Source organism: Panthera pardus, unplaced genomic scaffold (assembly GCF_024362965.1).
Source record: "Panthera pardus isolate Hobbes unplaced genomic scaffold, ASM2436296v1 HiC_scaffold_8, whole genome shotgun sequence".
NCBI lineage: Eukaryota > Metazoa > Chordata > Mammalia > Carnivora > Felidae > Panthera > Panthera pardus.
Window position 1 is genome coordinate 105,256,681 of NW_026527013.1, and position 144,179 is coordinate 105,400,859.

A 144,179-nucleotide genomic window follows, 5' to 3' on the forward strand; every position below is an offset into this window, starting at 1 on the left:
AATTGTTTTTAATGTTTATTTATTTTTGAGAGAGAGAGAGAGTCAGAGTGTGAACAGAGGAAGGGCAGAGAGAGAGGGAGACACAGAATCTGAAGCAGGCTTTAGGCTCTGAGCTGTCAGCACAGAGCCCAATCAATGTAGGGCTCAAACCCACGAACCCTGAGATCATGACCTGAGCTGAAGTCGGATGTTCAACCGACTAAACCACTCCAGTGCCCCTAAACAAATGTATTTTTAAATGCATTATTTCATTATTACAGACAAAAGAAAGCAGATAAATGTCCTGGCCTAAGCAAGAGGAAATTCCACTTGTCCATATCAAAGTTCTTTCTTACTTCTTCAACTAGAAGGAAATTATTTCCTTTTATTTTTATTTCTTCACTAATATTTCTTCACTAACAGGAAAGAAATTATTGCTAAAACTGAAACTAAGCTTAAGTGATCACTCTGATTTTTAAGTTATCTTGTGTCCAGATCACTGGTTCTTATAATTTTTCACTAGAAGATGGAAGAGAACAAATGACTTCTACTTTACAGATTAAGGAAACTAAGACATATAATGCCTCGGTGACAATGTTAAAACTAAACTTCCTGGTGTTGCATGGGACATGCTAGAGTGGAAGCTTCTCTGGGGATAAGTTAGAAGAAATAAAAATATAAAGTATATTTATGTGAGCAAATCTTAGCCAAATAATTGGACTGAAAGAACGAGTTTTGGTAAACATCATGTGTTTCTGAATGAGACTCAGTGGGCTTGAATTTCCCCTTGGCCATGCACACTTGCAAAGTCTCAGTTTTCTCATCTGTAAAATGAGCCTCATTATATCCACTTTTTATTGTTTTGGTTAGGAGGAGGAAAGAAAGAGAATATAGATAATAATATTTATCAATCAGTATCTCAACCTATAAATACATGACATTCACAAAATAGGAAAATCTCAAGAGTTTTTTTTTTAATAGGCTATATACAGAAGTTGAAAGACAGAAAAGCCAAGAAGGAAAATGCATCCAAGGGGGTAGTTGCTAGAAACTGAAAAAAGAAAAAAGAAAAAAAACAAACACACACATACGCACCCCCCCCAAAAAAAAACAGAAAAAGCAACATAGAGTTATTTGTTGTCTTTAAAAGTACAGTGACTTTTGGTAGAAGGGACCAAGTATATAAATATTCTGACCTCACTCTCCTCTCTCTGATTTCCAACCAACCCTAAGCTAGAGGTCATCGAAGACCAGTTGCTTTAGTCCATGCAAGTCAGCCCTAAGGGAAGACCACAGGATGCAGAAGGATGGAGAAGGTAATTAGAGGAGCAAAATCAAGTCTGTCACAAAATAATAGCTCATTAGTGAACATTTTCTATGTAACAGACACAAATGATTTACTTGTGTCATCTCATTTGTACTTTTGAATTTTTCCCACAGTCATGTAATACCTGTTTAAAAACATAAATTAATTAAGGAAAAATCGAATTGCATATTATTAGTGATCGTCTGGGGACTCTTGTAATTTGGGAAACGGTGAAAGAAAATGCACCTGCATAAACATCAGTTTTGTAAATCTTTAGATCCCTAGTGACTGGCTTTTTCAGAACAAAAGCTTTTGCCATACCCGCTTCTGTTAAAAGAATGCACAATAAAACGTAAACTTCCACACACTCGTGTTACAGTGCTGCAAAAGCAAAAACTATAGGGTAAACAATGAGAAATCAATCCCTTGAAGCCAGGTAACAGGTAACTCACAAGGCAAGCTGCGCATTAACACCACAGACAAACAACCCAGTCTTGAGAACACCCCAGGAGGAGGGCTGCTCTCTTTTCAACAACTTTCCTGGACAAAAAAAGCAAAGAGCTTAACCACTGCTTCTGAACCCCGGGGGATTTACAGAGAGCTCTGTCTTCTGTGTAGGACCACCAGCCTACTAGGTTTTCGTCCTTTCCAAAGAAACCTGACATTTTTGTTTTTCACGGCACTTTCGAACCGGAAAGATCAAGACGGAAATTTCGGCTACCAGAGATGGAGCGACTGGCAAGTGAAATGATGGAGTTGGTGATTATGATTGTTACCTGGATAGTCATTTTTCTTTTTAAAAGAACGTTGCGCCCGTCCGAGTTTCAGTTGTTAATCTCCTCCATCTGATATCGAAAAAAATGTCCTTCCTTAGACTAGGAGGCATTTCCAGGAGTGTCTGTAAATTCCTTTCGGATCTCACGATTTCTGAGATTGTGAATCTGCTTCTAACTCAGAGTAGGGCGGAGGCGGTGGGTGCTAGGTGCATCGCTCAGATTGAGACGGGATCCCCTGCTACCCGAGCAACCCCGCCTAGGGTATTTAGCCCCTCCCGCTTCCGAGCCCCGCCTCCCCGCAAGGCGAGCCCTATAAAGTCGCGGAGCACAGTGTCTTCTGCCCATCTCGGATTAGTCCGACTCCAAGACCGACGAGGTGCCCCGCCCCTTGCCCAGAGCGCTGCCTGCAGGAGCAATGGCCCACGGGCTGTACCACGAGGAGTTCGCCCGAGCGGGCCAGCAGGCGGGGCTGCAGGTCTGGAGGGTCGAGAAGCTGGAGCTCGTGCCGGTGCCCGAGAGCGCTTACGGCGACTTCTACGTCGGGGATGCGTACCTGGTGCTGCACACGGCCAGGGCGAGCCGGGGCTTCTCCTACCGCCTGCACTTCTGGCTAGGTAAGGGGGTGCAGGCTGCGAGACCACGACGCGCCTAGGTCGGGGTGGGGCGAGGCGGCTAAGCTGAGATTTGCAGGCTGGAGGTTGGGGTGGGGGGCGGGTGAGGTGCAGGTGAAGTTGGGGGAGAGGGGAGCCGCAAACCGGGCGGGCCCGGAGACCCGTCGCGCCTGTCGCGCCCCCTCCCGACCGCCCCCTTTGGACTGGCAGCCTTCTCCCCGCCAGAGCCCGCTAGTGCGAACGCGGCAGGAAACGCGGGGCGCGGCGAGGTCGGGAGCAATCTTATCCCATGGACTTTGACCTTTGTCAGGCGCATCACCCGGGCTTGGAGACAGGTTCCCCCAGATTCTCCCCCTTTCACCTTCCATTCTGCAAACCCGCGCCCGCCCAGGGCCGCTGCTTAGCGCACCCCGGCTCTGGCCAAGTCCCGCTCTCCTTGCGACAAGTTCAGTCCTGGTTTCCCTGTCCGGGAGGAGATGCAGTCAAACAAGTTTGCAGGCATCCGCCGCAGCTGGCGAGAACTAACCGCCCCCCCCTCCCTTTTCTCTAATTTATTTTTAGTTTTTGCCTTTAGGCCCCAGCTTCTTTTTGTCCACAAATTTCGGCGGTTAATGCTCTGGGTGGCTTTAAATCAAGACCAACTTGCTCACGCGTTCTGCTAACAGAAATTCTTGTTGATCAGGTGTTGGCGACCCTGGATGGAAGAGAGGAAAAAAAAATAGAGATATCGTCAATATAAATAAATTGCTTTATACGGCATATAGATGAGTTGCTCTATTATGATAATTATTTTTAAAAATATTATTTATCTACTTGAACAAGGGCACCGTGTGAAACAAAACAGCTCCTTCAGCAGTAGTAATTATTTTGGGCTGCATTCGTGCCAGGATGTCAGAATACTGGGCCTTGTGTGTTCTACTTTTTCCACCTTCTACTTTTACTCGTAAACATCCTGAATGTCCAACCTCTCCCCGTAAGATCCTGTGCCAGTGGGCACACCCCTTCTAACAACATGTCGATTATCTGAGACTTAATGCCTTCTTTTTTGACTAGATTGCCTCCCCTAGACTTCTGTTTCTATATTTTTAGCTTTATTCCTGAGCCTGTGGGAGAACACGAAACCACACACACACTTTGAAGTCCCTGAAAAACCATCATTTTTATTTCTAACGTTTGAAGCTTTTAAGAAATAGAATGGCAGAAAACATTGAGAAAGGATCCTCTCAGTGGTAGTGAACACCTCAGCAGACGCTCCAAATGAGACTTATAATGAGGGAAAAGGGCTGTTTTTATTATAGCATTCGATATTACAATTTTGTGCTTACTTGGTGGAGTGCAAGCTGAGTTCCAAGCACATTGTGGTTTCCTAGTGTAGTGTCACTATTCCTATCATATTAGACATTGATTGATTTAAATTTTACACCAGAAGTCACTGAAACCTTAATATAAAACCATGTTCACGAATGAATGATGCCAGAGAGAATAGTAATGTTCTCATCTTGGTTTATGTATTCATAACTTGGATCTGGAATGAATAAGAGTGTCTGAAATGCCACATTTGAAATTTTGGTCAATTAAGGTGTGAAAAGACTTTGTATCCTGCTGTAGACAACAGTTAAATTTGACGTTGTTGGGAGACTATAAGAGGGCTGTGAATACAGGTGTTTTTTTTTTTTTTCATTTTTTTTGGTTTTTGTTTTTCTTGTTTTATAGATTCTTTCTTATCCAAAGAAGCTCATTAAGCAAATTGTTTTTTAGGGTTTACAGATTCACATTAACTCATTATTCACATTATTCATTTAGGTGTCACCAATTCAAAAATTGTAATAGAAAATGCCTTGGGCAGAAACACTTCATGATTTTAAAGACTTGCTAAAGCTGAAGTTAATAGTATGTTAAGTAATAAGTGAATTCAGTAATTACTTAGTATGCCCAACATTGTGTAAGGCATTTTTGCATGTGAATAATTTATGAGCCTTCCCTTAAAGTTTATAATCTCAAAGATACAATAAGATGAACAGTGATACAACACAGATAAAAATGTGCTAAACACCATGAAAAAGAGAGTGTCTTTATTTCTGGGACACAGGGAAGTAGAGAAGCTTTGACGGAAAAAAGGAAAATGAGGATAATTGGGAAGGATCGACTCCAAGAGAAAATCATGAGGAGCATGGAAAAGTTTAGAGTAAAATAGTAACCAGGGCCTTTAGATGGAATTGTTTAGCAGTTCTTCCTACTTTAGTTCCCTGAAGCTAGCTGTATTTCATCCAAAATATTCTACCCAGGACCTGAATTTGTATGAGTTCATGAGGGTTAATCAGAGAGACAGATTGAGAAAAAGTTCCAAGAGGGAGAGCTGAAAGTTCGGGGGGGTGGGGCAGGAGGTTTGACTATAAATCATTTGGAAGGAGGATGAAAGACACTGAAATTAGAACCAGGTTGGGATGGAAAAGGTGCATTGGAGAGAAAAGAAGAAACAGGCCAAGTGAGAGGAGGAAAGGGGAAACAAGGAGAAGCAGGACCCAGAATGGAAGAATAGAGGAAGAGCCCTCTTCCCTGCTCTCTCCCTCATTGGCTTTCTGCGATGCCCTTGCGTATCTTAGATTATTCCCTTTTATTATTGTTTCTTTATTTACTTTACAAAGTAATAATTTGTTGCCTATAACTTAAAAGTTGTTGCATTGGTCCTTCCTAAAAAATATTTTTAGCTTTGCACCTAGCAGTTTAAATGCATCCACCTTCTGCTTCTAGTTCCTTAGAGCATCATGACTATGGGCATGACTGGGTAATAAAGCTACTCTGTCACATCCTGGGCCTACACTACAAACATCCTCTCACCCCGATCCTTTCTCTTTCCAGTTTTAAACTTTACGTAAATGTATTTGAGAGTAGCAAACATTTATGGTATATCTAGTCTGTGCTTGGCTGTCTGTGAGGCAAAGAAAATCCAAAGAATTGGATTGCAGTATGCAGTGTACAATACAAGGAACTTAGACTATACAAGGGCTGGTGAGGATGTTGAGAAACTGGATTTTTATACATTGCTTAGGGGGGAGTATAAAATGGTACAACCATTATGAAGAAGAGTTTGACACTTTCTTATGAAACTAAACTTGGAGCTGCCATATGACCCAGCAATTGCATTCATGGGTATTTCTTCCAGAGGAATGAAAATTTAGATTCATGTAAAACTTACACACAGATGTCCATAGCAGCTTTATTTGGATAGACAAAAACTTGAATTAGCCCAGATATCCTTCCACAGGTGACTGGTTAAACAAACTGTGGTATATCTATACCAGAGAACACTACGGAGCAATAAAAAGGAACAAAACTATCAATACGCACAACAACTCAAGATGAATCCTTGGGAAATTTTGCTGAGTGAAAGAAAAAGCAATGCCAAAAGGTTCCCTGGTGTATGATTCCGTGTACATAAAACATTCTTGAAATTATAGAATTTTACATTCGTTGTTATCAGGGGGTAGGGATGGGGTGGGAAGGGGGTGGTGCAGGTGGGAGGTGGTGGTAGTTATGAAAGGGCAACATTTAAGGGATTTTTTGGTGATCTAACCGCACAGTTTTTTTTTTACTGGGATGACCAATACATGAATTTGCACATGTGATCAAATTTTAGAGAACTAAATGTACAAACACACAGAGCAGCACAAGTGAAATTGGGGAAATATGACAAAGATAAGTGGGTTGTATCAATGTCTGTATCCTGGTGTCTGCATTCTATGCTGTGCTGTACTTATGTATTTGTGCTTTTTTTTTTTTAAATTTTTTAACATTTATTATTGAAAGAGAGAGCCAGCATGAGTGGGGGAGGGGCAGAGAGAGAGAGACACACAGAATCCGAAGCAGGCTCCAGGCTCTGAGCTGCCAGCACAGAGCCTGACGCGGGGCTCGAACTCACAGGCCGTGAGATCATGACCTGAGCCGAAGTTGGACGCTTAACCAGCGGAGCCTCCCAGGCGCCCCTGTATTTGTGCTTTAATATACTGTACTATACCAACCTGTACTATAGTTTGAAAAATGTTACCACTGGGGCAAATTTCGTCTGTTGATCTATGGGTCTCTCCTTCCACCAGTACCACACTGTCTTAATTACTGTAGCTGTATAGTAAATCCTAATATCAGATGGAGTTATTCTTCCAATCTTCTTTTTCGTTGTCAAAAGTGTTTTAGCTCTTCTACGGCCTGGGCCTTTTCATATAAATTTCACAATAAAATTGTGTAATCTATGATAAACCTTTCTGTAATTTTGATAGGAATAGCGTTAAGCTTGTAGATCAACTTGGGGAAAATTAAAATCTTAATTATATTGGGTCATATAATCTTAACTATGTCTCTATATTTGTTAAGGTCTTTGATTTTTTTTTTTAAATTTAATGTTTATTCACTTTTGAGAGACAGAGAGTGAGCACGGGAGGGGCAGAGAGAGAGGGAAATACAGGATCTGAAGCAGGCTCCAGGCTCTGAGCTGTGAGCACAGAGCCCAGTGAGGGGCTCGAACTCATGAGCTTTGAGATCACGGCCTGACCCAAAGTCAGACGCTTAACCAACTGAGCCACCCAGGCACCCCAGTCTTTGATATTTTTATCAACATTTTATCATTTTTAGCATATAGATCATGTACCTGTTTTATTAAATATATACCTGTTTCTTTGGAGTGATTGTAAATGGTAGTGTTTTTAATTTCAATTTCTGCATGTTCATTGTTTCTATACAAAAAAAAATGTGACTGGTTTTTGTTATTGATTAATCTTTATCCTCCTATCTTGCTGAATGCATTTATTCTGGGAGTTTTTGGGGTTGTTTTTGTGGATTCCTTCATATTTTCTATATGGACAATCCTGTCATCTCTAAATAGGGACATTTTATTTCCTCTTTTCCAATGTATGTTTTTATTTCCCTTTCTTACCTGATTGCAGTGGTTAGAACTTCCCATGTTATGTTAAGTAAGAGTAGCAAGAGTGGACCTCCCATGTTCCAACTTAGGGAGAAAACATTCAGTCTTTCACTATTAAGAATTGTATTAGCTGTGTGTTTTTTGTAGATTCTGTTTATTAAGTTGTGGATATTCCCTTGTATTCCTAACTTTGCAAGAGTTTTTATCACGAATGGCTATTTGATTAACCTAGTTATTAAACCTCCCTTTTAGTCTGTTTTATATATAAAATCATCACAACCCCAAAAGAGTTTTAGCAAGTTTGCAGCCTATGTACAAGTACAATGTAACATAATATAAAAGGACATAACACAAAAGACTATAACATAACTTGAAAGACACTGGTTAAATCAGAAAAGGGAAAATAAATGAAGTTATAAGCAAAATTCATAGAGCAAGTACATATGTTTCTGAACACTTGCTAGAATTACATCATGGTATCATTGAATTGGATTCTAGTTTTCACATTCAAAGGCTGGTATTGGTTTCTTTAGGACCTTTCAACTTCTTTATAGCAAACCCTCTAGTTTATTAATACTGATATCCCTTGACCTAGTACAGTACACAAGCATCGACAAATGATAGCATAATTTAATTAACTTACTTCCAGTTCATTCATTAATTGCATGCCTGTCTATTTACATCTGTCTAAAGAAATTTGTGTTTCAACTTGTACTCATTAAGAATGTTTTATGTCAAACACATTATCCTTAACACTTCTGATATTAACCTTGATTTAAGCTTCCCTCTTAAAACATCTCAGTGCAAATCTACATCTTTGCCTTTATTAGTATTCTCATTTATGGATGGGAAAGTGGGCAGAAGAATGATACTAGCATTCTTTTGGACTGTAAAATTTCATGTGTTTTTTTCCTTTCACCACAAGAAGTTCACAAAATTGATACCATGGCAAATATCCTTCTAGCTAGTGGATTTTTTTTTTTTCCTGAGAAGATAACTAGCTATACAGGTCCCCTTTGAGAGTAAGGGAGGAATGTAAATAAATACACTTCTTAAATTAATATAGCTGACTGTTTTCCTTTCTTCAATTTTAGTGAATACTCACAATATGGGGGTTTCAGGTGAACTATAGTATTGTTATAACTTCTACACTTTTCTACATCAGTTACACCTGGAGGAAAATAACTACCCCAGATATCACAGAATGTTTCTGCTGTGAGAATCTGAGTATAAAAACTCTCTATTGGTGTTGTGGTTTCTAAAATCCTGTGCTTCAGAATCACGGAAACCCGCTTCTGGGTTGTGTTCTACCAAAGGTCAACTTTATGACCTCAGGGAAGTTACTTGGCCTTTCTAAGCCTCCATTTCTTTTGTTGTGACATGGTGGGAAATATTTCTGCTGCATGCAGTTGCTTGAAGATTAAATGAGATCATCCATGTAAAGCACTAGCACAGTATCTGGCCCAGTGCAAGGATACTATAAATGTATACATGTTAGCTATTGTTATTTCTAAAATCATTTATGACTTGCACACAGCTCCAATATAGCAAGGGTTTTGGAATGTCTTTTATAAAATTTGAGTTCCTCTCAGGACTGTCCCAGCTCTGGTCCTTGTGCACACTGAAGGATGTGAATTAGTGTTTTGACCTCAGTGAGGTTGGCTAGATGGGATCTGTACTAGAATTGTGGAAACTAAGTGTGTGTTGTGTGTTAAATTCCTGGGATAATAGTACATACATTCGCATTCAACAGATATTAGCGTCTATTTCCTTTACTCTCCCTTTCCCCTCAGAGAATAGGATCTTACACCAATAAGATAATGAAGTGCGGACTGTGGTACTTGAAAAGAGGGGTAAGGTCAAGTTATACTCATTTTCCCATTCTATAAACCACTTGCTTTTTTAAAGCTATTTATCTATGGCCTATGATGTTCATATTCCTTACAAATATTAACATAGTGACTTATTGGAAGCCTGAAGATCGACGGTAATAAAGGCTGAAACAATTGGAAAACATTCTCATAGTCTGATCTGGTTACCAAATGAATCTGAATCCTACTAGAATATAGTGTTATATCTTCTTAAGCGTATACAGACATCAGTATTTCTTTTAGAAAAATGTTTAAAGAGAATTGGAAAGCAAGAGCAAAACAATTCTTTTAGATATTAACAAAATAGTATTTTTATATTACACCATTTCTGCTAAAAGACTGTTCCGCCTAAGACCATTTATTATATTGCTGTGTAACTCAAAGAAAATATCTGAGCTCTTTCTTCTCAGAAGTTCTGCCTTAGTCCTTTTCCTTGCTTGAGTAGTGACGTGCTGTCCTGTGCAATTTCAGGAAAGGAGTGTACTCAGGATGAAGGCACAGCTGCTGCCATCTTCACTGTTCAGATGGATGACTATTTGGGTGGCAAGCCGGTACAGAGTAGAGAACTTCAAGGCCATGAATCTACGGACTTTGTTGGCTACTTCAAAGGAGGTCTGAAATACAAGGTAAGCAGTTCTCTTGAATTGTTTCCATTATGATCCCCTTTCTCTTCCCATGCATTCACACCTCATGTCTTCACAGGATGAATGTTCATGAAGGACAGGGTTTTTGCTTTGCTTTTGCTTCAGTCTGTTTTGTTTACTGATTTATACCAGTGCCTGCTGGACACACAGTAGGTGCTCATTAAACGCTTGTGGAGTGTGGGTATAATATGGGAAAAATTCTGACTTAATTTCATTTAACAGGTCAATTTTTAATGAAGTTAAGAGCTCTCAGGCATGTTGTCACAGGAAAGCCCTTAAAAATTTTGTGGAGTTACTTCAAAAATTAAGTGTTGGCAACTTAGGTATTAACATTTTTTTTCTTTAAATGCTGTTCTAGAGAACATCTGAATTTACTGCAAATAACCCAGGACTTGGGAATCTCAGTTTTTCTGGAACAGGTTAATACAATATTTATAACAGTTAATATTCCAGTTAATAGCAAGAGCTATACACACATTTCCCAAATAGTGTGGTTTGATCTTGGAAATGATACAAATGAAACAACACTGAGTTGAATATATGTGTGGTTCAGCCTCACAAAGTCAAGTATACATATACTACCACACACACACATGTGCCCCATTTATGTGTTTTGGCCTGAAACACTAATCATCAACTGGCTTTGTTTTGGGGGAAAACAAAATCAAAAACAAGTTAAATCGTTTTCTCCTTTTAACGCAACCTTTAACGAAGGACCGCCTTTTTTCTGGAATTCTCTCCATGACTCTTGCAGACCGGCCACCTTTCACAATCCCCCCTTCCCCCAAGAGTGTTGAGTGAAAGTGTGAGAAATACCTCCCTAGACAAACAGTTTGGAAGCAATCTTATTCAAAATCAAACCTGCTCTAACAGATGTTCTGCTGACCCTCACCCTTTGAGCATATTAGCCTACTGAAGACCTAAAACCTCAGAGCTAAACCAGAATTCTGAATATATATTAAATTTGTCTACTACAGTGACGGGGTTTGTTTCTACTTTTACCTGGTCAGAGCCTTAATGAATATTTTGTGATGCCATGGAGATGAGAATAAATACTTAATACGTTCTCTTCTCTCTTAAAATCATTCTTTTCACTCTAGGATGTGAACAACCCTAAATATGAAACCATTACCTCCAATTTTATTTAATTCACATAAGTTCCGACAGTTTTTCTCAAATGATCCTGAAACTTCCTTTGTCAGTGAGCTCAACATTTTGAATAAGCTGAGTCTTATAGTTACTGAAAACATTTACTGTGACATCATCTTGGTGATAAACCCATTTCTGCTACATATAACTTGTTTGCCTCCGAGCAACTGTGCTCGGTTTCCCCAAATATATAATGGGTATAAAAAAAAGCTTCCTCAAATAAGTGTTCTAAGGATTAAAGATTAAATTAAATAATAAAATATATATATAGTGCATATGCAATCAGTAAGAACTTGTGGTATTATTAATCCTTCTGGCTATTAGCGGGACTACTGAAATCAAACTTCTGGATACATATTTAAAAGTGGACATGAAAAAGCAGTTTTACAGTTATAAGATAATTATCTTCTAATTATCAATGTCAAAACCGCCACAAATCAGCATATTTTAGAAATAAGATATTTGCCAATGGAGGTCAAATTTATCAGGAAAAAAATCAATTCACTGTCTTATCATCAGTGACATTGAGCAGATGACAATGCGTACAGTTGCAAAGTACTTGATAGGAAACGTGGAAGCAAAGATACTTGCTACCCAGAATAGCAAAGACTATTATGTTATACTTAATTTTATGCTTCGAAGAATGTGCTAAGCCCTTCGTGGGTATTGTCTCATGTAATCCAAGTAGTGCCCCATGCTGCAGTTTCCAGAATTGCCACCCTATTAAGGTAACTGAGCAAACTCGTTGAGGAACTATGTAACTTGCCAAGATCTAATAGCTGTTAAGTGACTAGGGCCCCATCTGACTTCAGTGCCTAAGCTGGTAATCATACTTTGATGCTCTAAACATAAATAAATGGTTCAAATATCGGCATGAATTTCTTACTTAAGATTACCCTATGAAACAGGGGATTGTGTCTGTTTGGAACGGACACAATTTGGCAAAGCCTACCATTACCAAGCCAACAACAGCCATGTTTAGTTACCATGTATAATGTAAAGATTCAGCTAGGCAACATTAAGACCATCTCCTCATGTCATTTAAATGATGTGAGGGTTTTTTTTTTTTTTTTAATGAGGTTTTTAAGGGGGCTAGGGGGTTATAGATGACTGTTATTTGCCACTACTCCCTTATATTAAATCTCTGGTTAATCACACCTTTCCTAAGCTCAAGACCCAGCTCTCAGCCGTGATTGTAATAGCGACCTTGAAACATCCATCAGTCAGCAAAACTTTATGGTGCCACTGATTTAGAGGATCATGTACCTTGCTTTCATTCTGCCTTGTGAAAGCAGAAAGAGACTGGGAGTTTCTAGGGTTAATTCAAACATTATTACAGAACTACTTACTATCAAATACAAACATATAGAAGCTTACAGTTTTTCTTTTGTGCCTTTCTCACATCAAATATTAAAGACAAAATTAATTTTTAAAATACTGTTAAATGTTCAGACTGGTTATCACTCTGATGGTTCACTATATGACATTAGGTTAAATGTTATGTAAGTATCCTTGGTCTAAGTCTGTTTTGTATTTTATAACTTTTTTCAAATAACAGTGTTCTTACACTGTTTATCAGGTGATAATGTACTTATTTTTTAAAAAGTGAAATGGCCAAGAACAGTAGTATATAGATGAAAACATATTTATTTTTATTGTATAATACCTAGTTTGTTCATTTATGGCATTCTTTGTAAAATTATGGGCTGAGGAATTATTAGGTATTTCTTAAAATTTGTGGTTACAATTGTCTCAAAGTCAACATTTAGCCTATACTAATAAAACCTTTCTATTTATGAGGGTCTTTTCTTGGAGAATGGTGGAAATTTAAAGTCAGTGGAAATTTCAAGAATGTGCTGACGGTTATATAGGCAACTTAACTTCTTTCTTTGGATTTACTGTGTATGTTTATGTAATAAAGTTGAAAATTAGATTATTTTACAGGTTTCCTATACCGCTGATTTTCTTACCATATTATTGTAGGAGGCTTGAGCAATAAAAGTGATTTGCTTACACTACATATTTATTATGCATATTGCCTCATAATTAATTATGGAAATAAATAAATATTATTGTTTCTAACATTTAATTGTAGAAAACAATGAAAAGGTAAAGCCCGATTTCAAATAGGGTAAGAAGATGTACTTGATCTGATTATTTTCTTTAACATTTTTTATTTAAACAAATTTTTTTAATGTTTATTTATTTTTGAGAGAGCGAGACCGAATGCAAGGAGGGGAGGGGCAGAGAGAGAGGGAGACACAGAATCTGAAGCAGGCTCCAGGCTCTGAGCGGTCAGCACACAGCCTGATGCAGGGCTCGAACTCACAAACTGTGAGATCATGACCTGAGCTGAGGTTGGACGCTTAACTGACTGAGCCACCCAGGTGACCCTGTCTTTTAACATTTTTTTGATTGAACATAGTTTCATTTTGTTTTGTTTTGGGATGTGCAACCAAATTTAGGGTATAAATACTCAGGCCTGCATATTAAGAAAAAAAAGGAAGAAAGATTTTTTAATAATGTTATAACAGAGACCATAAATAGGATCCACTTATATACCTAGCCAGTATTCAACCCCCCTTCTCTGTCCTAACACTGTGTGTGACATGGGAATTTGGGGTTGTCTAGTTCTCTCCTCTCTTGTTCTTGTTACCTGTGAGTCTTCCCCATCTGCCTGTCTCCTTCTTCCCTGAAATTTATTTGCCTTCTCACTCAGTGACTTGAGAATCATTAGTTCCCAAAGGATAAGAGCTACTGCTTCCTCTCATTTATGTACCAGGTTTTATGCACTGAAGTAAAAACTTGCAATGTTAAATTGAATGGTTACAACAGGAAAGACAAAAGGCCTTAAACAAAAAAAAGTAAAAAAAAAAAAAAAAGTGTTGATTTGCCAAGTCATTCTCCCCTGCATACTTAATTTTTCACATGTTCTTAGGTGCAGTTTTATTTTGGTCTGACAGGCAGTTTTGGCTTGTACACCTTGGTTTTATATGTTTTTGTATTTAGTTAGAAGCCTCATCTGTTTTTGTTTTGTTTTCTCTCTTCCTCCCACTGATCAGGCTGGAGGTGTGGCATCTGGGCTAAATCATGTTCTCACGAATGACTTGACCGCTAAGAGGCTCCTGCATGTGAAGGGTCGAAGAGTGGTCAGGGCCACAGAAGTTCCTCTTAGCTGGGACAGTTTCAACAAGGGTGACTGCTTCATCATTGACCTTGGCACGGTAAGTCTTATATATACATGCAGACATCCAAAGGAAAGTGAATTGTCATCAGATCAAATCCAATGTACCTGCCATGGAGGATAATCCCCTTTTCTACACACTAGAAAGAGGTCATGTTTATGTGAGAGGCAATCATATCATATGACAAATTGGCAAGTATTTAAATAACACAAAGTGGGACTTCAAAGTTTTTATTTTCTCTGATAGGTTTAGAATGGAGTAGTGATTTAGTTCTTCCTACCATAGAACACACATTGAATAATTTTTAATATATTTACCCTTCTGTCTGAACAGAGCTTCCGCTAATTATTTTTGTCCTTAACTGGGTGTGGGAAAACATTATTTGAGGGGAAAATTGATTTCCCCAGAAAGCAAAGTTTCTAGAATTTCAAATGGATACAGGATGAGTTTAAACAGCCTGCCTGAGGGGTTTTAGGGGGTATTTTAGTATATATATCACTCGTACCCTACACTATATTATTTCATACTTTTTGATTATTTTAAATTAAAACGCACAAGTAAAATATGAAGTATCATCTTAATGGGATGGGCAACATCTGACTTATTTTTTCTTCCAGGAAGAGAGGCCCCTCTAAGTTCAGGTATACTTATTAATCATTGTTACCTTGAAAAGAAGTAGTATTGCAGGGTCTTGTGTGGCCTCTAGAAGGTGGGACTGAAGTTGGGGCTTTTAAACTTTGTAAGGCGGAAATACAATAAAGTAGAAATAAAAGGTATTCCCTACCATTGAAAACCCATGGGCAAAGTTGAGAAGGTGGGAAGACACGAGCACATTTATGATGCCCTTCGCGTCCTCCTCATGATCATAATTCTCACTACACCATGGACATCAGCATCCTACTCACTGTTCCTAACATTTCTGGGCCGAACATTGTACAGAGACTGGCTCTGACCTGTACTGCTTCGGTTAGCCTGAGGCTGGCACTGGCTGTGGAATTTGCTCAAGGTTGTACAGCCAGGGAATGGTGAAGCCAAGATTGGACCCTCAGGATGTCAGATTCCCACCTGCATGTTTTATTTTACTACCTCTCCTTGGGCAGTATTTGGGGGTGGGGGGTGTTGAAAGCATCAGACAAAAGCCCAAAGTGTTTATTCCACATGCACAGAGAAGGGACACTAAGGATTTTGAAAATAGAGCTACAAAGTCAAGGTTCTGTTTAAGCAGTATTAATTTGGTGACAGCACAGAGATTAAGTGTGCTAAGGTTATAAATTGTTTGGAAAATGGCCCCAAGCTATAAACTTCATGGGTTTTTCTAAGTTAGGAGACACCTATAGTTGTTTTTTTGTTTTGTTTTGTTTTGTTTTGTTTTACTGCTAGTGTGTAATTCAACTGCCTTCAATCACACCAGCTTGTGTACACAGTTGAGATCATAATATTAATGCCCAAAGTACAATTCTCAGTGTCACACTTAGACATATGCACCCAAAATGGCAGTACTGCTTCCCTGAATCGCACCATGAATTTCTTGGAAAAGTCCTTTTCAACTTTAAATGCTAACCCATTCTAACCACCTCAAGTCCTGACCCTTGGGTCGATGCAGAAAACAGACACTGTTGCATCCCTCTGTTTCTCTGAGGCCAACACTGTAACTTACACAAATGTATGCCCACATGTATCATCAAGCCACACAGTTCCAAAGCCAGTTAGGGCATTCAGAGTCTCTCAAGCCTCTACATAATAAATTGTCTACCTCAACATTCATCTCACCACTTACATTTTCTAGCCCTTTATCTTCTGATAATTCATGAAATGTTTTAACATATAAGATAGTATTTTTCGGGGCATCTGGGTAATTCAGTCAGTTAAGCGTCCGACTCTTGATTTCGGCTCATGTCATGATTTCACCATTCATTGGATCGAGCCCCGCATCGGACTCCACAATGACAGCAAGGAGCCTGCATGGTATTCGCGCTCTCCCTTTCTCTCTGCCCCTCCCCTGCTTGCGTGTGTTCTCTCTTTCTCAAAATAAATAAATGTTTAAAAAAAAGATACTATTTTTCATAGAAAAAAAAGACTTCAGTCTTCGTCCAAATTGACTTTAACCTCAGATTCATCGATAAAAGCTGGGTATTTGATTAGATAATCTTTGGGGCCCCTAAACGGAAGAGCATTTCCCGTTGATAATGTAATTCATTACTGCCATTACTTGAAAATATTTTTCTTAAAATAACTTTGTATGTGGAATGTAATTGCTCCATACATGCAGTAATCTGTTTAATTACCATGAATGGCTTCCAGTTCAGCTTTCCAACTACCTACTCTTTCATCTAGAGCAAGTCGTTAACCTCTTCAAGCCCTAACTTCTTCATTTATTGTTTCCGTCTCGACTCTGGTTTCTGATGGTACGTCTAACCTTTGCTGACTATGATTCAGTCTCCGCTGACACAGAGTCACATCTGGAAACGACAGTTGTCCTTGTGGTTTCACTAGAGAAAAAAAGTCATACAGGGTGTGAGCAACTTGCATTGATACAGGTTGGATGGTGACCTGGGGTTTTCTAGTCTTAATTTATATTCTTTTCACTATACTAAGCTAACTTGGTAGGATATAAGATGGTGTGGCTCTATAACAGAATCTGCTGAATTCAGAATTATGTCTAATCTACCTGAAAATCTACTGAAAGTAGTGTTGTTAATGAAATCATCTATTCTTTTCTTGAGCAAGTATTGAGCTTCCACAGTGGGTAGATAGGTGGGTGCTGCGGTAGGAAGATTGTAGTTCCAATGACATATTTTCTCTTCCCATGGGTAATATCTGCCATGGAAGAGTATGACCCATAAATATAGGCTCATAAAATAGGGGCAGAGCCTGTATTATGAGATTCAAGGACATTCGTGTGTTTATTAGTAAATTATATTTCATTTATATAGTTAATTACCTGTAATGACTTCCAAGTTGTCTCCTGCTTTCGTGCCTGGTTAGAGACATTTGGAGTAATTTTGTTGTGGAGGTCATTGGGTTGGATTATCTCTTATTTGTAGAAATATTCTACATCCCAAAGGGATACCCTCGTAAGAATCAAGCATTGGAGTACTACATATATTCTCTTTTACTCACATGATCTCTTTTTATGTTACTAACCTTTAACCAGTTGGTATGTTGCCAATAATTTCTAAACGGTGATAAGATCTTGCAATTACCTTGGGGACTTTAGTTTTGAGGTGTGTCACAGTCAGCAAAGAAGGACATCAGAACAAAATTTTCTCTATTATAATATTTTAATAGGAGTAACTGAGTTCACAATTTCATAGCCACTTTCTGCATTAGAGAGTACAAAAAGAAGCCAGTGCAATTTCTTCAAGTTTGTTTTATTATACAGGTATGAAAAAAGCAGGTTAGACATCTAAAGCTCTCATCTAACTAGAGCCAGCTGGCCAAGACTAAGGTTATGGATATTATCTAAATCCTATATTTTGATTGTGTTTGAGGGAAACCAACCTGTTTGATAAACAATCACTATCATTAATGTGATATGCCATATATTTGCTGTTATAAGATATGAGACTACAGTAAATATTTCCTAGATATGACAGTGTAACCACCTCAATCAATTTAATCACTTTGAAAGTTAAGAAAATCATCAGCATTTTAGAAGATGATTTAGAATAGCTATCTTATATTTAATGTATTTTCAGAAAATAATATGGAACATGGCTAGATCTTAGGAACCTGGAATGTACTGAATCTTTGGAGAAGGGCTTTTGAACTGTATTTTAATGTTGGTGAATTTATTAATCATCATTTCCCCACTATTTTTAAAGCTATGAGGTAGTTGAGGTACTTGTAGATGACTAACAAAATCACACGTAAATATATTGCAACAAAGCCATCAGCAACTACAGAAGGTGAATGATAATGAAAAAAGTCCATATTCCCAAAGTTTGGGATCTGGATCTAATTCTTTCAGAAATATGTGTCAGCGTCAGCCACTAGGGGAGAGTTGGATTTCATAGGAGGAGGAATTTCTGTGGTGAGTTACTAATTGTGCTGTTGGGCATGTTCTGTTTCCTTGTTAACTTGTTTGGTCAGTTTTGTCCCACTCGCCTTGCTATTTATAACCTATCACCCCCTCTCTCATTGTTCCCTCCTGCTACTGTGAAACGTCAGTCTTCACTTCCTCATTTACCAGTCAGTCTGCAACCCACGCTTCCTGACTTTCACTCCCACCATTTCTTTGAATCTGTTCATCTTATGATCAGCAATGCCTTCTGCTAAATCCAGTGGACACTTTGCACAGTACCCACTCCATTCCCGGGCTGCAGTTGACACTGTTGATCACCTCCTTTTCTTCAGCATCACGCCTCCCCTGGCTCCCTGCTGCTGTTCCCTTTCAAGCCATTCTTTCTCATTCTTCTTTGCCTGGTCTGTCCACCCCCACGAGTCTTTGGTTTTTTTTAATTTAATTTTTAATTTTTTTAAATTTATATCCAAATTAGTTAGCATATAGTGAAATAATGATTTCAGGAGTAGATTCCTTAATTCCCCTTACCCATTTAGCCCATCCCCCCCTCCCGCAATCCCTCCAGCAACCCTGTTTGTTCTCCATATTTATGAGTCTCTTCTGTTTTGTCCCCACCCTGTTTTTATATTATTTTTGTTTATCTTCCCTTATGTTCATCTGTTTTGTCTCTTAAAGTCCTCATATGAGTGAAGTCATACGATTTTTGTCTTTCTCTGAGTGATTGCACTTAGCATAATACCCTCCAGTTCCATCCACGTAGTTGCAAATGGCAAGATTTCATTATTTTTGATTGCCGAGTAATACTCCATTATATATATATATATATATACACATATATATATATGTGTATATATATATACCACATCTTTTTTTTTTAAATTTTTTTTTTATGTTTATTTATTTTTGAGACAGAGAGAGACAGAGCATGAACGGGGGAGGGTCAGAGAGAGGGAGACACAGAATCTGAAACAGGCTCCAGGCTCCGAGCTGTCAGCACAGAGCCCGGCGCGGGGCTAGAACTCACGGACCGCGAGATCGTGACCTGAGCCGAAGTCGGCCGCTTAACCGACTGAGCCACCCAGGCGCCCCATACCACATCTTCTTTATCCATTCATCCCTCCATGGACATTTGGGCTCTTTCCATACTTTGGCTATTGTTGATATTGCTGCTATAAACATGGCGGTGCATGTACCCCTTCGAAACAGCACACCTGTATCCTGTGGATAAATGCCTAGTAGTGCAATTGCTGGGTCTTTGGGTAGTTCTATTTTTAGTTTTTTGAGGAACCTCCATACTGTTTTCCAGAGTGGCTGCACCAGCTTGCATTGCCACCAACAACGCAAAAGAGATCCTCTCTCTCCTCATGCTTGCCAACATCTGTTGTTGCCTGAGTTGTTCATGTTAGCCATTCTGACAGGTGTAAGGTGGTATCTCATTGTGGTTTTGATTTGTATTTCTCTGATGATGAGTGATGTGGAGCATTTTTTCATGTGTCTGTTGGCCATCTGGATGTCTTCCTTGGAGAAGTGTCTATTCATGTCTTTTGCCCATTTCTTCACTGGATTATTTGTTTTTTGGGTGTGGAGTTTGATAAGTTCTGTATAGATTTTGGATACTAACCCTTTATCTGATAATGTCGTTTGCAAATATCTTCTCCCATTCTGTCAGTTGCCTTTTAGTTTTGTTGATTGTTTCCTTCGCTGTGCAGAAGCTTTTTGTTTTGATGAGGTCCCAGTAGTTCATTTTTGCTTTTGTTTCCCTTGCCTCCAGAGACATGTTGAGTAAGAAGTTGCTGCGGGCAAGATCAAAGAGGTTTTTGCCTGCTTTCTCTTCGAGGATTTTGATGGCTTCCTGTCTTACATTGAGGTCTTTCATCCATTTTGAGTTTATTTTTGTGTATGGTCTAAGAAAGTGGTCCAGGTTCATTCTTCTGCATGTCTCTGTCCAGTTTTCCCAGCACCACTTGCTGAAGAGACTGTGTTTATTCTATTGGATATTCTTTCCTGCTTTGTCAAAGATTAGTTGGCCATACATTTGTGGGTCCATTTCTGGGTTCTCTATTCTGTTTCATTGATCTGAGTGTCTGTTCTTATGCCAGTACCATACTGTCTTGATGATTACAGCTTTGTAGTATAGCTTAAAGTCTGGGATTGTGATGCCTCCTGCTTTGGATTTCTTTTTCAAGATTGCTTTGGCTATTCGGGTCATTTCTGGTTCCATACAAATTTTAGGATTATTTATTCTAGCTCTGTGAAGAATGCTGGTGTTACTTTGATGGGGATTGCATTGAATATGTAGATTGCTTTGGGTAGTATTGGCATTTTAACAGTATTTGTTCTTCCTATCCAGGAGCATGGAATCTTTTTCTATTTTTTTTTTTTTTTTGTCTTCTTCAATTTCTTTCATAAGCTTTCTATAATTTTCAGTGTATAGATTTTTCACCTCTTTGGTTAGATTTATTCCTAGGTATTTTATGGTTTTTTGTGCAACTGTATATGGGATCAATTCCTTGATTTCTCTGTCACTTCATTGTTGGTGTATAGGAATGCAACCAATTTCCGTGCATTGATTTTATATCCTGCAACTTTACTGAATTCATGAATCAATTCTAGCAGTTTTTTGGTGGAATCTTTTGGGTTTTCCATATAGAGAATCATGTCATCTGCGAAGAGTGAAAGTTTGACCTCCTCCTGGCCGATTTGGGTGCCTTTTATTTCTTTGTGTTGTCTGATTGCAGAGGCTAAAACTTCTAATACTATGTTGAATAACAGTGGCGTGAGTGGACATCCCTGTCTTGTTCCTGACCTTAAAGAATTCCACTTTTATCATTGTCTCTTTACTCATTCTTACTGAGCAAATATATCCTCACCCAAAGCTTCAACTACTCACCCACTGGTAAATCTGCCTGAGCTCTGTGTCAGTATTTCACACTACCTCCCAGATATTTTCTTGTGTATATCACAAGAACCTCACTGGACAAGTAAAAATGGAACCTACAACCTCACCCTCTGATTCCAAAATGATTTTGTATCTTCTTGTTCTTATGAGTTGAATGAAGCTACCAGTCATTTAGACCTCCAACCCCAAATCCAGAAGTCATCCAGATGACTTCTCCCAGGGGCTGCACATTCAATCAGTCACTATGTCTACTCTCTTCTACTTCCTGAGTGTCTCCTTCCCATGTTCTTCATCACCATGGCACTATCTCATTGTGCTGGGCATGAGACTTCCCCTCAAGTCACCATGTTTTTGCTTTTACACACATTATTTCCTTTGCCTAGAATCCACTTTTCCTCTGCAACACTTTTCTTTGGTAAGCATCCCATTATCATCTCATCCTTAATATTCAACTGTGGTATTTCTTCTTTATAATGTACTCCTTGACCTCTTCCTCCCTTCTTCCCCTGTCCCACATCACACTCCTGTAAAATTAGGCAATCCTTTATCTCATATTTCCTGTTACCATGCACACTTACTTTGAGCGTTTTCCATATTGCCTCTCCACTCACTTATTAGCCTCACTCATTCACTTTGTCTATAATATAAGGCCCAGAAAGTACAGTCACTCAAGAAATGTTTCAACAAATGTACATCTGTCCAACATAAAGCATATAGTCTCATGCAGTCGTGTATATAGAGGTGTAATTCTCTTTTTTCATCTATAGTTCAGCTTGACTTTATAGTTAAGCTTCTATTGCTACAGAAGGGTTAAAAATAAAATAATCTTGCCCTATTAAGGTGAGCTTTGTTTATCATTAAAGCAAATCATACTTATCTCACCAATTCTCTTTTCCATCCATCAGGTACAGGGGATGTTTGTGTAATATTATGGACTGGGGATGGGGAACGAGATTGACATCGGAAGTGAATCTGGTTTGCAGGCTTTAGCCCTCACTCCTCTCTATCATTCATTGAGTCTTGGCCCTTTCATTCATTCTTGAGCTTTGGGTTTTAGGCTTTGGGCTTTGGTCTCTGTCCGAAGATTTTTGCTGGAAAAATATCTATGGCCTTATTTGATCTGATATGTCCACATATCCACTGCAAGACCCTTTCTGGTTTTGTCAGTCATTCCAGTAGCCCCTCAGGAATTCTGCTTTATTTTCCCCATACATATTCTTCCCTTATTTTTGCCACATGCAGTTGTGGGGACACTGTACCCACATTGTACCAGTAGACATTGGTCTGATTGCCTGGACACTGCCCACAGGTGTTTCTACTCTAATGCTCAGGGTCATGGATGAATATATGACAAATATGTTGGAGGGCAATGTACTGAGCTCTTCTCAAAGATTCATTGCATCTGATTCTAGTTCTCCTGTAATCTACTTTTCTCTCCTTGGACCTGACAAGTCAGCCTTACAACATTTCACAGCGCTGCCTGCTCCCTGGTTCCTGCAGTACACTCTAGCCCCTAAGGCCAAGACTCTGGTTCTTGCTGTGCAAAACCAAATTTCTATTGGTTGCTTCCTCACTCCTTCCCTCAGAGAACTTTAACAAAACCAAAGCTCTTTTAAATGAAACCTATGTTGGCTTTCAGACTTTGTGTCTGTTATCACTTAAAAATGTTTACCTTAGAACAAAAAAATGGACAAAATCTTTGTTCTGAAGAAATTTGTCATTACCCAAAAATAATGCATTCCATTAGACTGATAAGGGGAAAGCCTTGAGGCAGCAAGAGAAGATAATGGGAAAGATAAACCTATTGTTAAATTTCTAAAATTTACCCTGCAACAAGAGTAGGGATGAACGATAGTTATTGTGCACTTAGTGTGCACTGGGTACCCGAGTATAACGATGGAAACCAGCTAACCTTTGGCCTCCAGGTGCTCTCAAATGGTGAGAGGCACAGACACATACAAGGCTTGGGGTATGACAAGGTAGAAGGTGAGAAGTGCTAGAATGCAGACACAGACACATTACAAGGGCCCTAGGAAAGACAACTCCCAAGGTAAAATGATTTCTGTTTTAATTCTCAGTTTCACATTAGAATCACTAGGAAGAGATTTGAATACTTTTTTTTAATGTTTATTTATTTTTGAAAGAGAGAGAGACTGTGAGCAGGTGAGGGGCAGAGAGAGGGGGAGACACAGAATCCTTAGCAGGCTCCAGGCTCTGAGCTCTGAGTCCAGAGCCAGATGGCCAGACTTGAACTCAGTAGCCATGACGTCATGACCTGAGCCAAAGTCAGACCCTTAACCTACTGAGCCACCCAGTTGCCCCATCACTAGGAAAAGTTTTTTAAAATACTGATGCCTATATGATTTGACCCCTAAAGATTCTGATTTTAACGGTTTGGGATGGGACTTCGATGTAAGTAGTTTTTGGGCCTCAACCTGGGTCATTTTATTGTACAGTTAACATTGAAAACCATTTCAATATGGCAAACATCTAAAGGTGCTGGAAAATTCAGGGTTATGTGTCTGAAAAACCAGTAAACAGAATTAAAAATAGTTAAGTCACCAACTTACATGGCTGGCAGAAGTTATTTTGATGAAAAGTGATGATAAAACTTGTTTGATTTTCCAAGTAGTCTGAAGAGTATTAAGAACATAATTTCACCACCTCCCACTATCGTTGTGAAAGGAATGATCCCAAAGCTGTCACCTCATGACATCACTACCAGCAGCCAGTCTAGAAGGGTGCAAGTCATATCCCCCTCTCCCGGTCTTACAGGATACATCCAAAGGGCATTGTAGACCAATCCTGTAGGCTTTAACCTTTTAGCTATTGCTCGATTCTTCTCTTCTCCATCACCATTGCTGTGCCCTAGTTCATATTGCAATCCCTTCCTTTCTTGTCACCAAGCCTTTAGTGGCCACACACACACAATCCATTCATCTTCCATTCTTCAATCAGAGGTGTTTTTAAAAATACACATATGGGTCAGTGAATGATATTGGCCTTGTTTGGGTTTGAACAACAAAATAGGATGTAAATAAATACTTGTTCATCTAAAAGCTAAAAAAAAAATAATAAAAGTCATGGTTTAAAGTTTTGAAATAGAAACAGGAGGTATCTCACAAGTCATTACCATGTTTAAGTTACGCTTAGAGAGCCTCCAGCAGAAAGGGATATCTGAATAAACTTTTATATTTAGTTAACTAGATCTAAGGGAAAACTACACACAGTAAAAATAAAGCCAGTAGAGGCAAGGGAAAGGAAGAGGTCTGGCCCCTCTTTTCCTTTTATAAAATTATAGATATATTTAGAATAAAAAACTTAGTAAAAGACAAAAGAATAATGAGTCTGTGATGAATTCCTTGCATGTTATGAGTCAACATCACATGGGCAGTTGTGGGTGCTCCTTAAACTCAGCTTCTGAAATCTTGTTTCCCTTCAAGGACATCACTGAGCATTGTTTTATTTCTACTCTTATTTCCTGTTCTCAAGTGAGGTTTGACTGCACTTTTATGTTTTGTTAACTCTGACCACGTAGTTTAAAGGAAATTTTGGAAACGTCTACTTTGTCCATAAATCTGTGGTTGTTTCCATAAATTTCACTCAGTTGCTTTTATTTCTTATTATTGGTGGTCCAAATGAATTGCCTTTAACAGATTTATATTTACTGTCTTATGTACTTTTCCAGTTATCCAGAGTAATTTTGTTTTCCTTTAATAGTTTGTATATTAAGAGTTAATTGTAATTTCACAAACTTCAACTGTAGGGTGTCCAGAAGCAATGTGTACATCAGCAAATATTTGCCAGAATTTAAGCGTATTTCATTCTGAAGCAAATGGATGCTTCCATATTGACAAAGGGTTTTATGTCCCTTCCCCCAAAGAAGTACAACATTTAGTGTTGAGTTGTTAAATTCCTTAGGATCCTAGAGGGTAAATAGTTACCCCTGAAACCATGTTTGCTTTGTAATTTTCAATGTTGAGTCTACTTAAATCAGATTTACAACAGGCTTTTTAAATAAATCCCATTAAAGTATTATAAATAAAACAATTTAAATTACAATGAAAACTTTTTGTTGTAGTAATACATATCAACCTATTACATCAGTTCAGGGATTTTTTTAGCTCTGTGTAGCATTTTTGGGTTTGTTTTTTTTTTTTTTTTTTTTTTTTTTAAGCTCACTCTTTCCAAAAAATAGGGTGAGTTAAATTACAAGTGCAAGGCCAATTGAGTACAGAGTTTCCTTGTGCACAGAGTGGTGAAGTGGTCTTAACCAGCTACCTCTGAATAAAGTAAGTGTTGTCAGTACAACTTATTAATAGTACTGCACACATTTATTTCAGTACAGTAGAGCTTTGTTAAAATGTGATGTCCTAAACACATCATCCACCCGTGATAGAATTTAAATTGCTCAAATTTAATGGATTGCTAAGATTCCATTTAGCAAATTTAAATAGATTTTCCTGTTTAAAATGTAAAGCATGTTTTAATGCATTGCTGCCATGATCAAATGAAATATATTTTGCAGAAAAACTTAAGCAACTTTGAAAGAAAAGGGTTTTTTAATTAATATAACTCTTTAAACAATTCTGGCTTTTGGCAGTTTATAAGCGCAGTGTATATTTCATTGTATTTCATGTCTGAATTAACCATGGAAAATTAAGTCTAGTAAATAAGGTAATCTGTTGCTTTTATAGAAATAGCAGCACAAAATAGATGACAAAAGAGTAAGCATAACACAAAGCATTCATTTTCATGTCCAATTAGAAATTTTCTGTCACGCTTTCTTTAGTGATTTGGTCATCTTGAGTTAAAAGGAAAATTCTACTTTTAAAAGTTTTGTTATTTTTATGAGCATTTCCTACATAAGATTTCACTATTTAAAATTTTTTTTTATTTAAGTATAGTTGCCAAACAATGTTGTATTAGTTTCAGGTGTACAACATAGGGATTTGACAGTTCCATACATTACACAGCATTCACCACGATAAGTGTGGTCACCATCTGTCACCATATAATGTTATTACAATGTTGTTGATTCTATTTCTTATGCTGTACTTTTCATCCCTGTGACTCATTTATCTTATAACTAGAAGTTTGTATCTCTTAATCCCAGTAACCTATTTCATCCACCCTTCTCCCCTCTGGCAACCACTAGTTTGTTCTCTGTATTTATGATTCTGTTTCTGGTTTTTGTCTGTTTTATTTTTTAGATTCCACATTTAAGTGAAATCTTGATATTTGTCTTTCTCTGTATGACTTATTTTACTTCCCATGTTACCCTTTAGGTCTATCCATGTTGTCACAAATGTTATAATCCTACTCTTTCTTATGCCTGAGTAATATCAGGTGTGTGTATGTGTGTGTCTTCTTTATCCATTCACGTATCAGGTGGATGTATAGGTTGCTTACACAGCTTGGCTATTATAAATAATGCTGCAGTGAACATGGAGTGTGTATACTTTTTCAAGTTAGTGTTTTCATTTTCTTTATTCCAAGAGTGGAATTAGTGGATCATAGGGTAGTTCTATTTTTAATTTTTGAGAACATCCATACTGTTTTCCACGGTGGTTGCACCAATTTACGTCCCCATCCACAGTGCATAAGGGTTCCCTTTTTGCCACATCCTCACCAACACTTGTGATCTCTTGTCTTTTTGATTCTAGCCATTCTGACAGGGGTAAGATGATATCTCACTGTGGTTTTGGTCTGGATTTCTCTGATGATGAGTGATGTTGAGCATGTTTTCCTGTGTCTGTTGGCCATCTGTCTGTATGTGTTCTTTGAAAACATGTCTATTCGGGTGCTCTGCCCATTTTTTTAATCAGATTTTTTTTTTTTTTTTTGGTGTTGAGTTGTATGAGTTCTTTATATATTTTGGATATTAACTCCTTATTGGATATATCATTTGCAAATATTTTCTCCTATTCAGTAGTTTGCCTTTTCATTATGTTGATAGTTTCCTTCACTGCACAGAAGCTTTTTACTTTGACGTAGTCTCAATTGTTCATTTTCATTTTTATTTCTCTTGCCTGAGGAGACACATCCAGAAAAATGTTGCTAGGGCTAATGTCCAGGAGATTACTGCCTATAATTTCCTTTAGGAATTTATGGTTTCAGGTCTTACATTTAGGTATTTAATGTATTTTGGGTTTATTTTTGTGTGTGGTGAAAGAAAGTGTTCTAGTTTAACTCATTTTCATGTAGCCATCCAGTTTTCCCAACACCATATATTGAAGAAACTGTTTTTTCCTCATTACAAATACTTGCATCCTTTGTCATAGATTAAGTGACTATATAGGAATGGGTGTATTTCTGGGTTCTCTATTCTAAGTGTCTGCTTTTGCACTTGTACCATATTGTTTTGATCACTGTAGCTTTGTAGTATATCTTGAAATCATGGATTGTGATATCTCCAGCTTTGTTCTTTTTGCTATTTTCAAAGTGGAAACTGAGGCCTATCAGTAATGGTGAGGAATATTTTCTATAACTAAATTTATCTGTGAACTGATACTACACATAGAAACTCCCAGCCCAAGGTAATATCATAAAAAATATATTGGGTTTCATGGAACGTGGTAAAATTCTACATTAAATAATAATTATATTAAATTATTATCTACAATTCTTTTCTAAACACATTTTGCCAAGCTTCCATAATGCTTTACAGAAGCTAATGAAATTTAGCATGATTTATATCATCTCTTTGAAGTAAGGTAGGGAGAAAATAAACACCTGTTGGACAATTATATAAATACAAGTCAGTAGTGAAAGTTGCTAATAAGTCTGAGAAATCTAGAGATCTGATCTTCTGATCTATGCCCTATATTTCCCCGTAATGTAAATATTAGAAGTTTGTTTTCTCAAACATACTGAGAAAAGAATCATTTACAAAGTCTCATGGAATAGCATAGGAAAGAAATCTGAGCCAAGAGGCTAGATGTACTTCTCAGAGAAGCCTGCTTGGCTGCATTGAGTAATTAGGTGTTACAGATTCTTTGTAAAAGCCTGCCAGGTGCAATGTGCTAGGGCACCAGCAGGGCTGAGGGGTTCTCAGCACTTGTTGAATGCTAGAACCATCTAAGGTGCGTCCAAAAAACAGGGCTGCCCAGAACACACCTGAGAGTCCCTAAGGTATCGCTCAAGTGTGTGTATTTTTCAAAATCACCTTTCCTACCCCATCACCTGATTTTAATGCTCAGTGATAGGCACTGACTAATTGTTGGCAACCATTTGTTTATACTCTGTTAACTGCTGACCTGGGCATAGTATTCAAATTGACTCCAAATGTGATTCTCTATATTCAGATACCTAGATGTAGAAAAGAAAATAGACAGGAAACAATAGCAGTGTACCAATCTTTTAAAAACAGAAAAGAAATGCCCCTTGACCACGTATACTAGTTCAGATTCTAGAGTGAAAGGAGTTGCAAGACATAGTCTTTTTTATTTTACTTCTTATAAAGGCTTGAATTCCTAAAACATGTATTTTATTCTTGAAGAGGAATATGGAGTAGGTGCATCAGGAACATGGTTGGGTGAGGGATCAGAGAGACTGTCCCAGGCCTTTGCGATTCAAAGTTGGGCCCCTAGGGCCCAGAAGACAGCTTGCCTATTTTAGCCAATCAGTAAACTAATTTTAAATAAAGAAAAGACTCTGAGCTGGAAATGTCTTATCATCAGAGAAAAGAGCCAATCTCTCTGACTGCTTGGGCGTTCTTTGATGTTGTTGTTAATTGATGTGCTCTTTTGAAAATTGTAAACCCAAGATCATATAGATGGTAAGCTGCCACCGGGATCTGTCTCCTTCACACTAACCACTGTGGTAACCAGCTCTCTAAGACTAACTAGAAGAACCCTGTGTGGAACCCTTTTGAAAACCGAGTGTAGTGCAAATATATTAGTATTCGTTGTTTACATATCAATCCCTCCTTGCTAGCTTTCTCATTCTTCTCTCTATCCCCAGCCTCTAGCTCATAATAGGCACCTAATAAATGTGAGTGACTTTAAAAAAGAAAACAAAACAAAACAAAAACCTTTTAACTTAGATACAGTGAAAGTTGAAGGCTTTCTTTCTGTGTATACATGCCTCTATCCATCTGGTAAAACTGTGTATCTTTAAAAGTATTTTTCTGGGGCGCCTGGGTGGCTCAGTCGGTTGGGTGTCCGACTTCGGCTCAGGTCATGATCTCGCGGTTCATGAGTTCGAGCCGCGCGTCAGGCTCTGTGCTGACAACTCAGATCCTGGAGCCTGCTTCCGATTCTGTGTCTCCCTCTCTCTCTGCCCCTTCCCTACTCGCACCCTGTCTCTCTCTGTCTCAAAAATAAATAAACGTTAAAAAAAATAAAAAAAAATAAAAAAAAATAGAAGTATTTTTCTGCAAACCCAGAAACAGAGCTTATGATTTTGTTTCCACTTAAATAGAACTATATTATTCTGTGTCTTTATTTAATTTTGGATGGTATAACTTGAATAATTGTCTATGTCAGTATTTAAACATTTTCCTCAGTTTTAAGCCAGTGAGGAATAGTCTGCAATATCCATAGAACAACATTTATACAGCCATCTCCCTATTGATGGACATTTGTGGCTTTTTTGTTTTGTTTTGCTGTAAACCATGTCCGAATATTTCTGTAATATAACTAGAAATGGAATTTCCTGATTCTAAAAACACGTATAATTTTTTGATACAATGTCAAACTTCCCTCATAAAATGATTGTGTCAGTTTATACAACCCAAATAGAGAGTGATAATGCCCATTCCCACACCCCCACCAAACCTAGGTACCATTATATTTTTCTTTCTTTCATTAAACCACATTTAATGGAGAAAATTTTATTTGGCTATTTTACATTTGTATCTATACCTTCTAAACACTGTACCTGAGTCAAAATCATACAATGTTTTAATCTAAATGGCAGCTAATATAATCTACTTACTGTATAATACATCAAAACTGTCATTCTATTTTTATTTTTATAAATTTCTGTGTTAAAATACAACTTTGATATTGAGTATCTGTTTTTTCTATGGATCATAATTATATGTAACTGTTATTACTGAGCATTTAATGTCTTCCCAATGCCTTACTAGTTATATAGCAATGAAAACCCTTGTACACATGGTTTTTCCTAATCTTTATGAATAATTTATTAAAATGAATTCCAGGTAGTGTTATGACTGGGTCAAAGGTTTTAATTATTTTTATGGCTCTTGGTAAGATTCATTAGGTTGCTTTAGAAAAGTGTTAGATCAATTTTTATAAATCAAGAACACATTACTACAACAGACTCTTGACTACCTTTCTGAAATATGGTAAATTTTTATTTTAAATTTGAGTAGTATATACAACTCTTCTTTCATAAATTGTAATTAGTGGATATATAAAAAGAATGGTGAGTAAATATTTATGTGTCCCATGTTTAAAAAGTGGTTATGTTATGATGCTAACTCAAAGCAACAGGATACAGAATGAAGTATAAAATCATGTATATACCTCAACAATAGATAATTTTAATTTCATTTTTTATATCTTTTTATTTTTTTCCTAATTAATCACAGTGAGTATTACAACAGGGCTGAATGTCCTCCATGTATTTCTGTGGTCAAAGGATCTGTCTCTTTCTTTTAGGAAATTTACCAGTGGTGTGGTTCCTCATGTAACAAATACGAGCGTCTGAAGGCAAGCCAAGTTGCCATTGGCATTCGGGACAATGAAAGGAAAGGAAGATCACAACTAATTGTGGTGGAAGACGGAAGTGAACCATCAGTACTCACAAAGGTGTTGTGATTTGTTTTTTAAAGGTTTACCACTCTAAGTCGTGTGTGTGTGTGTGTGTGTGTGTGTGTGTGTGTGTGTGTGTTAATTTAAGCTAATTCTCAAAAACTAAGTCTAGACCAAGATTAGGTAAGAGGAAACATCAAGGTTGTCTAAGTGATGGTATAGAGAAAACAGAAAGTCATGACTGTTTTCTTTCACCCTTGGTATGACCACCAGAGGAGGCTCTGACTTCATTGTCTGTCACACAGGACAGACAGGGAACAGTTCTGAGATTGGCTATAGTAATATATTTTGGAAGTAAAATATATATATTTTTAATGCAGAGATATTTTTCAATTTTAAAGTTAATTATTATACTAAAAGAATGAAATAAAATCTTATTCCAAAAGATTAAATATACCAATATTTTAAATACTTCAGTCATTTTAAACCACGAATTATAGGCAAGACACTTATGATTATAGTATAGTGGTTAAATTAATTTGAAAATTATCTCCATAGCTCTTTATACCTACATTATTTACTTAACGATTTTAGCAGTCTTAGACGTTTAGTTGTGAACAATGTTACTCCTTAAAGAAAACGGCAGTGAGTGCCAAAGTGTATATATTTTATATTTTCCCTTACAATTATGGGTAAAGGGTATAATCATATTCATGTTTCTTGATATATATTGCTACATTGATTCCCATTTGTTCAATAAACAATATTTATTGAACCCCTGTGGTATGTCAAGCACTAAAATGTTTGTACCAATGTTTGTTCCCTCTTGACTTTACAGAACCCCATCAAAATTTACTGTTATAATAATATTGTCTTGAATCCTCCTGCATATAGAGGTGATATCTCTTTGAGTTCTCATTTTTCTCATTTCCTGGGATATTACACATTTTCCTCAATGATTTTAGCTATTTGCACTTAAATTTTTCTAATGACTATCTTGTACACGTTTTTAACAATTTTGATTTACAGCATTTTTATACATGAGAGTCACTTGATGTAGCAATAGCCTCCATAATCCACCGATCAAAAATTAAATGTGACATAATTTTATTATTGTAATGTCTTTTTTTAAAATATTTATTTATCTTAGAGAGAGAGAGAGAGAGACAGACAGACAGACAGACAGAATGTGAGCAGGGAAGGGGCAGAGAGAGAGGGAGTGAAAGAATCTGAAGCAGGCTCCAGGCTCCAAGGTGTCGGCACAGAGGCTGATGTGGGGTTCGAACTCACCAACCGCTAGATCGTGACCTGAGCCGAAGTTGGATGCTCAACCGACTGAGCCACCCAAGCACCCCTTTTATTGTAATATCTTTAAACTTTACTATTTTAATAACCACCAAACACAGATATTCATGTTAGTGATTTTTGAGAAGTGACTTTTATTCACTGGGAAGATGTTCATGGTTAAATGCTAAGAGAAAAGGCAGGATATAAAATTTTACATATAATAATAATATATAAGTTTATATGTAGGTATATAGCTATATATTCATATGTACATATATATCTGGAAAGAAATATGCTGAAATATTGGCAATATTACTAATTTTGCCTTTGGCTCTCGGCTGCTTGTTATTTTTTTTCTGTTTTTGTCTTTGTATTTTCAAAGTTTATTGTAATAGTGTAATAGATGTGTGTTTTCATTTTATAATCAGGGAAAAAAGGATATCCAACAAAACAAAGTAAAATTAGAGGTTAACTGGCTTTTCAATATTCATAATAACATGGCTAATAAATTAGACTTTGGAAGCTATTCAAAACAACTTCTTGAACTTTTAATATTCTTTAAAGGCCTCTGTTGTAAAATGTAATCACCACTTAAGGCTTCCAAGTTTCATATTTGGAAGCAAAAATTTAGAAGTAGGATATACTTCTACTTGATTGTAACCTCTTGTTTCAGTAACTATGCTTTGGTAGGTGTGGACCCAGGTCCAAGATTTGCCCTGGTGGAGTAGTGGAGGAGGGGCTGTGTTAACTATCTGATGAGCTTTTCTACTGTCATCTTGGGTCCCAAGCCAAGTCCCTTAGCTTCTGTTGTCTCTGGTTCCTCATTTGTGAAGTAAAGGGTTGGACAGGGTGGCTTCTGGTCCCTTTAGGGTCCAGTGTCTGTCATTCCACCTTGTCTCTTAGGCAGTTTCTGTGTTTAATTACCAAATCATTTCTACTCTCTTCCAGGAAGAGAAACCACTGAGGTTGAGGGCCTGAACTATGCATATATACATTTGATACACTTGCTTATTGGATTTCTTTCAGAGTTTTGAGAGAAAAAAAGCGTAAGCATTACACTGTTAAATTTGTAAAGGAAGTGCAAACCTGAAGAAAAAAAATTGTAAAAATATAACTTTGATTTTAAAATATTAATGATAGAGATAAAGGACATAATACTTAATATAAAATGTGATGTCTTTTTTAAAGGGGATTTTCATTTTTCGGTTTTTAAAATATTCTAGAAAACATCTACTTTGCTTTCTATTCAGTTAATTCAGTATATACTGCATTATATTTCATAGGTCTCAGTTACACAATGAATTTTCTTTTTAAAAGAATTTGTTGGGCTTTTTGTTTTCACAAATGTTGTTTTGTAGCCTGGTTACAAGGGTAAATAGTTGTTTGATGAATAAATCATGCACCTATAATAAACTAGTTTGACTTTCTAGGTTTTCTTAACATTGTACCCACAATGATAAAATTCAAAGAGGTCATTAATTAGGTTAGGAGAAAATTACCTTATTTCTACTAACCTTTTCATGAAAACCTTCTACAAGTGTGAATATAGTTGACGAAACAGCAGTATAAGCAGCATCTGTGACTTGTCAGGTCATGTTATTGCAGATAACTTTAAAATATCATTGCTGTTTGTCACTTCTTGGTAATTACGATAGTTATTAGACCTGCTGTTCAATATTGTTATTTAATGAGTAAATTAAAACTCTTATATTTTACTTTATCACATTTAGAAAATACATTTTGATAGTTGTATCCCAATATAATAGGTTTCCATTGTAGTACTTTGTATTCTATTTTATGTGATTAAAAAGTTTTTTTCTTAGAAGAGGGTTATAGGATTCAGAAGTTATCCAAAGTGGTTTGTAGCACACGCATGCACACACACACACACACACACACACACACGCACACAAAAGGTTTCCTTGTAGAAGACAATGGAATGTCATTTCTTTTTCTGAGAGTCTAATGCAACTATTGATATTGCTAGAAAAGGATTCTAAAAATCTAAAAATCTTTCAAAATGTCTTTTAAAATGGTCCTTTTAAGTGATTCATTTTTAATGATATTCTTTTAAAGTTATTTGTCTTCAGAAACTTTGAAACTATATGATTAGTAATGACTTAAAATCAAAGACTTCTAAGCTATTTAAATGATTCTGTTATCATTACTCTATATTGGATGCTGAGTATTTGGAATATCAAAGTGCTAAACACAATAAATAGTGAAAACACATCAAAGTGCTAAACATAATAAAAAGTGAAAAAAACTTTGAGAGTTTTTTAAAGAATTCATCTTTATTTTTAGAGATTTCTGCTATCTGTTAATACCATACCATTCATATAATTTTGATATGATTTAATTCTATGATGATCATAAATTTACCCTTCAAACCAAAATACTTGGGGGAGTAATTAAGGGGGGCCCACATTAGACAGCACTAAGAGACAACATGTATTAACAAGACTGTCTGGGGAAAGAGGGTATATGTTCAGCTTCTTTCTTGTATCTTTAGCACTTTTAAAAACTCATCTGCCTAAATATGAAAATTATTCTGTCCATGGAACTAAACTAAAGCCTGTAGGTAAAGTCACATCTCACCCATATTTTTTCATCACTGTAAATGTATTTACCAGGAAAAACTGCCCATAAATTATGGAAAGCTTTTTTCTTGCTCTTTCTTCTTTTCCTATTTAAAAGAAACAATCAATGAATGTGAATGAAAATTAAATATGCCACTAACCCTAAGGTTCAAAACTTTCTTCATTGGTCCTATTCATCCTCTAAACATTAGGAGGGAAGCTAAAAGAGTGCCCTGAGGAAAAATTGCAAGGTTGATAATTTATCAGTTTTACAGACTCATGTTTTAAAAAGCACCATCTGGTAGATATCAAAAATAGAATGTAGAAGGGGCAAAATTTTTTGAAATAACAACAGAAATCAACTAATTTGCCTTAACCTCAAAAGACTTCTTTTCAATATAATTTAATGAGCTTATTAAGTCTATCATCATTGTAAATGCTAGCTGAAGAATACTGGCAGTAACCATGCTATAAGGAAATTGTAAGCAAGTGCTATATTGCCGAACCGTTAGATTTCTTGCTTTTATAAAAATACTAAGGCTCCCTGGGAAGTCAGTGCAATCATTTTTCAGGTTCTGGACAAGAAAGAAAATTGGCATATCATGTTATGTGTCAGTTAATAAGTATTTATTGAGCCCTCTGTTCATTCCCAATGAAGCTCAGAAATTACTTATTTTATTGTCTGAGAAGAAGAGCACACACTAGATCTAAGACAGAGTCAGAAAATGGGAGCAGATTGTGAGGGTCCACAAATACCAGAAAGCATACCACCATGATTGGAAGCCTTCTCATGATGAAATTCTTGTATTTTAGGCTATATGATAATAGCATATAGGCTAAATTAACCTCCGAAGAATCTCCCAATATAGGACTTGTGTTCATCTTATTCTAAGTCATAGTTGTCAACTTGAAAATAAAATAGCGTTTTCAGTCATTCTCTTGGCAAGTTGGTTGGATATGTATGATGTGCTCATCTGGGTATCTTGTGAGTAAAATCTAGAGTTAAATAGTGTAAGTATTTCTTAAATTACTCTTTAGAGATGTCTGTTTAAGCTAAGAATACAAATTTAGTTCTATTTTTCCCAAGTATTTTGCCAAATAAAACTTATGTGTTACCATTTGCCAGGCTAAGTTCCTTGAGGGAAGGCACTAAACTGCCTTTAGATCTGTGTTGCCTTTATAGCTCTAACTCCTTGATCATTCGTATTTGGATAATTAATACAATTAACTGTGAACCACATGGTACCAGAAACCCATTACATTTGTTTTTCTATTTTCTAAAGTATAGTAGTATCTCTTAAAAAAACTCTTCTATGTTTTAGATAATAGTGTTGGTGAAGATATGAAAAAGACGTACTGTTGATTGTTTTAAAATCAACTGCATTTATAAAAGAGCAGTTGAAATTTAGATAAGTACAATTCATATATTCTACTAGTCTTCTATCTGCAGGTGGATAGTTAACAACTAACCTTTTGGAAAGTAATAGCTGAGTCTTGGGCTTGTTTATATTGTAATAGCTGAGTCTTGGGCTTGTTTATATTGACTTACAATACCTTCCCATGTGTTAGGCAGCGTGTACTTCAGGTGAAAGCATGTAGCACATTAAAAATAAGTAACTGGAAGGGGCGCCTGGGTGGCTCAGTCGGTTTGGCATCCGACTTCGGCTCAGGTCATGATCTCGCGGTTTGTGAGTTTGAGCCCCGCATTGGCTTCTGTGCTGACAGCTCAGAGCCTGGAGCCTGCTTCAGATTCTGTGTCTCCCTCTCTCTCTCTGCCCCTCCCCTGCTCATTCTCTGTCTTTCTCTGTCTCAAAAATAAATAAAACATTAAAAAAATTTTTTTTTAAAAAGTAACTGGTATATCGGGACACCTGGATGGTTCAGTTGGTTAAACTCTGACTTCAGCTCAGGTCATGGTCTCATGGCTCATGGGTTCAATCCCCACCTTGGGCCCTGTGCTCTCAGCTCAGAGCCTGGAATCTGCTTCAGATTCTCCATCTCTGCCTGCCCCTTCCCCGCTCTCGCTCTCACTCTGTCCTCTCTCTCTCAAAAATAAATAAACATTAAAAAAATTAAAAAAAAAAGAAACAAGTAGCTGGTATCTAAAACTTTTCATCCTATGATAAAAATGCATGTTTCCAGGAGCTGTAGTTGGATACTCTTATCTGTAGAGTGCTTCCTTCCAGGTCAGCTCACCTCCCCACTTAGTGTCCAGCTACCACAAAAACCCACTTCTCTCTCTCTCTAGCACACAACACTGCTGTCCACTGACCTTGACTACTTTGCTTGGCTGTGGCCCACAGTGCTGGTACTGCCTCTTCTCATCGCTAGATTAAAAGTGAATATACCCCATGAACTCCAACGAACTATACAAGTGTAGAGCTTTATTTTTAAAATCACCCGATATATTTGTGTTATTCTTCCCCCAAAGTTAACATCAAAAGGCATTGCATATTATTCATGCTTCCTAAGTTCTTATATAATCTAAATTTACAGAAAAGTAAAACTTGGAGTGATTTTGAACAGCTAGTAACCTGGATATTGGAATAGTCATATATTTTATTTAGCATGCAAAGTAGAAGATTAAGAAAGAAAAAGTTGGAAATACTTGGAAATTTGGAAATTTATAATTCTGTCAAAGTTTCTCTGTGGAAATGTTTGTTTCATAACATAATGTTCGGCTTATTGAATTTCCATGGGATCACAATTCAATCTTTTAACTAAAATATTGTATGTTTAAATTAAGCATGATCATTTTGAAAATGTTGCTATATAGAGAGTGGGACAGACTATTTTCTGGGGATGACCTTTGGTTAGATAGATCAGTCCCCATTTATCTTTGTAGAATAGTATCAAATGATACCAAAAATAGAAATAGGGAGCTAGGGGTGCCTGGGTGGCTCAGTCGGTTGAGCATCTGACTCTTGATTTCGGCTCGGGTCAGGATCTCCTGGTTCATGAGATCGAGCCCCACGTCAGGCTTTGTGCTGACAGTGTGGAGCCTGCTTGGAATTCTTTGTCTCCCTCTCCCCCCCACCCCTTTCTCTCTCTTTCTCAAAATAAATAAATAAACATTAAAAAAAGAAAGAAAGAAATAGGGAGCTGTTTTGAAAATCCCCTCATGACCATTTTGGAACAATGAGTATATAGTATTTTTTAAAGGTTCTAAAGATTTATAGAAAAGTAATATAAAAATAAAAATCACATTGCTTTTCAGCATCTGGGAACAAACATGGGTATTTTGAGCTCTTTAAATGTAAGACTTAAGGTTGTTTTTTGGGTTTGTAATAGCACCCCCCACCCATCCCTCAGTAACTATTTTCTGTTGCCTTCTTACTGATTTCATTGTTAGTCACAACTGTGTACTTTGTAAGGGTGGAAATTTGAGCTGCATGAGATAATAATTTGGTCAATGGACACAGTAAACACTTAGACAGTAGGAGACAAAAGTTTCGTCAGATCAACACTTCATGAGTGCTGTGCAAGTAGCTTTAGCTTCCTTATTTATCCCTCCATTATTTTCCAGGGTCTTCTTGTAAATTCTTGGGAAATTGAACATTGTCTTAAATGTTTTGTAATTTCCCATTCTTGTAGCACGTTGTCTGGCACATAGGTGTTCATCAGTATTCATTGCCTGAAATAATATTATTAAGAGAGCCGTGTGGAAAGAGGAGGCCCGTTTATGGCCTTAACCATTCAAAGATTTTTAACTTGCCAGGATCCAAAGTATTTGCCAACCTCTCTAGTTTAGTCCTGAGTAGAGAGAAAGCATCAGAGGTACCCCAAAATGGGAATCTTTCCTTTTCTTCTCTCTGTTGCATTATAATTAAATCATTTTTTCCATTTTGCTTTATAGCCATGATACTCAGTACATACTCAAATCCCAAAATGGGTGATGGGCGTTGAGGAGGGCACTTGTTGGGATGACCACTGGGTGTTATATGTAAGCAATGAATCATGGGAATCTACCCCCAAAACCAAGAACACAGTGTATACATTGTATGTTAGCCAGCTTGACAATAAATTTTGCTATAGAGAGTGGGAGAAACTATTTTCTGGGGGTTGACATGAATATGAATATATATTCATATATATTCATATATAATCATATGTATTCATATATATTCATATATAATCATATGTATATGAATTATAGTGACAGGTAGCACATAGTGCAGGGTTGTAATGCTTTCAGGAACACTGCGGTTGCTATAGATTTTTTTTTTTTTGCTATAGCTATTTTTATCTACCATTTATTGATAGTTCACTATGTGCCAGGCACTGTTCAAGGCACCATTCATTGTTGCTATTTATTTTAATGAGTCTTTTATTTGGATTTCTAATATTGAATTCAGGTACTCATTTAATTTAGGTACTCGATTATCCAGTGTGGGAAGTTGAAATATTCTGATCAAAGATAAGAAATACAGCGCACTGGACACCTGGGCAGCTGAGTCATTAAGAAATACATCAATAATGTAGTTAACCATATGCTGCAATATAATAGTCCAAATAATCTTCCACTTTGTCACACTAAAGGTCAAATGAAGGCTTATGACCTTATTGATCAGGTGTCACTTTTGTATAATGAACCCAAATTAATACTGTTTGGCAATCATTTTTGAAGGAGGTGACGTTTCATTTATTTTGCAGCTGAAGTGGGATCTAGTGTGTGATAGGACCTGTAAATAAGATAGTGTGATTCTAGGACAGATGGGCTATATATAGAAGGATAGATCCTTTCCCCTACAAAGTCTATATCTGCATCAATAAACCAATATAAATATTGAACTATAATGGCAGGTTTCATTTTCTTTCTTTATATCATTCCTCGTGTTTGTTATAATATTAGTGATAGTATATAATTTTAAAAAACTAACAGTAAGACTATTTTCTTTCAGCAGTTTTAGGTCAATTTCATCTTATTCCTTGTGCTAAGAATGAACCAAACTCAGATATCAAAGAACCAGATCTCTAAGATTCAGCGATTCATAATTCCTTGGCATTCATTTTATAAATTTGTTTTTCAATTATTTATTAATATTTATTAACAGTAATATTAATTTTTTAAATGTTTATTTTACTTTTTTAAATTTTTTTGAAGTTTATTTATTTATTTTGAGAGCAAGAGCAGGGAGGGGCATAAAAGAGAGGGAGAGAGAATCTCAAGCAAGCTCTGCAGTGTCAGCACAAAGCCTCATGTGGGGCTCAAACTCACGAACCATGAGATCATGACTTGAGTTGAAATCAAGAGTCCTATGCTTAACTGAGTGAGCACCCAGGCACCCCAATGTTTATTTTGTTTATTTTGAGAAAGAGAGAGAAAGAGAGAGAGAGAGCAAGCAGGGAGGGGCAGAGAGAGAGAGAGAAAGAGAGAGAATCTTAAGCAGGCTATATACTGCCAGCACAGAGCTTGATATGGGGCTCAAACTCATGAACTGTGAGATCATGACCTGAGCTGAAATCAAGTCAGATGCTTAACCAACTGAGCCAACCAGGTGCCACAGTATTATTAATTTTATATCAGTTTCCTCTTATATCTTGTGCTAAGAATGGGCTAAGTCCAGACATTAAAAGTTGGCTCTCCAAGATTCAGCAATTCATAATTCCCCAGTATTTATTTTGTAGTTAACATTTGTTTAATATCGTGAGGAAATGTATTCACATATTGGAAACAACTCCCTAAAATGGAGACCCATTTAAATTGTGTTTCTAAATCCTGTTATCGAAAGCCAAGGATCACACTGTGGTGGAACTGTGTTATATTGGCAGTCCTTGGGCAAATGAAAAACCAGTAATTGCTATTAGAAATGCTGTTGTGTTTGCAAGGATATCCAGTACAATTCTATAGTTATATTATTGTGGATATATACATATACATATATATCCAATCATTATATATATACATATATATAATTTATATTTATTTATATATTATATATTTATATATTTATATTTTATATTTTATTTATTATTTATTATATAATATATATTTTTAAAATATACTTCTTGTTTATTTTTAATTTTTATATATTATTTATATTATATATATATTTATATACGAAAAAGTATTTTAAAGTGACTTTTTCGGGAAAGCATGGTTTGTTCACGTAAATATGGTATATTTTTAGTGGAAACCAAGAGGCAATCCTCAGTTCTGGGTATTTCATAACATTTTACTAATCGGGAAAGAGTTACCAACACACTGTTAAAAAATATTAAGATATATGAGTACCTTAATGCAAACAAACAAGAGCTATGCAAAGTATACTGGGAAATGAAGTCCTGTGCCATGCATAATGGAGAAACGAAATATCAATGCCCGATTTCAATGAATTCCGGCAACTAAAAAACAAACCAAAACTGAAAATAGATTTTAATGAAGTCTGACAAAGTGCATGTGGACAAGACAAATACATTAATTAAACACTATTTCAAACTAAGCAGCAAATGTACTACAATTAAATATCCGTTTTTGTGATATTCACCATCATGGAGTTTTATTGCTATGTGATGGCATAATTTCTCTCATCTTGTTGTCCTGTAGGGGGTAAGGGCAAGTGGCTCATGGACAAACTCAATTTTGTTATGTGTTCCTTAATCTTTCAAGTTGCACTTTTCTTTACATCATACAAGTACTACTTAATATTAACACAGAAATTCCATAATCTAAGAAACAAATTTGTGATGGATTTTTTTTGCTGCAGAGGAGGTAACAACAGCCACCATCACGGCAAACATCCAGAGCCTACAATCCTTCTATGGGCGTTACAAGGATGAACTCATTTAATTTTTACAATGGCCCTAGAAAGTGGATATATTTGTTATCCACTGTCTTGGTTTGTGTTCCTCCAAAAAAACAACTCTATACAAGGACTTGGGGGCAGGTAGTTATCTGAAGATGATCCTGGAAACACCAAGGAGGAGTAAAGTGAGGCAATACTTTGTGAGTATGTGGTTTACTGCTACGGGGAACTGGGGCTTAGTCCCACAGGGACCCTATGAGAAATTGTATGGAACACACTTTGGAATCAGCCCACAGGAGGCTGAGGAGGCTGTAGGATTTAGGTAGTAATTCCCATCCTTCATTAGTTGAGGGTCACTCTGGGTGTTAACTCTCCAGAACTCCATCCTGCCTTGTGTATGGATACAGTACAGCTCGATGGCCAGATAATCCCATGAGACAGAGAGCAGAAGGCTTTGACCTTTAAGAAATCACCTACAAATGACCTCCAAAGTCGACCAAAGTGAGATGGGCAGAGCACCAAGGGCATCTCTCTATACCCTTACTTGACAGGTGAAGGAAGTAAGTCATAGAGCCTAACCTGTCCAAGTGAGAATGGGAATGGGAGAGCTGCAACTCACATGCAGACAGTCTTCACTGCAGAGCAATGGTTTTTTTCCTTTTTATCAAAAAAAAATTTATTAATGTTTATTTTAGAGAGAGAGAGGGAGAAAGAGAGAGAGAGAGCGAGAGAGCGAGCACAAGTTGGAGACGGGGAGACACAGAACCCAAAGCAGGCTCCAGGCTCTGAGCTGTCAGCACAGAGCCCTATGCGGGGCTCTAACTCACAAACCGCGAGATCATGATCTGAGCCAGAGTTGGTTGCTTAACAGACTGAGCCACCCAGGCACCCCCAGAGCAATGGTCTTAAACATACGGACAGATGGGAATCCCATCTGCTGCCAAGTTCTTTCATAACTTCCAAAAATTATGCCACACACATTTAAAAAAAATGTTTATTATGTTTGAGAGAGAGAGAGAGAGAGAGAGGGAGAGGATCAGAGAAAGAGGGAGACAGAAAATCCCAAGCAGGCTCCAAACTTTCATCACAGAACTCAACATGGGGCTCAAACACACAAATCGTGAGATCATGACCTGAGCTGAAATCAAGAGGTGGTCTCTCAACCCAGTGAGACACCCAGGGGTCCCTGCCGCACACTTTTGACAGTCATACCTATTTTATGTATTCCATATCATAAGTAATACCTTTGGTAACATAATGTTTGTACTCAGTACATTTGTTTCATATCTCTTACTGTCAGCATAAAACCTTTCATCTTTACTATGGAGGGTCATACAGGATAATTGGGGTAGACATTTTCTTGGAAAGAAAATACATTTTTTTAATGTAATATAAAAAGCATGGAAACATTTTTTCAGGTACCTCAGAGTATATGAAAGCCATTTTGAGTTTTCTCAGTTAAATTTCAGTGCTTGGAAATTTTCTGAATTATGGAGCTAGAGAGCTCGAAGCGTTCACAACACTCTTGCCGTAAAACATGACTTAATCTGATCAAATATAATATGTAAATCATATTTATTGACCTCTTCCTAAGGGGATAGAAGGAGGTAAAACAAAATAAATTTGTGTCAATATGTGCATATGTGTATGTGGTGAAAAGGAACAGTGAAAACAGTGCTCCTAGAGGTTTATTGAGCTCATGCTGTCATACTGGGATGCCCTGTGTAGCTCTTTGTCTCCTTGTCTCCCCCAAAAGAAGACACTGGAGAAGAAATGCACTTTCTTCTCCATTCCACCCTTCATCCAACCGATAGTTTTTCCTCTGATAATCTCCAAATTTGGTGAAAATAAGCAATAAGTTACGAGGGGAGAAGCTCAGAGGCATTATGATAGAGAGCCAACCTTGAGAGGAGGAAAGTGATCCTCTCTGGACTACATTTACTTCCTAAACATTTCTGAATTTGAGAATCCTTACAGGCTATTTTCATATATTTAGGGTTAAAAACAAGTGGAATGTGTGCTGCCACTTCTCCTGCCTTTCCAGGAAGGAAATGACTGGTGGATCATGTTAAATCTTCTCACTAAATTTGGAAGCAACCTCAGAATCTTTCTCTGCAGACTGCTCCTGCAGCTGCTGTCTGTAGTGAGGGTTAGCCAGGTGAAACCTATGTAGCATCTCTGTGCTGAAAGTCAGCTCACTGACGACAAGGGACCACAGCTAACGTATTAGCCGTTATAGCCACAGCCCTTTCCTTTGGTGCTGATATATCATAGACACTCCACAAATAAGCCTTACTGACAAATAAACTGTAACTGATGTATTCTGACTCACCAAAATAAGGTCATATGTACAGGACTAAATGAAATGGGGAGGTACGATTGAACCATATGGGAAGATCAGAGAATCAGTTTTATAACCAAGGATTACTAGGTCTTATTTTCTTTCTCAGCATTATTAACTATTCATTTGTTGATGCACAGGAGACTATTCTTTAGGTTTTGCTTGAAGAGGGATATTTAGATCTACTGGTTATAATTTTAAATCTAAAATGTAAGACTTTGACAAAGGTATGCTATCAAGACCTAGACTACTTAGTGACATCATTAGATTAAGACATGAACAAGTAGTAAGTGAATAAATGTAAGTCGCAGGGAGATGTGTAGCAAGAAGTTCAGTGGTAAAAATCATCGCGCAAAGAATCAAAGTGGTGATATGCAAGGTCACAATCAAAGAGAGAGAATGACCCTTTGACCAAGGCAAATTTGATTCAGTGTATATAAGGGTGGATAAAGGATGCAAGATCTGACTTTTGTGGCATTCTCACTATGTGCCAAGTATAGCGATAGTCACTTCACATACATTATTTCATCGTGATGATTATGAGTGGTATTAATTATCAGACCATTTGAAGTGTGGAAACAGAATCCCAGAGTCACTCAGTAGTGGGTCCTCCCAGCTCAGAGTGCCAGAGCCTGCCAGATGAAGGGATTGTCAAGAAGACAAGGGGGAATGCTCATTGTGAAACATACAAATCAGGAATGCCAGAGGCAAACAATGGAAGTTTCTATTCAAGCACTAATCAGGTAGAAATGCCCAAATGAGTTTGAGGTCTTACCCCCCGAAAAAAAAAAAAAAAAAAAAAGTTTAATGATTCCCAGAAAGGGCAGAAGGACTAAACATCTTTACCTGAGATTTGCTCCAGGACAGCTTCCTGACTGCCAGGCCATGGTAATTTGTCCAGGGGAAGAGTTCCCTGGGAAGCTATTTTAATATCAGGAATGCTTGGCAGACCTGTCCTGATGGTTGAGATGGATGAACCAAGTTAACAGAGCTGATGCCACTAAACCCTTGAATATACCATAGAAACAGGCCCAGAGGGCTTTGAAAATCCGCAACAGTACCAGGCTTCAATCAGAATCTTGGGCTCAGATTCATACTTTCGCACTGTTTATCATAACTACCCAGATGGTTCTAGAATGTAGCCAGTTAAAACAACTGCTCTAATTTAATCAGTTGGCATTCTGGCTTATGTATTTTAATAATTTGTGAGTAGCTTTCCATGATAGCGTCTTGTAAGTAGGTTTCCATAGTATGGTAACTTGTGAATTTGCTCTCTACATTATAACTTACGAGTTAACTTTCTTGTGAGTTGGACTTTCTAAGTCTAATATCTAATCTGGTGATGTTACTGTAACACTGAGAATCAGACCTGTATCATGGTGAGTTCCCCAAGGCCACAGGATTCCCTGACTTCTCTAGAACTACACTGTCAAATACAGCATTGACACATATGGCTATTACAGTTCTGATTTAAATTAATTAAGATTAAATGAAATTAAAAACCCAGTTACATGGTCATACTAACTACATTTCAGGTGCTCGGTAGCTGCATGTAGCTAATAACTACCATATTGGACAGCACAGATATGGAATATTTCAATTACAGAAAATTCCACTGGGCGGTCCTGGCCCAGATTATTAAATAACCAGACATGTCTTGCAGACTTGCAATTTACTTTATCCTTTTATCCAAACATGTACTTCACATGCTTTATCTCAGTTTAAAATAACTTTAACCACTATTTGATATATTAAATTACCCTTTTTATTTGATTTCTCCATAAAGGGATAAAGGTATTTCAGGGGCAGAGAAACATCACTGGGAACAGCAAATGTTGGAACCTCATATCAGATTAGGTGGAGCCAGCTAAATGGGGTCACATCATTTCTCAGAATTGCCTGTAATTTTATATCTCTGTCTTCCCTGTTATCAAATGTTTATCTGACTTAAGCCATAAAATGCTACAAAGCAAGTAAATATACCATAACAACTAGGCTATATTTCATCTTTATAATTTATTTGTATTTACCATAGGTTAGGAATCGATTGATTTTTTTTTTTTCCAGTTGGGGAAAGAAAATAAGACAGGAGAATTTCTGGGTAATTAAAGGTTAGCCCTTAGGACCTGAGAGCCTCCTTCATTTTTGGTGAGAGTAGAAATAGCCATTTGTACTAAAGTGATTACGAAGACCATGATGCCTCCTTTGCTGTGGTGAGCACTATGGAAGGAGTCCCGAAGTCTGGTTTGCGTCCTTTGCTTTACTATTTATAAGACTTGGACCAAAGGCAAAACTCCTAACTTCTCTCATCCTCATTTCCCTAATCTGCCAAACTGAAATCAGAGTTAAGAAACATAGAAGACTCTATGTTAAATGCTTTTAGGTCTTGACACTAACTTGGAACATTTTCATCCAAAGTGATTTAGAGTCTTGAGTTAGGTATTGTCCTTCCTCCAGACCACACATTATCCCTTCTTTTCCTACTATCCACTCCAAATACTTATTGCACATTGTCCAAACATCCTGACTTTTCTGTAGAAGAGAGAGAAAGCACATCCTAAGGGAGCAAGATCGTAAATGTTGGAATTTCATATCCCAAATAGGTGGGGCTGACTAAAAGATTCAGAATAAACAAAGGCAGATGTAAATGTGAAAACTAAGTAAAGATTATGAAGATAGAGAAACATTTTTCTTAACTTCCTGGTCCTTCTTTTCTAAAACAAATTTACACATAGGCCTGTTTATGTTTAAAAGAACAAGTCACAATGGGTCATAGAGAAAAAACACAAGACACTGAGGAGGTCTTGGCCCATGTCATGAGAACCCAGGGAATCTGAAGCTAGGAGATAGTGAATTTAAAGTGAGATGGTGTATTTGCTGCCATGATTTAACGTAAATATCTTCTGATTTATTTTGGATTCAACTTCTGTTGAAGGTAAGAAGTGAACAGCAGAACAGAAGGTCTGCTTAGGCATAGAACAAAATCGTATTTCCACAAATTTCCAACCTCTCTACGTAAAGTCATGTCTTAAATTGTTAAACATTTCCATTATGATACTGACAAACAGAGAGGAGAAGATAGAGGTATTCTCATTTTTCTATTCGTATCACATCTATAACAAAAATGGTACCTGCTACCTTTGGAACCACTTAATTCCTAGTTGAAAAATTAAGGCCCCTGTGCCACTGGTGGCCCCTTCTAGGTCTTTACATTAACAAAAGTTTCTATGATCAAAACACCTAGAGCATTTAGGAATTCATCAAGAATAGTTACTATCCTTTGATGAATTGATTGAGAAAGACTGCAGTAGAAGCTTAAGGTAGATTGTAAGTTAAAAGGAAGTTATAATTACTCCATTTGAAGTAATGAAGTGCCAACTATTTATTCCACAGGGAGAGAAAATAAATACAGAACAAAGAAGTCATTATTTTTTGCTTAATAAAAGCTTTTACAGTTTTATTAAAGAAAAATACCTGTTTATTACTGAAATTTTAGCAAATGTAGATAGTCGTAATAGAGAAGAAATATATCCCCAAGTCCCATCTTTGAGAAAAAAATAACCAAATTCTTCGTAATCTTTCTTTTCATCTGTGTATCCCTGTGCTTTCTCAAGAAAGAGTTCCTACTGCAGACAATGCTTTGCAATATAAATTTTTTACTTGAAACATTATGAACATTTTCCTGACCATCAGTTTGTATAATATGTTAATGTCTGTATAGTTTTCCATTCCACAGATACACCCTAATTTGTTTAATCACTTTCGTGTTGGGCATCTAGGAAGTTTGTGTTTTTTTAATATGTGAAATGCTGCTATGAATATTTATTAGGTTGAATTGTTTGTATGTATTTCAATTATTTCTTTATAATAAACCACTAGAATAGAATTATTGGGTTAAATGATTGGTCTGTTTCTTGGGTTTTTGTTACCTACTTCTAGGCACTTCCTAGAAAATTCCTAAGAATTTTCCTGCTCACCAGAGAGTGCTTGGTAGAATACAGAATCTTTCCCAGCATCTGATGTTGTCAGCTGCTTCCTAACCTTTGACAATTTTATGAGTAACAGAGTACTGTTGTTTTATTTTACATTCTTTGGTAGCTCTTTCGTGTTTGTTGAACACTGTCCTCTCTTGTTTGAAGGGCTGTTTGCTCACATCACACTCTGATGTGAAGGAAGAACTTCCCTTTAAGGCCCACTGCATAGGCAGAATCGAAAGAAAGGGTAGTGGACAGAGGTTTTGGAGAGAAATGAAAACAGCTGTGGGGAGAGGAGGACAGAAACCATCCCCCTCATAACTAGTGTGTATTTTGCATGGTACATGTGCTATTATGGCTCTAACTGGAACAAGAGAACGGAGAGTGGTCCCGGTGCAGTTTCTGCCATGAAATAGCTTCTTACTTATCTTCAGAGACAAGATCTAAACAATTAAGTGTCAACCTTTTTGAAATGCCTGTAGAGGCAGCACAGCACACTAGTTATGAGCACATACTCTGGGGCCGGAGTTCAAACCCTGACTTTGGCATTTACCATAAGCTGCATGACGGTGGACAAGTTGCTTAATCTGTTTCTTGAGGCACAAAATGGGAAAATAGCAGTGACAGGTTGATATAAAGGAGAAATGACTTGATAGACCTACAAGTCTTAGACTGGTGTCTGGTAAGTAGTGATATGTAAGTGTCTTGTAAACAAAATTTATAAAGAACCTGGCATGGCACATAGCAGCACTTGAGAAGTGTTAGCTGAATACATGTAATATGCAATAAAAGGCAATACATAGACAAACAGGTTTCAGTACATGTGGTTTAGACAAGAGGGGTACTGGGTGTTAAGGGATAGTTTTCAAACAAATAAAATCATGAATCTCATACAAATATAAAATAACCCATATCAAAGAGCTTTTTCATTCATTTAAGAGAACAATAAGATATTATAATTAGTTCAAAGAAGGATCCAAAGAACAGACAAGTGAATGAATGGGTGATCAGCGTTGAGATGAATTTGCTGACAAATGCAAAGCTGGCCTCTTCCACAGGGCAGAAATTACTTTCGTCTCCACCAGACAAAATTCCTGTGCATCTCTGTGGACAAAATCATTTGCTGCTGTCAGTCTTTACTAGATTGGAAGGTCACTCAAAGAAAAGGAAAGAAAATAACATCATGGTATCAGATCACCAGCAGGAGCCCCTCGACACGATCCTTGGAAAAAATCTTTTGGTCCATTTCAAAGACTTTCCTATTTTCCCTTGATTTAGGGAAGTAGGCAACTAATCATTCTAAAAATTATTGAAATTAGGGCATTAAAGGGACTTTGACAGAATTGAAGCCTCAAGCACTGAACAGTTCTGTGAAACAATCACTTCACGACTTTGAGCATCAGTGACCTTTTCTGTAAAAGGAGGATAAGTGTGTCTCGTTCCTGGAATCTCTTATAAAACGAAACAATATGTGTCCAAAGATCCTAATACAGTGTGCGACTCATAGTAGATATTCAATAAGCAGTAGCTATTACTGTGCTAATTATGATGAGCTGAAGCAACCAAAGAATAATTGCTCACTTTTGATTCTACCACACGCGGTCAGCCTAGGTAGAAGTTATGTGCAGTGTTTGGTAAAGCCCTGGGGAAGGAAATTGTGTGGCTCCCACAGGGGACACTGAAAACATCAGCATGGGGAGGGGGATTGGTAGAGAATACTGAGAAATAACGCAGTGTAGGTAGCATCCAGTGTCTGAAGAGGCTTTGGAATCCAGTCAAGTTTTGGCCGTCAGTAAGCAGCCAATTAAGCAGCATCTGGAGTGCAGATTCCTGGGCCTCACCCCAGACATAATGACTTAATGGCTGGCAGTTGAGAATGTGTGTTTTATCAGGTTACCCAGTTACCAGTGTTGCTTTAGCATATTGGAACTTTAAGAATCACTGATGCAAATATAAGATATAAACCTTTATCTGGAGTCATTCTTGAAACTTAGGAGTAAAGTGAAGTAAGGGACCTTCCAGCCAGTGTATGTATAGGATAATGTCTGAATGAAAAGATGAGGTGAGCCTGAAGGCAGGAGGGAACTGGCAGGTTTAGGTGGGACCTATCCCTGAGGTGATGAGGGATTGCACTAAGGTGGCAATTAAGGAAGAGACAGGAATCAGTGACTCCAAACATTATTATAAAGAAGTAGACTTTAATGACTAAGTTGGTAGGAGATTCAAAATGGAGGACCACAAGTATTCAAAATGGACCACTTGATTTTAAGTCCAGGTAAATAGAATAGAGATTCATTGACACAAATTGAGAATTGAGAATGGTCAGTTTCGTGGAAAGCTAAGTTCAGTTTGGGGCATGTAAAAGGATGAAGATACTCTTAAGTGGAAATTTATGGAAAATGATTGAAGGAAGGGGAGGGATGGGGAGACTCCAAGCTTGAGTGACAGGTCTTGGCTAGAACAATAGATGAAATTTTTAAGGAACATCTTCAGATAAGTCTTCTCTGTTTCCCTTCCTCTTTAAATTGTCAAAATATATGTTATTTCACACACAAAGGATTTCATGAGTTAAATGCTAATCCCTTTGAGTATTTCAAATTTATGTATTATCCTATCTATAGAGAAAAAGTAAAGCTGTATTTATAGTTTACTTTAAAGATGAAAACCTAAGGCATAGTTGAGAAGGTGAACATGTTTAATTATTTTCCTCTTTCTAGACAAGATGTAAAGCCCTTACGATTTAGGAAGGTGGTTAGAAACTCATTTGTATATCCCAGTGAGGTATTTGGTAAATGCTTAGTTATTGAACTGAATTTTAAAATGATTCCTGAGGATACCTGACAATGTACAGCATCTGCCTACCCGTGGAGTTAAGCCTGTTTCTGGTAAATCCTGTGAGTTCAATTCCCAAATGTGCTACAGTCCTTTGAGAAGCTAATTAAGATCCTTGGCTCATATGGGGATTGTTGTCTAAAAATTAAAAGTTAGAATGTGCTCTAAATCTCAGACTCACGTGACCCACTGGGAAACTTCCAAGTATTAGTAAGTCCTCAGCTTAAACTGTTGGTTCAGAACCACTCTCTTGGTTGGAGTAGAATCACAAAAGGGTATTTGAAGAGCCCTTTCTTTTTCTTATAAACTGTACAAACATCTAGCACAGTAAAGCCGTTTTTAAAAAGTGCCTTTGATTGCAAGTGTTGTAATTTTTGTTTTGATCCTACTATTAACAAAAACTAAAAACTGTATTGTAATCATTTAGTATGTACAATAATTGAAGTGTTTTATTGATCGTTGTGTCAACAAAAAGATGAGCACGTTCCCAGAGAAAATAAGTTCTCTAGTGAATTTCTAAACGCCAGGCAGTGCCCATAATCCAACAAGGATTAGATTTTATGTACATTTTATTGTTGCCTGGTATTTGGCAATAGGTATTTTCACGCAATGTATTTTTAATGAATATAAAACACAGTATGCAAGGAATTTCGTTGCATATGAAATATTACTGAATCTAAGTGAATACCTCCTTTGCATGTTCTAAACTTGAATTTATGTGTATGTTGTTATAAAAAAGTCACATTGCTTAGAGTAAGTTTATATTTTTATCCTGTCCTTAACATTCTATGACATTGTGTTGATTGGTTTAATCAAGTTGCTTTATACACCTATTTTTTGTGATTTTAAGTGTGTAGAAACTCAAAGCAGATTCAAATGTACCTTCTGCTGAATGTTTTATGTCCTTGAATTTTTAGATTATTTTATATATGCAAAAAATAAATACATTCATTTATTCATTTGACAACTACTTATCGAACATCTCTTATGCCCCAGACATTGTTCTAAGTGCCAAATACACAGTAGGAAATATAGTATCATGTGGTCAAGAACTGGTCCTTTATCTACTGTCTGTCAGTAATGATAATGGTACTCCACCCTCAAACAGTAATTTGATCCAAGTCTTTGTAATTAATCCTATAGATTGATTCTAGAAGCAGAGGTCACAGGAAGAAATTGTTATGGAAGTGAATTTAGACTTCATATTTTAATTGATTCCTGCTCGTCTTCAATAATATGAACATCTTTGCTTTCGAGTGTAGGATTTTATTTCCTTGGAAGTTCCCATCATGAGAAAACTCAGTGTTGGTTTACTTAATGCGATTGATTTATTTGGTCCATGGGAACAGGCCAATGCAATATGATTGGTGAGAAATGTTTGAGCCTGGTCGTTTTAATGGCAAATATTTTATAATCTCTGTTTTTAGAAATCTAACAAGTTTTACTTTTTTTTTCTTTTTTTAACTCTGCATCCTTTAATGAGAGGTCTTTATCTTTTATCTGTTCACTGTTTTCCAGGTTTTAGGGACAAAGCCAGAGCTTAGGGATGGAGACGATGATGACGACACCATAGCAGACATAACCAACAGGAAAATGGCTAAACTCTACATGGTGAGTTTACTGTTAGCGAGTTTTATTATTTTTACTGGACTGGATGCAGCCAGGAGGCCTGTTCTGGGAGGGACTCTCTGGGATAGCTGATAATTATCATTGCCCTGAAAGAGAAATGTGTAAGTAAAATCCATTCTTTGCTCTAGTATGCTTATTAAAATTCTTCTTTTTATTGCTTTTTGTTTTTTTATTAAAAACGCCAAATAATAAGTGAAATAATTGATACAACTTAAATAAAATTATATATTGTTGCTGTGCTAGTTTGCAACAATATGTTTTGATATATGACATTTAATAAAATGCTTCCTTCATGGGATAAAAATACTTGGTAAGCTCTTTCTTTTTTTTAAATTTATTTATTTAAATTCAAGTTAGCTAACATACAGTGTAGTATTGGTTTCAGGAGTAGAACCAAGTGTCATAAGCTTTTTCTTATAAAGTCTTGATAAATTATAAAATCTTCATGTCATTTTAAATATCCTGTTTAGCCATCATAAAAACTTTCTTTGTTGCAGGAGGGAAAGGGTATCAAATCAAACAGCTGGGAGGAAGCAGAGTAAACATAGCCCTGTCCTGGGCATTTGAGACCTAGTTCCATGACACCTCTGTGGTGATAACCCACTGGGTGACCCTGGGCAAGATATGACCATTGTGGGCCTCAGTTTTCTTAGTTGAAAAAAAAAAAAAAAGAGAGACAGATTACATTAGAAGATTATTCAGGTTCTTTCCAACTCCATAATTTTATGATTTTATTGCTGGTGAAGGCAACAGAAGCCACAAATGCACCAGATGAGGAGATTGCTCAGATGGGATCCTTTAAGAGTTCCCTTGCCTTATAACTTTCCAAGCACATGATTGGGAGCAGATGGTTAATCTCCCTGCAGAGCTAAGTAGTCATCCGGCATCACAGGAAGGAGTTACATTTGCTCTTCTTTAAGGGAACTTCTAGCTCAGAATCTGATTTTGAATGAAGATCAAGTTACTAACTTGTGTATTATAACTTACATTTTGTAACAGGGAAGTGGATTCTTTTCTTCCTAGAAGGCAAAGGAAAATGTGGTTACCACTTCTGCTAAATACTGATGATTTCAATATAAGCCATACAAAGATTGTTATTCTGGACTTCGTGGCAGCTTTTTTTCATTACTGTTTCTAAAACCCATTTTCAACAACTTGACAAATACTTTTTATGCTACATCATCAAATAAAACTGTTCTCCCTCTTGGACAGCATTATAATAAACTAAAGAAATATTTTAAAATGTGAAAATGTGTCATTTCTCCCTCTAGTGGATTTGTAATGTATTGCATTTATATAAAACGCAAAGTCTCTTTGAAAATACTTTAATTTGGAATTGCAGAACAAAGCTGGGAAGCAGAATCACCTGGATAGCTTCCAAAAAACAAAACAAAACAAAACAAAACAAAACCAGAATTCAAGCCCCACCACAATGCTGCAAAACCCCACCACTGATCTAGGGAAGTCCCTGGAATGTGCATATTTATCCAGTGCCCAGGTGATTACCTTGCAGTCTACTAGCTGGCCTTTGAAAAACAGGGACTTCCAACCTGGGCATTAATATCACTTTAAGTTTTGCAAGACCACCTCCACCTTAAAAAAAACAAAAAAAACCCCACAATGTTTTGTGGTTATTCCCAAACTTCAAGAGTCTAAGTAAATAAGTATTTGTGATAGAGGAAATTTACTTTGACAATTTACACAAAGTATGCTTAAATTGCAGGACCTAATTTAAAAAAAAATCTATGAGCTTAGACTGTAATATGCCAGCACCTCCATAGCACAATGCTTGGCATATGGCAGGTGCTCAGTAAATGTTAAATGAATGAATGTTTAAGCTTTAGCTTTTGCATGTGTGCAATGTGTAAGATTATTACCTAGTTGAAATGATTGCTATGCAGTTTAGGAACTAATCATGTAAACTTCTTGGCCTAGTGCTTATAATATATAGAAATCTCAACAAACCTTAGCTATTATTATTATCACTATCATTTTCTGATGTGTTAGGTCCACTGTCAAAACTTAGCTTTTTATTAGTGTTTTTTTTTTTTACCCCAAAAGACTTTTTAAAAATTTTTAAAGTATTATTCATTTATTTTTTTAAGTTTATTTTTGAGAGAGAGACAGAGACAGAGACAGAGACAGAGACAAAGCAATTGGGAGAGGGGCAGAGAATGAGGGAGAGGGAGAATCCCAGGCAGGCTCTACACTATCAGTGCAGAGCCCAATGCAGAGCTTGATCTCATGATCTCACATGATTGTGAGATCAAGAACTGAGCTGAAATCAAGAGTCAGATGGCCAATCGACTGAGCCACCCAGGTGACCCGTTACTAATTTCCCTGATGATGAGGGATGTTGAGCATCTTTTCATGTGTCTGTTGGCCATCTGGATGTCTTCATTGGAGAAATGTCTGTTCATGTCTTCTGCCCATTTTTAATTGAATTATTTGGAGTTTTTTGGTGTTGAGTTATATAAGTTCTTTATATATTTTGAATACTAATCCTTTATCATACATGCCATTCAAAAATATCTTCTCCCATTCAGTAGGTTATCTTTTAGTCTTGTTAAAGTCTTTTAAAAAGACTTTTAGGGTATAATTGAGCTCGTGGATTTTTTTTTGTTTTTTTAAACAGCTTTGTTGAGATATAATTTACATTCCCTGCCCATTTAAGGTATTCAGTTCAATGGTTTTTAATTACACTTATAGAGCTGTACAACCATCACCATAATGTAATTTTAGAACATTTTTAATTATCTACAAACAAGCTCATGGTTTTTATATTAGGTTTCAGATGCCAGTGGATCCATGAGAGTGACTGTGGTGGCAGAAGAAAACCCCTTCTCCATGGCAATGCTACTTTCTGAAGAATGTTTTATTTTGGACCACGGTGCTGCAAAACAAATTTTCGTATGGAAAGGTAAAAAATGCCATTGACATTGTGGCTGTGCTTCAGATATACAGCTATTTCTGTAGAAGCGTAAAGAAAACATCTTTTCTAATTTGATTTTATTTTTTTTAACATTTATTTATTTTTGAGAGAGAGAGAGAGACAGAGCACAAGCAGGGAAGGAGCAGAGAAAGGGGGAGACACAGAATCTGAAGCAGGTTCCAGGCTCTGAGCTGTCAGCACAGAGCCTGATATGGAACTCAAACCCTCTAATTGCGAGATCATGACCTGAGCTGAAGTCAGATACTCATCTGACTGAGCCACCCAGGTGCCCCTTTTTCTGATTTTAAAAAAAGTCTATCTTTTTGAGACTTGACCTGTAAACAGCTCATATAAAATGCAGACGTCGACACCATGTTTTCTTCCTACTGGTATCATTTGCCAGAAATGATGGGGTTAAAGAAAGCATTAGAGAAATATGAAAATATATATATATATATATATATATATACACACACATATGTATATATAAAATAGTGATCATTATGATATTTCTAAATATGTTTAACATACTAGGAAATTTTTACCATTCTCAGTGTTCTATTTAAATTATAATTATGTTCACTGCTTGGTGTGCAAGTATTTATTAATCATATAATATCTTCCCTCTCTGAGATTCTTTTTTTAATGCTATATTTTATTTTTTTAATTATTTTTTTTTTTATTTTGAGAGAGTGAGAGAGTGAGGGAATGAGAGTAGGGAAGGGGCAGAGAGAGAGGGAGAGAGAGAGAATCCCAAACAGGCTCTGCACTATCAGAGCAGAGCCAATGCAGGGCTCAAACCCATGAACTGCAAGATCATGACCTGAGCCAAAATCGAAAGTTGGATGCTTAACCAACTGAGCCACCCTGGTGCCCCAAGATTCTGTCTTTTTAATTTATCTTCCATTTTAGGTAAAGATGCTAATCCCCAGGAGAGAAAGGCTGCAATGAAGACAGCTGAAGAATTTCTAAAGCAAATGAATTATTCCACCAATACCCAAGTATGTGTGGACATGAACTGGCTAGAAAAAAAAAAAAAAGAACATGGGAGCTCCTCATATTGCCACAAAAACTCATGAGAGAATTTGGTTCAAAGTAATATATGCATGGGAGTCACTCTTCACTTACGTGTGTGCAACATGGTATCCTGTTGGGCCTACAAAGCTAGGCTCAAAACTTTGTAGAGGATGGAATTTTGCAGAAACTGAAGATCATACCTTCTGTGGGGCTGTATGATGAAAATAAGACCCTTTCTGCTTCCTCCACAGCATTTCAGTCAAGATAATCAGCCACAGTTGAGTTAACTGAGAGCACTTTTCAGTTAGTCCTTAGAGCAAGTTGTACAGATGTGGGCTGATAGCCAGACAATATTTGGCCTCACTGAAATGAGCTTAGATACCTGCTAGTTAGTTACTCCTCCTTTTCTGAGTCTTTCAGACTCATCCTTTCTCTTCATTTTTGCATCCTAGCACAAGTAACACAACGAGATTGTTTCTTCCAGGTCACAGACCTCTTACAAACCTAATGCAGAAAAACAGTCCAGTGTGTTTGACTATAATGGTAACATAGGAAAGAACTTTGTTCTATTTCAAACATCCAAATTCAGTGGCAGTCACTGTAGTTGTGACAAAAAGCATTGGGTTGTTTTACCTTCATATTTGGTCACCTTCCATCTTCCATTCCGGTAAGAATCCCAGCTTCGAAGTTTACATCTGTCATCACAGGTGCCAAGACAATCTTTTTCGTTTCCTTAGTTTTTTTTCTCCATTCCTGGTTGAATGTTTTTCCTCAGTCTCTTATTTTCCTCTGCATAATTATTACATTTTTTTTTTTTTTAACTTCAGATTCAAGTTCTTCCAGAAGGAGGGGAAACACCAATCTTCAAACAGTTCTTTAAGGACTGGAGAGATAAAGATCAGAGTGATGGCTTCGGGAAAGTGTACGTCACCGAGAAAGTGGCTCGAGTAAAACAAATTCCTTTCGATGCCTCAAAACTACATAGTTCTCCGCAGATGGCAGCCCAGCACAATATGGTGGATGATGGTTCTGGCAAAGTGGAGGTATTTGGCTGTTTCTGCTTGTGTTTTTTGTTTTCACCAAGCCCATTTATGCCAGTGCACTTGGAGATGTAACTTCAGGAAACTACAAACTTTGTAAAATGTGAATTTTATTTATGAATAAAGGTGACCCATGACTATATATTAAGTCAGGGAATTTAAAGCTGGAAGAGATGATCTCTGACCTTCAATCCTATTTTACAATGTGTATGTTGAGATTCCAAGAAGTTAGGTGATCTGTGCAAGATCAATCATGTAATTACCATCTTAGAGACGTGGAACCCAGCCGTCTTTTTTCCTGGTCCAGAATCGCTCCAGCTCTTGGAATTGGGATTGTCCGGTGATACTGTACCAAATATCATTAGTTAGTCCTTTCTTGTAGCTTACAGGCATTCCCAAAGAGAATTGGACATGTGCTAAAATCACAGATATTTTTAGAGCATTCAAATTGTTTGATGTTACTCCTTTTTTTTTTTTTTGACAAAAATGCTAATAACCCTCTAATAATTCTCCCTAACTCAGCTCTCACCACACTCTACTCGAGTCACTTCACTTAATGAGAACTGGGTAATGTCACATCTTATTATAAAATATTTTAATGGTGGGGCACCTGGGTGGCTCAGTCTGTTATGGGTCCGACTTTGGCTCAGATCATGATCTCACGGTTTGTGAGATGGAGCCCCGCATCAGGCTCTGTGCTAACAGCTTGGAGCCTGGGACCTGCTTCAGATTCTCTCTCTCTGTCTCTCTCTCTCTCTCTGTCTTGCCCCACCCCCATCCCCCAACTTGTGTTCTGTCTCTATCTGTCAAAAATAAATAAATGTTAAAAAAAATTTAAAAATAATTAAAAAAAAAAAGGGGCACCTTGGTGGCCCAGTCAGTTAAGCGTCCGACTTCAGCTCAGGTCATCATCTTGCGGTCTGTGAGTTCAAGTCCTGCATCGGGCTCTGTGCTGATGGCTCAGAGCCTGGAGGCTCATTCGGATTCTTTGTCTCTCTCTCTCTCTCTCTCTCTGTATCTCTCTACCCCTCCCCCACTCATGCTCTGTCTCTGTCTCAAAAATAAACATTAAAAAAATTTTTTTTAAATAATAATAAAAAAAATACTTTAATGGCTCTGCATAGTATTCCTGAGAATATTCATTTTAAGCTGGGCCTACAAGGCCTTCAGTGCCTAGATCCTGGCTGTCCTCTCTGCCTCACCCTTCCACTGCCTGAGGGCACTTCCCCTCCTCCCTCAGGCTAACATCCCCACTCCTCCTTTGTAATTCAGTTAAGTCACAAGCTGCATCTCTTGGAGAAGCCTTTCCTCCCATACTGGAACAGCCTTTCTCTGTGCTCAAACCAACCAGTATTTTTCACAGAACCCATCGTACTGTTCATTAACTTACAAACTTACAAAGCAGAATTGTTCAGTTACTTAGAAAGGTCTCCTCCTAGACCTCTTGTTAGTTCCTTGAGGGCAGGAATTGAATATTTTATCTTCGTATTCTCAAGGCTTACCACCAATATTTGGAGCAAAGTATAGGGTAAAGAGATTTAAGACGCAGTTTTTCCTCTTTTTGAAAGGCATGAAGTGAGAATCTAAGGTGGTCCAGGGTTGTGGGAACCGTGAAGGGAGAAATGGCAGAGGGGTCTCAGCTTCTGGTCTGGGTCTGTCTCCTGCCCAGCAGGTCTCGTGGCAGACTTTGCTCCCCAGCACCAACTATGTTCCCAGTGCATCCTCTGTTTGTCACAGGTCACTGAGTCTCAGAGATGTCCTCCTGAGTCACCCCAGGCCTGCTGAAATCTGGGGCTCTCTCTAGGCTTTTGGGCTTAGCCTGGCAGCGCTGGAGTTTCTCCTCTGCTCACCAGGATGGCACTGGGAGGCTTCTGTCTGCGAGCTCTGCCACCTGCTCATCTCTCTAAATTTCGAAGCGAGGGGTGTACCCTGCCCCTGCCCAGGAGGGCGGGCATGCGCACAGTGCCTGGCGGGCTCGCTCCTGTTAACTTTCCTGGTTCATCTACAGCTCTGCTTTCTCCAACTTGGAGTGTCTTTAATCTGTGATGAGGATGAGAAACTAGAAAAAAAAAAAAAAATGGTTCTCCTACTTTTGTGCATTCGGTCTTCCGCCTACATGGCACCTTTTAAAAACAATCATGCAATTGGTGTCTTGATTATGTGGTCTCCATCTGCCACTCTTGCCTGAGAAGATAATAGTTTCATGCATTAAAATTCAGGGAAAAAATATTTTTAAATAAACAAACAAGGTATCTCCCAATGGATGAGAAATGTGATGCAAACTAAGAGATATATTTCTGAGCTGAATATTTTAGTTCATTATTCCACTGGAGTCTAGTGCTGTTTTCACTAGTCAATCAAGCAATAGTTATGTATTAATCAATAGGCTCAGAACTGAGCTAAGTACTATGGAGGATGCAAAAAATTTATATAAGTGCTTAGAAATGCAGTAAACAAATTGTCAAATAGATAAAATTTGGTCTCATTGCTTAATTTGTAAGCTAGTTAGAGAAGTAATTTATGAATTTTTTATTGGGCTCTAAAGTAAAAAAATAAAAAGGGGCACCTGGGTGGCTCAGTTAAGAGTCTGACTCTTCTTGATTTTGGCTCACATTGTGGTCATGAGATCAAACCCTACATAGGGCTCCTTAGGCCTGCTTAGGATTCTCTGTTTGTCTCCCTCTGCCATTTTCCCCCACTTGAATGCACACGTTTTGTCTCTCTTTCTGTCTCTCTCAAATAAGAAAATAAATTTTAAAAAAGTTATTGGGACATCTGGGTGGCTAAGTCAGTTGAGAGTCCAATTTTGGCTCAGGTCATGATCTCACAGTTCCTGAGTGTGAGCCCTACATCTGGCTCACTGCTGTAAGCACAGTGCCCAGTTTGGATCTTCTGTCCCCCTCTCTCTCTGCCCTTCCCTGTTCACGTTCTCTCTCAAAAATGAATAAACATTTATATATATATATATATATATATATATATATATATATATATATATATACTTATTTAATGATAGATCTAAACCAAAAAATTTTTTTAACTTATAAGTACTATTATATCAAGAAAATGTTAATTTTGGTATGCACATTCGATTCCTTTCAGATTTGGCGTGTAGAAAATAATGGTAGGATTGAAATTGACCAGAACTCGTATGGTGAATTCTATGGTGGAGACTGCTACATTATACTCTACACTTATCCCAGAGGACAAATTATCTACACGTGGTAGGTTTCCCTCTTTCGTAAGATCTCAAGTTCCAAGGAGGACAAATTTTGCTCCAAAGTTGCATTTCATTAAATTTCTTGGGATAGAATTATCCTATAGTTACCCCAGTGAGATTTGTATAGCATGCATGTGATATTTTCTTTCAATATGGTTTTAACTATATTTTGTAGGGGTTAGATAAAAATCATCCCTTCTAGTCTAGGAAAAAAGGTTTTGGTATCCAGAGGTAGTGTTCTTTTAGTAGATATGTAGTTGAATGTCTCATCTTCTGTGCGAGCTAACACTCTAGGTGGCCAGCACTGGCTACCAGGTGTTCTTATTGTTAAAATTCACAGAGGCCCATCCTGATTGAAACTGCAGAGTTGCAGTGAGGCAAATGCTTTAAGGAAGGGTTTATATATATTATATATATAATATTATATAATAATAATATAATATAATATATATATGTGTGTGTGTGTGTGTGTGTGTGTGTATATATATATATATATATATATATATATATATATATATAATTTATGATTCTGATTCATACTCCAGTAAAAACTGATGCATTTTTACTCTTGGTCCCCATGAAATTCGTGGCAGTAAAGGAGAAAAAAATGCCATTGTGTCCATACTTTATACAGTTTTGCATAATGATTTGAGTTATTTGAAGGTTAAGTTTACTTAGAGTCCATGCCAAGGCCCTGTTCAATGGGGAGTGTCCAATCAGATAAGTTAGATGCACATACCATGCTGAGTTGTTTCAAAGGGATGGGGATTCTATAACAAATCATAATCATGTGGGATTCTCAAACTTTTTATTCTATGGTGAGGGTCCCACCAGATGAGAGAGTCACCTCCCTCCCTACAGTGTGACCACTTATCACGTACACTGACCAGTGCATTGAGCCCAACTAAGTTCAGGAGACGGGATGATTATCTTTATCCTATAGGCTTTTGGTACCAAAGGGTGGTCCAGGAACCAGAAACATCAGCATCACCTGGGAGCTAGTTGGAAATGGAGAATTCCACCACCTGCTTTTGGCCCACTAAAGCGGAACCTGCATTTTAATGAGAACCCCAGATGATTCATATGCCCTTTTGTGATTAACAGTCACTGCCTTAGGCAATGGGTCACATCATATCCCATTAAAGATTAACATTAGCTATTTAACTGAGTGTTTATGATGTCATCTTCATAGCAACTTTTTTTTTTTTTTTTTTTTGAGCAGCATGTTTGTGTCAGCAAAGTGCTGGATGTTTCCATATATTATGTTTCTTCCTCACAACCAGGTTATTTTCAAAAGACAAAAAGGGAGGAGGGAATCAAACAGATAAAGTAACAACCCAAATTCACAACTGTTGTAACTAGTGAAGCAACATTTCACACCTTGATCTACCGCTCTCTTTAATTCTCCAGCTGAGTGTGGCTACCCCCTGGTATAAGCTATGTTCTTCTTTTGCAGTTTCCTCTTCTACAATTTTAATTCAGAACGGTGTTTGTGCAAAGCATGGCATTTATAGGGATAAACCAGTCGTTCCCAGTCAGCTTTTCTTCTATATTGTTTTTTGGTCTGCCTCTTAATTCTCTTTTGTATGTAAAAATGTGATTGTGGTGCTTAGATCAAGAAAGACTAATAAACAAGCAATTCAAGAGAATATTTTGAAAAGTTAACAATTTGCAATCTACATAAATAACAATGTGAATATAACTAAAACAGACTAAATCAGATTATAAACATTCATTGCGGTTATTATTTCTCAAATTATTTCAAAGTATTACCGGAGCACTTTCTATATGCCAAGCACTGTGCTAGGTAGATACTAAAGACACAGTGGTGAGAAAATTATATAACGTGTCCCAAGAATTTTTATTTTAAAAAGAAGCAGATGAGGGGCACCTGGGTGCCTCAGTTGGTGAAGCATCTGGCTCTTGGTTTCGGCTCAGGTTTGAGCTCATGATTCGTGGGATCGAGCCCCACATTGGGCTCTGCGCTGCCAGAATTCTCTACCCCTGGCATTCTGCCCTTCCCCTGAAAATGCGCACATGCACGCACCCTCTCTCTCTCTTTTTCAAAATAAATAAACTTAAAAAAAAAAGAAGCAGATTATTAACAAGCATTTCAATGAAGTATGGAGGATTTTAAGAGAAAAGCGAGCTGAGTGATCTTTGGAGAGTTCTAGACCGACACCCAACCCCCCTTCTAGGCTATTGGGGAAGAGCTCCTAGAAGAAGTGACATCTTAGTGGGAGCAGAAGTAGCAGCTAGGCAGACAAGCAAATAGAGAAGTTGTTCTAAGCAATGCAGGTAAGGGTGCTCTAACCTACTAGTAATAACATATGGCTGCAGCAAAGTTAGGAAGCAAAAGATAAAATCAGAGAAACTATAAGGAGTCAAATTGTGAATGGCCTTGTAACCGTCCTGGGGAGGATACACTTTAGTGTCAGGGCCTTGGAGATGTCAGTCAAGGAGTTTTCTTAGGGGAGTAGCATGATTGGCTTTCATAGTAAAGAAAATATTCTGGGTTGACATCTAAAAGAATGGGCTGATGGGAGGAGATTGGTGGCAGGGAGGCCACTGGGAATGTGTTGCAATAATCCCAGTTGAATGATAATGTGGTCAGAACTCAGCGAAAGGGCAACAGGGAATGCATAAGGTAAGTTTGTACAGTGTTAAGGAGTTGACATCTGAAAGACTAGTTATGGGAAGTAGGGAAGATGAGCAAATAAAGGGTGCCCCCCCCCCCCAGATCTCTGATCCATGCACAAAGGCATAGTGTTTCATTCACTGAGATAAGAAACTTAAGAAGAAGACAGGTTTGGTTCTCTCTCAAAAATTCTAAGGGAAAAATGTGAGAAGATGCCACACTCTTCATAGTTCCTCTCTTTGGGATGGGACTGGGATGGAAGGGGTGGTCATTTAATTTTCTTCTTTCCAATTTGATGTGTTCAAGGTTTCTGTGATGATAATTATGATTTTTGAGATATCAAGACTATAAATTAGGTATTGAGAGTCCTTGTTTTGAGAGTCTTTGCCATTTAATACCACAGATGTTAAATATAAGTGTGTTAATGTATGGTTTGCACGACTTCAAGCGCTTCTATAGTGGTAGTGAAGAGACATTTAGAAAAAAGCAGATCTCCTGAAGATTAGCTTTCAAACTAACAACTTCCCAGTTTATGTGATCATTTCGAAACAGGAGTATAAGTAGTTTAAGTCCAGGAGGCACAGTAAAAGGTGAAGGACTAGAATTGTCACCTACTGAATACACAAAGTTGTTGTTTCTTTTTAATTTCTAAAACCACTTATATTCTAACATGATAGGAGAAAAATAACTTTGCCAATGGTCTTTTCTCTGGAATGTCAGGTAATTGAAATTGAACAAACACTGAACAATGGCAGTGATGAATCTCTCGATGCAATAAATTCTATTCCCATGCAGCATTCATTTTCAACAACTAACAAGTGCCAAAGGTTTATAAAGAAGAAATCATGTCAGGGAGATTGCTCTCCCCTTCCACCCCCCAAGCAAAGGATTTCAAAACTAGGGAAAAGAGCAACTTTATTATGTCTTGGTTGTACAAGTGGAGTATTTGACCCCTTAGGTCATAGATCCATAAAACAAATTAGTGTTAATCTCTGTGGATGGGAGCATGGGTCACTTTGACAGCAAGTGGAAGAAGGGCTGGAGATAAGTAGTGAAAAACTTATTGGGAGTGTCAGAAGGTGAAAGTTTGGCGAGGCTTTCCAGGTTTGCTGGTTGAAATACTGCAGGGAAAAAAAAGGAAATCGAAACAAAAGTTTGGTGATATTGTCTATAGTGAGTTGAAGTTTTTTCCTGCGGGGGGAAAAAAAGGAAATGGAGAAATAATTAGGAAACTGCAGATGTGACAGAGAAATGACGGATGGTAGGAGAGCCAGCTATTATCCTCACCTCTGTGCTACTCCCTGCTCTGTGCTGTCAGTAGCTCACAGAAGCTTTTGCTAACATTATTGGCTCCTGGAAAATTTAGGCTATTAGCATTAAAAGACTATGGACTACATTTTTATGATGTCTTTATTAAGGATACCTTTTTATTTTCTTTTAAATGTGTGCCTCACATGAGCATGTCCTTGTTTTTATTTCTTGCTGCCCTTTGTAGAATATTTTTATATCATTTGATTCTGCTGGTGCCATGAAACATTCTAAAATAAACAAAACTTGTTTCCTGTACCCAGTGTTTTGGGATATCTGTGTGTATATGTGTACATATGTGTGTGTTGCCCGGTATAGGAAGTTATTGGTAATCTGTTCTGGGTATGAGACAGGTAGCTCACTCTTAAAGTTTCAGAAGTGTATGGTTAACTTCTGAAATCCAGTTCCAGAATTAGTATTTCTAATTAGTATACCTCCTGTTAGCCCCTAGTCAGACAGAGGTGGGAGAATTGGCTAGAAACAAACATTGCTCAGTGCTTTGGTTTTTCCCCCTCACAAACTCATCAAATAAGCAGATCTCCCAAAGGTTGCCTTACAGGTTAAGCTAGTGATTGGAGTACTAGCCACAAGCTCCTTAGGAAGAGAAACTGCAAATGAACTGGATGAACTGATTTATTGACCCCTTTCTGGGCCGCTGGTAGTTCAACCTCACTTATGGTTTTATTAGTAATTCCTTGTCATTCTAGACAAGATGGGGCCTCTCCATTGCCTACTTCTTATGATTATTTCCTTAATTTTCCTGGGTCCAGACATTTGTTACTATGGTCACCAAATGTTCATGTAAAGATAGGATACTTCTAATAGCCAGCCTAATAGGTTAGGCTCATGTTCTACTCAAATGGGTTATTTTTACTGCAGAGATGGATTCCCAAAATAGGTAGCTTCAACCTGAAGTCAGACAGACCTGATTACTTAGCTAAGTTATATTTTACTTAGCTAAGTTATATGTAAGGAGCCAGGCCTTGATTTATTTTCCTATAAAATGGGGATAAAAAATAATTATCATGTATAGTTCTAGGCAATACACAGGGCAATTCATTGCCTAATGTTCGTACTTTCAAAAAAACGATAGCTTCTATGGCCATATCATGTCAAAACAGTTGGTCTCATCTTGATCTTTCATGATGACTTAAGTCTCTGAAATGCCTACATTAGAAAGTCTTAGAACTCAAATACAAACTAAATGACTTTACTTTGGTTCCTCCAGGCAAGGAGCAAATGCCACAAGAGACGAGCTGACTACATCTGCATTCCTGACTGTTCAGTTGGATAGGTCGCTCGGAGGACAGGCTGTGCAGGTTGGGCTATTTTTACTCCCGGAACTCATACAAGTTGAAGTTTGGCTAGCTTAGTAACTAGTTAAAGCTTTTGTCTCAAGTTGGGATGGGAATTTTAACATTTTCTAAATACTACATTTTTTTCATTTTGGAATTTAAATGTTCCTATTCTCATGCCATGGTAGTTCTCTCAGATTCTGGAAAATAAGGAGCAAACAAAATGAAAAAAACAACGACAAAAAAAAACGTATTAACAGACCTAAGGAACCAAATGAACTGACAGGTACTTGACATGAAACTGTTCTACCCAAGTTATTACTTATAGCAGCTCACTTTCCAGCTTTCAAATCTTTGTAAATGTGTCATTACTTCTTAAAAAATAATAATTAAATAGAGAGGTAAGTCAGATACTTTAGTACAGACAATCTAAGCTGGGTAGGCCAAATTTGTTTTTCCAGCTGTTTTTTTTTCCATCTTTGCCTGTAAGTTAGACCTAAATTTAAAGCAAGTTAAATCTAAATGTAAAGGTGCATGTTAACTTTTTATTTGTTTTTATTTTTAGTTTTTTAAGTTTATTTATTCATTTTTGATAGTGAGCAAGAGCGAGAGAGAGGCGGAGAAAGAGAATCCCAAGAAGACACCGCTGTCTGCGCATAGCCCGATGCGGGGCTCCATCCCACAAACCGTGAGATCATGACCTGAGCTGAAATCAAGAGTCAGACACTTAACTGACTGATCCACCCAGGCGACCCAACTTTTAAATTTTTTACAAATTAGCAAGATGACTGAATCCTTTAAATTCACTTAACTCTACTTTCCCATGAACTATTATATTCAGTTCTTGAATGAAATACTTCTAGGGGCACCTGGATGGCCCAGTCGGTTAAGTCTCCAACTCTTGATTTCAGCTCAGGTCATGATCTCATGGTTCATGAGGTGAAGCACCAAGTCGGGCTCTGCACTGACAGCAAGGAGCCTGCTTGAGATTCTCTCTCTCTCTGCCCCTCCCCTGCCCTGTCTCTCTCTCTCTCTCAAAAATAAATAAACATTTTTAAAAAAGAAAGAAATATTCCCGGCTAAGAACTGACAGCAGTCATTTAATTGATCTTTAAACTGTTCCTTACCAAGTTATGCAAAAACTTTGAAGATATGCATTGTGCTTTATAAATTCTATATTTCATAATAAAATATTTGATATACCCAATGAATGAATTTGCATTCATTGTTAGCCAATGTGAATTCTAAATTCACAATGAAATGGTAATGTTTAGTTTAACCACTAGATGGCAGTAGTTTACAATAATATATAAACTCCAGTCCTGCACTGATGTTTGAAACATTCCTTTGCAGAGTATATTAACTGTAGTGAAGATTTTTCAATTTACCTTTTATCTCTTTTATCTTAATTTAGCAGTGGAAAATGAGTCTTATTCAGTGGCCCACTTTTTTTTGTGTTGGCAGTTGAGGTTTTCTCAATGTCACCCCAAGTTTGGAGTTGTGACTTAGAAGACATTTGCATAAGTTGCTACTTGCTTATTTGCATGTTTGCTAATTGAAAGATATCTGTGGGGTGTGCCTGGCCGGCTCGGTCAGTAGAGCATGCAACTCTTGATCTCAGGGCTGTGAGTTCAAGCTCCATGGTGGGTGTAGAACTAACTTTGAAAAATAAATAAGTAAATAAAAAGAAAAGAAAAAAGAAAAATATCTGTGAAGTTAGTTATTTTAGTGCTCCCTAGGCCTCCGGGCTATGGTTTGTACATCAGCATTCCCATTTACTTGGCTTCTAACAAAAGACATACCAGGGTGACTGAGACAGTTCAGTTTTAGCATACAGCAAAATAATTGAAGAAAATAGAGAACTGACACAAAATTTGAGCTGTTTGTGTAAGGAATTGCATCAGTAATTTATGTAAGAAACAGGAGATTTGTTTCTAATCCAATATCTGGTGTTCAGCTAATAGGTGAAGTTAAATGATTTACTATTTACTTTCTTCAATTTCCTTATCCTGAAGAGTCCTTATATTACGTACTGTAAGTGGTTATATTTAGCAAATCTATTACCATTTCTATAGATAAGAAGTAGAAAATATATTCCATTTTTGTTTTTGCCAGCTTTTGATGTTTGGATTGAAATCTATTCATTTCCAGATTATCACAATGTTTTCATCTCATAGTTGTAGAGATGTAGAAATAATAAATATGCCTTGGCGTTGCCTTATTTTGGGAAGCATTTAAATGTACATCTCTTCACCTTCTGGACAAGATCCAAAACGTTTCAGAAACAAATGTATCACTAAACATCTGTAGTGTTGGTGCTCTTGAAAAAAGTAATTTTTATAAATGATGGCATACACAGGGACTTTGTTGTGTTTTTCTCTTTTGGAGATGTAGATGAACAGCCTTATCTGTTTATACTTTCTGGAAGCAGAGAGTGGTACAGTATGGGGATGTTTCCCCTGAGAAGAAACTGCTCAGGGTGCTGTGTCTGGAGTAAAAGATTCTTAAGTCAGCAGGAAAACTGTGCTTGATTTGCATTAACCTATATTTTCTGTTAATCATCATGCCTTCTGCGCTTCATTTTTAATTTGTTTTTCGTTTTTTTTTTCAAAAAGGAAAATAACACATGTGGAAATACAGCCTTCTTTCACTGCACCCTTTATTATGTTTGTTTTATCCCCCTGCCCCCCAGATCCGAGTCTCTCAAGGCAAAGAGCCTGCTCACCTGCTGAGTTTGTTCAAAGACAAACCGCTCATTATTTACAAGAACGGAACATCAAAGAAAGGAGGTCAGGCACCTGCTCCCCCTATACGCCTCTTTCAAGTCCGGAGAAACCTGGCATCTATCACCAGAATCATGGAGGTAATGTCACGCATTCAATGAAACATGCCCTGTTTACGGACTTCCCGGTGGACCTGAGCTATCAACAAATAGTAGTCTTCAAAAAATTGGCAAATTCCTTTTATTTTGATAGTTAATCCATTGTTCACAATAACAAATTGCTAAAAGCAGGAGAACCAAGTTAGCTCCAGATATCAGGCCTGTCACACTTTTCGTCTGCATTGTACCAAAACAAATACATTTTAAGAGTAATGTAACAAATCAAATGGTCAAAGGCCTGAGGAAGCTGAAACTTTGTCTTGAAAGGCCTGGAGGAAGATGGATGGCATGTAATGGCCAGGTGGTCATAGTGGGGAAATCCAAGAGGGAAAGCCCGTGTTTGTATAGGTGTAACAGCTGTGGAAGGTAAGCTTCATCGCACATAGGGCCAGAACCATAACTCAACGAGCCACATAAGCTGTCTCTGACAGCAACTGTGAAAGAAATCAAACCCCATATCACAGGTCATAAGACAAGAAGACCTCCAGGTATGGACATCGCTGGCAGGCATGGGTGTTTACATGGCTGGTGTTTTCACCTCTAGGCTGGTGTTTTCATCACTTTTCATCTTCCAGACCCTTCAGTCACCATTGAAATCCAAGTCTCCCCAGTCAGCCCTAAACTGCCCTGCACATTCTGTACTCCCCACACCTGGACCCACCTGCGAACCCTTCCCCTTCACACAAACCATTCGGCTGAGCCGTTGAAGCTAGGTGGGTCATAGCATCCCCCCACTACAATCTGTTCCCTATATCACCCTCCCCCTTTTTGCACTATGGCTGTCCTCTGAGGACATTGCCCATACAGCCCTCTCAAGTGGCAGGTGTTTTTCCCCAGTGCCCTCTTACCAGACATGGGGGCGGCTGGAATATCCTCCTTGCTCACCCTTGGCTGTTTGACTTTTGTCCTTCTTATCAGACTCTCCGTCCCTCAGCTTCCTTGTGCTGTTGTCCATGGAGCTGCCAGTCCTTCCCCTCTTATTCTTTGGTGGTTTCAGCCATTGTTTGACTATGTCCATCACTCTGGCTTCTCTCATCCAATAGTCTTATTGTTGACCCCTTTTATCTCACACTCATGTGGTCCTGTACTAAACCTTGCCATTGACAATCACTTTAGCACCTCAGAAATCTGTTTCAGACATCTAATCTCTGACAACCATCTGCTGTCATTTGGCCCCTTTACTCTAGGATGCATATCCCAGCAATCTCAAACCTGAATCCATGCACCCCCTCCATCTATCACACCCTTCATATCCCCCACTCTCCAGATCTCTCCTTTGAGAACTGAGTCAGAGTTTCAGAGAACATAAACGTAATCACACAGGAGTCACTTATCTACTCCCCAAGTTCACCATTGTGCCTGCATCTGTTCATATATATTCTCCTTCTTGCCTGTTTTGTGGAATACATTTGTTTATTTATATTTAACAATTCATAGATATTTTATAAGTTACTTATATATAAATACTAAATTATTTTATAAATTCATATTGATATACCCATATCCATAAATTAACAATGCAAATTAATGTTTGTGAAAAGTAATATATTGGTAAATAAATTAATACATGTTTATTACATAAACAAACAAAATGTGACTTCTGTCCTAAGGTTGAATTCTTACCACCTGTCACCACCAACTTCTGTCCAGAACCTCCCACCCTCTTGCCTTCCTACGGGCTTTCTTGGATTCCACTCTGTCCCATGTTCTTATCTCACTTCCCATTCATCATTATGGCTGGCAGTAATCTCCTTTCTCTTCTGTGTCATCAGTGTGTTCTTCTCTTCTGGATTATTTACTTCACAATACAAGCATGCCTTCAAAACACTCCCATCTTCCTTTAAAAACTGTCTTTTGACCCCAATCCTGCCAGCTACCGTATCCTTCCTCTGCCCTCCTTAAGAGCACAGATCCTCAAAAGCATTGCCCTCGCTCACTCCCTATCTGTACACATGTAAGCCTCTTCTCTGTAAAGCCGTTCTCCTCAGGCATCCATTCCCACCACGCCTATGCTGTTATCTAGTTGCCAGTGGCCCCCATTCACCATCTTTTCGGACCCCTTTACTTAACCTTCCATTAGCCTTTGTGACAGTTGCCCTTCCCTGGCTTCTTGAAACACTATTATTTTTATTTTATTTTTTTCACCAGGCCTCTGAAGCCACTTACAAGATTTCTTCCAAACTTCTAAAGAGTGTTTTTGTTCCACTTCTCATACTAAACCAGTTTCTGCTTCTCCTCTGCTGTGTGTCCTCCAAGCCGCCTAAGGCTCAGTCTTGGCCCTCTCCATGACGATCGCATTCAGTCATATCATTTAAATGCTATCATGTACACTGATCTCATCCAGAACATTCTGTACATGGGTTCTGATGTGTTCAATGATGACTAATTATTATTTTTTTTAATCTATCAAATTAACCATTAAGCTCTCATCTACAGGTACACTCAGCTGATGTCAGATAGAAGAGTTGACAAGAATCCTTGCATTCCTGGTCTCTTCCTTGCACATCTTTATGAGACATGCAAGCTCCCTGTGATGTGGTTCCTTTGTGTCCTTTCAGCCTCTCAAACTGGCCTTCACATTCCTAGCCTCTCTGAAATGTGCTAGTCAAAACCATGTTTGTGAGGCTTTCTGTTTTCATCTCCTGGGACGCTAATGCTTTATAATCTTCTATTTTGGAACTACCTCCCCGATGTCACACTAGCCCCTGTGTGGGCCTGTTGCCCCCTGTCTATCATCCAACCTCTTTCTTCTGTACCAATAAAGAGACATTTGGATGAGAAATTGGAAGTCCTGGTTCCTATCAATCTCCATCATCACATCTGATAGATTCCTTTGACTGTTGGTCCAAGAGACCTTGTTCCTACTGAAAAAGGATGATAACCACTTCCCTGAATGTTACCAACCCCTGGAACACATCTTTAACATTTCCAACAGATTGTGTGTCAACTATATTTTAATTAAAAAAACAAATAAAAAACAGAACTTCCAATGATTCCTTCCTCCCATGGGGCGCTCTCTGGGGATAGGGCCCTGGCAAACCTGGTGAAATCCAGCTCTCCATGTTAGTTGATGGCACTTCAACCCAGTTGGCCAAGTGCCAGCATTTGGCAGCTGAGCATCACCTCCTTCTTGAAATGCTCTCTGCACTTGGCCTTGAGAACACCACACTTGGGTTTTCTTCCTCTCATGGTTGTTCCATCTCAGTCTTTCTCACTGGTTCTTCTTCATCACATTGAGCCCCACAGTTGTGCAGAAAGTCATACTGTCAGTGACACAGTCATGTGGTCAGACAGGTTCTCACAGAGTCTGACACAGAGTCACAGAATCACAAGGTCATAGGCAGGAAAACACCCATCCTGGGACCCTTGGGCTCACTAGCAGGCCCGACCCTGCACATGCTTGCCCTGCCCCGAGGTTCCACTTCCAGCCTCACCCTCAGGTGAGAGTCTGGGCCCGTCTGGGTCCTTCTCACTCCTCTGTGGCCATAGGGAGCACAGCTGTGCTCACCTGGCCAGTCCCTGAGAGTGGCCATGGCTTTGTGGTTGAAAGGAAGGGGCATGTCAGTGCTGTGTTTTTAATCTGCTGTAGTCTTTTATTATTTGACTTATGATTTATCTGAGCCTGGATAACCTTTTAGTGAATTTGCATTGTTATCTCTTTGCCAACATTGGACTCCAGTTCCGATTTTATGATTCCTAGGTGTCCTTTGTAAGTTTTTGGTGTTTTTTTTTTTATTTCAGTATGATTAACATATAGTGTTATATTAATTCCAGGTATACAATATAGTGATTCACCAGTTCCATACATTACTCAGGGCTCATCAAGATAAGTGTCCTCTTCATATCCTTTATATATTTTATCCATCCTTCCCCTCTTCCCTCTGGTGATAATCAGTTTGTCCTCTGTAGTTAAAGGTCTTTTTTTTTTTTTTTTTTTGGTTTGTCTCTTTTTTCCCTTTGTTCGTTTGTTTTAATCCACTTATGAATGGAATTATATGGTGTTTGTCTTTCTCTCAGTGGCTTATTTCACCTGGTAGTATACTCTGTAGCTCCATCTATGTTGTTGCAAATGACAAGATTTCGTTGCTTTTTAGACTCAGTAATATATATAGCTGGAAGTTTTACACACACACACACACACACACACACACACACACACACACAATCACTTCTTTATTATCCATTCATCTATTGATGGACACTTGGGCTGCTTCCATAATTTGGCCATTGTAAATGCTGCCTCAGTAAATATAGGCATGTATATACCCTTTTGAATTTGTGTTTCTCATGTTCTTTGGGTGAATACCCAATAGTACAATTACTGGATCATAGTGTAGTTCTATTTTTAGGTTTTTGAAGAACCTCCATACTGTCTAAACAGTGGCTGCACCAGTTTGCATTCCCACCAACAGTGTAGGAGGGTTCCCCTTTCTCCACATCCTTGCCACTATTTGTTCTTTCTTGTGCTGTTGATATTAGCCATTCTGATAGGTGTGAGGTGATACCTCATCGTGGTTTTGATTTGCATTTCCCTGATAATGAGTGATGTGGAGCATTCCTTCATGTGTCTGTTGGCCACCTAAATGTCTTCTTTGGAAAAATGTCTGTTCATGTCTTCTGCTCATTTTTAATTGGATTATTTGTAGTTTTTGGTGTTGGGTTATATAAGTTCTTTATATATTTTTGATACTAACTCTTTATTGGATATGTCACTTGCAAATATCTTCTCCCATTCAGTCGGCTGTCTTAATCTTGTCGTGTCCTCTGCTTGTCGTGTCCTCTGCTTGTCGTGTCCTCTGCTGTGCAGAAGTTTTTATTTTGATGTACTGCCAATAGTTTTGCTTTTGTTTCCCTTGCCTCAGAGACATATGTAGAAAGATGTTGCTATTGCCAATGTCAGAGAAATGACTGCCTATGCTCTCTTCTTGGATTTGTATAGTTTCAGGTCTTACATTTGGATCCTTAAACCATTTTGAGTTAATTTTTGTGTATTGTGTAAGAAAGTGGTCCAGTTTCATTATTTTGCATTCTTTTGCATTCTAGATGCATTTCTGCATCTTCTATTTTGTATCATTTGCATGTTGCTGTCCAGTTTTCCCAACACCATTTGTTGAAGAGACTTTTTCCCATTGCATATTCTTGCCTCCTTTCTCAAAGATTAAGTGACCATATAATTGTGGGTTCATTTCTGGGTTTTCCATGTTAGTTGATCTAGGTGTCTATTTATGTGCCAGTACCATACTGTTTTGATTGCTACAGCTTTGTAATATAACTTGAAGTCTGGAATTGTGATATCTCTAGTTTTGTTTTTCTTTTCCAAGATTGCTTTGGCTCTTCAGGGTCTTTTGTGGTTCCATACAAACTTTAGGATTGTCTGTTTTAGTTCTGTGAAAAATGCTGTTGGTATTTTCATAGCGATTGCATTAAGTCTGTAGACTGCTTTGGAAAGGTTTCCTTTTGATTATTTGAAAAACCCCTTTAAGTTGGGGAAAGAAAAACTGAACATCTTTTGCTTTATGTGTGTCACTTGTGTACATTACACCCACTTTCCAACCATCATTTATAGCCTATACTTGTTCTTATGATTTCTTTGAATATCATTTTTGTTACTTATCACTTACATTTGGGTAATTTTATTTGTAGAGCCCTATGCTTGTCTGGGGGCAGATAAGCATTCTAAAGTGACACGGAGAAAAGTGCTACTAATGTTTCTTTTTTTAAAAAAGTGTTTATTTATTTTGAAGCAGACAGAGAGCTCTAGCGGCAGAGGGGGAAAGAGAAAGGGAGAGAGAGAGAGAGAGACAGAGAGAGAGAGAGACAGAGAGAGAGAGAGAGAGAATATCCCAGGCAGGCTCTTCACTGTCAGCATAGAGCCCAACATGGGGCTTGATCTCACAAACCGTGAGATCATGACCTGAGTGGAAATCAAAAATGGGACATTTAAGCGACTAAGCCACCCAGCTGCCCCCAATGTTTCTAATACCGTAGTGGTGTCCTAGTGCCACCCTGGGATCATGACAAAAGGCAAAGGATGGTTTGTCCCTGTCACAGCTTCTCAGGCATGTTTATTGAGGGAACAGCAATGAATTTGAATCACTGTGTTATTTTTCTTTATACTCTAGGTAGATGTTGATGCACATTCCTTGAATTCCAATGATGTTTTTGTCTTGAAACTGCGGCAAAACAATGGCTACATCTGGATAGGAAGAGGTGCTAGCCAGGAGGAGGAGAAAGGAGCAGAATATGTAGTGAGTGTCCTCAAATGCAGAACCACAAGGATTCGGGAAGGCAGGGAACCAGGTGTGTACTGTGGGGAGAAGGACAGCAGCCAGCATTTCTATTTGGTATCATTGCTAATCATGTATTTATTTATTTTGATAAATAGGGCCTTTGTAATGGTTACAGGGCATTAAAAATCCTTCCACTAGTTGCAAAATTGGGTGATGTATTGGGTGTCATATTGGGTGTCATATTTAAGTAATTTCTTAACATTAAGGTCAAGGTTAATGTAAAGCAATACCAACTCCATGCTCCTGGAAAAGCATTCAATAACTCGTTGTATTTTTCACAGAGGAGTTTTGGAATTCCCTTGGAGGGAAAAAGGGCTACCAGACTTCTCCACTGCTAGAAACCCAGGCAGAAGACCATCCGCCTCGGCTTTATGGCTGCTCTAACAAAACTGGAAGATTCATTGTGAGTGTCTTGCAGAACATGGGAGTAGAACTGAACGACTTTGGGAGAGGCATTCTGGTGTGGCTCTGACACTTTTTAGCCATGTTAGTGCTCTGATTCTCAGTTTTAGCTTGCTTGTCTGCAAACAGGTGATAATCTTAGCTCTATGCAGGGTCGCTTTAAGAGTCAATGAGTCAGTGATGTGGGGCATTGGGGTGGCTCAGTTGGTTAAGCCTCGGACTCTTGATTTCGGCTCAGGTCACGATCTCATGGTTTGTGAGAAAGAGCCCCATGTTGGGCTCTGCGCTGACAGTGCAGAGCCTGCATGGAATTCTCACTCTCCCTCTCTGTCTCTGTCTCTCTCTCTCTCTCTCTGCCCCTACCCCATGTGCATGCATGCACACACACTCTCTCTCAAAATTATTAAATAAACATTCTTAAAAAAAAGAATCAATGATGTAATGGATGTGAAAGCATAGGAATACTGTCAAGTACTATATAAATCAAACTGCTCATAAAAATATCAGCTGCTTTGCACCTGTGTCAACATGAGGTTGTTGTGATACGAATATGCATATGGTTGGATTTACTAATTTAATAATTTGACACTTTCTGTGGGAAACCATAGTGGTTTGTGAGCAGACTATGTCAGTTTTGCACTTCAATTTCCCAGGGATTAAAAGTTTCACCACATTGACTGAATAAAAATATTATGGAAATATTATGATCATTGAGCAGAATCAGAGAAAGCTATACATGCACCTGCAAATTAACTGAAATCAGCAAAAATGTTTTATTTCATTCACAGGCTTTGAGTTCCAGATGTTTCAAAGTAAAAGTATTTGTGTACAAGACTGATTTTATACTGGGCTCCAAAATATCTTGGAGTGCAGCCCCTCATCTCATTTCAACCATAAAAATTTGGTTTTCTCTGTTTGACATGTGAGGGCTTCGTGTAAATTTTTTATTTAAAGGACAAAATTCTTTCCTATATAAAATTTGATCTCAAGGTTTGGTCACCATGTCCTGGTGAATACAAGCTTTGTTTTTCAATACACACACACACACACACACACACACACACACACACACAAACACATATGAAAATTGCCTAAGTCTTTTCCCAGGTACATTGCTTGCTAGAAATAAAATGTTTTGGGGCACCTGGGTGGCTCAGTTGGTTAAGTGTCTGACTTATCCTCTAGTCATATCTCACAGTTCATGAATTTGAGCCCCACATCAGGCTCTGTGCTGACAAGTCAGAACCTAGAGCCTGCTTCGGATTCTATGTTTCCCACTGTCTGCCCCTCCCCCTCTTGTTCTCTCTCTCTCTCTCTTTCTCTCTCTCTCTGTCTCTGTCTCTCTCTCAAAAATAAACATTAAAAAAATTATTGAAAGAGTGCTTTGAAGAAGAAACTGCTCATGTTCACTTGAAACAGTGAAGTGATTTGACCTAAATATTAAAGGTTTGAATTAAAAATTAGAGTCTTGATAAATATTTGGCTGTTGGGCACCATAGTTGCTCACCTACTTTCTAGGAAATCCCTGTATTTTAGAAACTTGTTAGAAAAAAAATCTATTTTACTCTTTTCACTGTTAATTTTATGTGGCATCCAACTAACTTCTTATTCAACTAATGTTTCTATAATTTCTTAGTATGGTTTGCTCACATTGCTAAAATTAACATGCTCACATTGCTAAAATTAAATGAAGATATATTTTACAAAAATAATACCTAGGCTTTGTTCTCAGTCAGACTTGAAAAAATCTATTAGTTTTTGTGGGGTTTTTTTTTGTCATGAACATATTTAAAGGAAATATACTTTTACTCAACACCTACTCATTTTCTTGTTTGATTTTTGGAACTCTGCCTATTCTCTTCACAATTTAAGGAAAAGTAGTGTCACTAACAAGTTTTTCATCTTATCATCACAAGCTGAAAACTGGCTTTAGACTAGATTTGCATAAAATAGCAGAGCATGTTGCTTAAAAGCACAAGTTTTAGAACCAGTCTGCAAGTACAGTATCACTTACTTACTGGCTGTGTGACCTTCAACAACCTTCTCTGTGCTGTAGTTTTCTCATCTATAAAATGGGGATAATCCTAGTATCTACTATATAGTGTTGTTGTGAATATTAAATCAGTTCTTGCATATAAAGGATTAGAATAGTGCCTGACATGGAGTAAATGATATTTTAGGTTTTTGCTTTTATAAATCATTATGTCATTGGTAAAAATTCTGTAAGAACAATATAAACTAACTTTTTGCTTTTGGTAAATAGCTTTTGTTTGTTTGTTTTTTATATGACAGTCTCAGAATCTCATCAGATTACGACAAGTGTGTATTCTGCTCAGAGAGCTCCAGGTTGCCTGGGGCCAGCTTTACTTAGGCTGGGCCCAGCTGGGAGATTCTCCTTTGGGCTGTGGTTCCATTGATGCCTGTTTTTCCCATGACTCAGCCCAGGAGTACAAGAGGGCCCTTGATGAGTCAAATTTACTAATTGACTTGGCCAAAGACAAGGTTACCTCCACTTACTGGACTGTACCACAAAGTCACACAGCAGAGGGACTAGAGTCCAATCTACCACACCTTCCTAAATATCAGGAGAGTTCTTTTTCCAGAATCCTTTAAACTTTGTGAACTTCAGATTAATAACTGCCCACTGGTAGTGGGTGCGTTAAACTAACCCTCCCGAGTATCCTTTGATGTTAACTATAGAGAACAGAATTTAACACATTTAAAATAATAATAATAAAACTTTGCTTACAGAATATTATGTTGTATCATCTTGTCAAAAATTGTCAACTTAAAAAATGACCAGACCTGCTGATCTTATTAAAATAATCTTGGCCTACAATATAAAAGACAGCTTAATACTTAGACCATAAACTCAAATACCTTTAAGGACTACAAAGGTGACAGAAATCCGTGAAGCAGCTTGTCACAAGGACTGTCATAGAGCTTGTCATAGAGCTGTGGTCAGACTGTAGCCTACCTAGGACATTCAGGTGCAGTGTTGATATTAAGTACTGTGCTTCCCAGACAAGATTCCATCAGTTTGTGATATATGAGTAAACAGATAAACAATTTTTTAAATCTTTATTACCCACATCACATCATGCCAGTCAGAGTGGCTAAAATGAACAAATCAGGAGACTATAGATGCTGGAGAGGATGTGGAGAAACGGGAACCCTCTTGCACTGTTGGTGGGAATGCAAACTGGTGCAGCCGCTCTGGAAAACAGAGTGGAGGTTCCTCAAAAAATTAAAAATAGATCTACCCTATGACCCAGCAATAGCACTGCTAGGAATTTACCCAAGGGATACAGGAGTGCTGATGAATAGGGGCACTTGCACCCCAATGTTTATAGCAGCACTTTCAACAATAGCCAAATTATGGAAAGAGCCTAAATGTCCATCAACTGATGAATGGATAAAGACTTTTGGTTTATATACACAATGGAATAGTACGTGGCCATGAGAAAGAATGAAATATGGCCTTTTGTGGCAAAGTGGATGGAACTGGAGAGTGTTATGCTAAGTGAAATAAGTCATGCAGAAAAAACAGATACCATATGTTTTCACTCTTATGTGGATCCTGAGAAGCTTAACAGAAGACCATGGGGGAGGGGAAGGGGGGAAAAAGTTAAAGAGGGAGGGAGGCAAACCATAAGAGACTCTTAAAAACTGAGAATAAACTGAGGTTGTTGGGGTGTGGAGGGAGGGGAGGGTGGGTGATGGGCATTGAGGAGGGCACCTGTTGGGATGAGCACTGGGTGTTGTATAGAAACCAATTTGACAATAAATTTCATATTAAAAAATAAAAATTAAAAAAATAATCTTTATTACCCCAAAAAACAAAAAAAAAAAAAACTAGCAAACTTTATTTTTGTGGTGCTCCAAAAGAATACAATACATTCATATCCTATATATTAGAAAAATTACTGCTCTACTGTTGGATCATAAAGCTTCTTCATACATTTCAGATTGAAGAAGTTCCAGGAGAGTTTACCCAGGATGATTTGGCAGAAGATGATGTCATGTTACTGGATGCTTGGGAACAGGTAAAACTATATTTGATGGTAAGAAGAAAGTGTGCTTATAGCTGGGAACTCACAAAACCAGCTTTGAAAAATGGCAAGTCTAATAATAAATGGACCTACGGATTTAGGCTGTGTTTCAAAAAGACCCAACACAGTCTGGCAAAAGGTAAAACTGGTACTTGTAGCAATTTATTTCCTAATGTGGAAATAATTCTATGGCTACCATCTGTGGCTGTATAGTTTTAAGAAAAGAAAAAAAAAACCACTACTATTTTTCATTTCACTCCTAACTTATTCATGCATTCATCTCTTCATTTAACTAATAAATGCATTAGTGGGTACAATGCCTTGGAGGTGCAATGCCAAGAGGAAGACTGAGAGATTCAGAAGTTTTCTTGAAATCTGACATGAAGTCATAGAGGACCTTTCCCCTGGGGAAGAAACAGATGCAGGATAGTTTTGAATCTACACAGTAAAATACATTATTGTTATATATATCTTTATTTGGGAGAAAACGAATGGGGATTTGGCATGCCATATCTGAGAGTTGGGTTTTGTGGGGTTTTTTTTAAACCTTTATGTAAACTGATTAAATAGTGAAAGGGAAAAATAAATATATTAGGAATTAATTTGTATACAGCAATTATGAAACCCGCATCTGAATTAGGCCTAGTCTTAGAGTGAACCCTGCTAATTGTTACGTTCAGATCTGTTCTTAATTGCTAAAGCCATTTGTTTATTTTACACCTTAGCTTCTTGGTCTAGAAATAATCATATTTGAATTTGGCACCTAACTACAGATTCTCCCCCAGGTGAATGGATCACTTATTTATAGATATGAAATTTATTTTTTAAAATTTTTTTGTTAATGTTTATTTAGTTTTGAGAGACAGAGAGAGACAGAGCATGAGCGGGGGAGGGGCAGAGAGAGAGAGAGAGACACAGAATCCGAAGCAGGCTCCAGGCTTTGAGCTGTCAGCACAGAGCCCGACACGGGGCTTGCACTCACAAACTGCGAGATTGTGACCTGAGCCAAAGTTGGACGTTTAACCGACTGAACCACCCAGGTTGCTCTAGATACGAAATTTAAAACCGCATGTCAAAACACCTTTGTGTATTAAGAATTAAAATGAGAATGACATTTCCTTATTCAGAAGAATTTAATTCTCTCCATTTGTAGTCAATTCTATAGTCATGGATACTTTAGAATATTTCCCTTACTACATTTTATTTTTTTAATCACATTTTTCATTTATATTACCATGATGTCATGGTTTGTTCTGTGCCCTGCAAGCAAATATTTCAGTACTTTCAGTATGAATTAGAATACAACCAAAACTAATTTGACCAAAATTTCTCTGCCAACAAGTTATTCTAAAGTGATTTAAGTATAAGGTAATTCAAGAGAATGATTCAGCACTGAAGTTCCCAACCTACACATTTGACAAGAAGAATATGTACGGAATATATAATTACATCAGTTTAAAAAAAAAAAAAAAACCTCAATATTTAAATACTAAACATTATAGCACTTTTACCAAAGTGTTACAGGATACGGTTTTATAGGGGTAAACTATAGGCTTAAGTCAAATATTCCTAAAGGGAGTCTGAGGTCCCCACAAACAAACTAAGCCTGGTCCTCCCCAGACAATACTAAAATGGAGATAATGACTGCCTTACATTCTCCAGGAGTGGGTACAGAAGATGGCCAATATGTTGTTTTGAGAAGGTCTATAAACTAGAAAATACTATGTAAACACGGAATATCAGGATGTGAAATGTGGAGTCAAACTGGCTGGCTATCCATTTAGGTGTCTCCTAATACGGAAAACACTGGGAAAGTGGTGTGACTTCTCTTCACCTCCTTGTCCACATCCTTATTAACTCCAGGGCTTGTGGTGAAGAGTATAAATGAATGGTGTGCGAGAAGCACTTTCCTGAGGGCTTGCGCCGAATGAGTACTCCCCAAACACTACATATGATTATTGTTCCATTTTTCAGATTTTTATTTGGGTTGGCAAAGATGCCAATGAAGTCGAGAGAACAGAATCTCTGAAGTCTGGTAAGTGAGATCCCATGGAGGCTGTTACCCCGAATGGTTATGACTAAGTCCCTGACTGCTCTTCTCAGCCCAGTTTTCAAAACTACACATTCAAACTGAGGAGAATCTAATAAGCTTTCACTTTCACAACTAAAGAGTATGGAAATTTTTTAAACTGAAGAATTTCAGAATAAGAAAAATAGGTTCTGTTACTTAATGTAGAATATGGTTACATCAATTTGTGCTGAAAAATTTAAATTCACTGAAATAGTATTTTATTATTATTATTTAAATTCACTGAACTACTATTGAAACCTCTATAACTGTGATAACCTAGATCTTTTAAAATTCCTTTTGAGTAATGCTGTTCTTTCAGGCACAGCTGCTGTTTATTATTGAAAAGTATAAGAATAATTATGCCGTCAGGATTATTCTTTGAAGTTTGGTTTATTTTTAGGCAGTCATGAGATGCTCATGTGCAATCCATAGCAGTTGAGAGAAATCAATAAGGAATTGTTCATATGGAACAGTATCTGGCTATTTTGGGGCAATGAAAATTTGATCCATTACTTTAATTGGAAGACTTTTCATTCCGTCGTTATTTTAGGTTAATCAAAACTAACCGAATGTGTATGTCTCTGCATTTCTTTATAGCCAAAATGTACCTTGAGACAGACCCTTCTGGAAGAGACAAGAGGACACCAATTGTCATCGTAAAACAGGGCCATGAACCACCCACATTCACGGGCTGGTTCCTGGGCTGGGATTCCCACCGGTGGTAAACTGGTCTTTGTAGGAAAAACCAAACAAATATTATGGCGCAACTGTCCCATTGCTGTTTTGGGGGAAGGAAGGTTTTTGTTGTTTGTTGGACTTTAGAAAGTTAACTTCAGCCGTATGGCTATTGTTTTTGTGCCTAATATTGGTTTGAAATTCTTTTTAACTAGAATTTTCTTATGTTAGTATTTTAAAATCACCTAAAGTAAATTTTTGTTGTGGACCAAGAGTAGCTCTGCTGGAAACTGGGATTTATATCTTTTTATATGAAATTTGTGCATAATCTAGGGGAGTTTATCAGGGAATTTTATAAATCAGGAGCCATTAGCCAAACTTTTTCTTTAATATGCCAGAGAAGTAAGCCATAATGCCTTTGAGGCTATTCTCCTATGTGTTGTGTTCAAAAGGATAGTATATTTGTGGTGAGGTTGATGTTAAGGGGGGGTTTAAAAGTTTGTTGTTATTTTGCTTCTTCAGCCAATATGACTCTGACACCATTAACTCCCAAGTGTCATTTCCTAAGAGTAACTTTACCATGTTTGCCTTTTTAAAAGACTTTGAAATCACAGCTTTTTCATGACAAAATAGTCTACCCGGATATACATATTTGACAGTGCTTGTTTAATACCACAAAGGCTATGTACAAAAAAATTCATTCATGCTGTCTTTCATCATTAAAATATACCTCTTTTTGAAAGGGTTTTTTGTTGTGACATTTTATTCAAATATGACATGTAAATTAATTACACAATTAGTTTTAAGGTTAAATACTTTCATTCACAAATAAATACAAATTAATCTTTCTCTTAAAAAAAATGTTAATGTTTATTTATTTTTGAGAGAGAGAGAGACAAAGCAGGGAGGGGCAGAGAGAGAGCGGGACACAGAATCCAAAGCAGGTTCCACGCTCTGAGCTGTCTGCACAGAGCCCGACACGGGACTAGAATTCACGAATCATGAGATCATGACCTAAACCGAAGTCAGACACTTAACTGACTCAGCCACCCAGGCACTCCTCAAATTTAATATTTCTTATTCATCCTCATTAAGTGGTCAAAATTAAACAACCTTTCTAAAGTTACATAATTAAAAAAGATTTTAAATATATTGTGCATCTGAAACCTGGGCCCTGTTAAAAGATAAATTGAGGCATATTAAACATTTCAAGAGTTTATTTGAGCAAAAAATCCATCCAGATTGGGCAGTGCCAGACTAGAAGCAGGAGCACTCTACCAGAACTCAGGGAGAGACTTTTATAGAGAAAGAGTAAAGCAAAGTAAGGATATTACTGACCGGTTAGGCTTAAAGTCCAGTTGGCTGTTTGTGATTGGTTGTCCTCAGGTTTCGATTTTGTAACCTTGAGGCATTTACAGGCTTGGATTTGGGTTTGCTTACATAGGTCTCCACAGCATTAGAGCCACATCAGTCTAATGGCCTCCTTGTTTAAATCATTTAACAGACCCCCAAAAAAGGAGTTGGGGTAGAAGGTGGAGATCCAATAAAGTAGAAGCCAACTTTGGAAGTAGGCTAGAAGGTGGCTCATTGAGGAGCAGAAGCTACATTTCCATGGAAAGGGGAATCAGAGCCAAGGAGTGATCTAAGAAATTCTCACACTCTCTCTGTGCGGAATGAATGGCGTGCGCATTTCAGACTGAGTCCTGGTGTGGGTTGGCGTGGAGAAGTGAGCCCAGTACCATTATGGCTGAAAAGTAAATAGTCTTGTGGAGACCTGCAGCTTGTGCGAGTGCTAAGGAAGCAGTGAGAAGCCACGCTTCCAGGCACTGTTCCTTCATTCAGCACGTAATTTTATTAGGTGTCTGTTTGGTGTCAGGCACTATTCTAGGCACTTTGGATCCAACATGAATGAAACAGACAAAGTCCAAACTGTCACAGAGTTTATATTCCAGGGAAGAAGCTAACAAAAACAAGTAGATACAGAGTCCCCACTTAGGCTCAGTCTTGCTTTCCATGGTTTCAGTTAACTGAGGTCAGCTGTGGTCAGGAAGCAGCTGATTCTCCTTCTGGTGCATGTGCGGGAGGTCAATAGTAGCCTAACGCTACGCCGCAGTGGCTACACCTTTTACTTCACTTCACTGCATCACGTAGGCATTTCATCATCTCACATCACCACAGGATGAAGGGTGAGTACAGTGCATTAAGGTATTTTGAGAGAGGGAAAGAAAGCCCATATTCACATAACTTTTATTACAGTATCTTGTTATAATTGTTCTATTTTACTGTTATTGTTGGTATGCTCTTGCAAGAACTAATTTATAAATTAAAATTTATCAGAGCTATGTACATATAGGAAAAAAACAGTATATATAGGGTTCTGTACTAACCATAGTTTCAGGCATCCACCGGGGATCTTGGAATATTCCCTGTGGCTAGGTTGAGACCACTGTATATTATAAAATATATTAGAATATAAATTCTGTGGAGGGAAGATGTATAGGGAAGGAGGACAGGAGATCTTAGGTGAGACGGGGGAAGTGTGCAATTTTAATAGGGTGGTTCCGGAAGTCCCTGTGAAGTAGATGATATTCAAACATGGAATAGACAGGGGGAGGGATGAATCTTGTGGTCACACCCAGGGACAAGGAATTCCAAGTGCACAGGTGCAGAGCTGGGAGCATTGTCTCATGCCTGAATTCTAAAGAAGCAGGGAGAGCCCTCAGGGTTCTCTCCTTTCAACACTGGACTAGAACAAATACATCTTAAGCAGAACTGCTGTTTTAAGCCTGAGCTGTGAAAACATTGCTTTCCTAAATCTTAAACCCATGTACCCGAGGCAGAGATGGTGACACCTAAGGAGACAGCCACACGTCATCAGCACAAGCCCTATGGGGAGGTTGTATCCATTGAGCAGCGTGCCCAGCTAAAACACTGGAGGCAGCCACAGAAATTACCAGCAACTACAGCTGCTACATCAGGATTTATAAGCTCTACATTTAGTAAAGGGAAGGGCACCTGCTGGCGAGATACGAAAAAGAGGATTTGTAAAAATTACCTGGAAAGACTGAGCTAGGGAGTTGTTTTTTTTAGCTTCATACCCAAAGCTGATATGGCTTGAACAAATACCTGCAAATCATGTAAAGTCATTATGAGGGGAGGGGAAACCTGTCCACCTGTAAAAAGATGATTGGTGGATTATAAAAGGGTCATCAATCTATGGTACTATGTAGTCTTAAAAATCCAATTATGTGTAAAGCCCTGTAGAAATTAGTCTTCTGGCTTTAAAATACAGTTGTATATAGCCTAAATTGATAGCTATAAAGTTTCATAATTTTCTGCGTCTCTTGAACTATTGCTTATTATTAATTTTTTTATTTTTATTTTTTTGTTTAAAAATTTTTTTTTAACATTCATTTTTTGAGAGACACAGTACAAGCAGGGGAAGGACAGAGAGAGGGAGACACAGAATCCGAAGCAGGTTCCAGGCTCTGAGCTGTCAGCACAGAGCCCCATGCGGGGCTCCAACCCACAAACTGTGAGATCATGGCCTGAGCCGAAGTCAGACGCTTAACCGATTGAGCCACCCAGGCACCCCACTTATTATTAATTTTTAATATGAATCTTAGATTTCTTTCTTCTCTTTGAATTTCCTCAAAGATTTTTGGGATGAAAAACCAAAACAAATATAAGTTACTCCTCAGCTACTAGTGCTTTAAAAAAAAATTTTTTTTTTACATTTATTCATTTTTGAGAGACAGAGGGACAGACACAAGTGGGGGAGGGGCAGAGAGAGAGGGAAACACAGAATCAGAAACAGGCTGCATGCTCCAAGCTGTCAGCACAGAGCCTGAAGTGGGGCTTGAACTGACAAACCCTGAGATCATGACCTGAGCTGAGGTCGGATGCTTAACCAACTGAGCCACCCAGGAACCCCTCAGATACTAGTGCTTTTATAGACCTTTCTTTGCATCAAATATTATAGCACACTCATTTTTGTATGAAATATGTGACTAGAAAACAAAATTTAGTGAATGCAGTAAAACAAAGTGCTAACCAGAAATAAGTATTCTAGCCAGAAGTAGCATATCTTAGGAATTTTCTTTATTTACTTTTTACTTTTGTTTAAAGTTTATTTGTTTATTTTGAGAGAGCACACACACGTGCATGTGAGCTGGGGGAGGGGCAGAGAGACAGGGAGAGAGAGAGAGAGAGAGAGAGAAGAGAGAGAGAGAGAGAGAGAGAGAGAAAGAATTCCAAGGAGGCTCCACACTGTCAGTGTAGAACCTAATGCAGGGCTCAAACTCACCAACCACGAGATCATGACCTGAGCCAAAATCAAGAGTTGGACACTCAACCGAGTGAGCCACCCAAGTGCCCCTCTCAGCAGTTTTAAATAAGAATTCAGATTGTGGTATTAACTGAGCAAAAGACAAAGGAAACAAGGAACCTATAGAAAATCAACTATTGTTTTTTGTTAGTATTTGTTTTATTTTGCAAGACCATTAGAGAATGGGCTTAAAAAAAACTTTTTTTTGTCCATTTCTTTTTTTTTAAATATAATTTATTGTCAAATTGGTTTCCATACAACATCTAGTGCTCATCCCAACAAGTGCCCTCCTCCATGCCCATCACCCATTTTCCCCTCTCCCCACCCCCATCAACCCTCAGCAAAATAACTTCTGTATTGTACGGGTTATTCAGAGAGATGGAATTCTAGTCAAAATAAAGGAAAGAATAATAGTATTTATTATATATATATATATATATATAGAGAGAGAGAGAGAGAGAGAGAGGATACATATGTCGTACTTCAAAAAGTGTATGTTTGAAACTTTATCTTGCTCTATCTTACTTTTTTTCCACTATGATTTCTTCTCTTTAGTTTTAAAGGCTTACATTAGATTTTTTAAAGTATGCTATATATTTTACAAATTCTCTAAAATAATTTTCTCTCTTAAATACCATCCTTACCGTAGTACCAAAAATATTAATGATGAACTACTTTGGTGCTGGGAGAAGAAAAAGGGGAGGTTGGATCCACATTGTACTATAGGTGCCTAGATCAACTTCGTGTGGTTCAGAAGTTAAAGTGTAAATGAAACTATGAAAATAATGAAGCGAACACAGAGTTCCATCGTAATAGGGAAATCATCGCTCAGTAGCTGGGAGAAGAGAAGAAAATCAGTAAGGATACAGGGATCTCAAACAACATTCTCAACTAATTTAATCTCACTGATATATACTGAATACTCCACCAATAATAGCAACATAACTCTATGCTTTTTAAGGGCATTTAGAATATTCACCAAGAGAGAAAATAATACCTTCTGGGCCAGAAGACAAATTTCCACAAATTTAAGGTATTGAAAAATCATATAAACTATGGTCTCTAACCACAGTGGAATTAAACTAGATATTAACGACAGGGAAATATCTGCCTAGTCTCCAAATACTTGGATAAAGGAAATCACAAGAGAAATGAGGAAATATTTTTATCTCAGTGAAAATTGAAATGCTGCCTATCAAAAGGTGTAGGATATGGCTGACTCAGTATTTAAAAGGAAACATAGCATTAAATGTTAACATTAGAGAAATAGAAAGGCCTTGAGTCAGTGATGTAAGCTTCTGCCTTAAGAAACCAAAAGAAGAGCAGACTAAATCCAAAGAAAGCAGGGAGAAGGGAATGATGAATACAGACTAACACAGAAAAAGGGAAAAATATATAAATTACTAATATCAGGGGGAAACGAGGGGTATTGCCACAAGACCTTTGGACACTAAAAAGAAAATAAGAAACATAATTTTATGCTTGTAAACTTGACATTGATGACCAGGCACATTCCTTAGGAGACAGAAACTAGCAAAGCTAAGTCAAGGAGTGGAGCCACATACATAGCAATGTGTACGTATAGTAAAGCAATTGAATTCTTAGTTGCACCTTCTGCAGAGAAAAGCGTAGGCCGAACTGAACTTCCCTGGTGATTTCTATCATTTAAGAAAGTAATAAAATCAGTTCTGTATGAACTCTTCCAGATAATAGAAGATGATGATTAAAATAATAAGACATTTCCTGATTCATTTATAAGGCCAGTATTACCCTGATATCAAAAAGAAACAGATCATAAAGAAAGAAAAACTACATACCAGTATTTCTCAAAACACAGATATAAAAACCTTTAAGATAGATCAAACTGAATCCAACAATATGTAAAAATCAAAGGAGTTTATCCATGGGATCCATTTGAATGCTTAAAAATTAGTCAAGAATTCTCCGTAGTATCAGAATTAAGAGGAAAAACCATACGAAAATGTGAATAGATGCAGAAAAGCATTTAATAAAATTCAATAACCATTCATAATACAAACTAGGAATAGAATGGAAGTTCCTCAATTTTGAAAAGGGTATCTGCAAAAAAATTTAGATCCTATTTAAGAAAGGAAGACCAAATATTTCCCACTAAGATCTAGAACAAGATACAGTTGTTTGTTCTCATCATTTCTATCCCTTATTTTACTGGAGGTTATAAGCAGCCTCATAAGGCAGGGTTTCTAAACCTTGGCACTATTGACATTTCGATAATTCTTTGTTTGGGAACTGGGAGGTGGGGGTGGGGGGTGGGGGGCGGGCGCTGTCCTGTGCTTTACAGGATGTTTAGTAGCATCTCTGCTTACCAGATACCAGTAGTGCTCTCCTCTACCTCCACTGAAAATGCCTCCAGATAGTTCCAAATGTCCCTGGGGACACAGAGAAGCAAAATTGTTCCTTCTCGGAGAACCACTTCAGTAAGATATGAGAAAGAACTAGAAGGCTCAAAGGTTGAAAAAGAAGAAGTACTCCTGGTGAAAGTGATCTGGACATTAATAATTTTTAAATGCTCCCAGGTGACTCTAATATGCAGCACAATTAGAGACCTACTAGAGCCTTCTGCGAATGGAATACAGCTCTCAAAAACTATAATTATTTATCTTTCAGTCACAGTATTTTTTACTGGCAAACATCCTTTTGACTTAAAAATTCTGTCCATGTCCTACTCTAGCCTCAAATCGAATTTGAGGCAGTGAAAATTCCATTATAATAAATCTACATGCCAACGTGTAAGATTTACCTACTCCGTTTATTCCAGAAAGAGATTTTCACTTTAAAGCTATAAGAATGGAAATTTTCTATTTGGAAATCTCTTCAAATTCATTAAAACAATGTTCTGTCTGATTAAAACAAAAATTAAGTCATCTTTAAAAAAACCTTCAGAACTGTGTACATCTAAACAGCACAGTAGAGGGCACTCTTTCTCCATGTTAATAGTCTTGGCTAGTTTGTGAAAACACTGAGAAACATTCGTATTTACTTTTATTTTAGATTGAAAAAGAATAGTGCTTCTAGGCAGGTCAAATGTGGCTGTGTTCTCAGTCTAAAAATATTTTATACTATCTTCTAAATTTGAGCTTCAATAGAGTTCAATCATATATTGATTTTATGATATATTTGCTATATGCCAGCCTATACTGGTGTGTATATCCTGGTGTGTGTGTGTGTGTGTGTGTGTGTGTGTGTGTGTGTGTATAAACTGGTGATACAGCAGAGAGCAGATAGTTAAGGATGTCCTGCCCTCAATGGAGCTACATTTTAGTAGGCAGAAACAGAAAAGAAGCAAAACTCAATATGTGTTCTGTTGTATAGCAACAAGTGTTATAAAGAAAAAGAAGACTAGAAAGAGGGATAACATCTGTGAGATGAGGAATTCTATTTTAGATAGAGTGGATAGGAAAGCCCTCTCTAAGGTGACATTTCATCAGAGAACAAAAGGAAGTGAAGATATAATCCTCTGATGGTTAATTTTATGTGTCACCTTGACCTGGCCATGGGATGCCCAGATATCTGGTTAAAGATTGTTTCTGGGTGTGTCTGTAGTGGAGTTTCTCAAAGAGATTAGCATTTGAACTGGGAGACTGAGTAAAGCAAGTGGCCTTCTCCAATATGGGTGGGCATCATTCATTCTGTGGAGGGCCTGAGTAGAACAAGATGGTGGTGGAAGGTTGAATCGGCTCTTTTTAACTTTTTGAACTCAGATAGCAGTTTTTCATCCCAGGACTGTGATTTATACCATCAACTCTCTCAATTCTCAGGACTTTGTACTCAGATTAGAATTTATACCACCTGCTTTCCTGCGTCCCCAGGTTGTAGACAGCATATTGTGGAACTTCTCAGTCTTCATAATCATGTAAGCAAATTTCTTAAAAGTAATTCTCATTTGGGGCGCGTGGGTGGCTCAGTTGGTTGAGCGGCTGACTTCAGCTCGAGTTCAGCTGTGGGTTCCAGCCCCGCGTCGGGCTCTGTGCTGACAGCTCAGAGCGTGGAGCCTGCTTCAGATTCTGTGTCTCCCTCTCTCTCTGCCCCTCCCCCACTTGCACTCTGTCTCTGTCTCTCAAAAATGAATAGACGTTAAAAAAAAGTATTAAAAAAAAGTAATTCCCATTTCACACACAGACACACACACACATACACACACACACACATCTCCTGTTGGTTTTGTTTCCCTGGAGAACCATGACTGATGACTTACACCTTGGGCATATCTCTGGGCGGATCCAGCAGAGTTTTTCATGCAGAGGGAAAAGAAACTGGCTTGTTCAAGGCATTGTGAGGAAGCTAGTGTGGCCAGAGAGGATTGAGAGGGGTGGAGAAGTCTGAGAGATGAGGCAGAAAGGTAGTAGAAGCAAAATCATACAGAACTTGTGGTATTTTCATTTTCCCTCTGGATGAGATATGGTGGGATGACACGATTTGTCTCAGATCTTTAGAGACCCACGAAGAGCATCTGGTTATGATCTATGGTGGTGGTGAGGAGGGACTAGATTCAGACATGTTCAGAATATGAAGCTAATAGGAGGATAATGGATTTGATAGTGAGTGTGAGAAAAATGAGAGAAATTGACTCTCACAGGAGTTGCCATTTACTGAGCTGGGAAATGCTGTGGGGGAGAAGTTTGGGAAACGGGAGTTGAACATGTTCATTTTTGAGATGCTTAGCCTACTGGACAGTGAAAGTTGTCGGGTAGGCTCTTCAAGTTCAATAGAGAATTCATGGCCAGGGACGTGTATTTGCTATGAGTCAGTGCATAGATAGATTTAAAGACCTGAGAGTGGGCATGATGACAAAGGGTGTGAGTGTAGATAAAGAAGGCATCTGAGATGATAACTGAGTCTCGGGATGTTCCATCACTGAGAGACGGGAGAGGTGGGGAGGAGCAGCAAAGAGGATGAGAGAAAGATCTCAGTGAAGCAAGAAGAAATCCAAGGCAGTCCATGATGCCAGTGTTTTAGTGAGGATGTCAGCCCCCTTTAGTCATACAACAACCTGTGCCTTTCTGATAATATTCCCATAATATCACCATATTCTTGTGAATGTTGTAGTGGATGCTTAATGGGTACTTATTGCCAAATTGTACATTATCTAAAGCAGTGACTTTCAAACAGAGCTAATTTGCTCCCCAGGGGACACATGGCAATGTCTGCTGACATTTTTGTTGTCACAGCTGGGGAACATCAAGTGCTACTGGCATCTAGTGGGTTGAACCCAGGGATGTCACTATCCATCCTACAGCACAGGAGAGCCCCTTGCAACAAAGGATTATCTAGACCAAAAGGCCGAGAATCCCTAACCTAGAGAAACTACATTTCAATTGGAAAAAAAAAAATAGTGTGTTACCACAGGGAAATTTTAAGGAAATAAGCTAAAATGAGATATTATAACACAATAGGACAGCTGCTTTAAAAAACAAACAAAAACATGATGTTTCACATAAAGGACAAAGATCTTCAAATTAATTAACTAAATTTTCCATATCCTTCTCAGCAAGTAATAGAGACCCTAAGACTTAATTGTTTAGCAGATATTAAAATATATACAAGTACGTGTATAGTTTTTAAAATTTTCAACACTACAATTTTGATACTCCATATTTAAAATAGATGTTGTTGAATCATGGTATATTCATTTCCTATTGCTGATGTAACAAGTTATCCCAAATTTAGTGGCTTAAAACAACACAAATATATTGTCTTCTAGTTCTGGAGCTCGGAATCATAAAATGGGTCATCACTGTTACAATTCTTCTGGAGGCTGTGGGGGAAGAATCCCTCTCCTTGTCTTTTCCAACTCCTAGTACCCTCCTGCATTCTTCCATCTTCAAAGCTCACAGTGCAGCATCTTCAAAAATCTCTCTTTCTCCCTAGCTGGCCTTTGCTATGTGACCATTAGTAATGTCTTCTACTCTGACTCTGACTTTCCTACCTCTTCTCCTTCCTTCAGTTATAAGGACTTTGCCATTACATTGGATGCTACTGGATAATCTCCCCATCTCAAGATCCTTAATTTAATCACATCTGTATCCCTTTGCCACATGCAGACAAGATGTGGTCATCTTTGAGGGTTTGTTATTCCATCTATCATACTGGGTAGAAAGGTATACAAAGAAACCAGTATAATAGTCAGTTGGCATATTGAGTGAAAGCTGAGAAACTGATAGATTTTTCCTACTCTCTTCCACCTCTGCCTTCAGCTTAGACCCTCATTTCCGAAATAGAAAATAAATATAATTGTAGCTGGGGGGAAACCTACTCGGCATTTCGTCTCTTTCCTACTTCTTGCAAAGTTGCTATTCTTGCTCCAACCTGAGAATCTTATAAATGGAGGCAGAAATAAATCGCTCATACTGGTCTTAGATAAGGCAGTTGCTATTATGTGTACAATTATAGTAACACTACTTGAAAGACAAAAGTAAATATGGGACAATTACGGAGACAAGGGAGTGGGGCAATATTTCATTTGGGTTTAGCCAAAACCAAAATATTTTGAACAGCCAAGGATCTAACTTAATACAATAATTTTGAGCTTTGGTTTTTGAGAGTGGCACTTTTCTATTCTCAGGCACAGACGTCTGTGAACTTCCTGTATTTGAAGATAGAGTAGAGACATTGCTAGAATGATAATATTCTCAGCAGGTCATCAGTGAGGTTAGCCAACAGGCTTCTAATGGTGCATAATATTCAACCCAGGCTTGAATGAGAAGAATCGTTATTGGAAATTTTGACTTCTGAATATAAAAGTATTTCAAAAAAGGTCATGTTTTTATCAGGTCAAGTATTATTTTACATGAACCTTTATGAAGGCACTACAGAGAACATCTGGTTTTACAATCCTTGAATCGGCTGCTCATTTAAGGCTGCATTTGATTCTTGCCTTTGTCATGTTTTAGGCGCCAAGAGGTCACCAGTTACTCAAAGCAGAAAATGTATATAATGTCTACCTGTCCCTATAGAATCCACACAACCCTCTTCTTTAGGATATTCCTTAGGAAAAGAGGCTGTTGCCCAACACAATATATTTCTCAGGGAATTGTACAAATGGCACATAGGTGCAAATCACTTCATTCCAGTACCAAACTGTCACAAGCTCGACAGAATGTTGTATAGGCCAAAATAGCCACAGAATAATGATTCCACAGCTTTTAATGAAAAGACATGAATAAACAGAGTTATTATGTTCTAGTTTCTCATAAGGATTACAGGTATCCTATAGTCAGCTAAAATATTCTATGCTCCTAAAATGTCTAGCTCTATGAGTTTTTATTTTTTTAATGTATTTAGTACTTGCTGATTTTTAGGATAATCATTAAGTGAAACCCAAAAGGTTTCATTCCAGGCATGGTTTTCACCACAGAAAGGAAACTACTCAATCTTAGCAGAACCAGATTCCCTCCTGGACATCCCTGTGATAACACCTAATATAAATACAATGGAGAGATTACTGATGTGTTGGACTTGTTTTGCTTTGTCAGAAAGCAGTGTAGTTGGTTAGGATATGAACACAACACTAAAGAACACTATGTGGTGTCTTGATAGGGCCTTTAGCTAAATGACCTTGGGAAGAATCCTGGCTCCATCATTACTAGTTTGGATCGACGTATTAGCTAAATCACTTAATTGCTTTTTAAAAAAAAAATTAATGTTTATTTATTTTTGAGAGAGAAAGAGAGACACAGAGTGTGATCAGGGGAGGGGAAGAGAGAGGGAGACAACAGAATCAGAAGCAGGCTCCAGGCTCTGAGCTGTCAGCACAGAATGCAATACAGGGCTCTAACTCACATACCACAAGATCATGACCTGAGCTTAAGTGGGATACATAACTGACTGAGCCACCCAGGTGCCCCAGAATCACTTAACTGCTTTTTAACCTCAGTTTGCCCAATAGTTAAGCATGCATTTGCTTGCCTACTCACCTTACAATCCACATATATAAGATGATTTTCACTGATGAGCATGGATTTTGGAAAAAATACAACATGACTGCCAGAAATCAGGTCATTGAGCTGCCACACCAGGCTAGGCAAAATGACAAGAGAAGGAAACCATGAACAAGAGCATGGCCAGTCTTTGGATGTACAGATTATGAAAAGATAAGAAAACCTGTCTGAACAAACCAAAATAAACAAATGTGTCAAAAAGTGGATATGCTATGGAAGGGATTTATAAGCATGATTAATTGTTCACTGTCCATGGAAACCTTGGGGATAAGGAGGGGATGTTGGAAGAAGCTCAAAGATTGAGTAGAATAAATAAAATAATAATGGTGGTGCGGGTGGGGTGACAGTGAATAAAACTCAATGCCAGAAAATTTACTAGTACTTTGTGCTTGACAAGATTTGTTATATATGCAGAGGTGAGGTGTAAAAAAATAAAATAAACAAAACTTATGCAGAAGGCAGGGAAAAGTCCTTCTTTTTTTGGAAGAAAAAATCCACCTCTTATAGGGATGCTATTAAACATTTTATGTATTCACTCACTTAATTTTTTTGTTATTCTCAAATTAGTTAACATACAGTGTAGTCTTGGCTTTGGGAGTAGAATCCAGTGATTCATCACCTACATATACCACCCAGTGCTCATCTCAACAGGTGCCCTCCTTAATGCCCATCACCCATTTAGCCCATTCCCCTACTGACTTCAGCAACCCTCAGTTTGTTCTCCAAATTGAAAAGTCTCTTATGGGACACCTGGGTGGCTCAGTCAGTTAAGTGTCCAACTTAAGCTCAACTCATGATCTCATGGTGTGTGGGTTCGAGCCCCATGTTGGGCTCTGTGCTGACAGCTCAGAGCCTGTTTCCTATTTTGTGTCTCCCTCTCTCTCTGCCCCTCCCCCACTCATGCTCTGTCTCAAAAATACATAAACACTAAAAGAAAAAATTTAAGAGTCTCTTATGGTTTGCCTCCCTCTCTGTTTTTATCTTATTTTCCTACCCTTCCCTTATGATCATGTGTTAAGTTTCTCAAGTTCTACATGTGACGTATTCACTCACTTTTTGCGTTTACCAGGTATAGTCTTCTACCGACAAGCACATCAATTATATTGAACATTCAGAAGGTAGAAGGTAGAAGTTTAGAGAGGCATTCTCTCTAGCCCTGGAAAAAAAAAATGAGAATATCCTGAAGGACAAAGAACAATTAAAAAAAAGCAGAATGCATTGAAAATAAAAAATATTTCTATTGATAGTGACTTGGTGCTGAAAATAGTCTGAATATTCAAAAGATATGAAATCTACATTGAAATAATTTTGTATGTAACTTGGGAGCTAAAAATTATTGTTTCTCAATATGTGTGTTTTTTTCCCTCAAAGTGATGTCATACAAACAAACAAACAAACAAACAAGGGAGGAACAAAACATATTAATGTGGTATCTGTATTTGCTACTTGATTTCTCTTATCCATTCTTCCCTTTTTCCTTTTAGTAATAGAAACTCACCTACTTGCCTTCATAGTTCACATTCTTCTCATTCCCAGTAGCAAGGTGTGGTCATCTGACTAAATTCTGGCCAATGAGCAGAAGTTCCTTGAGTTTTAAGGTTTCTAGTCAATTCCTTAAAAGGAAGTCAGTTCCTTAAAAAGGAAGTTCTTTGTCTTCCATTTTTCTATTCTCTTTACCACTAGCCAGAAAGTGATGAGAGCTTGAATACCTACTCTGGGCCAAGAGACTGATGCCACAGTAGTAAATGACAGATCATCTCTACTTTGACTTGGATCTGCTTATTTTAAGATGGATAAAAAAAAAAAAGAAAGAACATTCTATCATATTTGAGCCACTGTATTGTGGAATCTCTTTAGAGCAGGTCAGCCTGTACCCTAATTAATATAAAAACTGATATCAGAAGTGGAGTTTTTCATAAAATATGTTCTAATGTATGGCATCCTGCCTTAATGATAGACTTGCTAAGAGTGAGTAAATACATATTGTAGGTGGAGATGCTGTCAATCCTTCGTATGGTAAAACCTTAAATACATTGTTACCAGTGGTAACTAAGAAGGCAGATCAGATGCCTCTTAAGGTTGGGAAAATGCAGAATGTTAATGTGTGTTGGCTGTTCCATGCAGCTTTTAGCAATGTGCTGTAAGAGAGATGAAGTCAGGCGAGAATTAATCAGTTTAAAGCAGGGATGAAAGGGGATCTAAATCTGCTCTATTCTCAGCAGGTGGCCTTTAATCTAAATTGACTAAGGGATTAGTAACTTGGAAAAGCCAACTGTTTCTATAAACAAAATAACAGTAGATAAAGTTGTCACTCAGGAGTTTGTTCAAGAGCCTTCCTTTACGTGTTCTCAGCCAGGAATGTGAGCCAATCCAAAATCAGATTAAGCTACCCAGTGTAGCTGCTCTTAATTCAAGGGAGAGAGGGATGGTATCATTGTTAGTGTTATATCCAGATAAATCTTCAGATTGTGGTTTCTTTCATATACAAGTTCCTGGAACAAAGTAGACAGGGAGTCAGTTCTGGTTTTGAGCAAATTATACCGCTGAAGAATTTACAGTCTAATCTACAAATATTTGTGATTATTTAATCAGAAAGCACTTCCTGAGATCCCCTCAGCAAAGAGTTCAGAAACCTGTGCTTCATTCTACTCAAAACCTAGAACTCCTTGTCTATCATCTCACCTAAAGTGGTAAAGAAGGTATGGTCTCCAACATGCACAGTAGCTGTGCTGGGGATTATGGACAGAGGAGAGTTTCCCAAAGAACAAAGCCTGGAGACCCAAAGGACAACGGGCAAAGGAGTTTTCCAGACAGCAGAGCAGAATTTAATTGAGGAATTTTCTCCACCACTGGTGAGGGTACTCTTCACCATTTCCACCCAGTAAGATCTCAGCACTGCTCTAGATAAATGATTCTGTAAGTTTCCCATTCTTTGTATGTCCAAGTAGGAATTTTTTTTGCAGTTTTCCTGGTTGTATTTCATCCCTGTATGTCAGGGTATTTGTACTTGTGTGTGCAGACTTGGGGGCTGTGAGTGTGGCAGTCAAAATATCCACTGGTGTAGATCACGGGACCAGACAAAGCCTCATCAGAGTTCATGGAAATAATTTTGCATCATGTAGAGATTAGATGTTGAGCTAAATTGAACTCTACACTGTTTACCCTTAGAAAAGAAGAGTGTGGGATGAAAGAGACAGGAGATAATTGAGCTGCCTTGCAAATAGGCCATAGTACTAGGTCCCCTAGTATTCAATATCCCTTAATTCCTTCTTATCATATAACCAACCAAAATTTTAGCAAATATTTGGCTGACCAGGTAGAACTGAAATTTCTCAGCCTCCCTTGGAGCTCATTGTGGCCGCATGAGTCAATACTGACATTTACCTAATAGACATTGACCCATATACTAATAAAGATAGCACTTGAGCTTTCAACAAGAATGAGATAGGAAGGCACTTAACTATTTCTAGGAATAATAATGGAATGAAAAGCAATGAAAATATGTTTATGAGCATCTTATGAGGCAAGTTTAATATTATACTTATTTAAGACTGGTGAGAAGGAAATATTTAAACAGTACCTTTCTGCAAAATTAATAAAGAGCAAGGTTAGTGATTCAGTGTACATTGTATTTGACTATGGTTCTGTAGTTTCTCTAGTGGCTCTTTCTTATCTCTGATTTGTAGGCCTATAGTAGGGTCTGAGTTACTACATATTGAATGACAGTCTCGGGTGGGATAGGCAGCAAGATGATATGGTTGGAAAGCCTAAAATGATTATTCAGTTCTGTTGCCGAGTTTTAACCTACCCAAAAGAAGGAGAAGAGAAGAAAGCACAGTTATATAATTTCTGAATGCATCACAGCAAAAACATATGCTCTCAGAAGGCATAAAAGAACAAACTTTTCCTACAAGAAATACAGCCAATCAGAAGTCCTGCATTACCCTCTGTGTTGGAGAGCCATTTAGAGATCATCTGTATTTACTCAAGCATAATGCTTACTATTCCCATCTCCTATCTCAGTAGTTTATCAAATTATTCTTCACACCACCCACTTCTAACAATCTTGCTAAAGAGCATTGCCTCCACATTGTATTTTTAGCAACATTTGGCTTCCACTAATGGTTAGAAACCCACTATAGATTTGAACATTAAGCATCTATCCACCAGGCTCATCAATCAGGCACACAACAATTCTCATGCCAGTAATTTCCCAAAGCAACAGAGAAACCGGCCCTTCTTCTAAAAATAGTAACTAGAAAGTTACCTTGAATTAATAGAAAAAAAGCCCTAATGTTTATTTTAAGCCTGATGCATTTGAACAGGGTTTGAATTTAAAGGTCTGCATATGCCCAGCATATGTAGAATGACCATTCATTCCAGTTGGCTGTTGTCCCTGGGGAAGAAAAACAGCCTGAGAGGCGGGGAGAAAGGCTTATAAATGCACTTCATCAAAAAAAAAAAAAAAAAAAAAAAGAAAGAAAAGAAAAAAGAAAAACGATATAAAGAAAGCCATTACACCTATAAAAAGTGGTTCAACTTGATTACTCATTAGGGAATAGCCAAAATCAAGTATTTTACTTGACAATACCGGTAAAAACACTAGTGAGGATATGGTGCATCTGGAACTCTCATCCACTGCTGGTTCAAATTTGAATGGACACGTTGGTTTTGAAAAACTTTCACTTTCTATTCAAATGAACATCCATATACCCTATGACCCAGAAATTTCACTCCGTGGTACATACCCAGCAGAAATGCATACGAAAGTGCACCAAAGGATATAGCCCAATTTATAAGTGATAAATTTATTTGTTTATTTATTTCTTGCATTGGCAAAGGAATGAAGATACTGAATAGCAATTTCCTTGTATAATGCAATCAGTGGAAGGCAAATCAGAGGTATTATTTCCCTTGTGCTTGCAACTTGTTTTGTTTTTTTCTCTTTCATGCCAATGTGAAAAGCAGCGGACTATTATTTGACAACATCAGTCCTGTCATTTTCAGTAGCTAATTGACTACAACATTTGCATTTATTTCATCAGGTCTCCATCTCTTCAGAGAGATCTCTAATACATTTTTTCTCCTGATGCCAGAATAAGAATTCAGTAGTCATAATGTTTTTTGTAACCTTTTGAGTTAGCTAATAGGACAAAGTCCATTTTCTTTACAGGGATTATATTTAATGTTATTATGAGAAAAATGATACCTTTATTAAAAATGCTTGATCATAAAATACATTTCCATGCTGATTGCTATTCCTGCAAATTTACTATGACACAGTCTAAGGTTTTAATAATTCATGAATTAAGATTAATGTTGATGTTATCCAAATGATTCTGGCTAATGTCAACTCCTAAGTAAACAAATAAACAAAAATGAGATAATTTCAATTTTCCTAATTATCTGACATTGGCATTAGCTTGTGCTAGATCTGTATCAGGGTATATAAAGTCTTTCCTCTCAGGGGACTGATGATCTCTGGCTGGAAGGGAGCAACGAGATGACCTTAACTCCTTAGAATGATCAAACGAAGAGACGAACGGGGACAAGTTTTCACTGGAACATTGACCCACCAAAGATGCCATACAGGTGGAAACCCTCCTGACCTGTTCCTTTTCCAATGAACTGGAAATAACAGCTGAATATGGAGTCTTCAGTAACAATGTCTTTTGGAATAGAGTCTCGCTAACATCTTAGGTGTTTGCTATGCATAATGAAGCTCATGTCAGACAGAGTTCATGGAATAAGATGAAAAAAGGCAGGCAGGCAATTGAAGTGAGGCTGACTGTCTCCCTCATTTTATAAGGAACCAGATGCTTGGAAAGGGTGTTTGTGATGCAAGGTAATACCAAGGCTCATTCATAAGATCTCTCTCTAGCTGGTACAATCTCTTCTCCCTGCCCTTCTTTTAGATACAGGTTACCTCCAGGGTAACAATGAATTCGTTGGGGAATTCGTGGAACATGAGAAATAGAAAATGTAATTGATACAGAGAATAACCCATTCTGGTGGAGCTGTTAGATTTTTTAATTCAGTGGGATGAATGTCAACAACACTACCACTGCATATGCTTTTTGGAAAGCACATTTATTGACCTGTTTGTCTGTGGGTTGAATCCACTTCTTTATGGATGGTAAACGATGGAGAGGTAAATACTGATTTGACTATATCTCAACACCATCTTTAAAAATTAGAAGCCATACATCAGGTAGGTAGACTTGTCTATGGAGTCAGGAGACGAACTGGTGATGTTTGGAGTGGAGATAAGAGGTGTACTAGAGACCATGTGCCATTTTGGTGTGGGTACGTAATACCACCATGATAGCTTTGTATTAATGAAGGAGATAAAATCCAGAATAAGTGTCTCTATGGTCATCCAGGAGAAGAAAATGGTTTAAACAATCCATTTTACTACTACTTAACCTGGAGACAGATGTCACAAGTAGACATAATACAAAACGTTATCCCTATTCTAAACATATTTAAAATGTTTAATACAGTGCTCAGCTAAGAGGGCACAGTGGCAAATCCTGCCCCTAGGCTGCCCTGTGCCAAATATACAGTCCCCCACTTTATACAGATCACATCACACTTAGCCTTGGAATTTTTATATACATAGCCTGCTGTATGTATTCGATACACACAGCGGCTTCACTCCTTCAGTATCAAATGGGAATTAACAAAAGCAAAGTTTTCAGAGCAGGAGTATTCTCATGTTTGGGCCTTGTCTATAAATTGACTGCTGGGGTTCAAGGGGTTCCATAATATTGCTACTGGTGCTGCTCTTGTTGTTTTGGGGGGATGCCCTGCATGGAGATTATGGCACGTTTGCAGTGCTAGGATATGCAGGCTATGGGGCCTAAGGAGGGAGAGTCTGGGGGCTGTGCAACTGCTCCAGGCTACAGTGGATTATAATCAGATTAGTGCTACAGCGCCTAGAAGGCAGATTTGACAAGTAATTTCCATTTTTAGATAAGAGAATAGGACTTTGGGGGTCAGTTTCCCAGGAAAATCATGCAGGGATGGAAGCTCCCAAGACTAGCAGAAAACATCTGTTGTCCAATTGGAGGCAGAGGTCCTGGGAGTGTCCGTCTGGATGGGTCAGGGCACCCCTGGTCCGGGCGGAAGTAGAGGAATCTTTTCTTCTCCTGAACACCTGTAGCCATCTCTGATTACAAGGTATCAAGAGTACCCTGGTGTGTACACACACACACACACACACACACACACACACACTTTTGTTTTGTCAAAGAGAAATTTCTGATTATAAAAGTGTAACCTAATTTAAGTGCCCCTCACCACCACGCTAATCTCAGCATAGCAATGCATCCTAAAGAAACAAAGACCCAGCTCCAGGAAGCCTCTGAAATTGTTCCAGTGTTTGTCAAAGTTCTCTTGAGAAGGCTACTAAAGGGAATTAATATATTAGAACATAGAGCAGGCCTCCCTCTGAATCTGTTCATAGAAGCTGCTCGTGTTTCCCACTTTTTCTCATTCTCTTGCCACCCTCCCTGTCCTCAGCTTCCAGCCCGATTCCTGCCCTTAACGTGATTCTCCTTTGCACCCTTCACCATGATCAAGCACAAAAACAACAAAAACAAACACTAGAGGGCTGAGCCGACACAAGAATGCTTGTTTCCTTAGAAGGGAGGGGAAGTCAGGAGGATTAAAAGTATTATTTAATTGTATTTATTTTATTATTGTCACAAACTGTTTGCTTCCTAAGGCAGCCATCACAAATTACCACAAACTTGGTGGCTTAAAACTACAGAAATTTATTCTCTCACAGTTCTGGAAGCCAGAAATCCAAAATCAAGGTTTCCTCTGGGTCATGTTCACTATGAAAACTCTTCATCATCAAGAATCTTCTTTTTTAGATTCAGGAAGTTCCAGATGTTTCTTGGCTCATCGCACACAGCTCCAAGCTCTGACTCCTTCAGATGGCCTCCTTCACTGTGTCTTCTCCTTCTATAAGGACACTTGTCATTGGATTTAGGGTCCAGTCAGTTAATACAGGATGATCTAATTTCAAGAGCCTTAATTATAGCAAGAACCCATTTTTGAAATGAGGTCACAGTCACAGGTACAAATGAACACCACAACTCTCGTTTCCTTGTTTAACTATGCACAGAGTAAAAGCCTACAAGGACATCTGTCTTTCCCTGTTGTCTTCCCTGATATTGTCCAGAATATAGCTGGTAAAATTGGCCGAGCTGTGATTTGAACACAGAGCATATACTTTTGGCCTCTATGACCCATTATTAGCCAACACTTGCCAACGTCTAAGTGCATCTACCTGGCAATGAAAACTCCCCACTACCCAGACCTACCCTAGAACGTAGAGTATCTTTTCTTTCTTTCTTTTTTTTTAAGAAAAATTGTTTAAGTTTATTTATTTATTTTGAGAGAGAGCAAGAGAGTAGGCCTCACGAGCAGAGGAGGGACCGAGACAGAGGGAAAGAGAGAATCCCAAGCAGGCTCCACACTGTCATCATAAAGCCCAACATGGGGCTCGATCACACTAATTGTGAGATTGTGACCTGAGCCAAAATCAAGAGTTGGACCCTTAAGCGACGGAGCCACCCAGGTGCCCCTGGAGCAGCTTCTCTAGAGTTGAAACAGAGAATATATTTCAGAGCAGAAACTGAAAGATGGGAGGGTCTTTCTATAACAAGATAGTTTTTATCTGCCAGGGCAAAGTTTAATCACTACCCTATCCCTGTCTGTCAGGAGAGGAGGGAACTTGCTTAAACACATGGAGAAATCCTGCTGACATCAATGGCCATCTGTATGTTTATCTCTCATAAGTGAAGAAGACTATGACCTTGTAACAGCTGAACATGAAAAAAGTTGCTTGAAACCTTCTTAGGAAAGATACTGGACAAGGTGAGGAGTGAGTATGGCTCAGCATCATCTAGTGCTTTGGTGTCCGTGTCTCCCCAAATGTGGCCTCAGCGAGTCTGAGAGGCCAGTAATCAGCTTGGAGGAAGCAGGGCTACCATAAACCATGCCAACTCCTCCAGAGACAAGCCTGAGTGATGTATTTATCATGCAAGGACATCTAAGGGGGGAAGAAGGGCAGTTATCAGTGGGACAATTTTTTTTTTTTTTTTTGAGGGAGATTCAGTTATAAGGGAAGGGGTTTATCTGGACTGGAAGAAGTAAAACATTTTGGATAGTGAGAGAGAAAAAGTACCAATAGTTTGGTCTCCTGTTAACAAATAGAGAGCAAGGTTCTGCTAGCCTTTGCACCCTTTTTAAGATACAAGGCAATATAATAGGGTAAGGACAGGAAACTAAAGTTGAAGTTCTTCATGCCTTAGTGGAAAACTGGTAGCAACTGAGAAGCACAGCCTAACATGGAAGTTGAGTTGGAAGTGTCATAAGCATCGTTAGAGGATAAATTAAAATTAAAACTATAGAAAACAAGCTAAGAGCAAAGAGCAGAATCCACAGCAAAGAGTTGATTAAAAAACAATAAAAGCACAAAAAAATAATTCCCCTGGCAGAGTCTGGCAAGTTCTATGGGGAAGCAATGACGGGTATGGAGGTACGCTTCCTAATAGCCAGTGGAGCCAGTAAGGGCTCTGAGCTGATTTGGCAGTAACCTACTGAAAGGACTCAACAGCAAGGAAACTTCGGAGGACCTAATATTTAGCATTATTATAACTAATAATACTGTAGTATATACTTGAACATTGCTAGGAGAGCAGATCTTAAATTTTCTCACCACAAAAAAGGTGGTAATCATTTTGCGATATGTTAACATGTACCTCTTGAACTTACATGATATCATGTGCCAATTATACCTCAATAAATTTACGGGGAAAATAAGAAGAAATGGAGAAACACTGGTTCTAGGTTTTGGAGCAAACATTTGCTCAGAAAAATACACAAGTCCCCTCGTATTACAGCGTGTAAGAAATTTAGATAAAGATAAATAGAATGCGTAAGCAATGGTTTATTTACAAGTTGACTTTTGACTTCACTTATGCCTTCAAGTTCCCTGTCATTTAATTGTTTTCATCCTGTGTTCACAACCTTATGATAACTCCCTGAAAATACAAATGCTTTGCCTCAGATGTCATCACTTATTCATATTAGTGAAAACTTTAGAGTTAAATTTTATATTTGATTCAGAGCTAAGGCTTGTTTTCCCAAAACATATTCTCTGGTGGCTGTTCCATTTAGAATGACATTAGCTAATATAAACACATCCTGAGTATTAATTTTCAGTTTATATTTTAATTTTTCTTTAATTTTCAGAAAGCATTATTTCATAAGTAATTTATCTAGATTTTGAGCCCATGTTTAGCCAAACGTGAGGATTCCTGTATTAAATCATCAGTACAGGTCATAAGAGAATGATGAGCAAAGAAGGACAGAATTATGCCCTAGGAAAAAATTAGGCCTAAGGAACCTGCATGGAGTCTTAGCCTTCTGCACAATACAACATGAAAATCCCTAGACAAGAATTTCTAACCTAAGTCTTACCAAATCTTCATTATTTTTCTCCTAACATGAGGAAAATGCCATGTTCCTGGTACATATTTCATCCAACAAATATTTATTTAGTATCTGCTAAGATTTTGTGAAGTGTGAAAAGATGCATAATGACATTTGAAAGTTGATGTTAATAGTTTAAAACATGCATAAGAATTCATAAAGTGGAGGGGTGCCTGGGTGGCTCAGTTGGTTGAATGACTCTTGATTTCAGTTGAGGTCGTGATCCCAGGGTCATGGGATCGAGCCCCACATTGGGCTCTGTGCTAAGCATGGAGCCTGCTTGGGATTCTCTCTCCTCCTCTGCCCCTTGCCCCCACTTGTGCTCTCTCTCAAATAAAAATAGAAAGACAGAAAGACAGAAAGAAAGAAAGAAAGAAAGAAAGAAAGGGTGAATTCATAAAGTGGAAATAAAACTATGTTGTCTAGTTAGAAGCTTTCATTGCCCAGGTGAGAAAAGTATTAGAATCTCTCCTTTGATCCGTTACCTGCTATATTTTTTAATTTTGATCTTTATACTAGTTGTTTATTTCTTCAAAGTCACTAGCTCCTTTAAATCTCAGTGAACTGTTTTAAATATACTAACACTGGAGTCTGAAAACTCTGACAAAAATAAGCAAGTAGCCCAGAGAAGGATAATTCCAGTACCCTAATGGGGGGCAGAGAGGCATATTCCTAATTATAAAAAAAAAATTAATCCACCTCATACGATTCACCCCATATTTATTTTCAAATATGTTCTAATTTTGTGGATCTCTTTCTACTGTGTTAAATATATATTATAATATATACGGTATATATATCCTTACCATCATTATCCTATTCATGTATATTTCATATCTACTCAACAATTTATATTGAGTACATATACTGTATGCTACAAGCATGCAGCAGGAATCAAAATAGGCACAGTCTAGTGGAAAAGTTGGACCATTAAAGAGAAAATTATATCACATTTTAAAATCCCAATCATGCTGAGAGTACATAAAAACCCCAATCATGGTAGTCTGGAATTTGAGGGAAGGTAGGATAGGAGGACCTCAAAAAAGACCCTCTACCAGGAGTGACATTTAAGCTAGACCTGAAGAATAGATGTTAGCCAGGCAAATAAGTTTTCTGAAAAACTATTCCAGGGGAAAGAGTAACGGGGACAATGACAAAAGGATCTTCCAGAGAATGTTTCGTATTTCAGGAATTCAGAGTAAGGTCCTGTGGTAAATGCTATTATTTAGCCCATATGTAACTTTTACTTCTTTCTTATGAACAGAACTCAGATTTTGTTCAATGGAGAAAAACATGTAGGTTAAAAAGATATAAAAACAAACCCAAAAAACAACATATTTCTGACTCATAGTTAAGGGCCATTTGGCAGAGTTCTGGCCAATGAGACATAAACAGATGTTTAGTGGATTTGTGAGTAGGTATTTCTCTCCTGATCTGCATGCTGTCTCTTCTTCCTTATTTTTCCTCCCTCATATCCTGTCTGGAGTATGGATGTATCTCTAGAGGTGGAGCAGCCATCTTGAAACCAAGAAGGAACCATAAGGAGAAAAGCCCGAGCTGTGAGCTGTGGTGTAGAAAGGTGTAAGAAGGAGACTGGGCAGTTGATGATATCATGGAGCCAGTGTCCTAGCCCTGAACTGTCTACCCTTGAACTTCTTGATATTTAAAAAATGATAATAATGAACCCACCCCCAATTTCAGTGACTTGGGTCACTATTTACATACAGCTGTATGTAATCTCATGTAGTCCATACAGCTGCTGCATTGTGTGTGAAGATTAAGGCTGACAATGGGTGCCTGGCTGGCTCATCAGAAGAGCATGTGACTCTTGATCTCGGAGTTGTGAGTTCAAGCCTCACGTTGGGTGTAGAGATTACTGAAAAATAAAATCTTTAAGAAAAAAAGAAAAAGATTAAGGCTGACAAGCGAGCAGGAACAAGATCAATGAAAGACCTTAAAACATGTTAAAGAGTTTGGACTTTATCCTTGGAGCCTTTGGGATACCACTAAAAGATTTTAGATAAAGAAGCCAGTAGAAAAATTTGCATAATAGAAAGTTCCCTTGGCTGCAGTGTGGAAAATGTACTGGAAGGGGCAAGACAGGAGGCAGAAAACCACTGAAGCTGGGCAGCCATCCAGACATGAGATAGTAATAGTATAAACTAGAGTAGTGGCTGCAGGGATGGAGAGAAGTGAATAGTTCTGAGAGATACTGAAGTAGTAAATCAGTAGGAAGAACTTTGCAGTTCCAGCTATAGCTGGGTATAAAGGGTGAGACAAATAGATGAGCAAAGGTGATGGCAGTTTTCTGACTCAGTCAGCTGAGAGGGTGGTGTTATCATTTCATGAAAGAGAGACCGAGTGTGGAAACAGGCAAGCTTTGAGGAAGATGAGCTTGGTTTGGAGCATTCAGAGTCTGTGATGCCCACGAGACCATGCAAGGTAAAGTGTTGGAAACACAGATCAGGAACTTGGGATACATCTCTAGGTAGAGGATATAGATTTGGGAGTTGTCATCATTTAGATGATATTCAGAACCATGAGAGGAAATGCAGAAGCCCAAGGAGGCACATGGAGAAGGAAAAGTTGAGGTCAAGGTCAAAGGCTGGGAAATGATACCATTTAAAAATAGACATTAAGGAAATGAAGACTTCCAAGGACACCAAGAGAAGAGGCCAAAGAAAGAGGAAGAGGGAAACAAGACCATGATAGCCGAGAAATCTGGGGGAAAGAAATGTCTACGGTGTCAAATGGGCTGAGCGATCAAGGAGGATACAATGCAAGCGTTGTCTGTCAGCTGCAGCTCTAATCGCCTTTCCTGACTTCTGTGAGAACAGTTACCATGGGAGCTCAAGGGCTGAGGAGGGAGCGTGAGGTGACATCCTTGAAAGAGCTTGTACAAAAAATTCTTAAGAGAAGTTTGGCATGGGTTTTGGCTGTGTAGCCCCTAAGCCAGGGTCTCTGGCTCTCCCACAGATTCAAAGAACTGACATTTTTACATGTTCCCTTTCTGCTTAACTAACTGGAACTGATTTCATTTGTTGGCAGCTTGGAACCTCAACTGCTACACAGAGACCAAAGTATTGGAGTTAAGGGTTTCCTGAAAAAATTTTTTTTTTTTTTCTGACACAGTCACCTTTAATTCTTACCTCAGTGAGGGCTGTGATTCCAGAACATCAGCAGATGATGCAGAAAACTCCATCATCTCAGGAGAATCCCCAGAGTTGCTTTGGTAGATAATTGCAGATATCTCTAAAATCTAAGAAAGAACCAAAAGTTTCTTTCTTCCATGGGTGAAATGATTTGTTGTCAGAGCTCCTCAGGATGGAAAAAGGGAAATCTGTTGTCCTGGTCCCTTTTAGTCACTTAGTCACAAGTTATGTACATGGAAGAGGCACGGGACTAACAAAGCAAATTTAAATTTTAGTGTTCTATGTATTTGATCAAATAATTTATAATGTGTTTAGCACTAACACCACGAAGGAAGATAATATGTGGTGAGACCTATTATAACAGTGGCTAAAGAACATCTTGTATTTTGTGCATATTTTTCATAAATAGGTATCAATATGCATCTTATTTCCCTAGAGCCTAGCACAGTGCTGGCAAGAAGAGACTATAAATATTGTACATATGTATAGTTATACTCTGCCTTTGCACACATGCATGTTTAATTTCCAAGACATAAATATCAGGCTGCAAAAGGAATTCATATACATAACACTGTCTGTGTTTATGCCAGAGTTTTACCAGTCACATGCGTGTTCAGCTTGGTAAAGAGTCCGAGTGTTCAGCCTGGATTAGAATGTATACAAACACAGCTGCCAAAACTGAGATTTGTGTCTCCATCTCCTGGCACAACGGATTGCCAAATACCTTTGCTTAATCTTTGTTTAGTCCTCTTTGATGTTGTAGCAGTGCAGTTTTTATACTTTATTTGGAATGAATTATCTGTGAGATGAAAACACATAGCAGACACAATCCTAAACTCAACCCCTCCAAGGCATCCTGTTGTTTCTTGGAGGCTTGCATATGTAACGGAAACTGGTACATGTTAATTATTTCCTTGTCAGCCAATCACTCCTCAGATGACCAGACATTTTGATACAAAGACTCAAGATCTATGAAAGCCTGATACCGTTTACCCTTTGAAGTAAAAGAATTGCAATGAATTCAATCATATGTCTGTTCTTCTGAACACACCATGAATGATAGCCTATACATCCATCCCGAAAAATTGGAGCATTGCATTTTTTTATTTTATTTTTTTACCGCTTTGTGCTAGATTTAAATATCCTTGTATCTGAACAGGCATGGAAGTCTTTTTTTTTTAATTTTTTTTTAACGTTTATTTATTTTTGAGACAGAGAGAGACAGAGCATGAATGGGGGAGGGTCAGAGAGAGAGAGAGAGAGAGAGGGAGACACAGAATCTGAAACAGGCTCCAGGCTCTGAGCTGTCAGCACAGAGCCCGACGCGGGGCTTGAACTCACGAACCGTGAGATCATGACCTGAGCTGAATTCGGAAGCTTAACGGACTGAGCCACCCAGGCACCCCCATGGAAGTCTTTTTAAAAGAAACATGATTTACTTGGAAAAACTGGTTGGTTTTTGAGAGATTACTATTGCCTTCCTTTAAAAAAAAAAACAATTAAATGGTTTTTGGCATATTCACAGTGGTACAATCATCATCAAGATCAATTTTAGGACATTTTTATCACTATGAAAAAGAAACCCACTTACCATTTTTTCCCCATCCCTCTCTCTTTCCAGCCTGAGGCAACCATAAATACACTTTCTGTCTCTATAGATTTGCCCATAATGTATATTTCATGTCAGTGAAATCATATAATATGTGGTTTTTGTGACTCACTTCTTTCCCCTGGCATGTCTGCAGGGTTCATTCATGCATCGCATGCGACAATATTTCATTTATTCTTATTGCCAAATAGTATTCCTTTGTGTGGATACACCACATTTTGTTTATCCATTTCATCATTTGATGGGCATTTGGGTTGTTTCCACTTTTTGGCTATTATGAATAATGCTGCTCTCAACATTCATATACAAATTTTTGCTTGAACATGTTTTTGTTTCTCTTGAGAATATGCCCCGGAGTGGAACTGCTTGCATCTACGGTAATTCTGTTCAACCTTTGGAGGAGATGCCAGAGTTTCCACAGCAGCTGCCCCATTGTGTATTCCCATCAGCAGTAGCATATGATTTTGAATATCCAAATATTTACATATTCTTGGAATTCATTACGTTTGAATCTCTGCACCTAATAATATAATAATCTGTAATGTTTGAGGAAAGTCTAAACAAATGGAATTTTTTAATTCTTTGGAAATTAGAGTTTTGAATATAAAATATTAAACGGTAATTGAATTTTAGAAGCCTCATTTTAATATACATTTCTTCAAAGAAAGTAAAAATTTTTTTTGGCTGTTTTACATATAATTATACTTTATAACTTTACAAGTTGTATAGGAACCTTAGAAGATCAAATGACATTCTGCTTTTTCATTCCTGAATTACAAGCTGATCGAATGCCCTACACTAACCTCTGACTAAATAAATGGAAATCCCATTTACTGACAAAAAGAAAATACTAACCACACTCATAACATATAACTTCCTTTTTAAAATAGAATATACAAAGTTATTTTCCAGATATATTTACCATTTATATATATGAATAAACATAACTAAGTATAATTCTATTCCTAGATATAAAACATTACATTTTAAACTGATTTTTTGATGCTAATAGCTTAGCAAATATAGTCTGACATTAACATATTTTGGTGAATCATTTATACTTTCCCCTTACCTCTATTTTAGAATGGAATCTTTTTTTTTTTTGTTTTTGTTTTTTCCGGTATGAGACAAAAAAGGTAGGATTGGATTCTATTTTGTTCTATATTACAAGCAGAATTTCAAACTGAATACTCTTTATCTTTGTAATTATTCACAAGCACAGCTTCCTAATATTTCAGATTTTTTGTGAAACATAACATTGCTTTATTATACTTACTTAGTATGAAGATATCACAGAGATAAGTTTAATTTCAGCATCATATACATTATAATGAGAACCTGGCTTGGTACCATATGTCTATGCAATGCCTTAAGCTGTAAGTTATAACAGAAGTGATTTCTCAGTCAATTAGGATGATTTTTAGATTCTGATGCTCTGTTTAATAAGTCATCCAGCATACTTTCAATTTATATCACAGAGAGTTATTATTCTAAAGAACACATGAAGACCAACTGATGATCACATGGGGCATCAAGAAAAGCCCCAATTTTCTACTAAAAGGCAGTGTTATCTTTAAATAGAAAAAAAGCAGGATAGTCCCTCAGCGCTCGTGGTTTCTGAATGGTAAGCTTCAACCTTGATTTCATTCCCCTGTTTTGAAACTACCTCTGGATATGCCTTAAGACCAGACAGTCCTTTTGGATTGAGAATATCACAAATTTGCTACCAACTCTCAATAGATTCCAGACTGATAGTTATTAATCCTCAAATACTATGTCTTCATGATAAACACAGCATACTGACGAATTAATGAGTTAAAACCAGAAAGTGTACTTTCAATACAAGAACCTATTGACCTTCCTTGTTTTTTTTTTGCTGCTCTAATCTGTTATACTGGAAACTTTGTGAAATAACTTTCTTCCCTCCCTTGCTGTCCACGTCCCAAAGTAAGTCAGCACATGGTCATAGAGCTCTTACCTGGACTAAGCCAAATTACAACTCTAAAACACTGGCTTAGTGATCCTTGGCCAATAAATGACTTAACCTCACAGAGCCTCAGTTTCTTCACTTATAAAATTGGGATAAATCACATAGCTCTTGCTTATAAGGCAGTTCGGAGGATAATTGATAAATGTGGAAAACTCCTTTTCAAATAAAAAAAAAAAACCTCCTTATTTTAAAAATAAGCTTGTAAGGGTACCTGGGTGGCTTAGTCAGTTAAGTGTCTGACTCTTGATCTTGGCTGAGGTCATGATCTCACCGGTTCATGAGTTCGAGCCCCACATCAGGCTCTGTGCAGCTGACAGAGAGTAGTCTGCTTGGGATTCTGTCTTCTCCCCTCTCTCTGCCCCTCCCCCACTGGCACTGCCTCTTTCTTTCTCAAAATAAATAAATAAACTTTACGAAAACAAAATAAGTCTGTAAATTATAATTGCTCTTCATGTATTCATTAACAAATTGATTTTTGTAAAATGTTAATGATTTATCGGATATCAAATCTAGGACTCAGTTTCTTCATTAAATTACTTGCAAATAGCCAACAATTTTATTTTTCTTTTCAATACATCAGACACGATGCTGCACCTTTGCTCAGTTTGCCTGTTTTGTGCCCAAAATGTCAGTAGTTTAGAGTAATCTTTAATTTTTTTTTAAATGTTTATTTATTTTTGAGAGAGAGGGAATATGAGCAGGGGAGGGAGTGGGGTAGAGAGAGAGGGAGACACAGAATATGAAGCAGGCTCCATGCTCTGATCTGTCAGCACAGAGCCCAATACAGGGCTCCAACTCAAAAACTGTGACATCATGACCTGAGCCAAAGTCGGTCGCCTAACTGACTGAGCCACTCAGGCGGCCCTAGAGTAATCTTTAAATCTTAATTACTTGTAACTAAAATGCTGTTTAGTTAATAAGTTCTGTGCTCTTCAGAAAGCTAAAAACATAAAAGTAACCATAAATAAAATACTACTTTTATGCTATGAAATCACATAAAGTACTATTTTATCTAACAATTGTTGGCGCTATGCAGAGTAACTTTATTCAGTGCCCAAAAACAAGTCGAGGAGGAAACGAGGCACATCGATCCTGAGGCACACTTAATTTGTTTATTTATTCACTCTGAATATTTTCTAAATGCCTATCAGTTGGCAGGTATGGGACTAGTAGAATCCGTAAGAACCAAGGTTGTTTGAGTCTTCCCTTGATCTGGTATCACCTACAGAGGGCGCCCTTTCACTCCTGTCTCAGGGCTCTGCTGTTACTTGATTCTTCTTTGGCAGCACAGCCTGTGGGTGGGGGATGACCTACATTCCCTTCTGAAAGGAAGACCCAACATCAGTACTTAACACTGTTGATTAAATGTAGCTGATCAGGGGCGCCTGGGTGGCTCAGTCGGTTGAGCTTCCGACTTCGGCTCAGGTAACGATCTTGAGGTCCGTGAGTTCGAGCCCCGCGTCAGGCTCTGGGCTGATGGCCCAGAGCCTGGAGCCTGCTTCCAATTCTGTGTCTCCCTCTCTCTCTGCCCCTCCCCCATTCATGTTCTGTCTCTCTCTGTCTCAAAAATAAATAAATGTTAAAAATTAAAAAAAAAAATAAATGTAGCTGATCAGTAGCAACTCCCCCTAGGGCCTCTGCCCACGCCCCCTTTCAGTTCGCACACAAAACATCATAATATTCATAAATTCTGGCTTGGATCCTATGCTGATCAGTAGCAACTCCCCCTAGGGCCTCTGCCCACGCCCCCTTTCAGTTCGCACACAAAACATCATAATATTCATAAATTCTGGCTTGGATCCTATGCTTGATGGAAAAGCTCCCCTGCCAGAGCAAACACCCGTTCTGACTCCCATCCCTCTGGCACCATCTCGTCTGACCTCTTCCTGACAGTTACAGTTTGAACAATTGTATAAAGTAGTGCAACTTTTAGAAATTTCTATGAACGTGAAAACACAGGCTTTCCTCCAAGTTTCTGTCCTCCCCTTGTCTCTAGTAATCACACCTACCATGCATCTATGCCAGTAACTCTAGAAATGTATTCCATACCGACTTCTGTCCTCAACTTCAGTCAGTAGTTGCCAGCTACTTCTTATTCTAGAAGTTGTTTAAGAACTTAGCCTTAGGTAGTCTGATTTGGTGGATTTGGGTGGGAAAATTGTAAAATCTTTTGACCATACGTTACAGTTACATTCCTAAGAGACCATGCATTATCACAAAGTGTGGTATTAAAGCAAATACCTCAATGAAAAATAAAAAAGAGAATTAGAATCTAAAAATTTTTAGACATATAGAAGAACATTTTCTTCTATGTTTTTTTTAAATGCTAATAAATATGGCTATATAATAGATACAAAATCAAGCAAATCTGGATAGGATTTTATATAGAGTTTCCTATTATTGCCCTTCCAGAACTCTTATTAGCACAGGAATTCTTAGATACAACTTACCACTTAAGTTACTGACATGGGAGGCACAAAGCCACACGAAGTGACTGTTGCCCAAGAAAACACCTTTTATTTTAGTGCCTGCTGCTGTTTTCCAATCATTATTTATCTGCTACTTTCTGCTCATGGTCATATTATAATCAATGGCAGTTTGTAGCAGTGTGAGGAAACCAAAATGTGTTACCTGCTTAATCAATCATGACATATTGAACCGCAATCTAAAAATTCCAACTGTGACAGAACTTTCTGCAGTAAAGAAGCAAACACCCCTCCCCATCTGATTCTGGTAACAGTTTTGAAAACCGCTGGGCTAGACTGCTCTGTATGTGTATACCCACATCACCACCAAGTGACGCATGCATTCTTATTTCAGACCGGTTAAATTCTCCCATGCTGATTTCACCTTCGTGCTTCCTATTTTTTGTTAATGGTTCCAGCATTTTTCTGGTTACTCTGCTTAATACACAGGAGCCATATGACACTATTCCCACCTCGGGTATCAGTTTCTAGGACCTGTCAATCTTCTCTCCAAATTATTTAACTTCCGTTTTCCCATCAATCCATTCTCTCTGTTACTAACCTTTCTTCGGACTTCTATTGCCGCTAAGCAGGAGTCTTACCGAGCTGCCTGACTAGCCCTCCTCCTCACTCTATTCTTAACCAGTTTTTGTCAGAGTAATCTTTCTAAACCACAGATCTGAAATTGGCAATCTTCAAATGAAAAAAAAAAACAAAAAACAAAAACAACTTTGACCATTTATTCTGTAATTGGTAGGACCCACCTCAAGAGCTGAGGATACAAGTAAGATCACAAAAACTATTTTTCAAAATAAAACCACCTCAGAGTCACCTGGGTGGCTCAGTCACTTAAGCGTCCAACTTCGGGTCAGGTCATGATCTCATGGTTCATGGATTAGAGGTCCATGTCAGGCTCTGCGCTGGCAGCATGGAACTTGCTTGGAATTCTTTCGCTCTCCTTGTCTCTCTCTCTCTTTCTCAAAATAAATAAACAAAATAAAACCACCTCAGAATCAAATATTAGGCTAGCAGGAAGACCAGTATCTTCTTCTTGGGGCCTCTCACCTTTCCGTGAGAGGAACCATAGGAACTGAATTTAAAGAAGCAGCCTTCTTTTTAAATACTTTTTGACGATAGAGTTGAGGATAATATCACCATATGACCAGTCTCCTAGTGGCCTGGTTTTCAGCCACTTTATCTCCGTCTGTCCTGTAGTGTTGTTGTTCTGAACAAGACTTACTATCATCATGTGATGATTGGTTGAGATTTCTTCAAAGACTGCAGTAGTTCTGACATAAAGGAAGAGTGAGCTTACCTGTGGCAGAAGTCCGCCATTCTAGGAAGACAGGATGAGGGCAGGCTGTTGCACTCATCCATGGTACACACCGGGACCAGGCCTTTCTCCCACGACTGTTCAAACCCTGTTGTTGAGACCAGGTCTCCAGGGCGGACCTTCCCCTAACTTCTCTTACACAAGTTCCCACTTGAAGCCTCTTCCTGTTATAGACCTTAGCTGAGGCCATGTCAATCTAAAAAAAAAAAAAAAAAAAAAAAAAAAGATTCAAACAGATACATGTCTTTCATTCCTTTTGCAACCAAGATGTTCCTTGGCTTTAGACAAGGTTTTGTACCTTTTCCTAGCTAGCAATTCCATTCAGGGTGGCAGTACTATTTACAAAAAAAGGGCCCATTCTGTCTTCTTCCCCAGGCAATCTTTACCTAATTGCCTTGCATTTATTTAACTAAAAAGGACATTTAAGCTGCTTCTTTACAACCAAAGATATGCCTCAATGAGACTTACACTCACTCCCAGTCAGAGAGGCAGCTGGCAACTTTTATATGGCAGATGTGTCTGGATTTAAAAAATAATCAGTCTAATAGCTCACCTGGCTGTGATAAATTCTGTACCGGCATTGCTCAAGACATTGGAGATCAAAGAGTCTAGCAGGAGAATTAGACACGAAAACAGAATTTCAAAGGGATTGGCGCTTAAGTAGGGGTAGATACATGAAATGGAAGTGGTGCAAAGAGAACCGCAACTTACTCTGGTTGGGAAACTGAGGAAAGCCACACCAAAGTGCAGGCTCTGGAACCTTGTATTGAACAATAAATAGATCTCCAAGGCGACAAGGGGTAGTGCACGGCTGGGCAGGGGATGGATATGGGACATTGTGGGCATTGTATGAAAAGTACAAAGGCACTTTTGTACCTGCCCCAATTTAGTTCTGCCCCAATCCAGTATCATTCTTTCGTAACGCCTTATACTTCATTTTTCTTTTTCATTCTTACTTTTTAAAAAAGCATAAAATGCATACAAGAAAAAACAAAAATCATAAATGTGCAGCTTGGCAACCTATAAGAAAGTGAACACATCTATGTAACTACTATGAAGAAATAGAACAGTATTGTCTACTTTTAAGGAGTGACTGCCCTGGCCAGGCACTCACTCTACTAAGTGTTGTATGTAGATTTGGGAACTGACTGGGTGTGGCAAGATAATATTAAGGAGTCCTCAATGGCTGAAGTCCAACTTCCTTTACCAAGATGTAAAGACTGTCCACCATCAGGGTCCTTTTTTTTTTTTTTACTTTCTGAATTTGCCTCATGCCACAGAGCCCTATGTTGTTCTTAGTTGATAAATTACTTGCTGTTTCCTTGGAACACACCCTAGTTCTCTCTGGTGACTTTGCTCGTGCTGTTCCTTCTTCTTCTGGGAGCACAGCTCCTTCTCCTGGCCTGTTTCTCTGTCCTGCCCTCCCCCAGCACACGCAGGCTCCAAGCCTTCTTGTGGGACTCCACTTCAACAACACCTTTTCAGCGGTGTGTGACAGCTCTTCCCGACTGCAGGTAAATCCACATCTTCAGACGTTTTCACAACATTGTGTGTATCCTGCTATAGCCCTTATCTTTTTCTACATTGGATTATTATCTTCATTTTATATCCATTGTGTATCATTTTATCATTTTGCATTGACTTATTCTTAAAATACTATCTCAAAAGATTAACCATGGTACTTTGTACACATGTCGTTTTATCAGCCATCACTTATATTGTTTAAATTTTTGTTAATGTTTGTTTATTTTTGAAAGAGAGACAGAGCCAGAGACAAAGCATGAGTGGTGGAGGGGCAGAGAGAGAGGGGTACACAGAATACGAAGCAGGCTCCAGGCTCTGAGCCATTGGCACAGAGCCCAACGCGGGGCTCGAACCCATGAACTGTGAGATCATGACCTGAGCTGAAATCAGACGCTTCACTGACTGAGCCACCCAGGCACCCTTTCATCACTTATATTTTAAACTATAAAAAAGTTTTCAATGCTCAGCAACGTGAACATCAAAGTAAAATAACTGCTGTACATAGGGTAGCACAGAAGCATTCAATATACATCTCAGGTGTGATCAAAGATTTCCTCAATGTAAACTTGGAATGTAAAATAAAATAGGGAGTAGAAATTTAATTGTTTTTAATGTTTATTTTTATTCTCGAGAGACAGCCAGAGGTGGGAGAGGTGCACAGACAGAGGGAGACACAGAATCTGAAGCAGGCTCCAGGCTCCAAGTTGTCAGCACAGAGCCCAACTCATGGCTTCAGCTCATGAACCATGAGATCATGACCTAAGCTGAAGTCAGCCGCTCAACTGACTGAGCCACCCAGGTGCCCCAATCATTATCTTTTTCCTGATTAAAAAATATTTTCTTTTCATCCATCAACAACAAAGTTCCTAGTAAAGCATTTTGTTTTTCATTAGTACATGAGAATGCAAAGAAAGGGAGCAAAGATTCTACTTGACTTATAATTTTAAAATAAACCACACTTCAATCTTCCCTTAAATGCTAAATGTAAGACAATGAAAAAGTTGCATCATAAATAAGTCATTCCTTCCTCAGGATTATAAATCATATTTGATTACTTGACTTCTTCGTTGCCTCCCTTCCACATTATAACTTGCCTCACCTGGTCAACTACTCTAATGCTGTTATACAAACTCACATATACCCACTCACACACACTCACACGGATATACTCAAATGCAGACACACACACACACACACACACACACACTCGCACGTACTCATTGGGGCAAAGATCAACTGTGGTTTTCTAAATATCTATTCTAGTACTAGACTACTGCTCTAAAAACTGTTTATGAAATTGGTGTTTTAGTAAGGGAATTAATAAACAAATAAAAATGGGCTCAAGAGTAATGTAACAGAACTTTCTCTTCTCATTTTCTCTAGGATATTAGGCCATAGTTTTTCTAAATTGTCTTAATAAAATTACTTACTGGATGGTTTCTTGCAAAGAGAACTAATCTATTGTTTGTTTTATGTATATTCATAAAACTCATTTAAAGATACCTCAAACTGTTAGGAATTCTTCAATAATGGGGGAGGATATGAGGCAATATTTCTGCTATGTATCCTTTCATTAGATATTAAAGTGTTGTTTTGTCTTAATTAAAATACCCCAAAGTGCTCTGATATCAATTCTATTCTGGGTAATAACTAATTTTCCTAACTACACAGAGGTCCAGTTTAGATTAGAGAATTTGAAATTAGTTATCTAAATCCCTTATTCTGTGTTTGGCAAAAGGAGAAGCACTTTAATTATACATGGTTGTTCTGAACAGTCATTTCTTTTTTTTTTTTTTTTTTTTTTTTTTTTTTTTTTTTTTTTTTTTTAATTTATTTTTGGGACAGAGAGAGACAGAGCATGAACGGGGGAGGGGCAGAGAGAGAGGGAGACACAGAATCGGAAACAGGCTCCAGGCTCCGAGCCATCAGCCCAGAGCCTGACGCGGGGCTCGAACTCACGGACCGCGAGATGGTGACCTGGCTGAAGTCGGACGCTTAACCGACTGCGCCACCCAGGCGCCCTGAACAGTCATTTCAAGGGGCGCCTGGGTGTCTCAGTCGGCTAAGTGTCTGACTTTGGGTCAGATCATGTACTCACAGCTCATGAGTTTGGCCCCATGTCGGGCTCTGTGCTGAGAGCACGGATCCTGCTTTAGATCTTCTGTCTCCGTCTCTCTGCCCCTCCCCATCCCTCAAAAATACATAAATATTAAAAAAGAAAATATTTTAAATAAAATAAAGAGTCATTTTAAGGGTGATTGCCACAGGGGCACCTGGGTGGCTCAGTCAGTTAAGCGTCCGACTTTGGCTCAGGTCATGACGTCATGGCTCGTGGGTTTGAGCCCCGCATTGGGCTCTGGGCTGACAGCTCAGAGCCTGGAGCCTGCTTCGGATTCTGTGTCTCCTTCTCTCTCTGCCCCTCCACCTGCTCATGCTCTGTCTTTGTCTCTCAAAAATAAATCAACGTAAAAAAAAAATTAAAAAAAAAGGTGTCATATATTTTGTACCAGGCCCATATGAGTCCTTGAAATTAAAAGTGTAAGGATACATTCTGAAGAATTGAAAAGGGGAATATCTGCCCATTCTTGACTTGTGGTAATAATGTTTTTTTACTCCTTATCTAAGAGAAACAGTGTGACAGTTCCTGCACAGTGTGACCACCTGCACTCTGATACTGTCCCCCTACCCCCACCACAGGATAACTACCACTAGCAAAACAAAGAAGCAAATACTAGGTGAAAAGAAAGAAATGGAAAAGCTGAAAACAGATAAAATCTGGCTGAAAATTGAGCTAAGATATTTGAAATGTGGATGGTTTGAAGGTAGAGGAAATTATTATTCTCAAAATCATAATTAGTTACTGCCTCAAAAGTTGTAAGGATCTGAACACTATTTTGGGTTCCCCTGCTCTCGGGATTGAGAAAACCACTGGAAGGGCTCCATGAGTTGCATTAGTTACAGCAAGTATCTGATGACTAGTTTCGGGAGTACTGAAGTAACTACTAAACTTAAGGGAGATATTTTAAATGGGGAAGCTAAGCATTCTGTTTCGTCATAATGGTGCATTCGAAGCTGTTTCTCTAGGGTCTGTTGCCTGTTTAAGAATCAGTATGTGCAAGTTATTTGTTTTGTTTTTTTCTCTGTGTAGAGTTGTGCCTTTAAGATTATCACTTGTTTTTATGGAGATCAGCTGGCTCCTGTTTGAGCAATTATTCTTAGGATGTGAAACATTCATTCAATAAATTCTGACCTCCTACTAAGTGCCAGACACTGCAGTAGACACTAGGGGTGGAGTGGCACATGACATTGACATTCTCCTTGCCTGTGGGAAGTTATAATGGAAAAGGGGACAGATAGTGAGGGCACACAGTAAACAAATACAAATTCTAGGAAGAAGAAATAAAGCAGAGTAAAGAATAGAAAATGGTGGCAGAGATGGAAGGGAGTTCTGGGCAGATACTTGAGATATTCGGGATGGCCTTTCTCAGGAGGTGACATTTGAGCCTGGCCCTTTCTCAGGAGGTGTCATTTGAGCCTGAGGGGAGAACCTTCCCCCAGAAGCAGAGAGACCACACGAGAGGACCAGAAACACACCGGACATGGACTGGAGTGTGGGGTGGTAAGGCAGCAGTGGGGTGGTAAGAAGTAATTTGGTTTGGATGTATATATCCCTGGATGGGTTAGATATGGTATATGAGGATGACTCCTAAGTCCTTGCTCTGAGAAAGTAGGTAAATTGGGTGCTAATGTATAGGGTGGGATATGCTCAGTCTGAGGAGTAGGTTTAGGAATTGTTTGAGATGTTTATATTCATCTCAGTTGTGGATTTCAGGGAATAGGTCTGGGTTGGAAACAAATTTGGCAGAATAAAGGGTGTTTAAAGTCCTGGTGCTAGATGAGATTACCTAAAGACTGAGCTTTGGAGCGTTCCAACAAGAGAATGTGAATGTGATGGGAGAGGATCACAACGCTCATGACAGAGGGTAGAAACGTAAAAATGACTGGACAGGACTGGACTGTTGAAATCAGATATAACACACAGGGCTTGTTAAAAAGAGCAGAATCAGGACACATCTGTTCTGATGTGATGGCCTTACCAGGGTGCTGTTACACTGGACATTCTCACTGTCAGTCATACCCAAAGGGACAGGTCCAAGGCCAGAGGGAAACAGAGAGTAGACCTTGTTTGTGTTATGCCATGATAACTTTCCACCACTGTGCCTTTGGGCAGCTGGGTCTTGACTAGGTGTCTAGAGGCATGTGATGGCTCTCTCAGAAGAAATGGCAACCTGTCTCATGACTTAAAACCCGGCGAAACTAGTCCTTGAAGCTGCCCATAAAAGAAGTTCATGAGGAGAGTTTTGGACCCATGGGCCTGGTGAATTCTTCTCTAGGAGTCATTCTATGTAAATCTGAGGTTGTACTTCTGACATTTTCTTTTTAAAGTCTTGTCAGAATTGTACCATGGCTTTGTGCTGTAGTGGATCAAAGTGAATTAGCCTAAATTAGGACTCCCTAGAGCATAATGAAGAAGAAGAGACACTGGTGCCAGACATAGGGGACAAATCCCAGTGCCACTGCCTGTTAACTGAAAAATCAGTTAGGAGGTAAATTAACTAGTTTAGGAGAGACATTATAAGAACCAGATGTAAGTACTGGAAATGGAATGTAAAGAAAGAAATGGATTAAAGAGACAGGTGGCTAATTGTACGTGGGACAAAGGAGAATTTTTTAAATGGCTCTGAGATTTTACTTGCGGCTCTTAAATGAACTCCTATAAGCCAAAACAAGGACGAAAAGAGAAGGGTCATATTTCAGCAACAGTAATAATAAGGTGATAATTAAGTTTTGAACATTCTGGGTCTTTGGTAGAGAAGTGCAAGAGACAATTCAAAATGGAGTTTAGCTGAAAAAAACTTTCTGATATAAGGTTATGAAACATGAATAGTTTATCATGAATATGAATGATATTGACACACTTTAGAAACATAAAATGTATCCATTTTTATTCTATCAGTTGATGTTCAGGAAAATATCCTTTTGCTGGCACATCTTTTTTCCCTCAGCTTTATTGAGATATAATTGACAGGTAACATCATGTAAGTTTAATGTGTACAATGTGATGGTTTTGATATATTGTGAAACAATTACTACAATAAAGTTAGTAAAAATATCCATCATCTCACAAGATTCCCATTCCTGTGTGTGTGTGCATGTGTGTGTGTGTGGTGATAACATTTCTGATCTACTTTCTTAGCATGTTTCAAGCAACAATACATTATTGTTAATTATAGTCCCTATGCTGTACATTAGATCCTTAGAACTTATAACTAGAAGTTTGTACCCTTGACCAATATCTCCCCTTTTTTTCCTTCCTACCAATGCTTAGCAACCACCATTGTACTCTCTTTTTCTATGGTTCAACATTTTTTATTAAAAAAAATTTTTTTAATGTTTTTATTTTTGAGAGAGAGACAGCACAAGTGGGGGAGGGGCAGAGAGAGAGGGAGATACAGAATCTAAAGCAGGTTTCAGGCTCTGAGCTGTCAGCACAGCTCAAACTCACGAACTGCGAGATATGACTGAGCTGAAGTCAGACACCCTACTGACTGAGCCACCCAGGAGTCCCTGTAGGGTTCAACTTTTTAAGATTCACAGATAAATGGTATCATACACGATTCTTCTTTCTGTCTGGTTTATTTCACTTAGCATATTGCCCACCAAGTTTGTTCATGTTGCAAATGGCAGAATTTGCTTCTTTTTTCTTTTATGGTGAATAATATTAAATTGTATACATATACTACATATTCTTTATCCATTCATCAACCGAACCTTAGGTTGTTTCCATGTCTTAGTATTTTGAATAACACTGTAATAAACATAGGGGTGAGGATATCTCTTCAAGACAGTGATTTCAATGTATTGCTGGATCACGTAATAGTTCTATTTTTAATTTTTTGAGGAACCTCCATACTCTTTTCCATAGTGGCTGCACCAATTCACATTCCCACCAACAGTGCGTAAGTGTTCCCTTTTCTATCCATCCAAACCAACAGGTTTTCTCTTGTCTTCATAATAGCCATTCTAACAAGTGTGAGGTGATATCTCATTGTAGTTTGATTTACATTTCCCTGATGACTAGTGATGTTGAGCACCATGTGGTGTATCAGTTGGCTATTAGTGTGTCTTCTCTGGAAAAATGTCCATTCAGGTCCTTTACCCACTTTTAACTGAATTGAATTTTAATTGAATGTTTATATTGTTTTATGGTGGTTTTTTTGTTTGTTTTTGGGTTTTTTTGTTTTGTTTGTTTTGTTTTGTTTTGTTTTTGCTATTGAGTTGTATGAGTTCTTTATATATTTTGGGTATTAACCACATGTCTATCTATTATCAGATAGATACTTTTCAAATATTTTCTCTTATTCCATAGGTTTTCTTCTCATTTTGTTGATTGTTTCTTTTTCTGTGCTGAAGCTTTTTAGTTTGATGTAGTCCCACTCACTGATATTTGCTTTTGTTGCTTGTGCTTTTAGTGTCAGATTTAAAACATTATTGCCAAGACCAATGTCAAGGAGACTCTTCTATTTTCTTCTAGAAGTTTCATGGTTTCAGGTCTTACATTTCACTCTTTAAGGATAAGAGTCCAATTTCATTCTTAGCCAATGAATATCCAATTTTCCTATCCCCTTCTGTTGAAGAGACTGTCCTTTTCCTATTGAGTATTCTTGGCACCTTTGTCATAGATTTAGTTGAGTACATATGCATGACAATTTCTGGGATCTCAGTTCTATCCTATAGAGGTGTTCTGTATGTCTGTATTCATGGCATTGCCATACTCGTTTTATTACTATAGTTTTATAATATACTTTGAAGACAGAAAGTGTGATGCCTCAAGCTTTGTTCTTTCTCAAGATTACTTTGGTTATTTGGGGTCTTTTGTGGCTTCATATGGATTTTAGGATTATTTTTACTATTTTTGTGAAAAAGATCATTGGAATTTGGGGAGAGATTGCAGTCAGTCTATTGATTGCTTGGGTTAATATGAACAGTTTAACAATATAAATTCTTCAGATCCATGAGCACAGAATATCTTTTCATTTATTTGTGTCCTCTTTAATTTCTTTCATCAGTGCTTTATACTTTTCAGTGTATAGATCTTTTTTATTATTTTACTATTTTATTTTATTTTATTTTATTTTATTTTATTTTATTTTATTTTAGAGACAGAGCACACAAGCAGGGGAGAGAGGCAAGGGGGAAGAGACATAAAATCCTAAGCAGGCTCCGTGTTCAGTGTGGAGCCCGACACTAGCCCACTAGCAGAACGCTGGGCTCATGCCTGAGACCCTGGGATCATGACCTGAGTGTAAATCAAGAGTTGGATGCTCAATTGACTGAGCCATCCAGGTGCCCAGTGTACAGATCTTTTGCTTTCTTAGTTGAATTTATTCCTACATATTCTATTTTTCTGGTGTTATTGTAAGTGGGATTATTTATTTTGTTTACATAGTTTGTTAGTGTATAAAAACACAGCTGATTTTTTATGTTGATTCTGTATCCTACAACTTTACTGAATTTGCTTATTAGATGCAAGGTGTTTTCTGGAGTCTTTAGGGTTTCCTATATATAAGATCATATCTGCAAACCATGAAAATTTTATTTCTTCTTTTCTGATTTAGATGACTTTTATTTCTTTTTCTTGCTTAATTGCTATGTCTAGAACTTCCAGTACTATGTTGAATAGGAATGGTGAATGGGAGTGGGCACTTTTGTCTTGTTTCTGGTTTAAGAGGAAAAGCTTTGAACCTTTCACCATTGGGTATGATATATCTGTGGGCTTGTCTTATATGACCTTTATTATGACGACATACATTTCTGCATACTCAGTTTATTGAGAGTTTTTATCAAAAAGGATGTTAAATTTTTCAAATGCTTTTTCTGAATCTTTTGAGGTGATCATATGACTTGCATTCTTTTTTTTTAATGTTTATTTTATTTTTGAGAGAAAGAGAGCACGAGCAGGGTAGGGACAGAGAGAGAGGGAGACAGAGAATCCAAAGCAGGCTCCAGGCTCTGAGCTGTCAGCACAAAGCCTGATGCGGGACTCAAACCCACAAGCCTTGAGCTCATGACCTGAGCCCAAGTCAGACACTTAACTGACTGAGCCACCCAGGTGCCCCACCCTTTTTTTTTTTTTTTTTTTGCATTCTTAATTCTATTAATGTGGTATATCACATTTATTGATTTGCATATTTTGAACCAAACTTGAGGTGTTAAAATGTTACTTGACATTTTTATTTTTTCTTAAAGTTGGTATTTATAGCTATAAACTTTCCTCTTAAAATTGCTTTTGCTGCATCTAAGAAGTTTTGTTCTGTTGTTTCCATTTTCATTTGTCTCATAATTTTTTAGATTTTTTTATTCTTCCTTGATCTGTTATTTGTTCCAGAGTATGCTATTTAATTTCCATGTATTTGTGAATTTTCCAATATTTCTCCTGTTAGTGATTTCTAATTTTATCCCATTGTGGTCAGAAAAGATACTTGGTGTATTTTGAATCTTCCTGAATTTATTGAGACTTGTTTTGTGATCTAACATATGATCTGTCTTGACTCATGTTCCATACGGGTTTGAGAAGAATGTGTATTCTACTGCTGTTGGATGAACTGTTCTGTATATGTCTGTTAGGTCTATTTGGTCTATGGTGTCGTTCAACTGCTGTTTCCTCATTGATTTTCTGCCTGGATGATTTATCTATTGTTGAGAGTGGAGGATTAAAGTCCCCCTAGCACATCTTTTTTTTTTTTTTCCTATGGGAAATTATAATCTCCTCTTTTTGGATGTGTTTGAGCATATCATAGACGTTATGCTTCCGTGCTCTGTGTACTGTTGCTTCTAGCCGCAATTCTTTCCCCCTACACTCTGTCTGGTGTTGAGTTCTTTTAATACTCAGCTTTAAAATTACATTTTTTTCCTGACCTTGACTCTGTCAGGTAAAGTTTGTACAAGTATATGACTTGATAATAAGTTCTCTTTTACCACTCAGAAGTCCTATTGTATATCGTAGCAATTACGTGCTGTGTGTCTATTGCCTCCACTGAACCAATTCCTTCCACCATAGCCTATGCCTTCTGTTTACCCAGACCTTCAAACTTGGGAGATTCCAGTAAATACGTACTAGTTATAAGCCTATGTGAGGTATCCTAGAAAACCCAACCCTGTTCTAGTTATAAGCCTAAGTGAGGTATCCTAGAAAACAGTGTGCAAAGGTCATGAAGGACATTAGCTACGGTGTGTGTTTGCTTAATTTAAGCACATCATAGAAAATCAGATTATGGAAGAGGAAAAATGCTACAGGCATCAGATTTGATCTGGGTCCTGGTATTCAAAAAGGAGAAAAAAGGTAAATTACTCAATTGTATTTCAAAGGAGAAAGCTTACGGATTTCTTAAGATCAGTATTTCTTCAAAATGTCTCACCATTTAACCTGAGATTCTTGTTGGATACAGATCACTACCTCCTTCCCTAATGATTCTCATTTGGCAGGTCTGTGATGGAAACCAAGAATGTATATTTTTACAACCACTACCAGATGCTTCTCCTTATTAGTAAAGTTTGGAAAACCGTAACTAAAGGCAGGGGTTCACAGAACCTCTTGTCTAAATAACTTTTTCATGGTGCCTCAGGCCCAGAGAAATATCCCAAATTTCCATTTAAGTAGATAGATCCAGTCAGCTCAATAGTTACAGTTGTTAATAGAGTCCAACAGATGGCACTGTGTTTCCCTCAAAAAGTTAAAATCTCGCATAGAATCCTCATGAGTTCCTGAGGCACCCCAGAGCACCTCAACATGCAGCCTATGAACTATAGCTTAAAAGGAACACTTTCCTGGAATAGCATCTAAATAAAATATCTGAACTTGCCTTCTACAGGAAGGTTGTGCAACAAAGTAAATGGTATATTCCATTAATTCCATTGCTTTTTATATCATTTAATGCAGTTTTCGTATGGTTGTTATTACTTACAGAGGAGGAGTATCATTTTTCTCTAAAGAGCTGGAGAGAAAATATTTTAGGTTTTGTGAGCCACAAGTGGCCTCTATTGTATATTCTTATCTTTTCTGTTGCAGCCCTTTAAACATGTAAAAACCATTCTTATCTCCTGATATAGGCAAATTCACACAGGCTGTAGTTTGCCAACCCTGTTCTAGTTATAAGCCTATGTTATTAGCATTAAGTGTAATTCCATCAAGGTGATTCTGCCAGGGTAGAAACTCTTAGTATTTTCCCATCTCCTTCTTTTTCTCCAGGGAAAAGTATACAAATATGCACCCTTGCAACTAACAGGGAAAGGCCTACTTAATTGTAAAGTTATTGTAAACACAAGGCTGTTAGGGACTCTTGTTCTTAACTCTTGATTTCATGACAATTTTCAAGTTTTTCCAGCTTAATAAAGAATATGTGTTATATTTCTAAGACTAGTTATTACACTAAGCCCTTTATCACTTACTTGCTGATTATTGTAAATGGCTAATGATAACTAACAAGGCAAGCTTTAGCTTACACTAGATTCAGCAACTTGATGTAATATGCTATTTGAGATTTCTAGCTTTATTTTCAAAAATTAGTGGTGTGGTCTTGAAAATATACACTGTACTTAGACCTAAGGTTTTATGTCTATTGCTTTAAAATAATTTTTTAATGTTTATTTTTGGGAGAGAGAGAGAGAGAAGCAGAGTGTAAGAAGGGCAGGGCAGGGAGAGGAGGAGACACAGAATTCAAAGTAGGCTTCAGGCTCTGAACTGTCAGCACAGAGCCCCACCTGGGGCTAGAACTCATGAACTGTGAGATCACAACTGGAACTGAAGTTGGAGGCTTAACAGACTGAGCCACCCAGCTGCCCCTTATGTCTGTTACTTTAAAAAAATCTAGTAATAAAGGTAATAAATATCACTAGCAATGATGGTGTTGAGAAACATAAATTTCTTGAGGAAACTTCAATCTGTATTTTCAAAGTGCAATTGTTTTTAATGTGCACCATGTATATTCTTCCAAGTTCCAATCTCTTACAGTCCCAACCCAAAAGATGTTTGTTGATTGACACTTTCCCAGTACCACACCTTCAATGTTGTCTAAGTATCCTGAAATTATCACTGATCACGTTTTTAATTAAATTTTTTCATGTGGCAATTTGGTTACTCTTTTGCTCCCAATGAGACCAACATTCTAGGAGACAGAGACAAGGTCTGATTTCTTCACCATTCTATCCCTGAGGACATAGAATTGTCCTTACTGCCTGTTAAGTCAGGCTTGACTTATGAGTCAAGCACACAACTGCCATTTAGGGTCAGAGTTATTCAACAGGAAGCATTAGGCATTTAATGACTAGTAAGTAGACTTTAAGTTCCACTAATTTTCCTTGGGTTAATAGAAACGCCTATTTAATGTTTCAGTTTATTTCCTCATTTGTGAAACCGGGATATTTCTACCTCACGGGGATGTTGCTAGGGTCGTGTGGGAGAGAGGGAATTTATTTGCTTTGCAAAAGGATGATGAGTTTCAGACACCTTTCTGCCCCAGACGTTCAGCCCAGCTACTGAGGCACGCCCACGTCATCCCGTTATATAAGGGGCCCGCCCGTCCGGGATCTTCTGAAATCTCTGACGGTACGTCACCGGCCACCGCCCAGAGGACACCGTACGGCGCCTGGAGGATAGGCGGTGCAGGGTGGGACCCGCCGGGAACTGTCTCAAGCCACCCGCCGGCTAGAGAAAGCGTCGGAGACAGCAACTACTCTGGAAGCTGAAGCCGGAAGCTCCGCCCGACCTCGCCCGTGGCGGGTCCGGGTTAGGCCAGTTCGAACGTGACCTTGTTTTGCCGTTGCTAGGAGACCGGGCTCCCGCACGCCCCCCAATGGCCAGCTCCCGGGTGCGCGCTGAAGGGGGGCGGGGGCCGCGGCTGCTGAGCTGAGGGATCGGCCCGGCACCGTTAGGAGGCCTGGCGCGCGGCGCCAGCCGGGCGCCCCTAGAAGCCGCGTATCACCCTCGGCCACCAACGGGGGCCTCACTGGTGCCTTCCGACAGGTAGCAGCGCGCTCCCGAGCGGCTGTGAGCGACGCTGGGTCCAGACCATGAAAGACGGTGAGTCAGGTGAGCTGCGGCGGGGCGGGCAGCTGGTGTGGCCACGCCCTGCCGAGGGAGAGGAGGCGGCCGGGTGCGGAGGGGCGAGGTTATAGGGATTGTGCTGGCGGGACAGTGACCCTGCCCGTGCGGGAGCCGCACATCGAATCATTCACGCCTGGGGGTTGGCACGGCCTCGGCGAGCACCTTTCGCCAGCGGACGAAGGGTTAACGCGCCGGCGGTGATCGTGGGTCCCGGATGTGGGAGCCCCGGCCCAGCGTTCGCCGGCCGCGCTGCAGGTGCGCCAGAGCGGGCGGAACGAGGTGTCTGGCAGCGACCTGACCGGCCGGTCGAGGCTCCTTGTCACCTGCAGGGGCCACTCGGCTTCCTCCGTGGGCGCCTTGTTTTCTAACTTAAGGGCAACAGGTGGTGCCTGTGGACCGAGGGAGAGCCCAGCTCGGCCGCACTGGGAGCGGCAGTTATTCTCACCAATTAGGGCACTGGGGCGTGTGTGTATTGGACGCGCTGACGTGGGTGACCAATGGGATTTGGGCTCGTGGGTGGGCAGTGAGGAGTGGGCGTGGTTAGAGTCCGAAGCTACGGTTTCTAGTGCAGCAACTGCCAGAGCTGCGTGGAGAGCTAAGCTGAGCGGTCGTGGGGTGGTTTTCTCTCCAACCCCGTGCGTGAAAAACGTCTAACAAATGCTTTCCTATTTGGATCCAGACTCCAGTTCCGGAGGTGAGAGCACTGTGCTATTTGCCGGGGGGGGGGGGGGGGGGGGGGGGGGGGGGGGGGGGGGGGGGCGGGGGGGGGTTCGTGAAGTGGGGGTAATAGTGACCTTGGGTATGCTGTTAAGCACGTGGAATTAGATCCCTAAAATAGGATTACGTGTTACGAGTTTTCTGCCAAAAAAGGCACTTCTGTGGTTATTGTAAGTCGAACCAGATACTGATGATTAGGTTATCTTCAGAATGAGGTCTTTGAGATTTGGAACCCAGGGACGTAGAGAAGTACGTGTTACTGCAATTTTCATGACTGTGAAAGAATTTGAATCACAAGGATTATTCTGTCTTTTGCCTTGGTTTGCGTGCGTTTCAGATCTCATTTGGCTTATTTACTCAAACAAGTTTTATTTTCCAGTTCCTCGTCTTATATAAGAAGAAAGGGAGAGAGAAAAACAGTTGTTGTACGGTATTTCAAAAGAATAACTTATTCATTTTTCCTCTCAGCAGTCTTGTAGCTGGATCCCCTAGGAAGAGAAATTCTGAAGCAGTAAGAAGAAAGCATTTCAATTTGGAACACTAATTTGCACCTGGAAATGGGGAATGGACTGTCAGACCAGACTTCTATCCTGTCCAGCCTGCCTTCATTTCAGTCCTTTCACATTGTTATTTTGGGTTTGGACTGTGCTGGAAAGACAACTGTATTATACAGGCTGCAGTTCAATGAGTTTGTAAATACTGTACCTACCAAAGGATTTAACACTGAAAAAATTAAGGTAACCTTGGGAAATTCTAAAACAGTCACTTTTCACTTCTGGGATGTAGGTGGCCAGGAGAAATTAAGGCCACTGTGGAAGTCATATACCAGATGCACAGATGGCATTGTGTTTGTTGTGGACTCTGTTGATGTTGAAAGAATGGAAGAAGCCAAAACTGAACTTCATAAAATAACCAGGATATCAGAAAATCAGGGAGTCCCTGTACTTATAGTTGCTAACAAGCAAGACCTGAGGAACTCATTGTCTCTCTCAGAAATTGAGAAATTGTTAGCAATGGGTGAACTGAGCTCTTCCACTCCCTGGCATTTGCAGCCCACCTGTGCAATCATAGGAGATGGACTGAAGGAAGGACTTGAGAAACTACATGATATGATAATTAAAAGAAGAAAAATGTTGCGGCAACAGAAAAAGAAGAGATGAACGGTAATACCTTTTCTATCTGTGTGGAGTAGGTTTTCTCCAGTCTGATTTTGACAAATGGAAGAGTGTCTACAGCCTGGTTTGCCTGCCTGCCCTCCTGGATGCTGATAAAGCTTTGTTTTGTTGAACAATCAGATGCCCAACTCTTTTGCCTTGTGGAAGATGCGTAAATGCAGTGCTTCTTAAAATGGTCTCTTCTCCCTACCCCACAAATCTTTTGGTACTACCATTCTGGGAAGCCAAGCATGGATAGCAAATTGACCAGAAAACACTTGTGGAAATTTGACCTGAAGTTAGTGAAATAAAACTTTGAAGAGTATCTGCCTAGTGTTTTGTATTTGCATCTTTTGGGGGGAAGCCTTTACGAGGAAATTACAATAGAAGGCTCTGTATGTTAAGATGAAATGCTAATGAATGGAAATGTTAAGGTAGATTAATATATATACAGTTGTATTGATCACATTGGTCCAACCAGTAAGGGATAAGGAGGAAGTGTTTGTTTTTTTTAAGTTTTGGCCAAATGCATTTTGACATTTTCTGGAATCAAATGATGTAATGCTCTATCTTAATTCTAGGCAATGTTTTAAATTGGTCTAACTTAAAATAATAAAAATAAGGTATTGGCATATTCAAGTGCATGAATTAGTTTTCCTGACAATGCATGTTTTGGTGTGTAGTTGTTTACTTTTTAGAAGTAGCTATGCATCTTTCTCCATGGTCAGGTTTAAAACACCCTTTGGGGGATTTAGGGCTGTTGTAGAAATAGTTTATTGTCAGGAGCACTTTCACTTGAACCTAAAATAAGTTACTTAATTTTTTTATATAGTAAATTAGGGCATGTAGACTAATCATAAATGCACACGCTTGGTATATGTATGGATTTATGAAGAAAGCAATTGATGAATTCAGTCAAGAGGATGTAACTACAGTACATGGTCTCTAAAGTATTCCAGTTGTAAAATATTTGTTTTCTTGACGCTGGCTGAACACAGATGTGGTTTCATATATTTTTGTAGTCTTTTGAGAGGAGCAAAAGCTTTATAAACAACACCTGATGCACTGTGGAGTGAAAATGTAAGAGGTAACCTATAAGTGCTCTGAGCTTTAATTTTTTGTTTACAATCCAAGCAGCGTTATGTGGGCAGTCAAGTCCTGATTATAAGGTAGGAAGAAATGAAACAGTACTGCTGATAAAAATTACGGTTCTAGAAAATGAAGGAGAAAGTAGCAAAGCTATGTTTTCTGAAAATTCGCTGGTGCTGTTTACACTGGAATCCAAAAAACCCTCTAAATTAAAAGGAGGAAAACCCTCTACCTGATTCTTACCTACAAGCAAGGACTTATTTCCAGTGATCGTATATTAGCAAATCTACATAATTTCTACGTGTAAAGCCAACAGCTGTTTGTTCTGAAGATAACCAAAAGAACTGCACTTTGCTAACAGGCTTTTATTTGGATTTGGTTTTCTGTTTTGGGGGTTGGTTTTGTTTTTAGTGGTACAGTTAGGTTTTCGGAACCTCGATCCTTGTTACACACGAAATAAAGTAGCTTCCTGTGGAGCTCTCGTTGTTAAATGTACCTGCACTAGTGACATTCACTTAGAATGTTTATATTTATAAAAACGTGGATAATAACTACGAATAAAGTACTGGAGGCACTAGGAGAACAGTGTTTGAGTTTTAATGTATTTCCATTTGCTGAAGCTTTTAATTAGGTGTGTAAAAACCACCCTGACAGCTGAGTTACAGAGTCCTAAAGTAGTTTTATTTCCCTGAAGTGTGACAGAGGCACCAAAGACTGTTGTCTGGGAGAACCCTTTTTTTTTTTTTCCTTTCTCTGAATGAAATCATGATATACTCTAAACATCACTAGATCCGTGATGGATTAATAAAGCTTGCTGAAAAAAAAACAAAACAAGAACAGGGAATGGATTTAGATTTTTAGCCTTCCGGTACTTTGTATATACTTGCTATATAAAATTGTACTGTTTTAACAATCACTTGAAAGTTTAAGCGTGCTGACCCTTATTTTGTAGCCTAAGAATTTGATAAGCAAATTCATGTTATCGAAGCATTTCATATTTAGTGCACAACTGAACAACAAAATAGCGACAACACTATACTAGCTTTTATTTATGAAATACATTTTCAGCTCCAAAACTGGTTGTAATGTTTTCCATTTTGCTAAGTTGAAGTTCCCCAGCACCTTTTCTAGCTATTAATACCATAGGATGTTGGGATGGTAGGAATCTTCCCACAATGCACCCAAAGAGTTTAGACAATGCTCTTATATCCAGTTTTTTATTAAGGTACAACTTTTCTAAAGTATATTTCTAAAATATTTTCTTATATTTAAGGTTACTTGGTATAATACCAAACATTAAGGACTGGATGATTCTAAATGCAAATTACTATCAAAGAAAGTTAAATATAAAAGTTTAGGGTAATTCCTAAATGGATTATAAGCATTTAGGGGAAAAAAAAAAGAGTTGTGTAGTTTATGTAGCCACCATAGGTTTACTAAGAGTCATGGAAAAATGAATGAAGCCTTGGAAGCTGAAAAGTGAAGCTACTGGTAAAAATAAATATATGTAGAGAAAATGACTAGCATGTAGAAGCTTGATGGTTTCTGAGCAGAGGGAAAGACATAGAATGTTTTTGTTGTACAAGCCATTTGACACTTAAACAGTGTTTGATTAATTATTCATATTGACCTGGAGGGAGGTCTTAGGTAGAGTGTTTTCGGGGGTTCTATTTACTACAACAATTTCATCAGTAATATAAACACAATGGTTTCTTAAGTGATAGCAAAAGACACAAAAAAAATTTTAACTTTTGGTGATGTAACACTCAGCATTTAGTTAATACAACTTGGAACTTTGAATATAGCATCGTCTGAAGTTGGAATTTTACATTTAAGGTTTCAATTTAGCAGAAGATTCTTAAATGGATAGTGGTAATGCTTGTGTAACATTGTGAATGTACTTAATGCCACTGAGTTACGCATCCAAAAATTGTTAAAAATAGTAAATATTATATATATTTCACCATGATAAAAGATTTAGAATATTAAGTGTACACTTCGTTTCGAAGAATCAGCCAAAAGTAAAGTGAGGGCATCCTAACTTAGAGGCAAAATTTCATTACAAATTTTGTGGAAGATGGGTATTTATTTTTTTTATTTTTATTTAAAAAAATTTTTTTTAATGTTTATTTATTTCTGAGACAGAGAGAGAGACAGAGCATGAGTGGGGGAGGGGCAGAGAGAGAGGGAGACACAGAATCAGAAGCAGGCTCCAGGCTCTGAGCCGTCAGCTCAGAGACTGACGCGGGGCTTGAACTCACAAACCATGAGATCATGCCCTGAGCCGAAGTCGGTCACTCAACCGACCGAGCCACCCAGGCACCCCGAAGATGGGTATTTAAAGCTTAATATGAACGAATGTAGCATGCTAAAACTAATAATCATAAAATTAGTATTAAAATATGTGATAGAGATAATAGTCTGAAGTCTGTAGGAATAACTACACGGGAGGCTAGTGGAGCTTTAGAGTCAGGTGAGGGTTCAAATCCCAGCTCTCCCACTATATACTTGTAAACTTTTGGCAAGTTCTTTGAAACTTCTCATGATGTGAGTGCCCTCCTGGTAAAATAAAGACTGTCACAGAGAATTTTGAGAGAATTGAGTGAAATAATGTCAGCTATTTAGCTCTTTATTTCATAAGAACTCAATAAATGGTAGCTATTATTGTTAACCAGTATGGATCACTAGGTGTTGAGAGGCAGTTGATAATGACTGTAGAAATTCAGATTTGAATCTTAGATACACGATTTACTAGTTTCATTTTGGACAATTTATTCGCCCTCATCCTTAGTTTCTTCACTGGTAAAATGAGCATATACCTACTATTTGGGTTTAATTGACTAAAAGGATTAAATAAACAACGAATGAATACCTGACACATGGTAAACATTGAATGGATACCTGTTAATAGCCAGGATATTTTCTGACAAATGTACTTAAAACCTATTCTGGAGAGGAATGTGACACAGAAAGCTCCTAATTTGTTTTTCTTAGCACTCCTGCAGTATGGCACAGAATGGGAGGTTAGTGGAGCCTGGGGAAGACTAAACATAGTGAATTCTCTTGAAATCTACATCATTTCCTTAAATTTCTAAAGCACCAGTCAACTTAGCAAATATAATCTCACCTTCCCCAGGAGGAAACAAAATCATGGTTATTTTTTGGGATAGACATAAATCAAAATAGAACACTGCAGAAATTAAAAATCTGGAACTGTGTACATTGTGGTTCAAAATATCTCAAGATCATTATTAATTTGTAAATTTTATCTAGTGATGAGTAGGGATTTGTATGCTGAAATTTGTATGGAAACTTAACAATATTTGTGGGCGTGTCTGGTGGATGATGACGGACAGATGTGCGTGCTGTGTTATTTTCTAATTTCAGTTTGGGGTCATGTTTTTATGTGTTCTGCTTATGTTTTGTTGAAGTTGAGATTACCCATATTAGGTGTTGGGTTATAAAGAAATTGAGTAGAAAATCCTGGGTTATTAGCCAAAATAAACCTATACTTTTTTTGGCCCTCTCTTCTGTGAGTCTGTAATAAGGAAGAAATTAAAGCAGTGCCAAAATAGAAGTATTATCTGGACCATTGTACCCACCCCTTTCCTTCCTGTTTGAAGACTAACTCAGGTAATGCATCTTTGTGTGTGTGTGTGTGTGTGTGTGTGTGTGTGTGTGTGTGCTGTATTCATGTCTTCTAAATGAGTGAAACTGGTATGGGTTCTCAAAGTATGGTTCCTGGAACAGAAGTATTAGCATTACCAAGAAACTTGTTAGAAATGCAAATTCTTAGGCTCTATTCCAGTAAAAGTTTGGGTTTGGGCCCAGCAGTCTGTGCTCTCATAAGCCCAGCAGGTGATTCTGAGCTTCACTAAAGTTAACCATTGAGTTAACAGAAAACCTAGTCATTTATCATGCTAAAAAAGTTGAATTAAGATAAATTCCAATACCATAAGATTTAGGCCTTTTTTAACCATGCTTTTTCAGAAGCATGATGTTTGACTTAAAGTAGTCATCCAATAAAACCTAGTTGAATAAACTTAAATCATGCCAGCAGAAACATATCTTTTATTTTATACATATACATAAGGGAAAGGAGCTTTGTGAACTGTGTGCTAAGATGTATAGCATCCTTAAAATGAGTGGTTGTGGCGCTTGGGTGGCTCAGTGGGTTGAGTGTCCGACTTTGGCTGAGGTCATGATCTCACAGTTCCTGAGTTAGAGCCCTGCCTTGGGCTCTGTGCTGACAGCTCAGAGCCTGGAGCCTGCTTCAGATTCTGTGTCTCCTTCTCTCTGCCCCTACCCCTATTCCATTGTGTCTCTTTCTCTCAAAAATAAATAAACATTAAAAAGAAATTTAGGGGTCCCTGTGTGGTTCAGTCGGTTAAGTGTCAGACTTCCGCTCAGGTCAAGATCTTCCTGCTCCTGGGTTCAGCCTTGATCCTGCGTCAGACTCTGTCTCCTCTGCCCCTCCCCTGCTTTGTGCCTTCTCTCTCTCTCTCTCTCTCTCTCTCAAATATAAATAAACATTAAATAATAATAATAATAATGGGTGATTGAAGAGAGACTGTGAGGTTGATTCATTTCAATGATGCTCTAGTTTTGTTTTATTTTTTAAAATTTTTTTTAGTGTTTATTTATTTATTTTAATGTTTTTATTTATTTTTGAAGGAGAGAGAGAGACAGCATGAGCGGGGGAGGAACAGAGAGAGAGGGAGACACAGAATCCAAAGCAGGCTCCAGGCTCTGAGCTGTCACCACAGAGCCCCATCTGGGGCTTGAACCCACGAACTGTGAGATCATGACCTGAGCTGAAGTCGGACGCTTAACCGACTGAGCCACCCAGGTGCCCCAATGATGCTCTAGTTTTAAATAAAAATCTTAACCTTTTATTATGACAAATCTCAAACTTACATAAAAGTAGAATAGCATAATGAACACCCAAGTATCTCTCATCTAGTTTCAGTAATTATCAATTTTGGCCAATCTCGTTTACTCTGTATTCCATCCACCTCCTTCTCTGCGACCTTCTCCTCTCTCCCCTGTACTATTTTGAAGTCCTAAAAATAACATTTTATTTATAAATAGTTTATGTCTCTAAAAGATAAGCACTGTTTTTTTTTTTTTTATTTCAAGTTTTTATTTAAGTTCTTGTTAACATATAGTTCAGTACTGGTTCAGGAGTAGAATTTAATGATTCATCACTCACATATAACACCCAGGATAGGCACTCTTCTTAAAAACAATCTCAATATCATCACATGTAAAAAAATACTTTTTCAAAATAATCAAATATCTGTTCAATGTTTAGATTTCCCCAATGACTTTAAAATTTTGAAAAGTTTTTTTTGCACTGGAAGACATCTGCTATGGAACAGTCTGGTTGAAAATGGACTCAATCTTGTCTTTCTATCGCTGCTGTATGTAATGTCAACATGAATATGAATAGTCATGTTTCCTTTTTAATGCAGAAATGGAATAACTAAACAGCAGGTAAGATTGGAAACCATGGGCATCCAGTGGGTGAATGTATTTTTTAAATATTAAAATGAGAAATACTTGTCCCCCTTAATCCATCATCTACCTATCTATAGATGCCCTGAAATGGATCAGTAGCAAAATGGAGTTCCCCGGAACAACGTTTTCCCAAACTGGCTATACCACAGAATGGCTTAAGGAGCTTTTAAAACTCCCTAGACTGTACCTGGGACATTTTGAATCAAGTATCTAGAGGATGGAGCCAGTAACTTATTTTCAAACTCTTGCTAGCTTTTTAACACACCTGCATTGGCTAGATTCAGAAACCATTGCTTTGTTGGGGATGATAGAGGGATGGTACGTTTAGTGGCAGATAAAGAGATCATAAATAGAACTGGCTGGTTGAACGTTTACCTGGCTGTCTTAGATCCTTTTTTTTTCCCCCACGAGGTGTGATTTTCTGTTGGTTTGACATTGATGTCAAAATAACCAAACTGAGAACTTTGATTCAGAGACAGATTGGATAGCTTAGGGGAAATCTGAGAAAGCCCAGTGGATAGGCAATATGGAATAGACACTCTTCCTTCCATGGACTGTGTGTATAGTTGATGCTAAGGGGAGGAAGGAATCGTGGAAATTGATAAGTAGTCCTGCTCATCTCAGAAAAACTACAGATGAGTTAGAGACTTAGAGATAAAATACTAACTTGCCTGCAATGTTGCTTTTCTGTAATCCTCATGGGAACTTTGTATATCACAGGCTTCAGTGATCATGATCATGGCCAATTATTTTGGGACTACCAGGTCTGATAAAGAAAAATCACAGATGTATTATAGTTGCAACACCTAAATAAAATGGGTGTTGCCAAATGACCTAGACTAAACCCCTGACACATTTGATTAATAAAATAAACAAACACTTTCAGTCCTTCAGTTTGGTGGACGAAGATGGTTCATTCCTCTTGCTGGATCAGTCTGTCAACAATACCCCATGCTAAACTCTGGTGCTTGTTTTCAATTTTACAGAGAGTTAAAATCATGATCTTGACCTATATTAGCTATGTGACTGAACTCAAGTTACTTAATTTCCCTGAGTTGCAGCCTTCTCACCTTAAAATGGTGATACTCCCTCTCTTACAGGGTTATATTGTGAAAGACTTGTAAGTCATCTGGTATGATTCTGGCACATACATCAAACATTCACTCAAGAAGTATTTGAATGACTGCCTCGTGCTGCCAGGCGTTTGGGATACAACAGGGAGCAAAACCAGAGATGGGTACTGTTTCTATCTTCTGCACTAGAAAGTAAGCTCCAGCAGGGTAAGGAATTTATCCATTGTTGCATCCTTCACGCTTAAAATGCTACATGGCACGTGCACATACTCACCACTTAAAGGGCAGAGGAAGGACAACAATAGGAAGGGCTGACTGTTGATAGAGTCGTTTGGGAAGATTTTTCTGATGTATCCAAAGAGCTATGGAGAGACTAGAGGGAAAAGCATTTCAGGCAGAGGGCCTTTCGATGCAAAGGCCTGGACTCTGACAATAACTAAATTGAGTTGAGAACTGAGAGTAGACTAGTAGGGTCAGAACTAGTGAGAAAAGGAGAAAATGGCAGGACGTGAAGTTGAAAGATCGGGGTAAGACTTTTTATGTAGTTTGACAACTGTGTTTTAGTGAGACTATTTAGTTTGCTTTTATTTTGTCTTTAACATTTATTTATTTTTGAGAGATGGAGAGACACGGAGCTTTAGTGGGGGAGGGACAGAGAGGGAGACACAGAATCCGAAGAATCCGAAGCAGGCTCCGGGCTCTGAGCTGTCAGCACAGAGTGTGATGCTGGGCTCGAACTCAGGAACTGTGAGATCATGACCTGAGCCAAAGTCAGACATTTAACCAGCTGAGCCACCGAGGTGCCCCTTATTCAGTCTTTATATATTTAAATACATATTAGTGTTATCTGTGTTTAAATCTGCCATAATGTTTTTCATTTGTTTGACTAATTCTGTTTTTCTAAAATGTCTTTTTCTTCTTTTTTGATTTGTTGAGTGTTATTCTTTTTTTTTTTTATTACCTTATAAAGTTTTCTACTGACCTTTTTTTGTTGTCATAATTACCACATACATCCTTGATTTAGGAAGTTTGAATATAAATTAGCACTTTTGCCATTTCTACTTTTGGGCAAATATGAAAAACATAAAGCACCTTTAACTGCATTTACTTCCTTTGTGGTAAAGAGGCTGTTAGTGTCGTATATTTTATACACATTGGAGATCTTCTAAGACACAATTATTTATTTATTGCCTACGTATTCTTTTTGCTCTCTACTTTTTCTTGAATCCCTTGAGGTATAATCCGGGATAATTTTCCTTATGTCTGAAGAAACTCTTTTACTATTTTCTCTAGTATGATCCAGTGACAATGAATCCTTCCATATTTGCTTTCTGAAAATACTTATTTTGCTTTTATTTTTAAAGGGTACTTTTACCGTGCATAGAGTTTTAAGTGGGTTTTGTTGTTGTTTTCGACACTTGAAAGTATGTCATTTTGTTGTCTTCTTATCAGGAGGTCAGCTGTTAGTATCATTTGTGTGTGTGTGTGTGTGTGTGCGCGCTTACATGAGAGTAGTATGTCTTTTATGCTCTGGCCCCTTATAAGATTTTTCTCGGTGTTCAGGTTTTACAATTTGACTATATGTGTAGGGGTGGTTTTATTTGTGTCTCTTTTGGTTGGGATTTATAGTTTCCTCAATTCGTGCCTGTCACATAACACCAACATCTGGTTATCTGTGAGTCTTGTTTGTCTTCCATTTTTTAATTAAATTTTGCCCTATTATATTTTTGTTTATCTTCTGACTACCATACATCGTAAATAAAATTTTAGTGATATTTGAGGCTCTACAGCATGTCATTCTCCAGAAAGAATTTACTTTTGTTGCTGGCAGCTAAGCAAGGGTTCATCTCTCTGGGCTTCTTTTTTCTTTTGGCTCCTTCCCCTAAGTCCCCAGTGTCTCTGCAGCTCTCTTTTCCCTTCAGATAGACTTAAAAACACCAATTGTCTAGCTTTTCTAGTTTCTATTAAGTAGTAGCTTGGTCTGAAGGAAATTAAAAGAAATATTCTAAAAGCTCTAGGAACTTATTAAAGAGTTTCAAGGATTTGACATAATCAGATTCCTATTGTTAGGATGATATTTAAAATTATTTATTTTGTCATCCCTTCCCTTAAAATGTCTCTAAAGTTACCTTTTATCTCCATTTCTACTGTTATCATCCTGATCTAAAGTCTAGTTACTGGCTTAGGTATTGCTTTATCTTACTCTCAGTCCCTGAAGGCCATGCAGCAAGCATATCAAGGTTAGATTCTTTTTCCTGAGATCCTGTTTCTTTTATGTCTAGATTTGGAACCTAAAAATAGCTCCGGAATCCTTTTACTTAAGTAGGTAGTTTTAATAGTCACTTTTATAGAAGAGCAAAGTGGCTTAAGGTGGTTAAAGAACTTGTTCAGATGGAGCTACAGGTTGAACGCAGGCTTCTTGAATTTCAGAAGGTAGAGCTATTATTCTGTAACCCAGTTGTATTCTACTCAGACTGTATTTACTCCAAATGTAGCAGCATTTGTATTCTGTTACTGCTGCAGAAAAAACATAGTTAAAATTTAAACAATAAGAAAATGTTAACACTTATCACTGTTCATGCTCACTGACATCAAAGTTGCTTGGACCGAAACTTCTTTTCAAAGATGTTCAGAGATTTTTTTCCGAGACATTTAACAATGGCCTATACAGTTGTTAATAATATTTTAGAATAGGAATCCTTTCTATTTATATACAAACATTTAATATTATTTCGCATACACACACATAACACACACATATATATGCACAGATGCATGAGAATTTTAGAAAGCATGAAGATATTAAATTTAGTGCTTTGCTAGGGCCCAGTCGATTAAGCGTCCAACTCTTAGTTTCAGCTCAGGTCATGATCTCACATGTTCATGAGTTGAAGCCCTAACTTGAGCCCCACCTCAGGCTCTGAGCTGACAGTGCAGACCCTGTTTGAGATTCTCTACCCCTCTCCCCCAGCCCTGCCTTTAGAATAAATAAATGAATGTGTAAAAAAGAAAATAGTACTTGGCAATTTTTATTATCTAATCATATATATATATATATATATATATATATATATATATATATATATTTTTTTTTTTTTTTTTTTTTTTTTTTTTTTTTAACGATCAGAGAAATTTGTTTCCTGGACTACAGATTCTATCTTTAATTTGGTATTAACTAGGTACTTTGGTATTCTTATTTTTGAGGTATTTTTAGATATATCAAATGCTTAAATCACTTATTTCCTCATATATTGGGCTACATGTATGTCTATAAGCCTGGGCATAGATTGGGGGGGGGTGTAGGGAGGCAGTGCTTTTGTCATTTTTTCTTAAAATGAAATTGCTAATAACATTCTACTCATTAATCTATGCCCTAATATGTGCCATTTATACTTATTGGATTAAAGTTTCAACTGCATCTCAAATACTTCCTAGATTCTTGATATCATGTGTGTCTAGCTCACATATTTTTTTTTTTTTTTTCCAACGTTTTTTATTTATTTTTGGGACAGAGAGAGACAGAGCATGAACGGGGGAGGGGCAGAGAGAGAGGGAGACACAGAGTCGGAAACAGGCTCCAGGCTCCGAGCCATCAGCCCAGAGCCTGACGCGGGGCTCGAACTCACGGACCGCGAGATCGTGACCTGGCTGAAGTCGGACGCTTAACCGACTGCGCCACCCAGGCGCCCCATAGCTCACATATTTTGAACAATAACTGGATTCCTATATATCCTGGAGTGACTATTTTTAAACACCTGGATTTGAAATATTAGAATTTCAGACCCGATAGAACAGAAGAAGTTAGAGTGAAATGGCAGTGATGAGTTGTAAAGCTCTCTGAGAGAAGGTATGACATAGTTGTGAAGAGCTTAGCTTCTGGAACCAAACTGACTGGGTCCAAATGTTGGTTTTACCATTTATCAACTATGTAACTTTGGATAGGTTACTTAACCTCGTCGGCACAATATTATCAACTATAAAATCAGATGAATAATAATATACTCTTTTAGAGTTGTTGTAAGTATTAAAATAACCATGAAATGTTAAGTGTTCGGAATCTTGTCCCACCCTTAGTGGGAATTTATTTATTTATTTATTTATTATTATTATTATTATTATTACCAATAAAATTTTCTCTGAAGTGGCCCAGACATAATTGGGTTTGTATGGAAGATCTTCGCAATCCATGACATTCTGTCAATTGATGTAGTTTCCAGAGATTCTTCGGCAGTTTTAATGAGCTATGACTCTCCAATATGATATTGTTTATATCTGTACCAGTTCTGCATGTGGCAATCTGTGGTCTGTATACTAATATGCAAATGTTCATTTAAAACTCAGTGTTACAAGAGGGAAGGGTAGATTCTGACACAAATAAACAGGACATAACTGAAGAGATTTTTCAAGAGGCAGCAATAAAATTCTGCTTCCTGGCTGCAGAGAGGAATGTTCAGGGAGGTCTGATTCCAAAGGAGGACCAACAAGGAGCCAACCACAAGTTCCTCCAGGTTCTGCCTTAATTGAGTTTCTCTGACCCCATTTGTAATTGAAAGTCAGGTGGACAGAGGGCTTCTGGTGTATCCAGCAAGTCACTAATATTTCTAAGTAATACATGTTACCACTTTAATTATACAGCCTTGCCGAAATGTTGATGGCCTCAGGTTTCACAGGTGTAGTGTAATGCTAAATTGGCCATGACCACAAACAGGATGTCATTGTCATTCCTTTCAAACTACAGAGCAGTAATCTGGTAATGAGTGAACACCTGGATTTGTACCGCCTTTAACCTAAAAAAAAAAAAAAAAAAAAGGGAGAGGAATGGCCTGAATCTAGTTTTGTCCTTATGAGAGCTGACCCATGGCTCTCCATCCCTTTATAAGCATTGTATTTGGGTATGTGCCTATGTATGTGTACATTTTTATTTTTTAGAACAGCTCCTTGAGGGAACCATTACTTTTGCCATATTATGTACAGCAACGCGGGTGCTAAATGAATGTTAAGTACTAATAATAACAATACCAGTAATTTACAGGTGAGGCACTGGTTAGTCACCACTTGCTATGCGTTCAATATTTAAACTTGGTTATAAAAATGTATCAGATATTTCTTCTATGAATTTAACTTTTAGCATAATCCCTGGAGTCATTGTTAAGGAAGAGCCTTTTAAATGTTTTTTGTTTTGTTTTGTTTTACTTTTTTTTCCACTTTGTTTATTTTGAGATGGAAAGAGAGGGAGTGGGAGAGGGGCAGAGATAGAGGGAGACAGAGAATCCCAAGCAGGCTCT

The 144,179-nt window shown here is 38.1% G+C and overlaps 2 protein-coding genes across 7 annotated transcripts; both read left to right on the top strand.

Annotated features, from left to right (window-relative positions):
- The first annotated feature begins 2,394 nt into the window (after positions 1–2,394).
- Positions 2,395–83,039, top strand: SCIN (scinderin). The gene is made up of 16 exons (XM_019443470.2): positions 2,395–2,675; positions 9,930–10,084; positions 14,314–14,475; positions 30,992–31,141; positions 52,362–52,454; positions 55,260–55,392; positions 56,317–56,405; positions 57,249–57,464; positions 60,564–60,685; positions 65,856–65,946; positions 68,615–68,785; positions 74,926–75,103; positions 75,375–75,496; positions 79,464–79,541; positions 81,522–81,582; positions 82,216–83,039. Exons 1-16 carry the CDS (start codon positions 2,477–2,479, stop codon positions 82,341–82,343), a joined length of 2,148 nt encoding a protein of 715 aa, XP_019299015.1. The 5' UTR covers positions 2,395–2,476; the 3' UTR covers positions 82,344–83,039.
- Positions 83,040–128,880: 45,841 nt separating this feature from the next.
- Positions 128,881–131,537, top strand: ARL4A (ADP ribosylation factor like GTPase 4A). 6 transcript variants are annotated; one of them, XM_019443476.2, is made up of 2 exons: positions 128,881–129,326; positions 130,527–131,537. In XM_019443476.2, exon 2 carries the CDS (start codon positions 130,616–130,618, stop codon positions 131,216–131,218), a length of 603 nt encoding a protein of 200 aa, XP_019299021.1. In that variant the 5' UTR covers positions 128,881–129,326; positions 130,527–130,615; the 3' UTR covers positions 131,219–131,537. The 6 variants fall into 6 exon arrangements, with proteins under 6 accessions (XP_019299021.1, XP_019299020.1, XP_019299018.1 ...); XM_019443475.2 differs by having other exon boundaries at positions 130,530–131,537; XM_019443473.2 differs by having other exon boundaries at positions 128,881–129,317.
- Positions 131,538–144,179: the final 12,642 nt, after the last annotated feature.

Excerpts from the sequence above, each read along its gene's own strand:
- SCIN (XM_019443470.2), top strand. The coding sequence starts at position 2,477 with ATGGCCCACGGGCTGTACCACGAGGAGTTCGCCCGAGCGGGCCAGCAG. Across the intron at positions 10,085-14,313 it reads AAGGAGGTCTGAAATACAAG|GCTGGAGGTGTGGCATCTGG; the intron begins GTAAGCAGTTCT and ends CCCACTGATCAG. Across the intron at positions 79,542-81,521 it reads TACTGGATGCTTGGGAACAG|ATTTTTATTTGGGTTGGCAA; the intron begins GTAAAACTATAT and ends TCCATTTTTCAG.
- ARL4A (XM_019443476.2), top strand. The coding sequence starts at position 130,616 with ATGGGGAATGGACTGTCAGACCAGACTTCTATCCTGTCCAGCCTGCCT.